The 129,506-nt window shown below is 50.8% G+C and overlaps 5 protein-coding genes and 2 pseudogenes across 12 annotated transcripts; 4 read left to right on the top strand and 3 right to left on the bottom strand.

Annotated features, from left to right (window-relative positions):
* Positions 1–8,778: 8,778 nt before the first annotated feature.
* On the top strand, positions 8,779–22,957 carry ALAS1 (5'-aminolevulinate synthase 1). Its single transcript, XM_061196923.1, has 11 exons — positions 8,779–8,944; positions 9,913–10,131; positions 13,304–13,531; positions 14,307–14,456; positions 14,854–15,076; positions 16,463–16,647; positions 17,487–17,666; positions 17,999–18,163; positions 20,266–20,534; positions 21,254–21,416; positions 22,643–22,957. The coding sequence occupies exons 2-11, from the start codon at positions 9,933–9,935 to the stop codon at positions 22,801–22,803; spliced, it is 1,923 nt and encodes a 640-aa protein (XP_061052906.1). The 5' UTR covers positions 8,779–8,944; positions 9,913–9,932; the 3' UTR covers positions 22,804–22,957.
* Positions 22,958–28,472: 5,515 nt separating this feature from the next.
* LOC133095476 (twinfilin-2) lies at positions 28,473–45,590 on the bottom strand. 2 transcript variants are annotated; one of them, XM_061196924.1, is made up of 9 exons: positions 45,419–45,590; positions 41,625–41,702; positions 39,371–39,549; positions 38,863–38,958; positions 38,524–38,628; positions 38,250–38,375; positions 37,402–37,552; positions 37,164–37,285; positions 28,473–31,657 (listed from the first exon to the last, which is right to left on the bottom strand). In XM_061196924.1, the coding sequence occupies exons 1-9, from the start codon at positions 45,441–45,443 to the stop codon at positions 28,568–28,570; spliced, it is 3,972 nt and encodes a 1,323-aa protein (XP_061052907.1). In that variant the 5' UTR covers positions 45,444–45,590; the 3' UTR covers positions 28,473–28,567. The 2 variants fall into 2 exon arrangements, with proteins under 2 accessions (XP_061052907.1, XP_061052908.1); XM_061196925.1 differs by lacking the exon at positions 28,473–31,657 and adding an exon at positions 36,114–36,723.
* Positions 45,591–53,988: 8,398 nt separating this feature from the next.
* On the top strand, positions 53,989–65,622 carry PPM1M (protein phosphatase, Mg2+/Mn2+ dependent 1M). 3 transcript variants are annotated; one of them, XM_061196927.1, is made up of 10 exons: positions 53,989–54,295; positions 54,983–55,106; positions 55,260–55,514; positions 55,966–56,078; positions 56,446–56,530; positions 56,620–56,738; positions 56,903–56,966; positions 57,194–57,301; positions 57,414–57,562; positions 64,770–65,616. In XM_061196927.1, exons 1-10 carry the CDS (start codon positions 54,072–54,074, stop codon positions 64,960–64,962), a joined length of 1,434 nt encoding a protein of 477 aa, XP_061052910.1. In that variant the 5' UTR covers positions 53,989–54,071; the 3' UTR covers positions 64,963–65,616. The 3 variants fall into 3 exon arrangements, with proteins under 3 accessions (XP_061052910.1, XP_061052912.1, XP_061052911.1); XM_061196928.1 differs by lacking the exon at positions 64,770–65,616 and adding an exon at positions 57,911–58,807 and having other exon boundaries at positions 53,991–54,295; XM_061196929.1 differs by lacking the exon at positions 57,194–57,301 and having other exon boundaries at positions 64,770–65,622.
* Positions 60,808–80,751, bottom strand: WDR82 (WD repeat domain 82). Its single transcript, XM_061196930.1, has 9 exons — positions 80,292–80,751; positions 76,104–76,201; positions 73,273–73,339; positions 67,153–67,252; positions 66,627–66,743; positions 66,227–66,382; positions 65,345–65,414; positions 64,652–64,794; positions 60,808–63,652 (listed from the first exon to the last, which is right to left on the bottom strand). The coding sequence occupies exons 1-9, from the start codon at positions 80,450–80,452 to the stop codon at positions 63,623–63,625; spliced, it is 942 nt and encodes a 313-aa protein (XP_061052913.1). The 5' UTR covers positions 80,453–80,751; the 3' UTR covers positions 60,808–63,622.
* On the top strand, positions 68,435–69,363 carry LOC133094736 (deoxyuridine 5'-triphosphate nucleotidohydrolase, mitochondrial-like; annotated as a pseudogene).
* Positions 80,752–97,645: 16,894 nt separating the features above from the next.
* On the top strand, positions 97,646–104,248 carry GLYCTK (glycerate kinase). Of its 5 annotated transcripts, none has more exons than XM_061195417.1 (5): positions 97,646–97,683; positions 100,358–100,773; positions 101,005–101,156; positions 101,746–101,921; positions 102,184–104,248. In XM_061195417.1, the coding sequence occupies exons 2-5, from the start codon at positions 100,397–100,399 to the stop codon at positions 103,048–103,050; spliced, it is 1,572 nt and encodes a 523-aa protein (XP_061051400.1). In that variant the 5' UTR covers positions 97,646–97,683; positions 100,358–100,396; the 3' UTR covers positions 103,051–104,248. The 5 variants fall into 5 exon arrangements, with proteins under 5 accessions (XP_061051400.1, XP_061051398.1, XP_061051399.1 ...); XM_061195415.1 differs by lacking the exon at positions 97,646–97,683 and adding an exon at positions 98,016–98,051; XM_061195416.1 differs by lacking the exon at positions 97,646–97,683 and adding an exon at positions 98,022–98,051 and having other exon boundaries at positions 100,362–100,773.
* A 14,395-nt stretch (positions 104,249–118,643) lies between these two features.
* Positions 118,644–120,144, bottom strand: LOC133095761 (neuropilin and tolloid-like protein 2; annotated as a pseudogene).
* Positions 120,145–129,506: the final 9,362 nt, after the last annotated feature.

Genomic DNA, 129,506 nt, shown 5'->3' on the forward strand with positions numbered 1-129,506 from the left:
CTCAGGAGTCCTCTCCAAGCCCCCAAATAAAGCAGTCCCTGTTCTGGCCACTCAAACCACCTGTGTGAGCTCTCACTCTCATGTGATCACGTGTTTGGATGGGCTTGTGTTTACATCTGTCTCCCCCACTAGACTGTCTACTCCATGAGAGCAGGACTGCATCTGTCTTGTTCACAGCCGCCACCCTGGGACCTAGTTCAATGCCCGGTAAACAGTAGGTACACAATAAGTGTTTGCTGAATGAGTAAACCTATTTATCTATTTCTTGAAAACTACCTCACTCCAGCAAGAATCTGAGGTTGTTTATAAGAATGCATACAATTCTATACGAGAGAAAAAACAAAGTTGTAATCAAAGATTTTGACCTTCTCTACAAACAATAAATGCAGGAGAGGGTGTGGAGAAAAGGGAACCCTCCTACATTGTTGGGAGAAATGTAAATTGGCACAGCTACTATGGAGAACAGTATGGAGTTTCCTTAAAAAACGAAAAATAGAGCTACCATTTGACCCAGCAATCCCACTCCTGGGCATATATCCAGAGAAAACCATAATTCGAAATGATACATGCACCCCAATGTTCACTGCAGCACTATTTACAATAGCCAAGACATGGAAGCAACCTAAATGTCCATCAACAGAGGAATGGATAAAGAAGATGCGGTACATATATACAATGGAATACTACTCAGCCATAAAAACGAATGAAATAATGCCATTTGCAGCAGCATGGACGGACCTAGAGATGATCATACGAAGTGAAGTAAGTCAGACAGAAAAGGGCAAATATCATATGATATCACTTATATGTGGAAACTAAAAAAATGATACAAATGAACTTACTTACAAAACAGAAAGAGATGTATAGGCTTAGAAAACAAATTTATGGTTACCAAAGGGAAAATGTGGGTTGGGAGGAGGGATAAATTAGGAAGTTGGGATTAACATATACACACTACTATATATTGGGTTGGCCAAAAAGTTTGTTTGGGTTTTTCGTAAGATGTTACAGAAAAATCCGTACGAACTTTTTGGCTAACCCAATATAAACTAGATAATCAACAGGGACCTACTGTAGAGCACAGGGAACTATATTCAATACTCTGTAATAACCTATATGGGAAAAGACTCTGAAAAAGAATAGATATATGACTATGTATAACTCAATCACCTTGCTGTACACCTGAAACTAATACAACATTGTAAATCAACTATACTCCAATATAAAATTAAAAAAATTAAAAAACCAAAAAACGAAGATTCTGACCTTCAATTTCACCTTTGACCTAGTGATTTCATTTCTAAATATCCCATAGAGATCCTCACCCCATATGAGGAGGCATGTTCAAGGATGTTTGTAGGCACAACCTCCTGAAAACCACCAAATAATCAGTAAGGGGCTAAGCATGTGAACCATGAGCAACAGTGCAGTGGAGTATTATGCAGCCGTGGAAAAGGATGGGCACTCCCTGTTCACTTACAGGGCCCTCTCCAAGCTATAGTATTAAGTACAAAGAGCGAAGAGGAATATATTTCATAAGTGCAGCATTGGACACGTAGTAGACAATCAACTGATAAAGGTTGAATAAATGAGAGGGATCTTTCTGGAAGGACCCGTGAGAACTTAGGAGCAGTGGTAGTGTCTGGGGAAAGACCTGGATGAGGGGAATTTCTCTGTTTACCCTGTCATACTATTTGCATTGTCAGCATATACAAATATTATCTATTCAAATAAATAAGTTTTTGCTATTAAAAAACAATAAGAATTTAGAGTGCTCACATAAAAATCTGGATGTGAGGCTTTTCTCGAAAAATGGGAGGAAGGCCTGGCCAAAATGGAAGGCCTGGCCACACCGGGCTGTGTTCCTTGAGATGACAATGGCCGGAGCTGAGATGGGGCCTCCCCTCGGCCCAGGGGGCGCAGGGCATGCACTGCCTCACCCCATCTGGCCTCTGTGGGCCTCTGTGCTGCTGACCCCAGGTCTATGCTGCAAAGAGATTAGCTTGCAAGGTCTGCAGAGTACAGAGTGGGGCTGAGAAGGCTTCCCTAAGGTGAAGGGAAGCCATCTCTCCTGGTTGATTTCACTCACAATGACTCTAAAAGCCACAGCACGGTCACCACAGTTTTAGGGCTGGTGAATGTTGACACGTCACAAGCCGGCTAGTCTTGCACAAGAATCAGTTAACAGTACCCGCCAGGCCCCAACAGTGCCTCTGGTCTCACCCCCGACCAGGGCTTGAGGGCTTTAATTAAACCCAAAGGGAACCCCTGGAGCAAGGGAGCCACCAGCAGCCCCTTGGGCAATGAGGTGGGTGACAGGGCAAGGACACATTGAAAGAGGCAGGAAGGCAGGCCTGGCTCGAATCTTGACTCCAGCTCTGAAACTTTGGACAAGTCACTTCTCCAAGCCTCCGTTCCCTCATCTGTAGCCAACAGCTAATACTAACTGCATACCGTTTCCAGGGGCTGGTCCCTCCCCCAAGCATGGAGGCAGGGTCTCAGGGAGTCCTCGTGTCAACCTTGTCCATAGAAAGTATCCCAGTCAGGAGTCTCCAAAGAGACAGAACCAATAAGATATATATTTAGCATATATGGAGAGAGAGAGATTTATTTCATTTTAAGGAACTGGCTCATATGATTGTGGAGGCTGGCAAATCTGAAATTTGTACGGCAGGCCAAGAGGCTGGAAACTCAGGCAGAATTTCTATATTACAGCTTGGAGCATAAGTCCTTCTCCAGGAAACCTCAGGTTTTGCTCTTAAGGCCTTCAGCTGACTGTATGAGGCCCACCCACATTATCAAGGATAACCTCCTTTATTTAAATTACAGATGTTAATCACATGTACAAAATACCTTCACAGCCACATCCAGACCAGTGTTTAAACAAACAATAGGCAACATCGCCTAGCCAAGTTGATACATAACATTTAACCACCACAGAACGCATTATTTCCTTTTGCGCATGAGGAAATTGAAGCTCAGAGAGGCTGTGCCACATGCTTAAGGCTAAGGAGCACACAGAGGGATGGAGCTGGGAGGTGAACACGAGCCCGAGTCGGCTCCACTCTGAGGACAGGGCTGCGGGTGGCTACTCCACACGGGGCGGGGCGTGTGAGGATCAGATAGGAAAATGCACAGAAGTGCCTGGGACCATTGTCTATGGTAGGGACAGAAGTCAATAGGGCAGTGGGTGGTATTAGGGAATTACTGTTAGTACTGAGAAAGGACAGAACGGCTTGGGAACAGGGAAAGGAGGCAGAGGAGTGTTGCTCCACCCCCATGAGGGAGGGGTTCTAGAGTGCAGGGCAGAGAACCTACAGCCCCCAGGCCCCCCAAGGAGCGGGGGGGCAGAAGGTGGACTCCAGCAGGCTGTGATCTCCCGCGCCAGGCAACGAAGCCCAGAGCCTCTGACCCACGTACAGGGGACAGAGAGGGAGCACAGTGTCGCCAGCATGAGGGGTCAGAAAGAAGTCTCGCCTCCTGAGGCTGTGGCTGGTTGCCCAGAGGTTCCTGGAAGTGGGTGATTTCCCCTAAGGGTCCGGCCGGCTGGCTCCTTGGCTGGTCACTGCCATGTGCCCACCCTAACTGGACCAACACCCAGAGGTAGAGAAAAGCTTCCACTGAGACCTGAAACCCTTCGACACAGTCCCAGCCTCATTCCTCCCAGCTTCCTTAATCTCCCTGGGGTGGAGCGCTAGATCAGAGGCAGAAGGCCAGCAGGTCAGCCATGTTCTCCACCTGCTGGCTGTGTGACCTTGGGCAAGTTACTTAACCATTTTGAACTTCTGTCCAACGTATGTGGCTAATCATTGCACAGACCTAGAGGGCTGCTTCGCCGGAACCAGGCCAAACATCTGCATAGAGCTGTTGCCAAACATCTGAATAGAGCTGTTACTTGTTGCCGTACTTGTTCATCATAGTATCATCCTCCCCGGCCTTCTTTTTGCCCCTGTCCACCGAGCACCACTTCGCTGAGCCTCGCTCACTCTCTCCTCCGTCCTCCCTTCATTTTTCCAGCTCCCACCTCTTCTGGTCAGAATGTGTGCTGGGTAGGCTTTTAAATGCCTCCAGGGCCAGAGAGAAGTGAAGGCCCTTGCCTTGGTTGATAATCACAGTGTTGATAACAGTGGGATTCTGGCAATGGTTGATTGGGACTCTGACCCCCGCCCTCCCCTCTGCCACATACCTCCTCCTTCTCCCTCTTGCCTCCAGCCTCCCTGGCCCCCTTAGTCCCTCCTCCACACCAGGCTCCTCTAGCCTCCCCTGAGGGCCCCTCAGCCTGGCTGCTCCATCAGAGGCGGTATCTCTTTGATACCAGGTCCCAGTTCCAAGGTGGGTCCCCCCTCCCCACCACTGTCCATCCCAGGCCCCTTGCCCACACTGGTCACAGCCTGTAATGGCCCCTTTCCTTGGGTGCCTCCCTAGCAGCCCAGGGCAGGGAGCGAGGCTCCTTCACACTGTGCATCCAGCACCAGCTGGAGGAGGCAGGCTTAGCCTGCTCCCTTCACCCCCCATCGCCACTCCATCACCTCAGGGGGCCTGCTCTGGCCTGACCTGCAGGCAGGGGCTGGGGGTGAGGACAAGCACTCGGGAACCCACTTCTGGGCCAGCCTGATTCTTCCCCTCGCCCCCCAACCCTCCTCCAGAGGCTGAGGGCAAAAGAGCCCAGTGTGTGGGCTAGAAAGCAGGACACCTGGATCCCTTTGCAGCACAAACCTCACTTGCAGTGTGGCCTTGAGCAAGTCCTCTCCCCTCTCTGGATCTTAGTCATCCTGGCTCTAAAATGGGTTAGGGCTACAGACACACACTCAGATGTCTGCAAGGCCAGACAGTTGTCACTGCTTGGACATCACATGTCCACAGGGTTGGGGACCCACTGAAGGGAATGCTGGTGGAGAAGTGGAGAGAGCACGTCCTGCCTGGGCCAGCCCAGGGGCTCCAGGTCCGCTGAGTCCTCAAGAGAAGCTGGAAATCTGAGTTTCATTTTAACAATCTCCTGATTGCAAAATCTTGACAACTAATTCACATATTTAAAAGCACTGTGTGGGGACTTCCCTGGTGGCACAATGGATAAGACTCCATGCTCCCAATGCAGGGGCCCCGGGTTCGATCCCTGGTCAGGGAACTAGATCCCACATGCATGCCGCAACTAAGAGTTCGCATGCCACAACTAAGGAGCCTGCCTGCCGCAACTAAGACCTGGTGCAACCAAATAATTAATTTAAAAAAAAAAGTACCGTGTGGGTCAAACAACATGTCTGGGCCACAGTCTGTGGGTGGTAGACTAGAAGGCTAGGTTCCAGGACCCTCTGGGGCTCTCTGGAAGGATAGTGTTTGCTTTGGGGGCATTTCCTGCTCTCATTTGGCAAGAGGGTGGGGTGCTGTTCCTTGTGTACCACCCCAGACCTGCTTCCTGGAGCATTTGATGGCTTTGCTCCACTCTGGCCTCTTTCCCGACTAGTCAATCGGAGCCCTCCCCTTGACCTGCAGATGGCTTCACAAACACAGGCCCAGGCCTGCCCCAGGTAGGCCAGAGCCTGAGAGGGTTCCAAAGGCAGGGCCAGCATAAGGCAGGTGTTGGGGGCCTCAGAACCCTCTTGCCCCGCCCAATCCCCAAATTCCTATCATAACTCCTGGGCCCTATCACTGTAAACCCTGGAGCTCATGTTTCCAACCCTCCAGGGCAGACCTGAGCTGTTTCTAGAAAATCTAGCCACTCTGCAAAGCTGGCCCCTCACCCACCACTATTCAGACAGGGACTGACACCCCAAGGAGCACTGCTGGGCCAAGGCCAAGGCCACACTGACCATCAGCAGCACAGGCTGGAGGTTTTGTCTGTCTCTAAAACTGTCTCATGTCCATTCGGGTCTCCTCGAGGTGAAGGCTGGCAAGATTTCTCAGCTGGCTGGCAGATGTGGAAAATGAGGCCCAGAGGAAAGCAGTAAGCTTGCTCAAGGTCCCTGGGCTGCATGATCCTTATAGAGGGGCACTGCTAAAAATAGTTCCTGGAACCCAGAGTGGAAAAGGATGAATCCTGGGGCTAGGGTCAACGTTTTTCTTTTGCCTTGGTCCCTGGGCAGATGCTGTGTGCAGCAGCCCCTGACGGTGAAGATGACGCAGACGGGGCAGAGGGTGGGGAGGAAGGAGAAAGTCAGGGAGGCCAGATCCCAGTATCATCCCCAGAACGGAGCCTGACCTTGCCTGAACTCTGGAGGCTTGGGCTCCCCTGCCCAGGGCCAGGGTGATGAGTTTATACTGCAGCTCTGAGGAGGGAGGCAAGACAGGATTGAGGGAAAGAAAAGAGAGGGAAGGAAAAATCACGGGGGAGGGAGAGGGGAGTAAGAATGCTAAACCCAGGAGAGGGACCACAACTTTGCCAGAATGGGGCCCACCCAGACTCATCACTGAGGCAGGAGGGGCACTCCCACTTCACAGATGCAAAATCTGAGGCTTAGGGCATGGGGTAATTTGCCCAAGATCCCAGAATCAGAAAGTAGCACAGTCAAGATTAGAATTCATGGCTTTAGCCTTTGCCCTTCAAGCAATGTCTCAAACTGGAAACCACTCAGGCAGCATTTCCCAAAATGTGGCCCCAGTATACCCTACCCCTGCATTACCAGGAGGGAGGCCTGGTTAAAATGCAGATTCCTAGGTCAGAATCAAAGGGGCATGGCCCAGGAATATGCATTTTGACCAGTGCCCTGCTGGTGGTTCTTTGAGACCTAACACTGGGAAGCTTTGTGGCTCTCTTTTGGCTTTTCTGGTCTGACTTCCTAGCCCTACATCCTAGCTGCACCCCTGCAGCCCAGCTATTCAAACTGAGTCACACTGCCCTCCAGGACAGAACTGGGCCTTTCCCATTCAATGCCTCGCCCACCAGTTTCCCAGTCCCATATAGACCCACCCTTCCAGCCAGTACCTCTCTTCTGGAAGCCTTCCTTGTGGTTGGGATTCCCCTCTCCTTCAGCTTGTGTTGAAGTAATATTGGGTTGGCCCAAAAGTTCATTTGGGTTTCCCATAACATCTTACGGAAAAACCCGAACGAAATGTTGGGCCAACCCAATAGCCTCCTCCTCCCTCTGGAACTATTTACAACATCCTATTTTACTTTCCATGTGGATCTGCTTTGTTTCCCAACCTTTCCCTCTATTAAACAGGAAACTCCCAGAGGACTAGAAACTTACTGGTTTAAACAATAAACCTCTGAAATCCATGACTTCACTTGACCCTCTGCCAACCACAAGTGGCAAGGCTGGGAGAGCTTTACAATGAGGAAATGGAGCCTTAGAGAGATTGTAGCCTACTTAAGACCAAATAAGATTGAGCCGGGGTTAGAACCCATGTCCAGCTCCGATGTCCAGTTCTTTCTGCTTCTGCTTTGCCTCTGATCACTCAAACAGCCCTGCGACGCGGGCAGAACAGGGATTATGATCCCATTGCTCAGATAAGGAAAAGTGAGGCCCAGAGATGGACAAAGCACTCAATACCATCTTTACCCTGTTTTGGCTGCACTTGGGTCTGACCTTTTCTCTTACCCTCTCTCCGGCTGTTGGGCACTGCCCAGGGCCCCTCAGCAGGACGGGTTAGAGCTGAACTTTGGATTCCCAGGCAAAGCCCTCATCCTGGACCCCTGGAATGGTCCCAGTGCCACTCCGGACCCAGGTGCCTCCTCTTCAGGTGGAGACTCGCCTCTCACCTGCCTTGCAGCTGGCTGGAGATTCAAAGAGAGGGAATTGGGAAATACCTGGACACACCTTGGTCACCATCACTCTAGACTTTGTCCCTCTTATTAATGCCCAGCTGAGGAGGAAGCAACCTGGGTGGCCCTTTCCTCAAGAGTGGAGGAGGGCAACTCTGAGCCTGGCACAGGCCCAGCCCAACCAAGCCCAAGTTAAGCTGGGAAGGGTGTGGAGCAAGGAGGCCAGGCTGGCGTTCCTGAGAGGGGTTTGCCAAGCTGTACTCCACAGGTGTGGTCTGGGGGAGACTCAAAGGAAGTGAGGGCAACTCTGAACTTTGGGAGAGAGTACTGAGTCACCCAGCTGGTGCCCGGCCAGGGTGGCCAGCAGGGACTCCGGACAGCACACAATGGAAAATAAAAATAATAATTAATATATGTCAAACCCCAACTATGTGTCAGGCCCCATGCCTCCACCCTCACCCCCCACCCAGTGTGTAGTGTGTGGGTTCCATCCAGCCCTGTTCCTTGTGCTCCTTCTCTGCATCAGGTTAAGTCCCTTTATCTCGGACCAGAAAGTGCCACGGCTGGGTCTCCGTCTGCTTCTCCTCGTCCTCCTCACTACGGATCCCTCCCTCCAGCTCCCTGGGCATCACCCCCAGGACCACTCCATCCTTGGTCAATCCAGCCCCACCTCCTCCGGGAAGCCCTCCGCCATGCAAAAAGTTCCGGGTGGGTCAGATCCTGCTTAAGACCCTGGTCCGGAACCCCTCGTTTCCCCTCCCTCCTCTATATCCAAGGCACCCGTTTTTGCAGCCCTATAACCCCCTGGTTGCCCTAGAGGCGCTTCCCCTCCGACTCTGCCCTTTCATGCTCCACAAAGGATTCTGAAGCATAGGGTAGTTAGGGGAAGCGGCAAGGTGGTGCAGCATGAAGTCATCCGTCCCCAGTCTTGTTCTGCGTCCTCCCAGCAGGCAGTCCCGGTAAGCCCAGGTCCCACCAGCACATACCGAACCTAAGGAGGAGGGCCTTTATGCCCCGCCCCGCCCTTCCAACTTCTGGAGCGCGCCGCGGCACGCCTGCGCGGAGGACGCCCCCGCCCATGGCGCATGCGCAGCTGTCTATCTGTGTATATTAGGACGACGGGGTTCGCGGCCTGAGGATTCTCGCGGATAAGGGCAACGGTTTGTTTCTACCCTTGTTTGGGTACGCGCCGCCGCCGCCGCCGCCGCCGCCGCCTCCTCCGCCTCCGCCGAGTCTCCCGCGCAGGTGAGGGCCCCGCGCTCTAGATGCGGCGGGGCCGGGGACAACCCCCGCGTGTCCTGCTTGCCTGCGCCCCGCTACTCCGGCCGTTGGGACCCCATCCCCCACCGCTCCAATCACCCGCCGCCTCGGGGTCAACTTTCATATGCCCGATCTTCTACCTGATCGGCCCCCTCCCGCCGTTCCCCGTTTAACTGACCGCTTTCGAATTCCCTTCTTAGACACCTCCCGTTATTCTCGAGCTCTCGACGCCCCGGGTAACCACAGACCTCCCCTGCCCAGGACCACCACTTTCCGCCAGACCCACTGCCCTCATTTTTTAGCCCTTGTCTCTTCCCAGTTAGCCCCAGCGGCGCTTCCCCTCGTATCCCTGGCCTTCTTTATGCCCCCTCCTTTCTCAGTTATGCCCAGTTCACGGAGCTGTAGGGGCGTAACCTCGGGGAAATCCTGGCCTCAGGAACCCAGGGCTGGACTGGATGCCTTCTTGGGGTCTGGGAGTGTAGGGACCAGGAGAAGATTAGGATCCCTAAGAGTCTTCTCTGCCTTGATGGATGACAGTGGCTTCTTCCCTGGCCTCACTTCTTCACCTGGGTGGGTGCCAAGGTGTGTTATCTGCACTTCTGCACTGTGTATCTTCCTCAAGGAGCCTCTGACCTCCCAAACCTGTTCCTGACTTGTCCCTCCTGTCCCACCCCCTTGGTTATTGATCATCAGTATTTACCGTATTTGGTAAAGTAGTTTTGCAGGTGCCTTTGTATGGAGCTGGGGAATGAAGGTGATCTGGGTAGAGTGTGGTCACCACTTCTTAGTTGAGTCCCTCATCAGTGCTGTCCTTAGACATTTTTGAGTGAGACTTGTTAGTATCCCACAGTACCCTTGCTATAAACTTCAGGTGACACCTGAACCCAGTGACCTTGGAGTGGTATTTGCATGATTATTAACAAGTGTTGGTGTCACTCCTCATCTTTGTACAGGATCAGTGCACCTCCGGGACATGGAGACTGTTGTTCGCCGCTGCCCATTCTTATCCCGAGTGCCTCAGGCCTTTCTGCAGAAGGCAGGCAAATCTCTATTGTTCTATGCCCAAAACTGCCCTAAGATGATGGAAGTTGGGGCCAAGCCAGCCCCTCGGGCCCTGTCCACTTCAGCAGTACTCTGCCAGCAGGTCAAAGAAACCCCTCCGGCCAACGAGAGTAAGTGTCCTTAGCAATGAAGTAGAGAGTGGTGATGTTTGCATTCATTACAAGACCCTGGAAGCGATTCTCATGCACAGTGCTGATGAGGGTCACGCTATCTGAGGCGGTTACTCGGTGCCAGGGTCAGTTCTCTGCATAGATTATCTCATGGAATTGTCATCCTAACCCCACAAAGTAGGCAGTTTTAGTTTTCACATCTTTAAAGGTGAAACAGTGGCCAGCATTGCACCTTGTGGATTGCATGTCAGTGTCTGTTGGAGTTTGTGAGTTGTCAGTGCCTCATTCATGTATATGTAAAGTTGGAATCTTTATGTAAAGTTGGAACGTAGAAGCTTGTAGCTTTTAAAGTTGTGATTTTTTTCTTCTTTTTTTTTTTCCTTGCCTTTGCTATGTTGCCTGACCTGTGCCTTTTGCCCTCAATTCCTTTCTGTGCTATGCCTTCCCAAATACCTGCTAGTTTCTTATGCAGTCACTTATCTTATACCTTATCTCTTTGTCTGGCTCCAGACCACATAGGCTATTCCAGGCTAAACCATCTTCAAAGTCAACTCTACCTGTGAGTTTTTCAGTTAGGTTAGGCTACACTGAGGTATCAAGCAACCCCCAAATCTCAGGGCTTAACACATAAAGATTTCTATCTTGTTCACGCAAGGTCCACTTTGGGTCATCAGGGCAATTCTGTCCTAAGCAGTGACCTGGGGTTCCACACTCTGGTGTCCTACAGCTTTAACTCTGAAATAGGTGGCTTTTGGGTCACTATTGCGTAAGGGGAAAGTGAGAGGGTCTCAAACCAGCTCATCTTTTTAAAACTTTTCATAACAGTAAATTTCAATTATGAACAACAATATCAATCCAGGGCCAATTTTGCTTCACTTGTGTCCCCATTCACCCCGTCTGCTCCCACTGGATTAACTTGAAACTGATTCCAGAAATTTCCTCTGTAAATATCAGTATGCACCTTTAAAAGATATGAGTTCTTTCTTTTTTTTTGCGGGCGGGGGCACACCACATGGCATGCGGGATCCTAGTTCCCTAACCAGGGATCGAACCAATGGAAGCGCGGATTCTTAACCACTGGACCGCCAGGGAAGTCCCTATGAGTTCTTTCTAAAAGCACCCTCATGATACCATTATCGCACCTAAAGAATGATGCAATTTCCTAATATCATCAAATACTCAGCCCCACCAGCTCTTGGATATTTTAGTCAGGAAGCAACACACAACATCCATTGGCCAGAACTAGTCACGTGGCTCCAACTAAATGCACGGATGCTGGGGTTTTTTCTCTCTTTTAAATTATTTTTTTTACTGTGGCAAAATGCATATAACATAAAACTTACCATCTCAACCATTTTTAAGTGTACAGTGGTATTAAGTACATTCATATTGTTCTGCAGCCATCACCACCATCCAGTGTCCAGAACTCTTTTCATTTTCCCAAACTGAAACTCTGTGCCAACTAAATACTAACTCCCCATCCTCCTCCCCCAGATCCTAGCAAACATTATTCTACTTTCTCTCTATGAATTTGACTACTCTAGAAACCTCACATAAGTGGAATCATACAAAATTTGTTAAAGTAGTGACTTTTTGACACATGTATCTTTTTTTTTTTTTTTTGGCACGGCTTGCGGGTTCTTAGTTCCCTGACCAGGGATTAAACCCAAGCCCCCTGCAGTGGAAGTGCTGAGTCCTAACTACTGGACCACCGGGGAATTCCCTTAACACATGTATCTTTATTTTGTATATGAATTTTTAAATTTTGCTTTTAATAAAGAGATCAGAGATTTAGTTTTGGTCTGTCTTTGCCAGGAAAGAATGAAGCTTTTCAGATACCACTTAATTCTAGGGAATAATTTACCTTACAGGCTCTGTTAGGTGTGTTCTCTGGATGTGGACTTGTAAGAAAAGAATGTTTTTTTCTTTTACTAGAAAGGATTTAATCCTTTCTAGGATTTCTTTTCCTCTTTACCATTGTTTAGGAGTTAGTTATGGTTTTTACCATTCTGTCCCTAGTAGTAGATTCCTCTTCTATTCCTGGTTGAGTAAAATGTGACTTGTCCACTTGATAGACTGCCATGCATCCATCACAAATGATATTCACAAACTATTTACTAGCTTATATAGATCTTTATAATGAAAAGGGCAGAATAAACAAGCATATACAGCAGAAGTACAACTTTTTCTAAACCTACACATAAGGGGTAAAGAAAGATAATATGCCAAGTTGTCTGCAATGGTTATGTTTTGAATAATAGAACTCTATTTTTCTAGACTTCCTACAATGGATATGTATTTACTGACTTTTATAGTGAGTGAAGTGAACTTGAAAGCAGTTTTTTTTTTTAATTTTATTTTTTCACCACACGGCATGCAGGATCTTAGTTCCCACACCAGGTATTGAACCTGTGCCCCCTGCAGTGGAAGGGTGGAGTTCTAACAACTGAACTGCTGGGGAATTCCCCAAAGCAATTTTTTTGCTTTCCTTTATAGATTTTAATACAAACTGTATTGAGACACTGCCCAAGTTGTAGGAGAGCCTAGCCTATGACTCACAGGAGGATTCCAGAATGATGAAGAAAGACTTCTCTGGAAGGAAGATGAATGCATTTGCTCAAGGGGAGAGGGAAGTCTAGAAGCTTAATTACCAGCCAACTGCATTAAGTCATGAACTTCTTTGAGGCATTTAGAGAAAACTGGTAGTTTATCTGTTAAGCAACGGCAAGCTTTTTTTGTCAAGAATCTGTTTAGAAAATATTAGCAGAGAAAAAAACCGTATGACCACTTCCAGTTACCTTCAAGAGTGTGTCCTCACAGGAAATATGCTGAGTGTACTTGGAGTAGATTTACTGGAAATAATTCAACTCAAGAATGCTGGGCTGTCTAGAACTAGAAAATACTACTTTGGGGATTTATCAGTGAGAAATACTGTGGGTTTGAGAGGTAGGTGAACTGTGCCGGTTAACTCTTCACAGGAACGTTGTATCCAGTGAGGCAGATGAGAAAACAGTTGATTTAGCAGAACCTAATAAGAATAAACTTGTCTTTGGATCATGGGATAGAGTAAGTATAAGGTTTGTCTTTGAGGCAACAAGAGAAAGAAACAAGTGGGCTTCTGTGTACCGTGCAACCAGATCTGATGCTTCAGTTTTAACATTTCCCCCCTCAGAGGACAAAACCGCCAAAGCCAAGGTGCAGCAGGCTCCTGATGGATCCCAGCAGACTCCAGATGGCACGCAGCTTCCGTCTGGACACGCCTCCCTTGCCGCGAGCCAGGGCACTGCGAGCAAATGCCCTTTCCTGGCAGCCCAGATGAGCCAGGGCAGCAGCAGCGTCTTCTGCAAAGCCAGCCTAGAGCTTCAGGAGGATGTGCAGGAAATGCATGCCGTGAGGGAAGGTAAACAGATGACATGAGCCATCAGAAGAGCAAAGAGATTCTTTGGCTCTTTCAGACCCTCAGATTTATGTGTGAACTATTATTAGGGTAGTATTTGTGTCAGCACCTTCCTGTTTTAGGGCCGAGGAGAAAGGTCATCAAGATAGAGGACTATATGGCGAAATGTGGGAGTTTTTTTTCTGTGTGTGTGTGTAGGATGTAACCAGCTTTTACAGTAATTCTTTAATTTCTGAAAATACCCCTCAGGCATAAACTGTTACCAGTTGCCCTTTGTTTCTTTCCCACCATTTGGTTGGATAAAAGGTAAAAAACAGTGTTACTGCAGTGAGTGCTAGTTTTAGGACTCCCAAGCTGTGTGTCTTAGTGGTGGTCATTGAGTGGCAACCTTAATTCCACCTGTGGCTGTATCCATGGAACACATAAGGTCCCCAGAAATTCTCTCCAGCAGAAATGATACAAGTGGCTGAAATTGTTTTCTGTGAAGAAAATTGTCTCAATTAGAGTAGGGGGGTTGCAATGGGGAAGGCAAACCAGCCAGAAAAAAAAAGCTTTGGACTTTAATGTTCCTCAAAGCTGGCTGGTAGCTCTGAAAACAAAACCAAACAGTAACTAAAGAAGAAGAGAAGCTTCATACACTCAGTTACATCTCACTTTCGTTATGATGGGCTATTTTTGTGAACTAGGCAGTAAGCCATTTTTGACAGTATGTCTGGAAGGTATTGTAGACTCAGAATAGAACATTGGTCCCCTTTGCCTCTTGTTACTTTTGTTACAGAGGTTGCCCAAACCTCAGTGAATCCCAGTGTGATTAGTGTGAAGACCGATGGAGGGGAGCTGAGTGGTTTGCTAAAGAACTTTCAGGATATCATGCGAAAGCAACGACCAGAAGGAGTGTCCCACCTTCTTCAAGATAACTTGCCAAAATGTGAGTCTCCTCGTTATTTACCTGATGCAGGAGAGTTTATAACTTAAACATACATCAGATTAAACATAATTGCATGGTGAGTTGTGGATTAAAAGCCATGTCTCTTGCTTGATGCAAGTAGATGCTCTTGGCTATAGTGAATGCCAATCCTATTGATAGCCTGCCTCGTCTCTCTTAACACCTACTGTCTGCTCACGGGGTCAGACAGTGTCATTTGAGACATACACAGACTCAAGATAAGGATGTCAAGGAACTTGCCCAGATGAGTACTTCGTTAGTTTGTCCAGAATCTCCTTGCTCCCGAATGGCCAAGCTGGGATTGGAACCTAGGTCTTACACCAAAGCCTAGATGTGCTTTTTAACCGTCAAACTGTACCATCTTTTGTTCGGTTTTTAGCTGTTTCCACTTTTCAGTATGATCATTTCTTTGAGAAGAAAATTGATGAGAAAAAAAATGACCATACCTATCGAGTTTTCAAAACTGTGAACCGGAGGGCGCAGTTCTTCCCCATGGCAGATGACTACTCAGACTGTCTCATCACCAAAAAGCAGGTGTCCGTCTGGTGTAGCAATGACTACCTAGGAATGAGTTGCCACCCACGGGTGTGTGGAGCCGTCATGTAAGTAGCCTTCAGTTTTCAGATATCACTGGCATGACTTAGCAAGACATTGATGATTTATAGGAATTGGATCTTTTATGGGGGGGATATTCAGCAGCTGAAAGTGTGCCATAGCAAAATGCTCTTCTTAGCCTTTGAAAATATGTACAGGTTACTTTTAGAGAAACTCTAATGTGTAAGTAGTTGGTGGAGCCCCTTTGTGAGAGTTTAAGTTTCTGGGCTCATTGACTACACATGTCCACTCACTTACTACTCCTCCACAGGCAAGTCTTGCACAGAGGCTTCCTGGCTTGTGGCTGTGGGTGGAGAAATACAAATCGAGCAGCACTGGATGGTAGAGGGACTGCCCTGGTGGTACAGTGGTTAGGACTCCACGCTCCCAGTGCAGGGGGCCCGGGTTCAGTCCTTGGTCAGGGAACTGGATCCCACATGCATGCCGCAACTAAGAGTTCACACGCGACAACTAAGGAGCCTGCCTGCTGCAACTAAGACCCAGTGCAACCAAATAAATAAATATTTTAAAAAAAGGGCTTCCCTGGTGGCACAGTGGTTAAGAATCCACCTGCTAATGCAGGGGACATGGGTTCGAGGCCTGGTCCGGGAAGATCCCACATACCGCGGAGCAACTAAGCCCATGCACCACAACTACTGAGCCTGCGCTCTAGAGCCCGTGTGCCACAACTACTGAAGCCCGCGCGCCTAGAGCCCATGCTCCACAATAAGAGAAGCCACTGCAATGAGAAGCCCGCACACTGCAACAAAGAGTAGTCCCCGCTCCACGCAACTAAAGAAAGCCCGCGTGCAGCAACAAAGACCCAAAATAAATAAATAAATTTATTAAAAAAATAAAATATTAAAAATAAAAATAAAAGTGCTGGTAGAGCCTGTCATTCATGTCCTTCAGGAGGTTTGCCATGGCTAGGAACACTTGAGAGAGTTGCTGGTCAAACTCTCCAAGGAGGCTTGCTAGAGAGAGCCCAGTCTGAGGTTTAGTAATAGAGATAGCCTAACATTATGGGACTGGTTCACAAAGGGTTTAGGTAACCACCATTCAAGATGTCCCTCTAGAGCCTGAGGTCGTGTTATTGGAGAAAAAGATGTTTGTCAGAGAAAAGAAATCTCAGTAAGTTAACTAAAACTCAACTAAGATTGTTGACAGTTGCTCTTGATGCTCCCTAGAGGCATCATCACCCTGGTGTGGAGACCTTCTCCCGCCCAGTCTAGAGATGAAGTGGGTTGAAACTTCTGTGAACTTCTGGTTCACAGGGAGAGAGGTGCTACAGCAACGTCAGTTTCAGTCTCCTGGATCCTGGAGGGAGGAATGTTCACATCGTATTCGGAACCATGAGATTTATTTTCTGTCTGCTCTTTTTTTTTTTTTTAAAGGGACACTTTGAAACAGCATGGTACTGGAGCAGGGGGTACTAGAAATATTTCTGGAACTAGTAAATTCCACGTGGACCTGGAGCAGGAGCTGGCTGACCTCCACGGGAAAGATGCAGCACTCTTGTTTTCCTCGTGCTTTGTGGCCAACGACTCGACCCTCTTCACTCTGGCTAAGATGATGCCAGGTGGGAAGCCTGTCATGGGTGCCTTAGAGTTTTCTGGCTTTCTTAGTAGTAACAGGAATATTGACAACAAAGAAAGCTTACCAGAACCACTCAAGAGTTATGATAGTAACTGGGAGCATTTGTTCTTGAATTGAGCATAAAGTGTTAACTGTACATTATAAATGCCAGTAGAACATGATAACAATGAAAAATCAGATTTGCAGGGCTTGTCTTTAAGCTAATTGCTTCCAGTGTGCTTTGTACTCTAAGAAAATCCTTTGGAGAATTCTCTTAATCATGTGTAGTTATCTTTCTTTTTTTTTTTTTTTTTAAATTAATTAATTTATTTATTTTTGGCTGCATTGGGTCTTCGTTGCTGCGCGCGGGCTTCTCATTGTGGTGGCTTCTCTTATGGTGGAGCATGGGCTCTAGGCGTGCGGGCTTCAGTAGTCGTGGCACGCAGGCTTCAGTAGTCGTGGCACGCGGGCTCTAGAGCACAGGCTCAGTAGTTGTGGCACACGGGCTTAGTTGCTCTGCAGCGTGTAGGACCTTCCCGAACCAGGGATCGAACCCGTGCCCCTGCATTGGCAAGCCCTGTAGTTATCTTTCGATTGAGTTTGGAGTGAGGCAGCCAGATTTAAAAGCAGATTAGTTGCATGCCACTGGGTTATTTTACACCTATGGGCCTTCTCAGAGGAGAAGCACTAGTTAGTTATTTTTCCAGGAAGAAACTGGCACGCAGGGTCTTTTTCCTACTGGGCAAAGCAGCATTTTCAGGTCAAAGTCTGTTGTCCTTGACTGTCGAGGAAATAATTTGTCTTTGGTGCAGATGGCAATAAATAGCATTTTTGTCTTGTTAGGCTGTGAGATTTACTCTGATTCTGGGAACCATGCCTCCATGATCCAAGGGATTTGGAACAGCCGAGTGCCAAAGTACATCTACCGCCACAATGATGTCAGCCACCTCCGAGAACTGCTGCAGAGGTCTGACCCTGCCGTCCCCAAGATTGTCGCATTTGAAACTGTCCACTCAATGGACGGTAAGTCTAGGTAGAGGCCAATCTGAAATCTTAAATGAAAACAAGGCCTGAACTTCTTAAAAGTGTGATATTGATTTCATTTTTGTAGTTTCTTTTCCCTTTGGCAGGATTTTGTAGTTGCGGGACACTGTATAGATTGGGATGAATGTAGATATTCTACTCTGGCTTTTACTAGGCTCCAAACCCCAAGGTAATCCAGAAACTGGGGGAAGTTAATTGGTTTCCCCAATATTAAAAATATCTTAGAACGTACATTGTTGTGTTCTAACTCTTACCAAAACAGAAATTCGTGAAACAGCAAGCACTTCAACGCGGTCTGTGGTCTCTCCTAGGGGCAGTGTGCCCACTGGAAGAGCTGTGTGACGTGGCCCACGAGTTTGGAGCAATCACCTTTGTGGATGAGGTCCATGCGGTTGGGCTGTACGGGGCTCAAGGAGGAGGGATTGGCGATCGGGATGGAGTTATGCCAAAAATGGACATCATTTCTGGAACACTTGGTATGTACACTCTGCACAGTCTGTAATCTGCACTAAAATTACATTCTCCTAACAAGGCCAAGGACTACTGGTCTAACAGGTCAGGTGAGGAGATGGTCTGATAGCATCTAAAGCCTGGGTCACTTTTTTGAGTGAGTTTTTCTTTCCTCAGTGAGTGGTGGCACAGCTTATCAGAATCCCTTGAGTCATGGCATGGCCCCCAGAATCAAAGTAAATCTCACAGCCTAACATGGTAGAAGTACCATTTGTTGCCATCTGAGCTCATTCCAAACATAGTTGTGGTTTTAGGTATACGCCGTGGCAACAGCCTTTACTCTCTGTGCGTCAGATTGTTCCCTTATATTAAAAAAAAATAAAAAAGAAGAAGAATTTTAGTGCTTTTCTCCTAGAGCTGCAGGTCAGGCATTGTGTTGTGTAGCGCTGAGCTCTGTGCCTACTGGGTGGGAACATTTCAGTTCACCTGGCTACTTTGTATTTCCTCTGCTCCTCCCAATAGAGAGGCCGTGTCTCTCGGAGCAACTCCAGACTCTTCCAGACTCCATAGCCATGCTGCCTGCTGGGTGTAAATCTTGCATGCTTAATAACTCACTAGCTGTGTGACCTTGGGTTTGTGGTTAACTTCTCTGTGCCTCAGTTTCCTCATCAATATGATGGAGGTAACAAAAGAACCCACCTCAGCTTGGAGAAGATAAATGAACTGTATACAAACAATTACTATAGACATTCTCTTTGTCTATGAGGTGAAAATGTAAACTGTACAAATTTTTTTTTTTTTTTTTTTTTGGCTGCATTGGGTCTTTGTTGCTGCACACAGGCTTTCTCTAGTTGTGGCGAGCAGGGGCTACTCTTCATTGCAGTGGGCATGCTTCGCTTTGCGGTGGCTTCTCTTGTTGCAGAGCACGGGCTCTAGGCACACAGGCTTCAGTAGTTGTGGCACGAGGGCTCAGTAGTTGTGGCACACGGGCTCAGTAGTTGTGGCGCACGGGCTTAGTTGCTCCGCAGCATGTGGGATCTTCCCAGACCAGGGCTCGAACCCATGTCCCCTGCATTGGCAGGCGGATTCTTAACCACTGCACCACCAGGCAAGTCCAACTGTACAAATCTGAGGATTTCAAAAGTTAGTAAGGCAGTTGGAGACCATGTAGTGGTTAGCTAAAGTGCCACTTTACAGTCTGCAGTTGGTAAAGGAAGGGCAGGCAAAAAAGAGCGTCCTTCAGCACCGTGAAAGGGGCGTGAGAACGTCGTGCAGACCAGTAGAGCCTGGGGCCTCGCAGGGCAGAGCCTTGCCAAGAGGAAAGCTCTTGTTCATGTGTCCTAATTCCAGCAGCCCTTTTCTTGTAAAGAGCTCTTATGACGTGGGCTCTTTGAAGGTATGGTCACTGTGAGATGAAAAGGGCTGGAGAGAGAAATTTTCCACTGTCAGAGATTATACCAACCCAGCAGTGTGTGGGGCTCAAGCAAGACTGTTAATTACAGAACATAATGTTAAGATCGAGGAGGACTCTTCTGGAGTCATTAATCCTGAAACCCGAGATACCGATTATACAAGGGGACTTAACAAGAATTGAAAAATGAGGCCGGCCCTAAATCAACCCTAACAGGGTCTGAGTTTTCATATTTATCCAGCAAACACTCCTTGTCAGAATTTGGGGTTACTTAAGTAGAAATTAATACCAGCCCTGCCAAAACAGTTAATGTCTTAGCTGGGTGACATTCCGGCCTCAAGGGTGATTCTCACAGTGAGCCCCCCGCTCAGACCCTGTCCTGGAGCAGGCGCAGTGCAGAGCGAGGGGGGATGCAGCCAGCCTGGGTGGGAAGGGAGGTGGCACGTGGGGTTCAGGCACACTGTGATCAGTCGCCGTTGCCAGGGCTGGTCTGGAGACCTGCGCTTTGATCCTGCTCAGACACCAGCTTGGCCTTGTGACTTCGGTCAAGACCCTTTCATAACGTTCTCAGCCTTTTCCCGTTCGGAAATGGGCTTGATTTGAGTCTTAGGGCACATAAAGATGAGGAAGAGAAGAGTGAGTGCTCTGAGGCTCTGCAGCGCCTGGCTGTGCACACTTAGGGCAGTTGCTGTAATAAATGAGCCTGTCTCCTCCCAGGCAAAGCCTTTGGCTGTGTTGGAGGGTACATCGCCAGCACGAGTTCCCTGATCGACACCATCCGGTCCTATGCGGCGGGCTTCATCTTCACCACCTCCCTGCCGCCCATGCTGCTGGCTGGAGCGCTGGAGTCTGTGCGGATCCTGAAGAGCACCGAGGGCCGGGTGCTTCGCCGCCAGCACCAGCGCAACGTCAAGCTCATGAGGCAGATGCTGATGGACGCCAGCCTCCCAGTCATCCACTGCCCCAGTCACATCATCCCCGTCCGGGTAATGAGCGGCCTGTGATTGGACTCGCTGGGGGCCGGGCCTCTGCACTTGACGGGAGATGTTCTGGTTCACACCTTCCTGAAGTTGGGCTGCGGCAGGGTGACTGCCAGGGCGAGGGACTGTAGCCAGTGGCCCTCTGCCGTGTTTCCGCCTTTGGTTGACTTCACAGTGAGAATGAAGCCTTTGAACCCAGCAGGCTGGAGCAGAGGTTCCTTCTCCAGAGCACTAGCTTTGACAGGGTAAACACAGAGCTTGTACCTGGAAAGCTCCGGAAGTCTGAGCTTGGCTAGCTTTGAAGTATGGCTTTCTATTCATTTAATTTTGAAATGGGTCTTGCTCTGCCCGCTACAAAGGGTAGCCCTGTTGGTGTCACAGTTGAATTCATCTAAGTAGTGGAGCTGGTATAAAAGCTGCCTTATCCCCAGGATGCACACGTCCAACTACCGTCATACTGGGGTCACAGAAGCTCCCGTTTCCCCCATTCGGAGTCTGGGTGGGAGATCAGTGTGAAATTTACTTCTAATATGGTTTCAGTTCTCTGGTCTGTAGTGAACAAAACTGGACCCTTTAAATCGCAGGTGTCTGGGCAGCGCTTTACCTCTGTGCCAGGCTTGCATACGCGGCTCCAGCCTGAGCCACATGGGCACGCCTGTCACTAGTCTCTGCTAAGAGGTAGTCCATCCGGTTCTGGCCTTACCTTCTGTTATCATCAAACTTAGGTTGCAGATGCTGCTAAAAACACGGAGGTCTGTAATGAGCTAATGAGCAGACATAACATCTACGTCCAAGCGATCAATTACCCCACAGTGCCCCGGGGGGAGGAGCTGCTGCGCATCGCCCCCACGCCCCACCACACGCCACAGATGATGAACTACTTCGTGGGTGAGTAGCCGGGGAGCCGCCAGCACCTCATGGGAGAGTGGCATGAAGCTGTCTTTTCAGTGTCTATAACTGAAGCCATTCAGAGTCATTCAGATTTGTCTCTTCTTTTTCCAAGTAATTCAGAATGTTCTCAGATGGTATAAAACTGTTAAAAGACACTTAGTCGTTTGCGTTCACTTCAGGAGGGTGCAGTCATTTGGGAAGCGCTGAGGGAGCCTGCTAATCCACTCACTGTTCCCATGCCCCTGTCTGTGCAACTCAAGGATGCCCGGTCACGGCTGTCGCAGGAGAGATGCCTCTGAAGGCCTAAGTCTGCCCGGGCCTCCAGAGCTCGGCTCTGCACTTCTCTCTGTTCTCTGAACCAACTCCACACAAACCCCTTTTGATGAGAGTCATTGTTCAGCATTTTATATTCTCATAGTTCTGTAGAAGCCAGTCCTTCACCCCCCGCGTCCACCTAAAGGCAGAGACCGAACGGGCTGTTCCTGGTTGCCTCTGCCTCAGAGGTGCGTTCTCCTCCTGAGCCGCCACCCCCGTCCGAGGTGTTTCCCCTGCCTGGAGCCTTTAGGGCTGCTCTGCTAGGAGTGCTCAGCCCGACACAGTGGAGCCATGTGGGAGCAACTTCTTTCCTGAAGGCATGTAAAGGAAAGCCAGAGTTGGGTTTTGTTTCTCTTTTTTTTTTTTTATAACAGCCTATTAAGATGGAATTCACATACCACAAATTCCACCCTTTCAAAGTATGAAATTCAGTGGTTTTTAGGTAATGTGGTGCAACTGTCACCACTCTCTGATTCCAGAACATTTTCGTCACCTCAAAGAGAAACCGCACACCCCTTAGCAGCCACTCCCCATCCCCAGCCCCCGTCAGCCATCAGCCCTGATCCACTTTCTGCCTATACATTACATTTTATGTAAGTGGAATCGTACAATATATGGCCCTTTATGCCTGGCTTCTTTCACAGCACAGTGTTTTCAAGGTTCAGCCATGTTGTAGCATGAATCAGCACTTCATTTCTTTTTATTACCAAATAATCTTCCTTGGTACAGATATACCACATTTTGTTTATCCATCAATTGACGGATGTTTGGGTTATTTCCACTTTTTGACTATTATGAAAATAATGCTGCTGTGAACATTTGTGTGCAAGTTTTTGTTGGGGGTGTGTGTTTCCATTTGTCTTGGGTATGTACTGCCTTTAATTTTTAGAAACTGTTCCTCCTCACAGAGAATCTGCTGGCCACGTGGAAGCGAGTTGGGCTGGAACTCAAGCCACATTCCTCAGCCGAGTGCAACTTCTGCAGAAGGCCGCTGCATTTTGAAGTGATGAGCGAAAGAGAGAAATCCTACTTCTTTGGTATGAGCAAGTTGGTGTCTGCTCAGGCCTGAGTGTGTCGCGCCCTCAATTACTCCACCTAACCCCAGGCCACATTGTATCCAGGTAGTCAGTTCTCCGGAGTTGTCTTTGTATGTGAATTAAATTATATTAAATTTTAATCTGTAGTAAACGTGTAGTCCTGCAAATAAATTCTTGTCTAAATCATGGGTCCTCTTTTCATTGGCTCCTGAATCAAAAAATCATTCATCCCTTTAAACTTGGTCTGTATTGTTGAGATGTATGAAGTATATAAAAACATCCTGGTCCTCCGGTAGTGGCTCCAGACCCTGCTGGGATGGCAGGACCTCCCAGTCCGCAGGAAGCCAGCATGTCTTTAATGCGAGCCAGGTGGCGGCCCAGCCGCGCCCCAGCCTGAGCAGTTCTGAGAGCAGTCACCACAGGGCACCACATGGTGGCTGTTTCACTCTGAGCCTCTCCCCACACCTTACGCGCAGTCCGCGCTGCAGCGGCTTCTCCCTTCCCGCTTTCCCTTCCCAGCCACTTCCTCCCACTCACACTTCCCTGTGAAAGTTGGGCAGTCGGGCTTGTCTGTCACCAGCAGGTCCTCCAGCACCAGCTGCACCTGTGATCGCGCCCCTGCCCTGAAAGTGGAGGCGTTTGTGCTCCTTCCCCTGGACTCCTGCCCCTCGTGTTCTGGGTCCCCTCGCTTCTCATGCATTCCTGCAACCATCTCTTGCCTTCTCCCCATTGGCCTGCAGCAGGCTCTCACCCATCCTAAAAATAAAACAGGCTCTCAGTCTTGACCCCCATCTAGCTGCTGCCACTGTTCTGCCCCTTTTCTGTTTAGCCCTCCCCACTTGGTCCTTCAGCCTGTTCCTTGTGGAGGCCGCTCTTTCCTTGCCACGTCTTGCTTTTTGCCAAATCCAGTGGCCTCCTGTTTTCCTTTCATTGGATCTCCCAGTGGTATTTGAGGTGGTTGTCCTTGGCCTTTTTACAGCTTTCTCTAAGCTTCCGTGCCACTGACCTCTCCTGATTTGCCTCCTCCTTCCTGAACTGGTCCTTCTCTGAACATTGAGCGCCCACTGGGTTCATCTCTAACTGCATGTAACCCCTCCCCTCCCTGCACAGGATCTCCCCCAGCCCCGGGTTTCCAGTTCCAGCTGTACGTCACTGAGGGCCAGCAAACAAGCACCTGAACCACGCAGCTCCTGAGGGCGCCCTGGGTCTGCCCACTCCTCCCCTTCCTGCCCTTCTCCTCAGCGTCCCACATCTACCCAGTTACTCCCGCCTCTCATGTGGAAAACAACTCTGTCTTGCCCACGCGTGACACTGTTAGTGAGTCGTGTACGTTTTACCTCGAAGATACACCTCAGGCCAGGCCACTTCCTGTCACCTCCCACTGCTACCATCCTGCTCATGCCACCATCATCCTGGCACCCGCCCCAGCCTCTACCCCACACAGCAGCCTGAGAGAGCTTTTTAAAAAAACGGGGTTCCGTGGTGGTCCAGTGGTTAGGACTCGGCGCTTACACTGACGGAGCCCGGGTTTGATCCCTGTTTGGGGAACTAGGATCCCGTGCAGTGCAGCCTAAAAAACAAATATATATATCACATCCTGTCCCTCCCCTGTAGAAAATTTTTCTGGGTCTTCGAATCGCACTCATTAAATTCTAGATTGTCACACAGACTGATGACATTCTCTGGGATCAGGATCCCATCCAGCTTTGCAACCTCATCTCCCATCCCACCCCAATCTGTTCGCTCTGCCTCACGTGTGGAAACATACTCCTGGGCCTCAAACACCCACGGACGTTCTCACCAGCTTCCAGACCTTGGTGTTGTTAGCCGTTGTTTCTCTCCTGGATTTTGCTTCCCTGGATCGTGGTATGGATGCCTCTCTTCACACAGGACAAGGGTCCGCGAGGAGACCTTCCCTGAGGCCCCGGACTAAGGCAGCCCCTCCTGTGTTCTCACCATCACTTGGCCTCCCCCCCCAAGGCTTCCCTTCAAAGCCTTGGTCACCACCCCTGTTGACCGCTCCCCTGTCGTTCTCCTTGCTTCTCTCTCCCCAATGCCGTGCACAGTACCTGACACACACAGTGGACATTGAGCAAATGTGCAGAGTGAACGAAAGGGGACTGTCTCAGCTGTAACGAAACACCACAGACTGCGGGGCTTAAACAACAAACATTTGTTTCTCACTGTTCTGGAGACTGGAAGTCGCGGGTCAAGGTACCAGCAGATTCAGTTCCTGGTGCCAGCCCTCTCCCTGGCCTGCACGCAGCTGCTTTCTCACTATAAATGCACATGACCTTTCCCCCTTCCTCTTCTTATAAAACCACTAATCCCACCACAAGGGGCCCACCTCCTGCCCTAATCTAAATCTAATTACCTTCCAAAGGCCCCACCTCCAAACGCCATCACCTGGGGGTTATTGCTTCAACCGATGGGAGGACAAACATTCAGCTCATAATAGGGACCAGTGAGAACACCCAAGGCTACTTTACCAGAAAGAATAGGTGAGCCGAAGCTCAACCAAGCAGCCGGAGGACACGGAGCCTCCCGGCCTCACTGGCCTCTCTCAGCTCCAGGGGCGGCTGGGGGTGGCCCCACGCCCCTAATCAGCCCAGGCACTGAGAGAGCTCGCTGAGTCCTGGTCCCATCAGATAAAGCCACACACCTGGGCAGGCCGCTGGGCGTGATGGAAGTCACGTCCCCTTGGAAAAACCACGCGGTTCCTTTCTGCTCAGGAAACATGCCTCACTCAGCCTTCCCAGCTCTGTTACTTCACGAGAGCCATCAGGGCCTTTCCATTGTCCGCCACGTTCCCACGCCTGGAACTCCCTCCACCTCCTTTCCGCCCAGTGTGGTTTCCCCTCTACCTTGGGTCGTGTTTCTCCCTGAACGCTTAACGAGACCCACCTTCCTTCTCATTAAAACTCAGAGCCAGCTGGGTCAACAAGGTCATGAGCTCAACTCCTCCTTGCTGCTGGTGGTTATGAGAACAAAGGATGATGGAATGTTCTGGAGGGAGCGGATGGATTTATCAACTGCTTACACAGGAGAAGCTTGGCTTCTAATAAGAATCCAAGTGTGAAAATGTATGATGTCACGGAAGTTTCCCAAGAATATTTAGAAGCCTAGGGTGTTAAATAAAATGTCTTAGAGCGGAAAGGGAGAGCTGTAGCTTAGAATCTTAGCAGGTAGCATTTCCTTACATTTACATTTCTTCCCGTCAAGTTGTCCTAAGTCTCATGCCCTCTACTTGTCTAGCACACACTGCTCCCCAACAGCAAAGAAGCACAAGGAGGAAACACCAGGGTCCGCAGGCACCCCGGTCCTCCTCCCAGCTTCACGAGCCTCCGATTCAACCACATTTGCCTCCAAACCCCGTTCAGTGCTCTGGGCAGGGGCCCTGATTCAGGAGGATCCATCTCTGGGTGGAGAGAGAAAATCTCGAAGCCACATCAGCTAGTTGTCCTCAGCATGAGTCCCTTACCTAATAATGACCACCAAGGACCCGCTAGGTTTCCCAGACTTTACATACATTACCACAAACCCTTGTAACAGCCTGCAGAGTAACTCTGGCCATCCCCATTTTCAGATGAGCAAACAGGCTCTGCAAGGGAGGTCACCTGCACAGGATAACCCAAATGGCAGAGCTGGTGATCGCCCCAGGTAACCTGACCTGAGGCCCATCTCTTCCACAGCCTTGCAGAGCTGCATTGTGGGCAGTGTCGAGGATGTCCAGCAGTGTGGAGGAGAGGGCTGGGAGCCAGCCAAGAGCAACCTTCCCGACCACCGTATCTCCTGCCCAGCTCCTAGCGCCCCCTGTGGGGCCTGGGTTAGTGGCTCTGTCCCCGACGCCGTAGACAGCAGCAGAGCCTTTCGCTGCAGATTGAACCAAGCACCATGGACCCGTAGACTCACTTAAGCGGAGCCCAACAGTGCTCCTACCATAGCCCCCATGCTTCATCTCCAAAATGCTCTTCTTCTGAATCCTCAGCCCCAAAAGAACCAGGTCTGGGAGCGTGAGTGAGTGACCGTGTATGTGGAGGCTCTAGCTGGGAGCTACCCGAGGGCAGACTCTGTTGGTCTGAGACAGGCAAATCGTGCTTCCCACATGCAAAACGTGGTGCCCTGGACAGGGCCCTGCCTCCTGCTCCTGCTCCAGATGTTGCCAGAGAGGTCTCAGAGCCACTCAGCAGGGGCCTCCCCCAAGACTCCAGCCTGGGGTAAGGATGGTTCCTGTTTTCTTTTCTCCCCAGGCATGGGCCACGGAAGCTCATGGGGCCATGCTATAACTTCAGCCTGCCCTTCCAGAAGCCGGATTGGGTCAGGGCCCTTGTGGGGTTTCTGATAGGTGGGTCAGAGATCCTCCTCTCTCTTTCTTTCAGGCAGGCAGATAATAGGGGATGCCAGCCCCCTGCAGGAGCCCCTATACCCAGGTCAGAAAGGAGAAGGAAACCTATACTTCTCTCCCAGCTGTGGCCTGGAGGGAGGGCAAAAGCAGCCTCCCAGCTCCACCAGGGCTGCAAGATTAACCAAGTCTGCATGAGCTCCAACCTTCCAGCCCAGAGGCCCTGAGCCCCTGAGCTGCCCCAAACTGGCCTGGGCCAGCTCAGCTGGTTCCACTCTCCCACCGCCCCAGGCCCCAGCTCTGACTGAGAGGCTGCAGGTGTCTCCTCTGCTCCTCAAAGGGCAGATTTACTTGTGGGGATGGTGAGGCAGCTGGCCTGAGCAAAGCACCACAAGAACTCTGGGCCTGACAGGACCCACAACTCCCCAAACACTTGTGGAGACCGTGAACAGGCTGCCTCCAAACACTGGGCATGTGGGCATCAAGGCTCCTGGCAGTATCCCAAAATCTACACTGAAATCTAGTATCAAAACTAGAAACACATACTCCATCCTGGCTGCAACTCTCACCTAAGTGCAATCAGCTGTGAGAGGTGGCGGCTCATCTAGGTGTCCATTTGATGTCAGAACAGAGAGACTGAGCATGTGCTCTAGGTGGAAACAGAAAGGGATGGATTGTGAGCTCACCCTAGAACCTTCCCTGACTCTCAGCTCGCTGCTGCCAGGATTCACACGCAGGCCTTCCTCTCCCCAGCCTGGACCAGCCTCCTGGGTGCAGCACAGACATGGCCACCAGAGGGCACAATCACCCCTCTGAACTTGCCTCAAATCTTCCCCATCTCCTTAGGAATGAACATTCCCCAGGGCCACCGCCTCCAAGGAATCTGGCGCCAGTCAGAAATGAAGGGGGCCTGCAGGTTCTCTGCCCTTGAGGCAGCTTCAGTTCCAGCTGGTGAAGGAGGCAGATCCTGAGATCAGTTCCAGAGGAATGCTGAGCTCGGTAGGACTGGGCATCTGGGGAGGGGTTGACAGGGGCAGAAGACCCAGCCTGCTCTCTGGGAAAGACCAAGGCCACACTCGGTGGTCTTCCTCAGACTCCCCTGAAAAGATGCCAGTGAACACTAATTGCCCTTAGCATCTTCGCTCCCCTGCGGACCCACGCCCCGTGGGCCCTCTCTTTTTCTCCATGGCAATTACCCCCAAATCACCTCTTGCTCCCCTTCATTTTAGGAAGGCCTGGAGAATTCTCCCCTTTTCCTCCCACTCACACCTCCAGTGAGCTCAGGGTTAGCTGTTGGCCCTCCGGTAGCATTTATTAAGTACCTGCTATATGCCAGGGGGCTGGGGGGAGGGGGAGGCAGAGCAGTGGTCTCGCAGAGCAAGGCAGGTTGGGGCATCCTGGGCAGAGAGGCAAGTAGAGGGGGGGGATGAGACATGCTGGGCTGCTGCTCTGTGCTATTCGGCTGTCGTGGGGCCCCGGCAGAAGTTCCGGTTGTAGAAATGGCGGTTGTCCCTGGTCAGGGCTGTGCCCAGCTGGGCCCAGAAGCTGCCCTGGCCACTGGGCTGGTGGGGCCAGAGGAGGACGCTCTGGCGGCACAGGCGCTGGCGCAGCCGCACGTAGCGGGAGCGGTAGGCGTCAGGGCGCAGGATCACCAGCACCACGACGTCCTTGCGGTCCTCCAGCAGGCGCTGCTGGGCCAGCAGGAAGCTGGCACGCAAGAGGCCGCTGACCCGGTCCGTGTGGGCCAGCACAAACAGGGTCTTGCGGCTGCTGTAGACCGAGGCCCACAGGTTCTCAAAGAGCGTCTTGCCGGGTAGCCAGTCACGCTCCTCCAGGCACAGGCGGAGTGCCCGGCGCCCACGGCGCTCCTCCAGCTGCACCCGCAGCTCGTTGTACACCCAGTCGGCCACTGCGCTCTGCGCCTTGTCAAAGACCACGAAGGCATCGTAGAACAGGGCATCTGCACCCCGCCGCTGCCCCCGCCGGGGCAGCCAGGCCAGGCACAGGTGGAAGCAGTACCAGAGATCCCAGCCGCAGAGGTGGTGCAGCATGGGCACAGCCAGGCCCAGGGCCACCACCATCAGGGAGAGGCCAAAACAGTCCCAGGAGAGGGCCTCGTCCAGGCAGAGGCGCAGGTCCTGTGCGAAGATGCTGCGGCCCTGGAGCTGGCCCGGACTGCCACACTTGACTCGGCTGGGCAGCCCGGGCACGGCAGCCTGCACCTCCAGCAGGAAATCCACGAAGGCCGCCCCACAGGCACAGTGCAACGGGTTGGTGCTCACATCTAGGATTTTCAGGGTGCCCGCTAGGGAGCCAAACCAGGAGGGGTCCACCGTCTTGAGGGCGTTGGCACTGAGGTTGAGCTCTTCCAGCCGCTTGGCGAGATCAAAGAAGCCGGGGGTCACGAAGCCGATGCTGTTGCCGCTGAGGTCCAGCTTCCGGAGCCGGGTACCAGACGGCAGGCTGCCATTGCTCAGGGCCTTCAGCTGGTTTCCCGCCAGGTCCAGTGTTTCCAGCTGGGGCAGGAGGGCCAGGCTGCTCCAGTTGAAGAAGGCCAGGTTATTGTCACGGAGACGCAGCAGCTTCAGGCTCTTGGGGAGGTTGTCCAGGGTGCGTGGCAGGAGGGTATGCAGGCGGTTCTGGGACAGGTCCAGCAGGACCAGGCTTCTCAGGCCTTGGAAGAAGCGGAGATAGAGGTCTCCCTCAGCCCACATCTGGCTCAGGGCATTGCCACTGAAGTCCAGGGCCTGCAGCGAGGCGCTGCAGAGCTGCTGGGACACACGGCTATGGATGTCGTTGTGCGCCAGGCTGAGGTAGCGCAGGGAGTGCAGCTGGGCCACGAAGCTGAGATTGTGGCCCACGCCCTGCATGCTGAAAGGCTGGCTGTTGTAGCTGAGGTCCAGCGCCTCCAGTCGCGGCAGCTCCGTGAATGAGCTCCCGTGGTACAGGTCCAGCTTGTTGTGGGACAGGTCCAGCATCCGCAGGCTGGTCAGCGGCACGAACTGCGAGCCGTTGACCGCCTGTGAGATGCTGTTGTGGCTCAGGCGCAGGCATTGGAGGCGCGAGAGGCGGGCAAACATCTCTGGCTGGATCGTCACCAGGTTGTTCCGTGACAGGTCCAAGGTGAAGCTGAAGTTCTTGCAGCTTAGCATGAAGTCCTCCAAGCTGAGGGTGGCCAGTGGGCCTGGAGCGAGGTCCCTGGATGGCAGCCAGACCTTCGGCCCACCATCCGCCTCCCCCAAGGTGGCTGCCGGCCTCACAGCTCCACTGATGCGGTTGTCCGACAGGTCCACGTAGAGCAGGCCCGGGAAGGCCCCGAAGATGCTGAGCTGGGCCTGGTTGATGAAGTTCATCTGCAGACGCAGAATCTGGAGCATGGGCAGGTGGGTCAGCGGCTGTAGCGTGGTCTCGCTGAGCGAGCGGAAGAAGATGCCATGCATGTCCAGCTCCTTCAGGGAGAGCAGGCCCCCGAAGGAGGGCGCCAGGTGCAGGTGGGCGAAGGACACCTTCTTGTGGTAATTGAAGGACAGATTGAGCCTGCGCAGCCGGGCCAGGCCCCGGAAGGCTGTGGTCTTGGTGATGCAGTCATAGAGGAAGTTCTCACTCAGGTCTAGCACTTGGAGCCTGCCCAGGCCACGGAACCATCTGTTGTCCAGTCTGTAGAGAGAACTGTCCTTCAACACCAGGCCTTCGAGGCGGCTCAGGTGGCTGAAGGTGTCGGGGTGCAGCTTGGGGAAGTGCTTCGGACACTCCATGCAGGGGTTGCGGGCATGGTCACAGCGGCGGCAGTTCCCACCCACGTCGAGCACGCGCAGGGCGGTCAGATTGGCCAGGTCCTCGGGCGCCAGGGTGACAATGTGGTTATAGGACAACAGCAGGGTCTCCAGGCTGGGGGGCAGGAGGCGGGGCACCTCCGTGAGGTTGTTGTACTTGAGCGACAGGTGCGTGAGGTTGCCCAGGCCAAGGAGGGCGCCCGGGGCCACCTCCGGTGCCCGGTGGCAGGGGTTCTTGTAGTAGCAGTTGCCGTCCATGTACAGAAAGCGCAGGGCGTGTAGGCCGGCGAAGTGGGTGGGGTCTAGCACCAGGATGTTAGTGTGGCTCAGCGACAGGGACACGAGGGACCTGGGCAGGGCGGGCACGGTCGTGATGCCGTTGTAGCTCAGGTGCAGCTCCTCGAGGGTGGGCACGGCCAGGAAGGTGTTGGGCTCGATGGTCATGTGGCAGGGGAAGTGCATGGGGCTGAGGCCGGCCGGCGGGCAGTTCCACTTGAGGTTGAGGACCCGCAGGCTGGACAGGTGGGCGAAGTCGGAGTCATGGAGGTGGTGGATGCGGTTGGAGAGCAAGGAGAGGCTGGTGACGTTGGCCCGGGGCGCTGCAGCCGAGAAGTGTGGCACAGACTTCAGGAACAACCAGTTGCAGTTCACCAGGCCGTGGGGCTGGAGTTCACAGGGCAGGAAGGCAGGCAGGGTGCCCTGGGCCAGGGCTGCAGCCAGTGCCACCGCCTGCACCAGGAGAGAAAGGGGGTGCCGGGCACGGCAGGGGCCCTGCGGGGTGGGCACCGTGTGAGGGCACGGCCCCAGCTCCACCTCTCCTGCGCCCCCCGCCGGGGTCTCCCGCAGGGCTCCCAGCCCTCCAGGGAGGTTCCTGTTTCTCTGCCCAGTGCCCATCCCACCTCCAAAGCCCACAGGGAACTTGGACTTGGGTCTGAGGCCCAGCCTTTGACTCAGAACGGGGAGTCAGAACTGGTTCTGAGACCTGAAATCCAGACTCATGATCTAGAGCTTTCACTCAACCAAACCCCAACTGGACAGGAGAGCCAAGTAGGTGGTCAACAGGCCCCCCAGGCTCTCCCCGACTCTCTCCTTCCGTTCCTCAGAGGTCATTTCTCTTTCCTCCTGAGCAAGGAGGCATCTTCCCTTCCCTCCAGCCCCCTGAAAATCTCCCTCTGCTTTCTACCAGGCTTCCCCCAGCCCTCCCTCTCCATTTGGCCAAGAGGTGGGAATGAGGGTCTCCTGCTGGGGCTCAGGCTGGCTACCACCCAGGGCCCTGGCCAGGGCGGGCACTGCCCAGCTCTTTCCCCCTCTGCCCACCTCACCCAGCCCAAGCACTCAACCTGCTGTGGGTCAGAATGGATTGGAGGGGAGGCTAGGCACCAAAGGGCAGACAGGGCCCAGCCTGGGGGTCCCCTTGCTCGCAGCCCAGCACCACCACTGAGCACAGCCCTAGGCCCCAGCCTCCTCACCCAAGCAGTGGGTTTGTGTCTCATGGCTCAGAGAAGGTCTTCTGCTCTGATGTCTTCAGGGTTCAGTGAGTTTCCCCAGGGCCACCTGGGTGACTGTCCCTTTCACCATTGCAGCCACCAAACCCACCTTTCTCCCTACCACTTCCCACTGTCCCCTTCCCTGGGGACTGAGGGCCGCTGTCCTACCATGACAGGGAAGGGGGGCTTCTCCAGAGGGTCTGGCTGGCAGACTAGGCAGCAGCTGCAGGGAAGGATGCTTCGCACTCACAGCCCCTTCCCGTGGTGATGGCTCGGGGAACAGAGGAAGTGAGAATTTCACAATAACCTAGCCCCCTTCCTTCCCCCACCCCATGCCCAGGGCAGGGGTGTCGGGGGGATGCAATGAGTCAGAGGCCATTTGCATAGTCAGGTGGCAGCCGGCCCCTTCACCTCTTCCTCTTTCCACTCTCCCCCCGCCCTCTTCTCCGCAGCCTGTCCTAAGAATCCGCCACATCCCACGTGGGCCTCACACCGGTCCTCTGGGAAGTCTGGGGAGAAACAACCACCCAGAGCCCAGTCTAAGGTCAGTGAGAGAGTGGAATTAGGGGCAGTGCCAGACCTGGGTGGGCTGCTGACACCCATGCCAGGGCCTGCTCAGCCCCTGCCCCCAGGCAGCACTCTCAGGCCAGCAGCTCCCACACTGCCCTTTCCTGCCCTGCGGCCCCATCCCCAGGGCTCTGTGTGCCATGCCGGGCCTGGCGTACGGGGTCGGGGGGCAGCACTGGCCTTGCCCAGGCTCACCTGCCCCACTGCAGCTGCCGCTTCCTCTAGAAGCAGGGCCTCCTCTGCATTCCCAACACACCGTCAGAGCACAAACCCCATGGCTGGACCAGCTGGGACCTCCTGGCTCATCCTCCCCTGAGGCTCTTTTCACACGATCCTTCTGACCCAGGTAATCATAACAGATCACTCAGGCCCAAAGCCTCAAGGTGACCTGGGACCCTCAGCAAGTCCTGCTGGCTCCATGTTCAGAATCTGCCCGTTGCCCCCCACCTTCACATCCACCAGCCTGGTCTGAGCCACCATCACCTCTTGTCTAGACCAGCGCAGTCATCGCCTCCTCCGGGCTGTCCTGATTCTGCTCTCAAGCCCCACAGCTTATTCTCATTAGACCCCTAGGTCACATTCGGTCCCTCCTCTGCTCAGACGCCTCCATGGCCCTTTCTGGGGTCAAAGCCAGTCTACACCATAGCCAGCAAGGTCCTATGGTATCTGCCCTCCCACTGCCTCCCTGACCAGTCTCCAGCCACTGGCCTTCTAGCTGTGGCTTGAACACACCCATGTACTCTCGTGCCCCAGGGCCTTTGAATGTGCTGTTTGTTCATTCATTCATTCATTCATTTATTTGGCTGCGCTGGGTCTTAGTTGCGGCACACAGGATCTTCGTTGTGGCGTGTGGGATCTTTTAGTTGCGGCATGAGGGATCTAGTTCCCTGACCAGGGATCAATCCTGGGCCCCCTGCATTGGGAGCATGGAGTCTTAACCGCTGGTCCACCAGGGCGTCCCCGTTCCCTCTGTCTTGAAGCTTTTTCCAGATACTCACATGGTCCCCTCCCTCACCACCTTTACATCTCTGCTCACACATCACCCTCTCAATGAGGTCTTCTCTGACATTCTTATAAACCCCCTACCCCAGATTGGGTATTCCTGAGCTCTTTTACGTAATTTGTCCTTAACAGTTTTTACCTGCTAACACACCGTAATACTGATTTTTCATGGTTTCTTGTATATTCTCTTATTCCTCTGCTGGAATGTCAGCTACTTGAGGGCAAGGATCTTTTTGTCTGTGTCCCCAGAGCCCAGCACAGTACCCGGCACATAGTAGGTGCTCAATATTTGCTGAATCCATGGGTCTCCAGCACTCAGCCCTGGGCAGGCACAGAGAGTGTTTCTGAGTGATGGTTAAATGAATAAGTGAATGAATGAACAAACAAATAGGGCTTCTGCTGGGAGGGGGAAGCTTCTCTGTGCCCACCTCTGGATGGGTGTCATGGCAGGCAGGTGCCAAGCTGCCAGGCGTCCAGCTGGTGCACAGGCCCAGGTGGTTTAGCAGTCTGAGGGCAATGGCATTGTCTTCCTGCTCACCTGAGAACCAGTGTTTGGGGTGGGAAAGGACAGCCTCCTTCTCTGGGTTCTGGCTAGGGTTCCAGCTCTCCTCCCTACAATTCTAAGGGCTTTAGGACTTCCCTGGTGGCGCAGTGGTTAAGAATCGGCCTGCCAATGCAGGGGACATGGGTTCGAGCCCTGGTCCAGGAAGATCCCACATGCCTTGGAGCAACTAAGTCCATGCGCCACAACTACTAAGCCTGCGCTCTAGAGCCCATGAGCCACAACTACTGAGCCTGTGTGTTGCAACTACTGAAGCCCGCGAGCCTAAAGCCTGCGAGCCTAGAGCCCGTGCTCCGCAACAAGAGAAGCCGCTGCAGTGAGAAGCCCGTGCACTGCAACGAAGAGTAGCCCCCGCCCGCCGCAACCAGAGAAAGCCCACGCACAGCAACGAAGACCCAACGCAGCCAAAAATAAATAAATAAGTCAATTAATTTTAAAAATAAATAAATAAGGGCTTTAGTAGGGGCTGAGAGAGGCCCCAGGGATAGAATACTGCCCTGAGTCCCAGCCCAAGGTGCACTCTCAAGAAAAAGGACGGTGCCCATCCAGCAGCTGAATCCATCATTGGCCCCACATGTCCCCACCCCTGCACACCTCCCACCCAGGATGGGAGGGGTCTTCCACCCACTTCTCAGAGGCAGAGAATGAAGTTCTGGTTCCTGCTGAATCCCAAGCCTGAGGGAGATTCTCCCAGACTCCCTGGGACCAGAAACCCAGGCCCTTCGGGGCAGAACGCAGGTACCTAAGAGAGGGCCAATGAGCTGACAGTGAAGTCTGCACATGCACACACGGGCTGGAGACACCAAGATCCAGAGGTCCAAGGAAACAGCCACCATGCCTCAGCCCCACGGCAGCCGGGAAACCTAGTGGGCAGAGCTTACTCAGTGTGGCAGGCCCCCAAGGAGGTCCATGTCCTAATCCCCGGCACCTGTGAATATGTTCCCTTATGTGATAGAGACTTTGCGGGTGGGATTAAGTTAAGGATCTTGAGATGGGCAGAGTATTCTGGATTATCTGAATACAATCACAATGTCCTTATAAGACAGAGGCAGAGGGAATTTGACTACTGATGGCCACGTGGCAACGGAAGCAGAGGGAAGCAGAATCAGAGAGAAGATGCTATGCCCCTGGCTTTGAAGATGGAGGGGCCACAAGCCAAGGAATGCAACCGGCCTCTAGAAGGTGGAAAAGGTGAGGAAATGGATTCCCCCGAGGCCTCCAGAAGCAAACAGCCCTGCTAAAACTGTGACGTTAGCCCTGTAAGACTCATTTCAGACTTAAGAACTGTGAGAGAATAAATGTGTAGTTTTAAGCCAGTAAGTTTGTGGTACTTTGTTACAGCAGCCACAGAAAACGGATCCACCCAGATCCCCCATATCACAGCAGAGGTGTGCCTGCCTCTTGGATGGAGCTCCCATCGACAAGCCGGCCTCTCCACGCTGTGCCCTCGTACACAGGAACACAGGTTCTCCCACACATCTGCAGCCAGGAGGGCTGGGGCTCCACCTAGCAGGCCAACAGGCCCCTTCTGCATTGGGAGGGGACAGTTCTATGCTCAGGGCTTCCCCATTCCCGGTGCCAGAGACGGTCCCTCAGGGCCAGACTCAACTGTTGATTTAAAAATATTTTATTCTTTAAAAAATACAGCATTCAACCATCTCGTCCTGCAATGACCCCCTGCCCCAGCCCCAAATGACCGCACCCCTTGTGGCCAAAGGCTTCTGGGCCATGCTGGGACCCTAGTCTCAGTTCCCCTGGGGGCCAGGTTCATGCCAGGTCCCCCACCCAGCCCCTTGAACCAGCTGGGCAGGGTCCCCAGATGCCCTGGGCACATGGATGAGAGGCAGGAACAGCAAAGGGGGAGGGTCGCAAAATGCCAGCCCAGTGGTCCTCGGAAGCTGCAAGAATGTTCACTCACCAGCCCTCCTGCCCACAGGAGGCCACCCCAGAGCCCAGGCTGGGAAGGAGGGAGGTGGCTGCGGGGATGGGGTGGGGGTGGGGTAGGGGCAGCCCCACAGTTCCACATGCCAGCAGGGCTCGGGTCCCGCCACCTAGCTGTCGTCCCCATTCTCGCCGGGGCCACGGATGAGGCGCTTGTGGCCCCGCTTGCCCCCGGGGCCCTTGGGCTTGGCAAAGGCCTGCTTGAAGGCGTGCTGCTTGGGGTGCACCTCGTCATAGAGGAAGCTGGCCGTCAGCTCCGCCCCATCGCCAATCTCAATCTGTGCAGGGCAAAGCAGTGGTCGGTCACTCCAAGGGTGGAGGGCCCTAACACACACCACCCTTGGTCACCCCCACTCCTGGGGCACACCCCTGATCTCTCTCACTCTAGCCCTGGGGTGTCCTCTCAGATCCCCACCTGAAACGCACCTCCAGGAGCACAGAGCCTGGGGCCTGCTGCCGTGCAGGCCTTGTCACCCCCTACCTGCCTTCCAGACCCAGGAAAAGGAGAGATATGGGTGTCACAGCTGGGGCTTGTCCAAGACATCAGTTACCTGGGCAGCCTGGGCTATGCACACTACCCCCTGGGCCTCAGTCTCCCCATCCAACCAACAGGGCAACAATGCCCCTGCTCTGCCATTCTCACGGGACCCTGATGCCCCACGTGGAGGGTGGGGTGACAGAGCCCTGGGAGGCGAGGCCCTAGGGAATGGGCGCCCACCTTCTTGGCGATCTCCAGCTGGAAGTCCTGCTCCACGGAATCGAGGAGGCGGCTCTTGCAGCTGGAGTAGAGCATGCGCTCCTTGATGCTGCACTTGTAGCCGGGCATCGAGTAGATGAACACTGCAGAGAACAGGGAGGTGAGCCGCGGTGGGCCTGGGACTCCTGCTGCCCCATGGCCCCTGCAGGCGGCCCACCCAGCTGTGGGCCAGCGCGGGGGCCCTGCTGTGGCCACTCACCCACAGACTCCAGGGGGTCACCCTCATGGGTGTGCTTGTAGAGGAAGAAGTGGTAGCGGGCGGCATCTCGGGGCACCCGTGATGGCAGCTGGGCCACGTCCGTTGGCTCTGTGTGTACCAGCTCGATGGTCTCCCGCTCCAGGTCCAGCTTCTGCCGAGGGGCAGGGGGAGATGTGAGGGCACCGCGCGGGGGAGGGCCCAGGCCCACCCTCGCCAACAAGAATTCCCTGAGGTGGGAACCTGCTGTCATCTCCCTCTCCCGGGGCTCCCCTCCCCCATCCTGCCATGTGGGTCCCTCTGAAGAGGCCACTCCTGGGCGCAGCCCCAACTCTGCCCCTTTGAACACTCTGCTAGAGGAGCAAGTCCCAGCAAGGACAATGGACAGGACAGTGGGGAGGGCCTTCACCTCAAGGAGGCATCACCCTTGGGCCAGCCTATCCTCAGAGCTGAGGACCCGTTCTGCTTGAAAGGGGGCAGGCTGGACCACTGGGGCAGAGGGACCCTGGCTGGGGAAAGGGGGTGGTCAGGGGGCTGCAGAGGGAGTCTGGGACAGGAAGGGGCTCAGAGCTGAGGGGTGAACCCAGGGGTGATGTGTGTACGCAGCGTGGAGGGCGGATTGAGGGACAGTGTCTCACAGGAGTCCCTGTGGGTGAGCCGGGGCCGGGCAGGGCAGGGGAACAGAGTGCAGCCACCACACGTGGCGACTGTAGGGAACGGGTAGGGATGGAGGGCGGCGTGTTCCCACCAGTACATGAGTGAGCTGACGTGAGCTCATGCGTGTGCACAGGAGCAGGGTGGAGGTGCAGCACGCCCTGAGTGTGTGCCTAGGGCAGGGAACGCGCACCCACCAGCTGGATGTAGTTGACCGTCTTCTGTCTGAGCTGCTGAAGTGCCCGCTGGGCCTGAGGCTGCAGAGGGAAGGCCAGGCCCTGCAGGGTCTGGTGTTTGCTCTCCACACTGATCTCTGTCTTCACCTGGGGACAGGTGAACATTGAGCGAGGCCCTCACCTGCCCAAACCAGGGTGTAGCCCACCTGGGGAGCACAGGCTTGGCCAGCAGGGCCTGACGTGACCTCGAGGGCCTCGGGCCAGGACTTCTGCCCACCCTGTCCAGCGCACCCACCTCGTTAATACGGATCTGCTGAAGTTCTCTCTCGGCCGAGGTCAGCGGGGCAGGCGCCGCACAGGATGACAGGTGCTTCTGGTACCCAGCAAAGGAGAGGTCATCCTGGCCGGTGGATGCAGAGGAGTAAATAAGCACCTTGGGGTGGGCCGGCAGAAGCCCACTAAGCACCCCAGCTTGCAGACCTTGGACCCTCGCAGCCCTCCCTACTCATCCCCAAGCCTGGCACCCACTTACTCTGTGAGCCTGTATAACACCTCACCCTCTGTGGGTCCATGACCGCAACCTAGTGGTCCTGGCCTTGAAGGGGGCGAGGGGCGCCCAGGGGAGGGGGCCTACCTTCACAGTCCCGAAGAGCTCATCCTTGATGTGGCCGCCCCCAAACTCCTTCTTCACTGTGGCCCGTGTGGCTGCATACAGCATCTTCAGCCGCACCTGAAGGGTGGGGGCCAAGCCATGAGACCCCTCCAGGCAGGGCTGCCCGTCCAGGAGCAGGCAAGAGCCTCTGGGTGGGGACCTGGTCATCTCATTGGGCCCACACACCCAGCAGAGGGCGCAGCAGAGCACCCAGCAGAGGGGGCGAGGCTGCAGTAGGGTGGCTCAGGCAGCAGGGGGAGCCGTTGTCCAGCCCAACCTCTGCCTTCCAGAGTCAGGCTGATCTGGCTGGACGCTCTCAGAGACCCCAGGCTCCAAGCGCAGGACCTCATCCCTTGCTCTCGTACTCTCTAGTGCAGGATCTGATGTCTCCCCCGTTCAGACTCTCTGGGGCAGGGCCGTGTTATCTCAATCAGACCCAGCTTCCCCCCTCCTCCAATCTGGGGGCTGGGCAGGGGTCCCTAGGACTCACAGGGGAATTATCAGGTGACCAGGCGAGGAAGAGCCACTCGAAGCCCTGGGCGTTCTGCGTGTCCAAGCGGTAGAGCAGGTAGCAAGGCTGCTGGGCATCCAGCAGCGGCAGCACGGCCCCATCATAGTCCTGGTCCCAGCAGCCCACCAGCTCCCTCGAGGCACCCAGCACGAGCTGCTCTGGGGGCAGAGGCCAGGTGAGCCAAGGAGTAGCCAAGACACACAGCCACATGCCCACAGCCCTCGACAACGCGACCCCTCACAGACACCCACACACTCAGAACCACCGCACAGCTCCTCAGCACACAGCCCCACTGGGCCACCTCCTGCCCCCTCCTCCCTCAGCCTGGGGCTCCAGCAGACCCCCCAGCACACCCTTCTCAGAACAAATGTGCTATGGGAAGTGGGATCACAGCCTCAGGCCACAGGGATCTGCAGGCGCAAAGGCACATGGGCAAGAGGGAGACAGGGGCTCTTACCAGACACTGTATAAACAGCTACCCTGCTGCCCCCCACCAGCTGCAGCTTCCCCGGAAGTAACAAATCAAAAGCAGCCAACCTCTTAATGCCTGGGGCCGACCAGGCCTGCCACCTCCCTGGCTGGTGCAGAGTGGCTGAATGGGGTATCGAGGCTGGACATACACTTGACCTATCAGCCCACAGGGCCTTAGTGTGGCATCGAACACCAGCCCAGATGTGCACAGGCCCAGGCTAGAGGAAGAACTGGGGCAAGGGGACAATCACCGCCTGGCCAGGGGGTACCGGCACCTGACCACCAGGCCCTCCTGATGGGGGCAAGGGGCCTGGCTGTCCAGGAGTCCCAACAAGCCAGGCATACCAGCCCAGCCGCCTCCCTCTGGCCTTGGCCTCCTCACCTATCCTCCCAGAGCTCAGATGGGATCAAGGCTGAAAACCAGCAGTCACGGGCCGACTGGACCCCAACAGCACTGCCCGAGTTGTTTACTTTGTTGCCAACATTTTTCAAACTGGGAAGTTTCACATAAGAAGTGGAATTCATGGCTTCTCTAGAAAAATCAGATCAAGCCACACTCAGTGGGAGCTGGGCAATGGCTGCCTGTCAGGAGGCCTGGACCCTCCTGGGCACTCCCAGGTGCCCCCACAGCTGTAATGCTGAATGCAGGTAAGGGCTCACCTAGAGACTCCTCCTGCTAAACGTCTACAGGGACGACCTGTCTGGGAGGCGACAGGGAAGGCTGAGGACTGGGGTCCATGAGTCTACTTCTTTGGAGGGGTCCAGGGGGCTGACCTACCCCAATGACCCTGACCCAGCCTCTGAGGGCATCTGAATTTGGGGACCCTGGACAAAGCCCAACACAACTCTGGCCCTAAAGCCTGGGGTGAATTCTGGGTCTGGGCAGACCCTGCTTTGACCCAATTCAATGTGTGAAAAGTCAGCTGGGCACCAAGCCCATTCGGGGAGCCCCCAGAAGGGCCCACTACTGCATGGCTACCAAGAAGGGCTGGAAGGATTCGTGGCGGCCCGGCCCACCCCCAGTCCTGGAGTCTGTACCCTTTACTTCCAGGGCCAACCCCTCAGCTGTCCTCTACCCCAGGACTCCTCTACCCCAAGTCCCCCCAAGCCTCAGTCTAATCCTCTACCTCCTCAAAGCCCCTCCCCACTTCAGGCCTCAGCTCAAGCTCACCTGCCCCCCCCAACCCCTATATCCCCAGCACCTCCCCTTGCGGAAGCCCCAGGTATCCCGGGTCCAGGTCAAGGCCTAGCCAAGCCCGGAATCCCCTAGTCCTGCTCTCAAAGAGGCTGACACGAGTCCCTTCTCCCCATTGTGAGGGCACTTCCCAAAGGCAGGGCCCTGGCTTCTCCTTAGGAATCTCCCCCAGCCAGTGGCCAAGCGAGGCCAGGCTTGCCGACCACACAGGGAGGTGAGTGGCACTAGCCACACGGGGCAGTGCCTGGCCTTACTCACCCCCTGCCACCCTACCTAACCCAGCCCAGCCCCCTGACTAGGCCAACGGCCAACTACAGAGCCTCTGGGGAGGCTGGGCGGGACCCCCCGGGGAGGGCTCTCCTTGCTATCCCCCCAGCTTCAGCTTCCTACTCAGTGTAACAGGCAGAATGACCATGCCCACCTCCAACGCTCTCCTACAAGACACCTCCCATTTTCAGATGGGAAACTGAGGTCCTGAGGGGGCTGGAGGCCAATGTCCCCCCACCTCCCAGAGAAGCAACGGGGTCCAGCCACCAGCCTGTACCCTCGCCTGTAGGAAGCACTCACCGTCCTCAATGACGACTTTGATGAGCCGCACAGAACCAGCCCGCGCCTTGGCAAAGAACTCCTTCAGCTCCTCGGTAGCTACCAGAACAAGAAACATGGTGGAGGATGAGCAGACAGAGGGAGCACGGTGGGCAGGAACACACTCAGGGCCCGCTCTGTCCTGGGGGTCTGGTGGCGGAGCTGGGAGCCGGGTTAAATACGGCCCCCCATGTGACTGGGAACCTGAGACAGCCGCTGAACACAAGCTCCCAAATTTAGCCAGCAGAGGTGGCAGGCAGGCGGCCTGCTGGCTGGGATGGCTCTGTTGACAGGGCACACGGGGATGGGACAGCCCACCCGAGAATGGGGCGGGCTCTGGGACAGGCCAAACCAGCCAGAGTGAACGGCCCCCTCCTGTCCCCTGCCCCCCAAGAAGGCCCAGCACAGAGCTGGCCTGGGACACTCCCAGCACCATCATGTCCACAGACAGAAATACAAGAACAAATGCTCCCAATGTGCACTGCCCACTATGTCTACTCACACATGTACAAGCATACACACACGCATGCATTGCATGTTGCACGTGCCAATGGGTACATACTCAGTCCAGCATGTGTGAACGAAACACATAAACACTATGGGACAGAGAGAGGAACAGAAATGCAAACGCCCTCATATATGAACACACCACTCAGCTGGTCTAACATAAATGGACACACACATTTAAACGTGCAAACACACAGACACACACACACAGATACAGTCCCTAGGGTGCTAATAAATTCACACACAGGCAAATGCAGAGCGTGGCTAACATGTGTGTACAGGCAAGTGGCTGTACAAAGTGTACACAGAAATACAGAGGTACACACTGACACACATGCATGCACACCCAGCCCCAGCCCACCAGCCACGCTGCCTAACCCTGAGAGGCCCTGGGGAGCCAGGCCAACCCTGGCACAGCCCTGCCAGGGGGCGATAAGCCTCCACCCCCAGGCAGCTGGAAAGATGAGTGACTCTCAGGGTCTCCTCAAAACAGACCCTGTCTTGGTCCCTGAGCCACAGAGCTGAAAGGTGACAGCCAGTGACCAAGGACCCAAGTGCAGAAGTGAGGATCATGGTCAGAGCTAGGGAACCATGGAAGTCACAGATCCACTGGTAGTTCAGAGAGGGAAACCAAGGTCCAAGTTGGGAAGGACCTACTTGGGTCTCTGGGTGCACAGGGCCAGGCCAGCATGACCTTGGGGCTGCCCAGGGGTCAGGAGAATTCTGCAGGAACACAGCTGGACGGCTGAGGTCAGAGAATATTTATAGGGCCCAGACCCGGCAGCTCGAGGGCGGGGTGGGGGGGGGCCTTTAGGAAAACAAACTCTGGTCATGTCCTCAGGTGCCCATCATGCAGGGTGACCCTGAGCCTGAGACCTCACGCTGTGTACCACCCTCCAAGGCCACTGGGTGGGCAGGGTCCCAGCTAAGCCCGGCAGGCCCTTGGGGCTGAGAGCAGCATGGCATGGAGACACAGCCCCACTGGGCCAGGACAGAGCTGCCCCTCAGAGGACCCCAAGCAGGTCCCTGATGAAGAGCTTGACCTCAGGGGCTCCACCTTTCCCATAGCTATCTGTGACCTCTGACCTCATTGAACCTCAAACTCATCTATAACATGGAGCTAATACCCCTCACATGGTTAGAGCCTCTCCTAGTAACAATTACTAATATTTTTTTAAGATTTTTTTCTGATGTGGACCATTTTTCTAAAGTATTAATTGAATTTGTTACAATATTGTTTCTGTTTTATGTTTTGGTTTTTTGGCCCTGAGGCATGTGGGATCTTAGCTCCCCGACCAGGGAATGAACCTGCACCCTCTGCAGCAGAAGGCGAAGTCTTAACCACTGGACCGTCAGGGAAGTCCCAGCAATTATTAATTTTTATTACTGTAATGACGGCGGGACCGTGCTGAGCTGTCACTTCCACCTGCTCAGACCTCTCCCAAGGGAGAGGCTGACACGCCCCTTCTAGTGTTACCAGGACAAAGTGACACCCCAGTAGTGGAAGAGACATCCCCCTCCCTGCCTCCTCAGTCACCATCAATAATCCAGAGGCCAGGCCTGGGACACCTGAGCCTCTATCATCAAAGATTCATGTCCCCCACCCCCACCCCCCACTGCCTTACCTCCCACCCCCCTCCCAGTAAGCCTCAGGTTACAGGTCCCTCCCCTGCCCAGCTCTGAGGCAGCAGATCCACACCTATGGCCAGGTCAGGGCTGGCACCTGGGCATCCAGGGTGATCTCTCCTGCCGCCTCCTCAGGACAGAAATGGGAAGAAGTGGGCTGCTCCCAGGCAGAAGGAGGGCTGGGAGGGGGCTCAGCCCTCAGACTCCCCTAGGCAGGCCCATCGCAGCATATGGGAAATGAGGGAGTGAGGAAGGGCCCAGGCCACAGGACCGGTCAGCTTAGAGTGGGGAGGAGGAGCCCTAACTTCTGATCCCCTCTCAGTTGGAGGCAGCAGCAATGATCAGACAAAGGGGAAGGAAGGGGCAGGTCCGGTGAGGGGCTGTTCCCTTCTGTGGGGCTGAGTCATGAAGCCGCCCCTCCAGCTCTTCTTGAAGAATGGCTGGCCCAGACCCAGGCCCCTGCCTTTTCTGGTCCTGTGGGGTGTGGCCAGGGAAACCCTCTCAGGGCCAGCCACCAAGCGGCCACAACCACAAGCAGAGATCCAGGCGGTCAGGCTGGTTGATGGTGATGGTCCAGGGCAGGGAATCCTGATGTGGTGGGAGGAGTGGCTGACAGCCAAACCACTGGGCTATCTGGGCCTTCCCCACAGGCCAGGCAGCCCTCCCAGGCCAGTGACACAGGTAGACACTGAGGCCCAGGTAGGGTCAGGACACCTGGCTCCTGGCCACTGCTTCTTCCCCATCCTGTATAAGGAGGAAACCGGCCCCTTGGGGGAGGAGGGTGATGCTCTGGGCTGGAGAAGCTTGGGGTGGGGGGAGCTGGCCTGGAATCTCTAGGGTCAGGACCCTCTTCCCTGCCTCCAGCTTGGAGCAGGAGCCTTCCAGCACTGGCTGGGGCAGACTCAGGAGATCAGAGTGGAAAATGGCAGAGAGATCAGAGGTCAAGGTCAGATTGGCGACTCTCCACATCCCACTTAGAAAAAAACCTGTCCCAGGTTTTTCCCAGCCTAGTTCTTGAGGGTCCCAGGAAGAGCCCAAGGTCAGGGCCCCCTCCTCATACAGACACAAACCAATACGAGCCATACATGCATCCATGGTAACAAATGAACACTGAAATGCACCCAACTTGTGCACACGCACACAGACACCCACAGACATGTGCACACAGTCACGAAACACTGATGTCTAAAGATGATTCCATGCGACAGTGTCCAATCAGCCATTAGTGCATGTGCACTAGATGTACACAAGCAGTCAGATCCAGATGTGCACACACAGGACTGTACACACAAGACAAGTGCACATGCGTGCACACTCCCTCAGATGTGCACATCCGGGTACACCCACCCCCAGAAAGGAACAAAAATACAAAGATGGGCACACACAGGCAAAAATACATAGATGGGAACACCGATACTTCCACCCCAGCTGTGTGCGTACATGTACGCCCACCCTCAACTATACACAGTCTAAGTCCGCATCCCACCAAGATGTGCCCACCCCAGGCGACCCACGGCTGCAAACGAGAACAGGAAGCTTCCCCAGGCTGGTGCCGGGGAAGAAACAGGGGCCGAGAGCCAGCAAGGGGGCGCAGCCGTGAGCACTGACCCTCGGCCCCCTGCCCGTCCGCCATCCGCCCTCACCGTGGATGCCGGTCTGGTGCGCCATGACTCTGTGCCCCGCTCCGCCCGCGCCCTCGGAGCCCTAGGCTTTGCCCCGGCCCGGCTCGGCTCGCTTGGATTCGGAGGAGGAAAAGAAGTAGGAGGATGTGGTGGCGGCCGCCCAGCCTCGCGCAGCTTCCCGGGCGGTGCCGCAGACCCGCCCCCAGAGCGCCCCGCCCCTGACGGGCGAGACCCGGACGGGGCGGGGACTGGGGGCCGCGCGTGCGCGTAGTGGGCGCTTGGTTTCGGGTGGGCCCACGACTGAGTTGACCGCCTGGTCCGCGCGCTTGCGCGTGCCCTGTTTGTGGCCGAGAACAGGGCCTGCGTGTGGCCGAGCGTGTGTGGGCGCACGCGTGTTTGAGCCTGTGCACCGTGATCCGAGTGGTCTGTGGCTGGGGTGTGTCCGTGAGTTCCGGCCAGGTGGGTTTGTAGGTGGGTGGGATCCACGCGTACCCCAACTTGTGGCCTTAAAGCGGGCGGGGGGCGGGTGTGGTCTGTGTGTGGATGGGCGCGCGTGTGTTTGAGTGGCATCCCTTTCCTCGGAGACGTTTCTTGAGCGCCTCCTGTGGGGCCTGGGCTCCTCGAGGCGTCCCGGCCCGCAGGCCCTGCCCTAGCAGTGGGAGCCCAGACCGACATTCTACTAGGCAGTCAGCAAATGAGCTGTGTCTGTGGCAGCGAGCGCCCTGTGCAGAGTAAGAGACCACTAGGAGGAGGTGATATTTGAGCGGAGACCTGGAGGAAAGCCTGGTAGAGCGAGGGAAAAGTTTTCTGAGAAGAGGGAATTGCGTGTGCAAAGGCCCGGAGGTTGAAGGAGGGTCAGAGCTTGGTGAGTCTGAGAAACTTCCCAACTCCTAATCAACTTCTGGCTCCATACACAGCAGACTTGCCTTCTCTGGCATCAGCCCCTGCCTGCTGTTACCAACATAATGTATCTTCTAGGCCACTGTGATTGAGTCAGGATGAGCACTTGACCCCAGTCTGTCCAGTCAGAGCCTGTCCTGGGACTTTGGATGGGAAGATTAGAAAGGAGGCGGGCTTTGGGGGCTGGGGTTGCTGAGAGTTGATGATGGATGATGTGGCCTGCCTGGTATCTAGCCCCAGCTTGAGCTCCCTGCTCCCTGTCCCTCTACCCCACCCTAACTAGGCAGAATTGAGCCCTCCTCTGTGTGCCCCAGACCCTGGGTTTCTTGTCTCCTGAGAGTCCAACTCACACAAAATTGAAAGATTTTCTTGTTCATCTTCCTGTGCACGCCCTGAGGACTGGGCCTGTGTAGTAGGCTCACCATGGCCACCCCAGCACTCACAGTGGAACATAAAAACCATGTGTGGCCCTGCAGCCAGCCCTTGGGAGAACGGTTCGTAGGCAAGTGCCCCCAACTCTGAGATCTGTCACAGCCCAGATGAGGCCAGCAACACAGAGCCACTGGTTACATCAACTCTCAGACCTGGCCACCTCCACAAGAACACTTCGCAATTCCACGGAACCATAAGAACCTTGACCTCTTGGAAACAGGACTTAACCAAGAAAATAGATTGATGAAAAATAATAAGGTTATGTTCCCTATTAAAATGTCCATCACTGGGTGAACTACATGGCATCCTTAACATCAAGGTCTCCCCTGATACCTGGTTGGCCCCACCCTACATCATTCTCTTCGTTTTTATCACTACCTGATTCATATATTTACTTGCTTATTTGTTTATTGTCTTCCCCCCACCAGTCGTTAAATTTTTGCCCCTGCTCTATCCCTAACACCTAGAACAGTGCCCAGGATTAGTAGGTGCTCAATAATATTTGCCAAATAAAAAAAGTGTCTGAATGAACTATGAGTGTTTGTGTTGCACACTAACTATGACTGGGCACATTTACTTAATCCTCATGACAGCCCTACAGGGTAGGTGTTATTGTCTCCTTACAGATGAAGAATCTGAGGTTTGGAGAGATAAAGTGATTTGATCAGAGTCACAAGGTAGTGAGTGTCCCCAAGAACCTTAGTTTCCTTTACTCAAATTGGAACAAAGGATGAGAAATCCTGCTGGGCAGTGGCCCTCATCGCCTCCATCACTGTCTCACACCTGAGCGATGAGGGTTTAACCAGAGAAAGGAACTTCCTGGGAGACTGGGATTGGGGCTCAGTCCTGTGCAGTTTCAGAGCCTAGGATGCAAGCGAGGAGCCTAAGGACCAGTGGAATATCCAAACAGACTCCATCTCTGGCTGAGATCTGGTTTCAGGCAGAAAGATGAGAAAGCTGCACACAGCTCCTCAAATGAGTCTAGGGATGATCAGAGTGTCCAGGAGCAGGTTGGTTGCTCCTTTCTTTCTGATGTTTCTCAACAACGAGTCAGCCATTGAAATTATTAGAACATATTTTTTTTTCAGGTGGATCAAAGATTTAAATTTTTTTTTTTAAAGTGAACTATAAAAATACTGAAGAAACAAAGGGAGAAGATTGTAAAATCTTCGAGTAGAGAAGTCCTTCTGAGTATGTCACCAAACCCAGAAACCATAAGAGAAAAAAACATTTATTTACATTAAAAATAAAAAGTCTATGTGGAAAAACCCACCATCAAAACCAAAACACAGAGCTTCCCTGGTGGCGCAGTGGTTGAGAATCTGCCTGCCAATGCAGGGGACACGGGTTCGAGCCCTGGTCTGGGAAGATCCCACATGCCGTGGAGCAACTGGGCCCGTGAGCCACAACTACTGAGCCTGCGCATCTGGAGCCTGTGCTCTGCAACAAGAGAGGCCGCGACAGTGAGAGGCCCACGCACCGCGATGAAGAGTGGCCCCAGCTTGCCACAACTAGAGAAAGCCCTCGCACAGAAACGAAGACCCAACACAGCCAAAAAATAATAATAATAATAAATAAATTTAAAAAAAAACCAAAACACAAACATAAAACTGTAACTGGCTACAAACAGTGTACTTGCAAGTCATTTCAAAATAAAGAGCTGATTTCCCTTATATATAAAGAGCTCTCGTAAATCAATAAGAAAAAGACCAATGGCCCAGTAGAAAACTGGGCACAAGATACAAAAAGACCATCTACAGAAAAGGAACTACAAATAATGTCTCTCAAACCTGTGAAAAGTTGGTATCCTCTCCTATTAAGATAAATGGAAATCAGGGACTTCCATGGTGGCACAGTGGTTAAGAATCCACCTGACAATGCAGGGGACATGGGTTCGAGCCCTGGTCCGGGAAGATCCCACATGCCGCAGAGCAACTAAGCCCATGCGCCACAACTGCTGAGCCTGCGCTCTAGAGCCCACGAGCCACGGCTGCTGGGCCCACATGCCACAGCTGCTGAGGCCCACCCACCTAGAGCCTGTGCTCCTCAACAGGAGAGGCTACTGCAATGAGAAGCCTGCGTGTGGCAACGAAGAGTAGCCCCCGCTCGCCTCAACTAGAGAAAGCCCACGCACAGCAACAAAGACCCAACGCAGCCAAAAATAAATAAATAAATAAAAATTAATTAATTAAAAAAAGATAAATGGAAATCAAACTAGACTTGCATACTTTTTACTTATAGGTAAAGATTAAAATTTTTAATAAAAAATTGCAGTGGTCAAAGGATGGGGAAATAGACTGATTGGTGCAACCTTCATGTAGGACAATATCTACAAAATTATTACTGTGTATTCCCTCCCCCCCTTTTAAATTGAGGTGAAATTCACATAACATAAAATTAACCATTTTAAAGTGAACAATTCAGTACATTCACTATGTTGTACAACCACCACCTCTGTCTAGTTCCAAAACATTCTTTTTTTTTTAATAAATTTATTTATTTATTTAGTTTTGGCTGAATTGGGTCTTTGTTGCTGCATGTGGGCTTTCTCTAGTTGAGGCGAGCGGGGGCTACTCTTCTTTTTCTATGGATTTACTTATTTTGGATATTTAATATGAATGGAAGCATAAAATATGCAACCTTTTGTGTATGGCTCCTTTTTTTTAATATTTATTTATTTATTTGGCTGCACCAGGTCTTAGTTGCGGCATGCAAACTCTCAGTTGCAGCATCTGGGATCTAGTTCCCTGGCCAGGGATCGAACCTGGGCCCCCTGCATTTGCAGCATGGAGTCTTAGCCACTGGACCACCAGGGGAGTCCTGTATATGTCTTCTTAATATAACGTTTTGGAGGTTCATCTACCTTGTAGCATGTATCAGCATTTCATTCCTTTTTGTGGCTGAATAGTATTCCATTGTGCGTTTATGCTACAATTTGTTTATCCATTCATCCACTTGATGGATATTTGGGTTGTTTCTATCTTTTGACTATTATGAATAGTGTTGCTATGAACAATGAATGCCTTTGACACAACAGTTCCATTACTAGGCTGATCCTACCAATATGCCCACACAAAAAATTATAAAGCAAAAAATTGAAAACAATCTAAATGTTCATCATTGGCGGGCTAGCTACATAAAGTCTGCATATTTGCAGAGACTGCTTTGCAGCCCTCACAAGGAACAAGGCAGCTCTTCAAGGACTGATACAAAAAGATAGAGGTATCTTATGTGAAAACTTCAGGTGCAGGATACAGTGTAGAGTATGCTATCATTTGGGTAAAGAAAAGGAGGGGAAGAAGAAAGATTTAACATATATATCTATATAATTTTTATTTATCCATTTATTTAAAGTGAGATATAATTGACATATAACATTGTATTAGTCCAAGGTGTACAACGTGATTTGATATATGTATAGTGAAATTATTACCACAATAAGTTTAGTTAATAACCATCACCACAGAGTTACAAGTTTTTTTCCTTGTGATGAGAACTTTTAAGATCTATTCTCTTAGCAGCTTTCAAATATACAATGCAGTTTTTTTTTGTTTTTTGTTTTTTTGGCTGCATTGGGTCTTTGTTGCTGCACGCGGGCTTTTCTCTGGTTGTGGCGAGCAGGGGCTACTCTTTGTTGCAGTGCGCAGGCTTCTCATTGCAGTGGCTTCTCTTGTGGAGCATGGGCTCAGTAGTTGTGGCTCGCGGGCTCTAGAGTGCAGGCTCAGTAGTTGTGGTGCACGGGCTTAGTTGCTCCACAGCATGTGGGATCTTCCCGGACCAGGGTTCGAACCCATGTCCCCTGCGTTGGCAGGTGGATTCCTAACCACTGCGCCACCAGGGAAGCCCTACAATACAGTATTGTTAACTATAGTCATCATGCTGTATACAGTACGTCTCCAGGACTTATGTATCTTATAACTGGAAGTTTGTACCTTTTGACCCCCTTCATTCATTTTGCCTCCACCTCCCACCACCTCCTGCCCCGCCACCTCTGGCAACCACCAATCTATTCTCTGTATCTATGAGTTTGGGTTTTGTTTTTTGTTTCGTAGATTCCACGTATAAGAGAGATCAAGCAGTATTTGTCTTTCTCTGTCTGACTTATTTCACTTGGCATAATGCCCTCAAGGTCCATCCACATTGTTGCAAATGGCAGAATTTCTTTTTTTATGGCTGAAAATATAAAATATATAGAATATATATAATAAATTAAATATGTATTCTATATAGTATATAGAATATATAATAAATATATTCTATATAATATATAGATTCTATATAATATAGATTCTATATTTTATATATATATATATATTTATATATATATATATGTAAACTTTCTTTACCTATTTATTCATTGATGGACACACAGTTTGTTTCCATGTCTTGGCTATTGTAAATAATGCTGCAGTGAACATGGTGGAGGCAGATATCTTTCTGAGGTAGTGATTTTGTTTTCTTCAGCTAAATATCAAGAAGTGGAATTGCTGGATCATATAGTAGTTCTATTTTTAATTTTTTGAGGAACCTCCATACTGTTTTCCATAGTGGCTACACCAGTTTACATTCCCAGCAACAATACACAACAGTTCCCTTTTCTCCACATTCTTTTGCCAGCACTTGTTATTTCTGGTCTTACATGTTTTTGTTTTTGTTTTTTTGCTTGAACTTGCACAGAATACCCCTGACATCTCTGGAAGGATCCACAAGAAACTAGTAATATTGGTTGTCTTCGGAGAGGGGAACTGTTTGAGCCATAGTGAAATGTATTAAATTTTTTGAATTAAATCTTAAATAAATCTTGTTAAGAACAGATATGGAACTCAACAAAGCTATTTTCATGGTGAATGAAAAAAACATAGCATAAAAGTCTTTTTCCTTTTTCTAAGCTTGCTCCTTCCCCCGCCTCCATCCCTCACATGCTGACTGAGTTAGCTGAGGCAAGGTCTCCGGCCAGGAGGGGGTAGGCTTGGGTTCGTTCAAGCAGTTGGGAGAAGGGTGTCAGGATAAGGGTATAACTGGAGAGTGAGGAGCTGCATGGCCTCCAGGGAGGACTCTACCCAGAAATGAAGACAGACCCACCCCAAGGAACCTCACCTACAACTTCAGACACTGGAAACAGAAGAGCTTGGAGGCTTCTGGAGAGAAAAGGCAAACAGAAGCCAATCCAAAGGCCTGGGAATGACAGGGGCACTGGATTTCAGCAGCAGCAACAGCCAAAAAACAATGAACAGAGCAGTCAGAAAGAATTCTGAGCCAAAATATCAATCAAAAGCAAAGGCAGAATACAAACCCTTTCAGAATTGCAAGGACCCAGAAAATTACCAGGACCCAGTCATCCTTTCTTGGAAAGTTGTTAGAGATGTGCTTCAGCAAAATGACAGAGTAAACCAAGAGAGTCAGGCTTGGGATCCAGGCAAGAGCAGAGGCTCCCAGGAGCCTAGGGAGCCAGAGGAGCCTTGATAGCACTGGAGGAACACTTAGGTCAGCTTGGAACAGGGAGGATGGGATTGCCATAGGGCTCCACATGGCTCTGAAAACTTAAAATAGTTAAGCTGGGCAACAGACCACCTGTGACACCTGGCTGCCAGGAGCTTCGCTGAATACACCTAGAGGACAGGATCTTCATCCACCCAGGGGAGTCCAAGATGGTGAGTTTGGGGAATAGACTGTGTTTGCATTGTTTCCTCTAGTTTTAGACTTTAACAGCTTCTGAGCCATTGGCTGGTGGGATGAGGAGTTTACCCCACTGATAGAATTGGGTTTGCCCCACTCTGGGTCCCTGGTCCATTTCTGTCCTGATGACAGGTTGTAGCTCAGGTGTCCTTTGGAAAGCTTTCTCTGACTTCTCCCCCTCCCCCTTGCCAGCTGGATCAAGCACCATCCACCAGGACTTCCACCATCACTGCAGGGGAGCTCATTTCCATAAGTACTGTACTCCTGTGCCCAGTGCTTGGGGCCTGACACACATGGTGGGGTCAGTAAATTAGCTCCCAGGCTACCCTGAAACTGAGTCATTTGAGGGAGGGGCTGTTGGGCACAGCTCACTGCCCCAGGAACCTTCTTCCTTGGGTGGAGGGAACTCCCAATGGGGCAAGGCTGGCCTCCTGGAGGAAGTAAGGCCTAGTGAGCATATGCTGGGCTTGGGTGTGGAGGCGAAGGTAGGGACTCCTCCTGCAGCCCTCCCTGGGCCCTGGGCTGTGGGGCCTCAGGGGCTTCGAGTTGTCAAGCCTGCCTTCCTGGAGGACGGAAGGGGAAGAGAAATCCCCTCTGGGGGTTCTGAGTCAGCTGCACTGTCATAATGGAAACAGCACAGCCCTGGGTGTCAGGACACTTCCCCTCTGTGGGCCTCAGAGTCCCCTTCGTTATGAGATGGAAATAACAGTCCTGCATAGGGAGTTGGGCTTCAGTGACAGAGGGTGACAAAGCACTCTGTTAACATGCTGCTGACCCCGCTGACCCAGTGGTGGTAGGTAACCAGGAGTTAAGAGGCTGCAACATCTTGCCTCCAACCCAGATGAAAGTCTTTCACTTCCCTTAGGCGCAAGTCTGAACTCTGACCAGTTGGAGTCTTTTGGGGACCGTGGATTCCTTTTGTCCGTCAGTCACTTGCACTCTAGTGAGGCCCCTGCTATCTGTCTAGAGAGGGCATCTTGATTGGAGGGGCAGCTGTTTAGGAGACCTGGCCTTGAGGGTGGGAGCTGCTTCTCAGGATAAGGAAGGCCAGGGTGACCACCAAGCCCCATCTGGGAGTGGAGGGTGCCAGGCCGAGTGGGTGAGGCATGGAGGTCTCCTGAGGGAACACTGTGCTCTGAGACTGTTACTCAATGTGTCAGTCTGACACCTCCAAGGACATCTTGTTCCCATCTTGCCCTTGCGTAAGGTCCGGGCCCAGCAAGAAGAGGCCTGAGGCTCTGCCATGGACACTGATCCAGCCCGGAGGCCCACGTGTGCCCTCATCGACCCCTACAGCCTCCCTGGGTGGGGAGGAGGGACTTTTCCCTCGCAAAGACTCGTGCCCCTTACGTGTGGGTGAACGTCAGCCTGCTCAGGTTCCTGTGTGAGCCGGGCCTGCGTCTTCGTCTATCTAGGCCTCAGTGTTCGTGCCTGTAAAGTGGGGTTGATAACAGCGTTGGCTGATTAGGAGGCTTGAGGAGCCGGATGGCACCCAGGCCGCCCACAGAGTCCGGGACGGCGGGAGGTTGGGGTTTGGGGGCGTCACCGCCCAGCCGGCCCCGCCCCGCCCCGCCCCGGCCCGCTTCCTCCTCCCGGGTCGGACGGGCGGTGCCGTCGGCCCAGCCTCCTGCCCGGCGCCCCGCGGGCAGCCCCGGGCCGCTGCGCCATGTCCGCCGACTGGTTCCGGCGCCGCTTCCTGCCGGGGGGTCCGCTCCCCGCGCCGCGGCCGCCCCGGCCCCGCGCCAACCCCGTGCCCTACCGGCGGCCCCGCTTCCTGCGCGGCTCGGGCTCCAGCCCCGGCACCGCCGACGCCTCGTGCCGCCCGAACGCCCGGCCAGTGCGCAGCCCGGTGCGGGGCCGCGCGCTGCCCTGGAACGCAGGCTATGCCGAGTGAGTGCCCGGCCCCGAGCGGCCCCCCTGCCCCCGACACTCCCCGCTCCCTGCGACTCTCAATCCTGAGGCCCCGACCCCTACCCTGTGATCCTGCCTGGGGTCCCGTGCTGACCGAGAAAACAGGCCAAGCCGAGTGAGGGATCCCGCCTCCCCAACCTTATGGATAACTCTCTCTTGTCGGCACTTCCGCACTCTTGACAACCTCCCCTATTCCACCTCAGGTCGGGAAGGACCTGCCCCCCTGGGGCTTTCAAAAGAGGTAGGGACACTGGGTAGAATTCCAGCGTTCTGGGCTTTGGAGACTCCCCCCATCCCTCACACACATACACACACACATCTCACCCTGCGTTATGGCCTGTGCAGCATTGGACAGGGATTCTGGCTGAGATGGGACAGGGGATAGGCAAGGAAGCCCCACACCTCCGCAGGCCGACTTGCCCTTACCTCCCGGCCCAGGTCAGCAGGTAAGCTCCAGATGGGCTGGGCCCTGAGTTTTGCTTTAGCTGTGAGGTTACTGAACAGTTAGCAAATTTCCAGCATTTGTTTGTCCAGGTGTGTGTCAGGGACAGCATGGGGGCTGTTACTCCAGAGGGAGGGCTCCTCTCTGTGTTCCAAATCTGTTCTCTGTGCCCATGGGAGCATAGCTGTGTCCCTAAAGGGTCACTGATCACTTCCTGGCCTCAGGATCATCAATGCAGAGAAATCTGAATTCAATGAGGATCAGGCGGCCTGTGGGAAGCTGTGCATTCGGAGATTTGAGTTTGGGGTTGAAGAGGACCAGGAATGGCTGACCTTGTGCCCAGAGGAGGTGAGTGCAACTGGGCCTGAGGCCCTTTTACAGGCTGGGGCCAAGATTGGGGCCAGGACTGTAGACTGAGGTTCTTGCCCTAGTGCCCTACATTCAGCCAGGGGACAACTGGGGAGGCCAGGCAGAGCCTGACGCCAAGCCCTTCCTGTGCAGTTCCTGACAGGTCATTACTGGGCACTGTTTGATGGTCACGGTGGTCCAGCTGCAGCTATCCTGGCTGCCAACACCCTGCACTCCTGCCTACGCCGGCAGCTGGAGGCCGTGGTAGAGGGCATGGTGGCCACTCAGCCCCCCATGCACCTCAGCGGCCACTGCATCCGCCCTAGTGACCCCCAGTTTGTGGAGGAAAAGGGCATTAGGGCAGAAGACTTGGTGGTCGGGGCTCTGGAGAGTGCCTTCCAGGAGTGTGTGAGTGTGACCTTTGGCTGGGAAAGGAGGGAAGGTTTTACCCTCAGGGACCTGAGGGACTCTGGGTTGTGGGGTGTCCCTGCACATGATGGTGATCACCCTGGATCTTTGGATTGGGAGGACAAGATTGGGTTGGTTTGTTACTAAACAGTTATCATAACCCCACCCATTTGTCCAGCGCCTACTATATGCTAGGTGCTTTTACCTGTATCATCTTCTTGCACACCCTGTTGGTCCTTGGTTTCCCTTCCTCAATGTTTTGAATAGGACTTCCCTACCTCCAAAGGGATATGTCTAGATCTCCTGACCACAGGGATCCTGGAGTCATAGCTAGACTTTGCGCTGGGACTGCCATGCTTGCTGATGGGGAAGTAAACTGTAGGGTGAGGGTTGGGGACAGTGGTATGCTGGCAGTACAAGCAGCAGCTAAAGTAGCCTTGGTTTGCTCCAGGATGAGGTGATCGGGCGAGAGCTGGAGGCCTCAGGACAGGTGGGTGGCTGCACAGCCCTGGTGGCTGTGACCCTGCAAGGAAAGCTGTATGTGGCCAATGCTGGGGATAGCAGGTGAGTGAGCCCGGAGGGTGGGCAGGGTGGGGTGGGCAGACAGACAGCAGAGGCAGTGGGGACAGTGAAAGGGGGCTGGAAGTCGAGAGACAGAATTGGGGAAGATTGGCTGAATTGTGTACTTGGCATGTGTCGAGTGTGAAGGCAGACAGCAGATGCCAGGGAGGGCAGGGACCTCAGGGGCCAGGCCAGATGGCTGAGGCTTTACCCTGCAGGCCTTAGGCAGTCATGGGGGCCTTTGAGCAAGGGATTGGCATGGGCAGAACTGGCCCCTGGTGGTTGGAGAAGGGGCCGGCAGGAGGGAGGCTATGGGTAAGGATGGAGGCTGCCCCCCCGACTTCTCCCTCTCCTCTAAAACCTCATCCAGGGCCATCTTGGTGCGGAGGGATGAGGTACGGCCCCTGAGCTCTGAGTTCACCCCGGAGACTGAGCGGCAGCGGATCCAGCAGCTGGTAGGTGCCCTTGGCAGAGGGAGGCTGTGGAGCCCCAACTCCTGGGCCACCAGAGGGAGCCTGATCTGAGCATGGCCTCCCTATTCCAGGCCTTTCTCTACCCTGAGCTTCTGGCTGGTGAGTTCACCAGACTGGAGTTCCCTCGGCGACTGAAGGGGGATGACTTGGGGCAGAAGGTTTTGTTCAGGGATCACCACATGAGCGGCTGGTGAGCGAGGTGGGGTTGGGGGACACAGTGGGGAGAGCCCTGGGGTCCAGGCTCAGCTGTGTGGCCTGGGGCAGTCCCTTTCTACCTGGGCAGGGTGGGCCCTGTGTTGGGGGTGGTGAGGTGGTAAGTAGGGCCTGGGTTGATGCTGGGTTTGCTCCTGGTAGGAGCTACAAGTGCGTGGAGCAGTCGGATCTCAAGTACCCACTGATTCATGGACAGGGTAGGCAGGTCAGTGAATGGCGCCTCCAAGAATCTCTCTTAAATTGCCCCCTGTAGAGGTGGGAGCTCCTTTGTCCCTTGTGGGGAGCTTTGGCTGGGGTCCTAGGGACTGCTCCGAGGTCAGAGGATGTTTCTCCCTCAGCCCAGGCGCCCAGGGCCACAGTCCACCTCTGTGTGCTTTACTTGTACATTTGCTGGGGCTGTTTGCTGTCACCTCACACCTCCCTTGTCTCCAGGCTCGGTTACTGGGAACACTGGCCGTCTCCCGGGGCCTAGGAGACCATCAGCTCAAAGTCCTGGACACAAATATTCAGCTCAAGCCCTTCTTGCTCTCTGTCCCACAGGTGAGGGGGCAATAGCCTACACCAGCTTCTATCTGCCCAGAAAGGCAGACTACGCAAGGTTGGCAGGAGCTGGGAAGGGAGCCAGTGAGGAAACCTTAGGCTTAACTTGCAGGTGACTGTGCTGGATATGGACCAGCTGGAGCCACAGGAAGAGGATATAGTTGTCATGGCGACTGATGGGCTCTGGGATGTCCTGTCCAATGAGCAGGTGGCACGGCTGGTGCGGAGCTTCCTCCCTGGCAACCGAGAGGACCCACACAGGTACTATAGCTGCTGGGGATCTGCCTGGGCCTGAGTTGGTGCCAGCAGAAACACCAAGAAGTAGTTATGGTTGAGAAGACAACACTGCAGATGAGTCCGGCTAAGAACAGTTGGCCAGGACTAGAGCTATCTCAAGCTTCCTGGGGGTGACTGTGGGTCCCAAAAATTTCTGGGTCCAGACACCCATGGTCCAACCTGTGGCCTTCCCAGGCTTGTGGCTTGCTTGGCCCCACAGTCAGACTGCATTGCTTGGGTCCTCAGTGTCCAGCACTGTGCAAGTTCTCCCTGAGGGCTGGCCTTGCCTCTTTGCTCTGGCCCCGAAGTACATCTGCAGGATGGTCCCCACAGGTTCTCGGAGCTGGCCCAAATGCTGATACACAGCACACAGGGAAAGGACGACAGTCCCACACAGGAAGGGCAGGTGTCCTACGACGACGTCTCTGTGTTCGTGATTCCCTTGCACAACCAGGGCCAAGGGCGCAGTAGCCACTGAGGATTCAAACATCGCATCCCAGAACCACTTACGGGCCAGGTGCAGTGTGAGCGTCCACCATGGTCAACAGCAGGTCTGCCTGCCCCACCCCCAGACCCAGCCCTGACCCCAACCCATTTCAAGGGGAGCATTTCTACAAGGCAGTCAGAACTGGAAGAATGCAGGGAGTCCAGCTCCCCAGGTCCCCCTTTGGCAGGCAGGGAAAGAGCGCCAATGTCAATAATGTCTGGCAGAGTCACTTTGCAACTTAGGAATCCATGTAAGCCTCCTCAGATAGGATCCTTAACAGCCCACTATATTATTCCCAGATGGGGACAGCTGGACTAAGGGCATTGGCCAAGGATGCCAGGAAGGGCAGACAGCCTGTGTTTGGATCCAGGTCTCTAATGCATGAATGTCAGATTATCTATTCAACAACCCCCAAAGCCCATGCAGAGTGCCTTATGGGAAGCCTCATATCTGCTAAACAGCCATCTTGAAGCAGCCCTTGGAGAGAGACCAGTTCAGGTCCTACCCTGCTCCCCTCCGTGCTGGAGGAGAGGCACAGGCCCAGGGGCTAAAGTTGGGGGAGAACTAAGGGGCAAGAAGGAGCCCCAGAGTTGGCTTAGTGAATGCCCCATTACTGCTGCTGCCTCTAGCCCAGTCTCCTGATTGCTCTTCTCTGGCTCCAGCCCTGCCCTAGGCTGATGCCTCAACAACACCGTTTTGTTGTTCCCCATCACCTTCCTATTAAATGTTTGTATGCAGAAGAACCCTTGTGAATCGTGACTTGCTGTATAGCTTGACATTACAGTATACCTTTTGCTTTTTCTTGTTCCCTTCTAAAAAAATCACTCTTAGCCTTAGCTCCACCTTACCAGTTTGCCTATAGTCAGCACTGTGTTTTCTCTGTGGCCTCCCCAGTTCGCAGCTTGGGGTGAGCCCCATTGAGAGAACTGCTGCCCAGGGAACAGAAAGGAGGTCTCCACCACCATCTGTGGGCTCTGGGCTTGAGGTATCAGAAGGGATGCCTTGTTTTTTTAAGGCAAATGATAGTGATTTTAGTATAAAGTTTATGGTAAATTTATAATAAGGCTAGATTTACCGACTGGAGACAACAAGTCAGTTGGGGCTCCAGAGCTTGCTGTTTGATGAGTAGCTTAGTTCTTCATGTTCCTCACAAGACTGTTTTTATCATCCAGCACTTGCCAAGGCTCAAATGCTCAGTAAGTGTTTGTTGAATTATTTGTTGAATTTCATGACCTCAGCCTTTCCTAACTCTTCCCTGATCTACTCCAACTTTAGTCTACAACTGAGATTAATTCTTACCAGGCAACTCACAGCCCTAAACTGCAGCCAGAAAGGACAAGGGCCAGTAGGCCACAAAACTGATGGTTAAACTTGTTTAACACAATGGGCTCTCAGACCTCCTTTCCTGCCCATTAACTCATTTTAGACTCTACTTCCTGCATGTTCTCTAGGGAAGAGATAGGAAAAACTACGAAACTACTCATTTTTTACCTAGTCATATTCCATAGCCCAGCACTTCTGGGCCTACATCTGTCTGCAGCTGGGTCCTGAGAAAATGTGGTTGGCCCCAGCAGCTCTGGGCAGCCTCTCCAGGACTCTAATTAGGCAGCTGGCAAGAACAAGAGTGTGCCCTACCAGCCTGCAGTTTTACTTCCTCTTTCCTCAGCAGTCCCCACCCCCACCACTCACCTTCTTTCCCCCCGCCCAGCAAAGCGTAGGCAGTATCCTGTGCCTGCCAACCAATCACCCACATCAACTACTGAGCCTGCTTGCCCCAAGTCTGCTTTGCTTTGCTTCTGACCCGGCCCACTGCCTGGTCTTGCTCCTCACACCACTAGGCTGAAGCCCAGGGAGTGGGCAAGAGTGGGTCTCTCAACTGCGAACAAGCCAAACTGACAGGAGTGACTGCTGCGGGGGCAGCCACTGACTTACATGTTCATGTCTCTCAGCAGAGCCAAACGCTGCAGTAGCCCTCCCACCAGGCCGTGAGGGGGGACTCTTCCTGCTTGAGCAGTCGTGTTGAGAGCCTATGCATGGCCTACCACTCACAAGCCGGGACGCTCCCTCTGCTGCCCTCCAGAGTCCTTGGCCAACCTCTAATGACCATGCGCAAAGTGGCAGGCCCAAGGTGTTACAGCTGAGGATGCTGAGCTACTAGTGAGTTACCAACTCACCAGCCAGGCAATGGGTTTACAAGCAAGTGGCCAGGCCTTCTGCCAGAACTGGTGCAGGAGCCTCAAAAGACACCCCACTATCCTTGCCCCCCACAAACCAGGGCCTAGGAGGATGAACCTTATTCCAGCTAGAGGCTGCCAATCTGATCAAGGGTTGAGGTAACAGTGGGAGATGAAAGGCAGCCTGAGGTACATGCCAGATGCAGTCTTTGAGGATCTCAAGGTTGGCTCAGGCCGGCCTTTTCCTGGTCACTCATTTCCGGCCCTATGGCTGCTTATTAGAACCTGGAGTTGAGGAGACCCAGGCTGCTATGCATTGAGAGCTGGATCTAGAGGTTCCTCCCACCAGCCCACAGGCCTTAGTCACCAGGGGCAGTCCCAGGGAGCCCAACAACCCTTCCACACAGCATTACACTGAGTCCCAGTGTAAGCCAGGAGGACTAACAGGAGACAACCCACCCCCTCCCTCCAACTCTAGGAACCAGGCAAACAATGCTATGAAAACTCAATGGAAGAGGCTGCAGCCATAAAATTCTGTTTAAGACAGATAACATGGAAAAAACGTTTATATGTTAAGTACAAAAAGGACATAAAATTGTATATACAGTAGAATAACAACTATGTAAACACACCAAAAATCTATGCACAGAAATGTCTAGAGGAACACTAAACACCAAAAGATTAGCAGTGGTAACACTTGGGTGGCAAACTGATTCTTTTAAAAATTCCCAGATTTTTCTTAATAAGCATTAATTATGATTGCAACAGTTTTCTTAAAAAAAAAAAAAATACCCCACTGGCTGGTGGTTGAGCAGTGCAATGTCACTGTCACATATAAATCAGAGGCTTTGGCCCTGACTCCTGAGAGCGTGGTGCGCCCCCCACCCCCAGGAGAGCTTAAGCACCTCTGGCTCCTACTGAGGGTGTCCTTGCAGCCCTGGTGCTCCTCAGCCTCTCTGACCCACAGACTCCTTCTCTCCCTTAATTCTGCCTTTTCCCACTACCACATCATCTTCGGTCACTTCCAGCTGCATCTTTCCCTGTCCTTCCCAACTCAGGAGCCAGCTCTGCAGCCACAGGTCCCCATAAATAGAAGCAGTGCAGTGCATATTTTCAAAGGACATGGTGCCTCAGCTTTGGACACACAGGAACTCAATACAAATCATTTTCCTGCTGATAGACAAGTCATGCGTGGTGGCTGCTCTGGGTACAGATATGTTAATTATGCAGGCTTTCTTATTAACCTATAGTTCCAAGTACTTTCTCTGAACAGTTATTCCTACCATGAATTTTCTACCCTGGAAAGCCAGGGGTGGGCAGTAACAGCTCAGATCACTTGGTTTCTAAAAGTCCCTCCACTCTGAGAATGCAGAGTTATACGGTGTGTGGCACCTCAGAAGCTGCAGATTCCAGCCTATGTCTGGGAAAGACGTATGCCCCTTGCTTTTAAGGTTAAGGAACAAGCCAAAAAGTAATTGCTAAAAAAGCAAAACAAAACAGTAATTGCTAGCAATTCACAGCCTATTCCTGCTGCTGAACAGAGGCAGTAATGGCTTGCTTTCCCCACTAGCAGCTAGGTACTCTTGGGCAAGTCAAACATAACCTTGTTGAGCCTGTTTCTGGATCTGCAGGGAATGTGTTACTTGCTTAGATGTTTGGGAACTTAGTGAAATAATATGCCACTTGTCCTGCTCTAAGAAGGCCATGCAGGGGAAAAGGCAATGAGCTACCTGCAGCTCACCTCAACCCCGATCAGGAATCCTCCCTCTCCCAGGAAAAGGCAAGGAAAAGAAGTTAAGAAAGCAGACATACCAGGTAAACAGGAGTGACCTATAATTGGCAAAGAAGCCTCAGACAAGCTGAAAATGCTCTGGTTCCAGCATCCTGTCCCCAAATGCTGGGAGCCAGACACAAAAGGCATGCAAAAGTGACTGTCACACATATACAGGCGCAGACAGAGCATCACTGGGCAAAAAGGGGGCTAATACTGCAGAGAAGGCCCCAAAGTGCGGCTTGAGAAACAAAAGGGAGTCATTCCAAGACCCTCACTTAGCTGCCATGGGGACAGCAAACACTCAAAAGCTTTGCTTTTGTTCAGTCTCCCAAAGGGAAAAAGGTAATAGGGAAGACTAACACTTGTGGCAAACACTATTAGCAAGAATGCAGTCTTTCTCCTGGGGCAGAGGACTCTATCTCCTTCAGATACTTTTAAAATATATATATATATATATATATACACACACACATATATATATATATACACACATACACACATACATATGTATATATGCATACATACATATATGTATATATGTATGCAAACATACGATATATTTAAATGAAGGTGTACACACACTGTGCTAAAATACAAACAACAGAAATCCCAAGTCATATATAAAAAGGCTAAATATAACATATAACACAAGCCTAGAGCCAGCTCCTGGTTGGGAGCTGGGCAAGGGGTGGTATCATCTGGAGACTATGTACACAACTTGTGGTGGGCAGGGAAGGCATCAGTGTAAACAACTCAGACTCACTCCACAATACTGGCCCACAGAAAAGCGTGATGTATCTCATGTACAAAAATAGACGCCCACCTTGCTTCTGTATACAACCAAACTTGGCAGGCACCCAGAAGGACTGTGTGTTTGTTTTGATGACAGGGCACCACACCAAGCTGCTGCTAAACCTCCCAGCCCTAGGAACTCATCTGCTACCCCTCCTCCCTCACCCAGAGCCTGAGGCACACCCAGATCATCCACCCTCACATGACTAACTTGCAAGGCTTCCTGGCAAGCAAGGTCCTTCTGTATCTGTCCCTTTCTGACCCTAAGATATATGGAGACTTATTTCTGTAAATATTTGGCACATAAGTAACATGATGGTTGTGGATAATGCCACAATGACACAGGGAGAACCAGTAACAAACATGCAGGGTGAGGGCAAGGGGCACGGAGCTGCCCTAGCATCTCAAAACCAGAACTGTGGCTTCCCACGCATTTATGGGGGTGGGCGAAGGGATGTGCAGAATTAACAACTTCACTGACTCCTCAGCAGCAAATACATTCAAAACTGAAGGTGTCTTGAGGGCCCCACTATACCCTAGTGACGAGTCTGGTCACTCCTCTGGAGGAGCTCGGTGCAGTGACAGCTGGAAAATCTGAGTCCCGATTGAATCTGCCGCACCAAGAGTCCTTTTGAAGAAGCTTGGCAAAGTAATTTTTTTCTTTTGAGCAAATGTACAGCACATCCTTGGGAAGGCCAAGTGGAAGGATGCTCTCCAGCCCAGTCAAATGATCCAATCTCACTATTATCTTAGTTCCCTCTGAGTTTTTTCCTACTGGCCACCCTCGCTGTACAGAAAACAGCCAAGCACTATGCAGGTCAGTCATCAATGGTGGGCAACCAGAAGGCCTGGATGGAAGGAGAACATAAGTCAACTTTAAAAAGCCAAGCCCGTCTCCTCATTTCTGAGGGTTTTTCTTACCCCTCCCCCACCATCAAGGCACCCAACCCCAAAGTTGGAGGAGTTACGGCTGGTGGCCTTCCCTCCTGACCAATTGACTCTGGCAATCTGTGGACAAACACTCCCCTATCTATGTGAAAGTAAACATTGTCTAACTTCCAACATAGTGGTCCAGTGGTAAAGAAAAGAAGAAGTGCTGTCTGGGAGGTGGGTGTTTGGCCTCACAGCTAATCTACCAGGTGACCTCAGACAGACCCTCTCATTCATGAGCTGTAAAAAATGTGAGGGACTGGATTGGATGGTTTTGCTGCATTTTATTCTGACACTGTTTCCTTTGTTTAAAAAAAAAAAAAAAAAAGAAATGGAGCAATGTGTTCTGGGTAGGCTAGTAATGAAACGCCTCATACCCGAATACCCAGGTAGGTTTAGGAGATGCCAAGAGGAAACTGGAGGCTGAGACTCACTGATGCTTTGTTCTGCTAGTGTTGTCTAGGAAGAGACAGGGGCCTGGAGAAAACTCTAAGTGGTGAGTTGTGATCAACTGTAAGAATTTCTGATGAACTCAGCATAACCTGAGAGGAATGGAAAACTGAAAGGTTACAGCCACAAAAGGCTGGTTCAAAGTATTTTAAGAAGCCAAAAAGCTGTGAGGCATAGCCCCAGGTAGTTTGGGCATAAAACCAGGAGCCAGAGCAAAAACTGGCCTAAGATCTCCTGGGAGCTCAGAGGCTATCCCAGATCATGGAAAGAAGAGCGAAAGTGAAAGAGCAGCCCAACCAAAGATCAGATAATAGTGGTGAAATAGGGAAGCCACCAGCTGAGAAACATGAACTTGGGTGCTTGTAATTGTACCTATTTAGAACACAGCTCACTGTGCTCATTGAAGGACCCACCACCCCAACTGGAAAGGGCCCCTAGATGGAGGACATCTCCCGTTGTTCACATACCATGTTGGAACAAGCACTGGCAAAGGTCATGAACTTGGGGTTGAACTGCAAACAGGTAATGGGGCCTGTGTGTTTGCCATCCAACACAGCTACTTTTATACCACTCTCTCCATTCCAGACATGGATCTTGCCATCCTCTGAACCTGAAGAGAATGATCAAGGGATATAACAACAGCTCAAGGCACAATACAAAGACAAGTGGCAAAGAGACATGGATTGACATCTGGAGAGAGGCCAAGCTTCAGGACCCAGCCACCAGCAGAAATGGAGAGGGAGTAATGGCAGTAAAGAAAAGACACTTTGGGAACTGATCTAGACCCTAGTTATTTGCTCCTAGGCAAGTCACTTCCCCTCTAACTTCAGTTTTCTCATGTAAAAAGGGGGCTGAATAGGATCACCCTACGAACATCTACACTAAGGTGACTGAATGAAGGGTTACACCAGTGCTTGTAGAGTTTAACTCTATGATGGTCCAGGGAAGACCAACATTAACGCCCGTTCCCAGAAAAGAAAGCAAAGTCAGTACAGTTTAAAGACACTATACCTTTGACATAACATGCTACACAGAAATCTGAGAAACTCTATCTCAAAAGGATAATAAATAATATCTTAAATTAGTTAAAACTAACAGAAATAACATAATGCACAGTACCAGATAAGTAACACCCAAGGCGGGGGATAAAGGAAGCTTACCAATCATAATAAACTGCGAGTCTGGAGTAAACGAGGCCTCCAGTGTGACGGCTTTGCTGTTGGCATAACCCTAAAACAAGCAGAACAATTCTCATTACAGTGCCATTAACAAAAAATAATGGCCTACAAACACTGACCCCAGCACATACATCTTCTTCTTTTTTTTTGATTTAAAAAAAATTTTTACTGTAAAATATAGACAGCAATTTACTATTTTAAGTATTTTTAAGTGTACAGTTCAGTGGCACTAAGTATACTTAAAATGCTATGCAACCATTACCATCATCTGTCTCCAAAACCTCTTCATCATTCCAAACAGAAACTTCATAATCTTTAATAGTAACTCCCCATTTCCCTCTTCCCCTGCTCCCTGGCAATCTCTGTTCTACTATCTATCTCTATTCTAGGAAACTAATATAAGTGGACTCATACAACAGTTGTCCTTTTGTGTCTGGCTTATTTCACTTAGCATAATGTTTTCAAGGTTCATCCATGTTGTAGTACATACATCACCTTCCCTTCTGTGAAACCCTTTCTTCCTCATGCACAGTGCTACCAAGGTTTCAAACTCGGCTACCACCCCTTACAATTCACCCCCTTATCCCCAACTCCATATTCAAGGGGGCAAGAAAATGTTTATGGTCAGGAATTTATTATATTATCTAAACACCAAACGTGAGTCACTGGGTGAGAAGTGAATGTCTCAGAATCCAAAAGAAATAATGCCACGTGCAGGAAGAAAATGCAAGTCCATGCCTCGACGAGTGAACCAAGGACAACTGCCGGTCTCCACCAACTAGCTGACACAATTCTCAGAAGGGATGAGCATGGAAAAAAGGTAGAGTATGGAAAAAAAAACATGGTTCAAAGTTGTCAGCTCACCCCAAACGTATGCATCACCACTCCCTTGAATGCATCGATCAGACGGATGAAGCTGCCATTGGTGGAGATGAGGATGAGTTTGCCATCATTGCTGAATTTAAGTCCTGTCCACTCACAAGTCCGATCATACTGCATCTTAAATGTCGCAAATGGCCCCTGCAAAAGACAGACAGCAGCCCTAGGCCCAAGGCACATCAATAATTCCTTCTGCCAGAGCCAAATCTCATTCTATCCCTTTAGATTCCTTTTTGACTAGGGAAAGCAGAAGATGAAGTACTGCTCTGACACTTTCTAATATCTACCACATACCTCCTCTACTGTAGAAAAAGGCTCTTAAATGTCCATCTCACCCTTCAAAACTTCCATAATATCAAGACGGTTCAAAGATTCAAAAATTTACCTTATCAAAAGAGCGAAGATCATAAAGTTTGACCATTTCAGAATTGACACCTGCAGCAAAAATTAATCCTTCTGGATCAAAAGAACAAACTGGCTTGCCCTGTAAATGCATGAGACCCTGAGAAAAAAGAAATTTTAAAAAAGTTAATGAACCCAGGATCCTACCAAAAGCAAACACAAGACTAACTAAAATGAAGTTAAAAAAAACCAGGTCTCCATGCAATTGATTTCAGATCAACCCTAACCGTATAATTTTATAGATACTGAATTCAAATAAAAACAAATCCCTGGAGTCTAAAATCTATAGCTCAAAGGCTCCAGGAAAACTGCTTTTAAAGCACTAAGCCACAGATCATCATAAGTATGCACTGGATTAAGGTATTAGCTTAATTACCAGCTACCTACCAGTAAAAGATCTTCTCCAAAATTTAAAGACTCTGGGATCCCAGAAAAGAATCACTGCTTTCCCCCCTTCCTTGAGAGGGAGAGTTGAAAACGCTTAAAGTGTAACTGTGAGGTAACATTACCTGGCAGTTAGGAGACCGGAGATCCCAGAGCCGAATGGTCTTATCAAGAGACCCAGAAATGAAAGTGTCATCCACAGGTGACATGGACAAGGCCACCACCCTGCAATGCATCAAGATAAATAGGAGTTGAAGCGAAATATTAACAAAAATTGGATATGAACTCTAAACCACTTTACCTGCCTACCTATATATATGTGTTCTCCTAAAAACTCCATTTTAAGAAACACACATACGCAAGCAATCTGGAACAATCAAAGGCAATTAGTATAATCAAAAAAGCAACTTAAAGCTACAGCATAAAAATATATGATTCCAATGCAAATCAAATCATAATGAGATACCACTTCATACCCACTAGCAAAGCTATAATCAAAAAGAGAGATAACAAGTGTTGGTGAGGACGTGGAGAAACTGGAACCCTCATACACCGCTGGTAGGAATGTAAAATGGTACAGTTGCTTTGAAAAAGTTTTACACTTCCTCAAAAAGTTAGAGTTACTATATGATCCAAACATTCCACTCTTAGGTATATACCCAAGAAAAATGAAAACATATGTCCAAAAAATCCCCCGTACATGTATGTTCACAACAGCATTATTCATAATTGCTAAAAAGTGGAAACAACCCAAATGTCCATCACCTAATGAATGGATAAACAAAACGTGTTATTGTCATACAAGAATATTATTTGGCAATAAAAAGAAATGAAGTACTGGGGCTTCCCTAGTGGCGCAGTGGTTAAGAATCCGCCTGCCAATGCAGCGGACACGGGTTCGAGCCCTGCTCTGGGAAGATCCCACATGCCGCAGAGCAACTGAGCCCGTGCGCCACAACTACTGAGCCTGCGCTCTAGAGCCCGCGAGCCACAACTACTGAACCCGCGAGCCTAGAGCCCGTGCTCCGCAACGAGAAGCCACCGCAATGCGAAACCTGTGCACCACAACGAAGAGTAGCCCTCACTCACAACTAGAGAAAGCCCGCGCGCAGCAACGAAGACCCAACGCAGCCAAAAATAAATAAATAAAAAAGAAAGAAATGAAGTACTGATTCATATTACAACATGTATGAAGTGAAAGAAGTCAGACACAAAAGGCCACATATGATCTGGTTCCATTTATAAAAAATATCCAGAATAGACAAAGTTACAGAGACAGAAAGTAGATTAGTGGTTGCCAGGGGCTGGGAAGAGGGGAAATGGGGAGTGTTAAATGGGTACAGGGTTTCTATTTGGGGTGATGAATATGTTCTGGAATTAGATAGTGGTGATGGTTGCCCAACTCTGTGAATATACTAAAAACCACTGAATTGTACACTTTAAAAGGGTGAATTTATGGTACTGAACTATATCTCAATTAAAAGAAAAAAAAAGCATGATTCCTTAACTAGAGGTTTGTGGACTATACTGAAACCTGAGTGACACCAGCATCACCTGGAGGGTGGGTTAAAACAGATTGCTGGGATCCACTGCCAGAATTTCTAATCCAGTAGGTCTGGGGTGAGGTCTGAGAATCTGTGTTTCTAACAAGCTCCTCAGTGATGTTGAGACTGGTGGTCTGGGCCCCACACTTAGAGAGCCACAGCCCTATGCTAATAGCCTACGCTGTATTTCTGATATGGGTCCCCTCTTATGGTTACACCAGTCACTCACTGAAAAATACTTCTTCCAAGGCCTCATCCTGAGCTCTCTTGTCCCCTCTGCTCACGTTCTTGCTCTGCCATGCTCTGCATTGAAGATACCCATCATCTCCCTAGCATTTGGGCCCAGCCTGTGGAGAAGGATGGCATGTGACTCCACTTTACTTGCCTCTTGGAGCATGCCACGGCCCTAACCAGAGGGATCCTTGAGGTCGTGGGCTATGACCTGTACAGTGCCTATGAGTCTGTAGTACCACCTATAGAGGAAGCCCTTGTGAAAATGGACACTCAGATGGCTCTTCCTTCTGGGTGTTATGGAAGAGTAGTTCCACATTCTGCCTTGGCTAAAAAACGCTTCACAGACATAGGAGCTGGTGTCACAGGTGAAGATTACAGAGGAAATGTTGGTGTTGTACTGTTTCATTTTGACAAAAAAAAAACTGGAGTACAAAAAGTAGATCAAATTGCACAGTTCATTTGTGAATGGGTTTTTTAAATGTAGAAATAGAGGAAGTTCAAATTGTGGATGACTCTGAAAGGGGTTCAGAAAGTTTTGCTTCCACTAGAAAGAATTAAAATGTATGCCATGAGTAAAAAATGGAAAAATGTACTTTTTTTTCTGAAAAATAAAGTTTTTGACCAAAAAAAAAAAAAATTCTTCCAATATAACTAAATTAACATTTGCACTAGATCATCAACTTAAAAATTTAAAAGATACTATAAGCCAAAATTTCCTGGGAATGCTGAGGTGGTAATAAAACGGAGTGAGCAGAATGCATATGAACATGTAATTTTACATCACAGTATTCAGGTCAAAAGCTCAGAGGAAGTCTATCTTGGCACAAGGCTCTACGATGAGAGGTAGAGGGAATACAAGGAGGAACAAGACTTCAACTCTAAGGAAGCTTAACTGTCTAGTCCAGACGACTCCAAGAGAGGGTCAGAGAAGGATTTCAGCAAGAAGCAGCACCTGTGGTGAACAGGGTTTCAATGGGAGTGGCCTTTCTGGAAGTTGCCAGATAGGAAGGCATGAGGCAGTTCAGGAAGCACCCAGAGTTCACTTCAACTGGAGTGGTGGGAGATAACACTGAGAAAATGGGTCAGGCAGAGGGAAAAGAATCTGACTCCAAGGTTTCTCGAGGGAGGCTGTGGTCAGAACTGTAAAAACAGGGTGCAGAAGCAGGATGCTGAGGGATGGGGAGATTAGGAGTTGACAATAATTTACCTGAGCTAGGACAGAAGTAAAGGAGTATGGAGCAGAATGACACACGAGGTTAAACCTAAGTAGAATCAACGGGATTTAACAACTCACTGGATGTGAAGGCAGGGAAAAAGTAGTGAACAGGTAACAGAGCCTTTGAGTCGGGAGAATTGGAAGGGACAGAGGTGAAGAAACATGAGGCAGACAGAGGAGCTGGCCCAAGGAATTTAATGATGGATGGAGTATTGGACCTGTAGGTAGAAGTTGAGTCTGGAAATCATGGGCTGAAAATACTGATTTGGGAAGCTATCTGAGGTGAATGAAATCAGTGATGGCCCAAATAACAAGAGGAGGAGAAAAAAGCTAGGGTAGAACCTTGTTTAGAGTCAAAAAGAGAAAGAGAGGCAAAAAATAGCAAAAACAGAACCAAGATGAGAAGCCAAAGGAAAAAAAAAGTTTTACTGAGAGGTTAAGCACCAAAAAAAGCCCCAGGCAGTGGATTTTACCTGGAGGCACCAGGGAAAGGGGAGTAAACAGCTTGGCTTGGATGAGTGAGTTAAACAGTGAATGAGTATGAGGAGGTGGAGAAGGGAATATGCAGATTATTCTTTTATGTTTGACGGTGAAAAGAAGTGGGTGAGGGCTTCCCTGGTGGCGCAGTGGTTGAGAATCTGCCTGCCAATGCAGGGGACACGGGTTCGAGCCCTGGTCTGGGAAGATCCCACATGCCGCAGAGCAACTAGGCCCGTGAGCCACAACTACTGAGCCTGCGCGTCTGGAGCCTGTGCTCCGCAACAAGAGAGGCCGCGACAGTGAGAGGCCCACGCACCGCGATGAAGAGTGGCCCCCGCTCGCCATAACTAGAGAAAGCCCTCACACAGAAACGAAGACCCAACACAGCCATAAATAAATAAATAAATAAATAAAAATTAAAAAAAAAAAGTGGGTGACATGCTCAAGAAATAAATTTAAGATAAGGAAGATAAAGAAGACCGAGTAGGGCTCCCCTGGTGAGTAGGGCTTCCCTGGTGGCACAGTGGTTAAGAATCTGCCTGCTGGGTTCAAGCCCCGGCCCGGGCAAGATCCCACATGCCACGGAGCAACTAAGCCCGTGCGCCGCCAACTACTGAGCCTGCACTCTAGAGCCCGTGAGCCACAACTACTGAGCCTGAGTGCCACAACTACTGAAGCCCGCGTGCCTAGAGCCCGTGCTCCACAAGAGAAGCCATCGCAATAAGAAGCCTGCGCACCACAGTGAAGAGTAGCTCCCGCTCACCACAACTAGAGAAAGCCCACGTGCAGCAACGAAGACGCAATGCAGCCAAAAATAAAATAAATAAAAATAAATAAATTTAGAAGACCGACTAAGTTTGTGGGCAGCAAAGTCCAGTAAGGAGACGGAAGTAAAAACTGAGGGGGTGGTTTTCTCAAAGAAGAAAAGGCTACTTCTTTCTCAGGGAAAGTGTTCTAAGGAAGAGAGGAGTTTAGGTGAAAGAGATAGGAGTTGAAAAGAACTCATTTTGGATGGCCTTGATTTTCTCAAAAAAGGAGGGACAAAGTCATCTATTAAGAATCAGGAGGTCAGGAGGTCAAGAGATTGGGCAACTGGGAAGACTGGAAAGAATTTCAAACAACTGCAATCAACTCTTAATTACAGACAGTATATTTGTGGACATTAATTTGACTATAAACAAGCAAAAACATCTACTTGTCACAAGCCATTCTTTGAACTACACAGTAACCAACAGCTGCCACCTCTTATCTTCAGCAACACAGAAATGCCCTTGCCGAATCAGAAGTGCAGCTGAAAACAGTGCTCTCGGTCTACCTCCTGTCAGGGCTCTGAACCACTCCAAGCTATACAGGGTTACTGTACATTTGCAAAGGGAAGCACCAATGATTAATATATCATCCAAGGGAAAATGTGTTTAACATTCAGCCCAAACTTGAAAAATTGGAGGAAAAATACCAGGGGAATTGAGATAAGAGACAGAGAGAAGCAACCTGCATTACAGAACAGAATAAGGGGGACTTCCCTGGTGGCTCAGTGGTTAAGAATCTGCCTGCCAATGCAGGGGACACAGGTTCGATCCCTGGTCTGAGAAGATCCCACATACCACGGAGCAACTAAGACCATGCGCCACAACTACTGAGCCTGCACTCTAGAGCCCGCAAGCCACAACTACTGAGCTCGCACGCCACAAATACTGAAGCCCTCATGCCCTAGAGCCCACGCACCGCAACTACTGAAGCCCATGTGCCTAGACCCCGTGCTCCGCAACAAGAGAAGCCACCGCAGTGAGAAACCTGCGCACCGCAAGGAAGAGTAGCCCCTGAGCGCCGCAACTAGAGAAAGCTCACGTGCAGCAACAAAGACCCAACGCAGCCAAAAACAAAAATTAAATAAATATATACCTTAAAAAAAAAATAAGGAAACAAGTTTCTTGACTTTCAAAAAGTATGAAAGGACAATTATTATTTTTTGATAAATTTATTTATTTATTTATTTTTGGCTGCGTTGGGTCTTTGTTGCTGCACGCGGGCTTTCTTTAGCTGCGGTGAGCGGGAACTACTCTTTGTTGCGGTGTGCGGACTTCTCACTGCGGTGGCTTCTGTTTTGCGGAGCATGGGCTCTAGGCACGTGGGCTTCAGTAGTTGTGTCACACAGGCTTAGTTGTGACTCGCGGGCTAGAGTGCAGGCTCAGTGGTTGTGGCACACGGGCTTAGCTGCTCCACGGCATGTGGGATCTTCCTGGACCAGGGCTCGAACCCGTATCCCCTGAATCGGCAGGCGGATTCTTAACCACTGCGCCACCAGGGAAACCAACAATTTTATTAATTTTTTTTTACATCCTCATTAAGCTCTTCATGTGGAACACATTTATGTAGAGCAGGGGCATGCTGAAATGGGGGCCACCTATACTGGAAGGCCTCAAACATGTAAATGTACTTTCATTAAGGGATGTCTGATATTTGGGACCCCTAAATGCCAAATGTTATTTTTACTACATAGGTTTCCACTGAATATCTTTAATCCACATTCTTCCTATTAATGTTTTAACTGAGGTTTCGGTTTATCTATGAAGTCCTACCACTGGCCTCTACAACCTCGATTAATCATGAGTTGACTGTTTAGGGAAGGTTAACAAGAGAAGATTAAGAGGTATGCCAAACAGCGGTGAGAAACTAGCTTCAGTTCACTAATAAAATCTCTCCACTCTTTCATTCTCTGGATAACCTCAGGGATAAAAGAACTATCTACTTCTGTAACACTTGCGTCTTACCTTTTGCTATGTCCAGGAAAGTATCTGATGTATTTGTTGTCATGCAAGGACAGGTAACGGATAGTATCTGTAAGAAAATAAATAAGACATGATGATATCCTACTATTTTTAAAGGAATTTACTTTGCATTTTCATCTTGAAAACACAAGGTCAAAGAATTCATTGTTTTCCATAACCCAAGCAAGGTATGAATAAATAATAGTGAATAACTCCTTTTCACGGGACTAGAGATTTCACGTAATTCAAAAGCAGAGTTCTCAAGTTGACAGCGTTATAAAGCAATGTTTAAAATCACTATTGCTGCCAATCTTTGGCTTCTGCATAGTTACAATGAAACTTGTCCTGCAAATATGCGCCCCCCCCAAAAAAAAACACAACAGTTTTAATGCCCACAGAATGGCAAACCTTAAAGAAAAACATATGGCTACTGAGGAAACAGACTCAAAGAATTAAACAGCCATGCTGAGCTGAGGATCAGGCTGGATTCTGGCATAAGATACTTTTGTCCAGCGTTCTCCAATAGCATGTCAACCCAACCCTCACCTCATCTGAATGTAAACTGGATGCACAATTTACATTAAAACTAAATAAAATGGAAAGAGAAGTAATGTTCTACTACTTCTTTTCTAATTAACCAACTATCCAATGGTCCCTTATGCAGAAAAGTGAATTATAAAGTGGCCAAAAGAAGAAATGAGAAAATTTAGGTTAAAAAGATCGCAAGACATTTAAAAATCAAAATCATGAACTATACCACGTCATAGCAGTGAGAATTTGACAATTTCCAAGAAAGAAATAATCACAGAGATTTGTGCTTGGGGAAAATAAGACAAATACTCTTAAAAACCAAATGATTCCTTCTGAAAAAGTAAAACAAAAAATGATGGTGGTGGGAAGGGAATGAAGTGCCATAAAGAACAGAACTGGAAAGTACTATGCCCCTGAAAAGACTAGGAATAAGAAACAATTGTTGAGAAAAAGGTAATAGGAAATGGGGCCAAAATACAGAAAGGAAAGCATAGAAAGAACATTCTGGAGCCAAACACAACACAGGAACAAAGAGGCTGAAAGCACCAAGTCATCCCAGTGGTTCACAGGGGTACTAATAAAAGGGCATTTAACCTGGGAGAGGGAAAAAGGCACTCTTTGTATGTTCCAAAACTAAACATGGTTTTCCTTGAAAACATCTTCAAAGTTCTCGAATGACAACTATGAAGTATTCCTGGTTGTTCTACTGCTAGGAACTACTCACCTGCCCTAAGCAGAAAAAGACTTCCTCCCCATTACCTGGTTTTCCCAGAGATGAGCAGGGCGTCGCCATCCTCTCCGCCCCACTCGGTAGCTGGCGCGCTGTTCCTGGCAAGGCAGTGGCCTGTACAGTTATCTCCTGTACCGGGTGGTATCATAGACCCTCAAACTGTACAAACTACTACCTCAGCCTGGAATCAGGCAAAATGATACGGAGCGTTGGAGGAACTCTTCAGGATGGATGCACTCGAGACAGGAAAAGCAACATCCTCACAGCAGAGGCCTGGCAGCAAAGCTGCAAGTGCCACACATTTGCCTCATCTTGCACCATATTTGGAGAATCCTCATTTAAACACCCAGAAAAACACCCCAACAGAAGAAATATACCCCAATAGAAGAAATATACCATTCATTCAGATGATCACAGAGATATATTTCCTCAAGATCCTGTTTTATATTCTCGTCCAAAAGCATCAATTGCACTGCTTACTTAGAAAACCACTTCTGAAATAGAGGCATGAAAAGTATAAACGATATACTTACTAAAAATCAAGTACAGGCAGAAAAGTCTCATTTAAAAAAAAAAAAAAGAAAAGACTCCTACCCATCTGCTCTGAGATAGGCATAACCAAAATAGCGGTCTAAGCAATCTTTGTTGAATGACATTAGAAAAATCGTACTGCTAAAAATGAAACAATCAATAAATCAGTGAGATAAGTTAAAAAAAAAAAAAAAAAAGAGTCCTAACATGAAAGTTATAGCTCAATTCCAAGACAATCTGTCAACTGAGAATGACTTATCCCAGGGGAAAAGCAGGTAAAGGCAGAGATCCTTTATTAGAGAAAGAAATTCACAAGTTTAATTTCTAAAAATAAGTCTTTATTCTTCAAAGACATTAACTTTATTTAAAAGGAAAAAGGGAGAGACTTCCCTGGTGGTCCAGTGGCTAAGACTCCGTGCTGCCAATGCAGGGGCCGAGGGTTTGATCCCTGGTTGGGGAACTAAGATCTCACATGTGTGCAGTGTGGCCAAAAAAAATAAGATAAATAAATGAAAGGAAAAAGGGATAAAATTCAAATCAAAAGGTGTCCCTGGAATCAAAGATAACTAAGGTCAGTATACTGTCCTTTGTGACACAGACCATAAATGGTTGGGCACACACCAAAAACTCTTCTAAGGTCTGCTAAACCACCATAACTCAAGCATCTGTAAAACTTTTCTCAAATCTATATATTTTTGAATGGGAAGGTAGCATTGTTTACCACTTGCTGTCAAGTATGCTTTCCTTTTATTTCTTCTAAAAGTATTCAAGTTTCAAGAAGTTCAAACCGTAAATACAATTCGTGGCTTCCTATTTCCACTCTCCACTCTAAACTGGAGACCTTTCATACTCAGTTTCAAGTCCTTCAAAAGTACTAATGGCTTGCTTGCTTCCAGCATCCCTTCAGTCATAACAATGTTAGCACAGCTAACATCATAGGAGAATTTAAAGTAACTATAACCAAACAGAAGTACAAAGATTCCGTGAATGATTTAACAAAGGAAACCATGACCATAACTTCCTAAAAAGAAGGCTTGCTTACCGTCTATTTTGTTAGAGCTGTAAACGACTGTGTTTGCTGCGTGAGTGTATCTGATGAGGTCCACGCCATATTTCTTACTGTACAGGGTTCTCTTTGGTCTGACGAGGAAATGGACAGAGAAAGAAAACCATCAAAATCCTCCATCACCAAAATCTAGGATCTTCATATAAAGAGAAGCACTTCAATGATGTGGGAAGGGTGAAGATTCTTGGTAAGCTCTAACACTGAAAAGAAACAGAATTTCTTCCAAAAGGATGGAAACAAACAGAATCAATCAAGTGCAACAGCCTTTCACCTCTGAATACCAAATGCCAAAGTTAGGAAGTGGAAGTAAATCTGAGGGCTCAAATCAGCCTTTACTACAATGTTCAAAAGTAAGCTTTGAGAAGAAGTACATCTATTTGGGAAGAAAGACACACAAAACAAGTCATAACTTATAAGAAAGAGGAAAATGGGAATACGCCAGACCAATGAGGCCAGAACTTAAGCCATTCACTTGGAAAGAAGCTCTTTCTTTAAGAAGAAATGATTTATCAAAACTGAAACCAGATGCAAAACTGCCTTTCCTAATATAACCTAATATTTCCATCCTCTCTATCTTACAGGTCCAAAGCACTTACTGAGCCTTTTACAAGACAAACCTCACTCTCCCTAACAAAACTAGTCATTGATTCTTTTCTCTTTACTTAAATGTAAAATCACATATTTCTAAGCTAGAAGTTATCAGTCCATTTGTTGAAGTTCCTTAAATGTTATCTTCTTCTATAGCACCTTGAAGATCAAGCTGAAACTGATCTCAGCAAAATATTTAACCAAAAACTTCATAATATTCTACATTTAGGTATAGAATCTCATAAATCCTATATTAATGTTTTTCAAGAATTTAATTTATGAAAATGAAGTTCACCCTCTCAATGTAAAAGCCTCTTGAAACCTAGATGCTAAATAATCAGATGACTCAGGGAACTTTAATCATTTGCACTTTCAATTTCTGTGACGTCAAGGGTTTCCCTACATTAAACTTATTTACAAACAAGACTTCTCACTCCAAATGCACTGAATTTTCCACATTTTTACCTTTACTGAAAGATCAGATAAACAAAAAGAGCAGCTCAAATGCTACCTTGTCAAGTCCACCACCCTGGGTTCTGCCATGTAGTTACTGTGTGGTAACCAGTGAGTGAGTGAACATGCGTGTGAATGTGTGCTTGCTCTCAAAAGATAGTTGACTTTGCTCCTACCAATGGAAACAGAAGCTTACTTATCTCAGTATTTACCCTACAATAATGAAGACAGAGCCTGAAGAACCAATGTTAAAGGAAAATTTTCAGTTTCACTTATATATGGCCTATTTGTCTCAAATATATCCATATCCAAATATATCCATAATATTAACCTGAGATTTTGTTCTTAATAACACAAATCTTTTACCTCATATCATTTCCTAGTTTGAAAGCAAGATCCTAATGCATCCATTTCACAGGATCTTACAGAGCTTATGCATAACATTCTTTCACGAATATTGTGGTAAGCGTCTCTGCACAAACTATGATTCTGGTGATCAGGTACGAATAAATAATATTAAATCCTTCTCTCTGAATAATTCGCATCACTTACCACAGATAATATCCTTTGTATACTTTCAAATTAAAAAAAACAAAAACAAAAACACTCGGGACTTCCCTGGAGGCCCAGTGGTTAAGACTCTGTGCTTCCAATGCAGGGATCGCAGGTTCGATCCCTGGTTGGGGAACTAAGATCCAACATGCTATGTAGTGCAGCCAAAAAATTAAAATTAAAAAAATTTTTAAAAATCACTCAATGGATGAACTCTACTATAAAGAAAGTTTAAGTGAACAGTACACATGGAAAATATTAAACATAAAGAATCTTGTTTTAGCCATTTTCAAACTCCCAACATTAGTACCATGTAATAAAGATACTGTGCCTTCCAAGAAAATGTTATTTTTCTTCCAATGTTGGTTTGACCTACACTAGTGGCAAATTTTTTCTTCACATTACCACTTAGGATCACGGACTCCTAGAGGCCAGAGAAGTGATCTGACCAATGTCACATACCTGGTCACAAGGCCAAACTAGAACCCAGGTCTCCTACCAGGTCGCTCTCTGACTACAGATCACAATGAAACAAGGTCACAATTAATCCATATGAATCTTTTAAAGAGCGTGCTGTATACTATTGTATCAATGTTAAATTCCTTTATTTGGATAACTGTTCTCTGGTTACCTAAGAAAACGTCCTTGTGCTTAGGAAATTCATGCTGAAGTGTTTAAGATAAAGGGGCTTGATACCTCCAAATTACTCTCTAATGGTTCAGGGAAAGAAAAAAAAATATATATATATATATGTGTGTGTGTACATATATATATATGTGTGTAGCTACAGAAAATGACAAAGCAAACAGAGCAAAATGTAACCAATTATTGGATCCTGGGAGTTCTTTGAAACAATGCTGTAACTTTTCTGCAAGTTTGTAATTATGTAAAAATGCTACATGAATGAAAAAACTGCATTATGTTATAAAATTAACATTTTACTTTTAACAAGACAGCCTTCAAGTCAATGTCATTCCTACCAACTGTGGAAATTATGCAGTATTTGGAGACATACTGTGAAGAAATGCTGCTACAACCTTCATTTTCTTTGAATGAGGATATACATCTCCATCCTCAAATTCATCCAGGGAGAGGTTCTAATCTGTGCACAAGCACTAAACATTTCAAGCAAGTCAGCTTCAATTTACTTCTAGCTCCAGGACCCCAAAACCCCAATCTCCACCCTAGCTTCATACGTTACTCTCTATTACAGGCTAATGCAAGTGGCCGGACCTGGACGAAAACCCATCTATGAAATGAATAACAGTGACTCACATCTCTCAGCATCAGTCCAGCTAACAATTCTCTCTTCCCTCAGGACCACCACTATAGGCCACTCTTCCACATACCGCAAGCAGATCCAGAGCCAGTTACATAATACTTTTTCCACAGCCCAAATGGGAAAAAATTGGGCAGAACAATATAGCTCAGACCAATACAGCATTACTTTAGATAACCAAATTCACAAATGAAGAGACAAGTTCCAAAAGAAAGCTTATAGAAGACAGTGGTTTAAACAAAACAGACAAAAGGAACAGCTAGAGAAGGTAAAGAAAAACCCAAGGATTCAAAAAGGAGATCACAATTTAGCAAGGATTTGGAGAAAGCAAGTCTGGGGCGGGGGTGAGGGGAAGCTGACAGGTCCCCAGGGAAAAAGGCAAAAAGCTGTGCTTTTAAGATTTTGCAGAGATACAGGTGTGGTGGGTCTCCAGAGGACTTGGGACAACCTAGAAATGTCATGATCAGACTCGGAATTATGATAAGTCCAAGCGGACCATAAAGTGTAATTAAAAAAAAAAGTATAAGAAGAAACACGAAATTGTTAGACGATGCTTTCTTTGTTCTACTAGGAGGTTCACATTCAGGTTGGGATGCGACAGCCAGGTGTGTCTGGCAAAAAGGAAAAGTTTCGGATGCAGGTAAAAAGTTAACTATAAACGTGGGCATCGGGACTGAGGGAGCAAGAGAATGATTTGGACCAGAAAGGAAAAGTCAGGGGGCCCAAAGAGGCAAGAAATAAATCCTGACAGCTAACAAGTGCAACCCACGCGGCCTTCCGGCAGAAAGGCGGCGGGAAGCTGAGGGGCAGGGGACGGGTGAAGTGCCAGGGCTGAATCGAGGTCACCGAGCAGAGGGCAGAGAGAGCCAGCTGCCGCTGTTGAACGAAGCGGCAGAGCAGCCTCTGCGGTTCTGCGCGGGGGCCACAGCCGACTGGCACCTTCGACGGAGTCAGAGTAGCGGAAAAGCTACCAGCTGGGGCAGCGGTGGGCGGACCCTGCGTTTAAAGGTCAAGGTCAAGGTGTGGTTTGGCCAGAGATGCTAAGGCTCTCTGTAAGGAGACCGAAGACAGACAAAACAAAAATATGATTACTATTACTGCTATCGTTATTTTAAAAGAAAAAAAAAGGTCTCCCGGACGGCTTCGGAGGGGACGCGGCCCTGGCAGGAGCGTGTGCAATACAGGCCGCGGACCAGACCGGGTTAGAGGGCGGGCCGCGGGGGGAGCGCAGGGCCACGACGGGGAGGGCGGGAGGGACTCAGACCCGGGCCCAAGGCCACCGGTGCACTCACTTGCCCTCCTGGCAGTCATAGAGCACGATGGAGTCGTCGTCGCTGCTCGAGATGACCGTCTCGCCGTTCGGGCTGAAGTCGAAGCAGTTAATCTTGTCCGAGTTCTCGCGGAACACCTTAGCGACGCGGAAGCTCCGCAGCACGCTGTCGGTCAGCTTCATGGCGGCGGCTGCTGGAGGCGGCGGCGGCGCAGAGCCGGGGCGGAGCCCGGCGAACGGGCGGGCTGCCGAGGGGCCGAACCGGGCGGGGCGGGCGCGGCGCCGCGCCGGCGGCGGGCTGGAGAGCGGCCGACAGTCGGGCCGCCTCCTCCTCTTCCTCCTCCTGCTTGTGCAACACTCTTCTGCCGGGACTATGGGGTCTCGCAGACCGGTCCTCCTCACGGTCGCCTCAGGGCCAACCGGCGCGGCACCGGTTCATTGTGTCCGCCATCTTGGGGCGACAGGCAGAAGCCGAGGGCGAGGAGCCTCACCGCGGCGCCAGCCGGGAAAGGGGGCGGGGCGGGAACGGCGGAGCGAGGCGGGGAGGCGGGGCGGTGACGTCAGCGTGGCCGGCGGGGAGTAGTGTGGCTGGGTGGCCAGAGGCGGCGATTCCCCGACTCGCTGGGGGGGCGGGGACTCCCACGTCCTTCCCCACCTTGGGCCCCAAGGCCCCGGGTTCTCAGGAGCCTCGGGTCTTTGTGCGGGGTCGCAACTCCCCCGAGAGACTCGGGCGCCCCCTGCAGGCGTCCCGGCCGCAGGCAGAGCGAGAGCAGGTACTGCGGGGGTGGGCTGCGCTCCAGGAGGCCTGTTCTGGGTATGAGTCATCGCCGTCGGGCTTTGACCGCGTGTCCACCACATCGCCAGAAGACTTAAATTTATGTATTTTTTAAATTAAGGTGTACTATACGGTAGACTGTATAAATTTTAAGTGGATGAATTTTTTTTCATTTGGGTGAATTTTTTTTTCATTTGGATGTACACTCTTGTGACCATCACCCGCAACTTTTCTTTAAGCCTTCTTTAAAAACTTTGTAATTGATATATAAAGTGCATAAAACGAACTAATTTTAAGTGTTCAGTTCCACACATTTTATAAACACTCATCTTTAAGTTTTAAAACGTATTTACAGCTCAAAAAACTCATAGCATCAATTACAAGTAAATTTTTGAAAGGGAAAATTATCTCCTTATTCAACAAAGCACAGTTTTAAATTCTCCTGATATCCTCCTCCTTATTCATATATCAACATAAGCTGTAGATGCTGTCATTTTCCCCCCACTTTAGCATTGTATCTTACACATTTTTGCATGTTACTTAAACCAGATTGTTGTTGGTGTTCTCCATTGAGGTATAATTTATGTACAGTAAAAATCGGCCTTTTTCAGAGATAGTTTTATGAGTTTTAAAATCCCCATACAGTTGTGGAACCACCACATTCAAGATATAGAACAGTTGCATTATCCTCTTTGTAGTCATCGGGATTGTTGTGATGGTTCGCATAAGGGATTAAAGGAAGGAAAGTTGATCTCTAACAAAGGAAAACAATATCTGATCACAAAATAGGTACCATGCGCCTTGGCTTTAACTTCTTATGAGGGTTCATAGATCTCTAACTTGTGTGCAGCCCCTCAAAAGTTTAATTGTCTCCAACAATGGAGACAGAGGCCTATTTATTTTGCTTCACTAAACTACAGTGGCTAAAGAGAAGGAAAAGGGAAGAGGAAAGACTGAAACATTTCAATCACTGATACTGGGAAGAAGTGATATCCAGAGATCAGATATAACCTGTACAATGGTGAAAGCAAAACAGAAACCTCAGGCTTCCCTGGTGGCGCACTGGTTAAGAATCCTCCTGCCAATGCAGGGGACATGGGTTCGAGCCCTGGTCCAGGAAGATCCCACATGCCTCGGAGCAACTAAGCCCATGTGCCACAACTACTGAGCCCGTGCACCACAACTACTGAGCCCATGCACCACAACTACTGCGCCCGCGCACCACAACTACTGAAGCCCATGTGCCTAGAGCCTGTGCTCCGCAACAAGAGAAGCTACTGCAATGAGAAGTCCGTGCACCACAACGAAGAGTAGCTCCCCCGCTCGCCGCAACTAGAGAAAGCCCACACGCAGCAACGAAGACCAAATGCAGCCAAAAATAAATAAATAAAATAAATTTATTAAAAAACAAAACAAAACAGAAACCTCAGGACAGTTGGGGGCTTTCTGGAAAGAACCAGGGGCTATGTCCCATCCCCAGGTAAAAGAAGAACCAGGATTCCTACACATAAAGTGAATTTGTTCTCTGAGAGTAGAGGGCAAGATCCTGGCTAAGTCTGGGCTGCAATTGCCTCCTGACAAAGAGCAGAGCTTCTGGCTACAATTTGTTCTGGGGTCTGGAAAAAGCTTGTTTGAGTGGAACCCGAATGGATGGCAACTTTCCAAACCGCAAAGCAGTGGAAGAAAAGTCCTCTGTGCCCCCAAGAGCACAAACTTCCCTGCAATTCCTGCTTTTTTTATTTCACAGGCTAGAAAGGCTAATGTAGAGTCTGCTTTGAATGGTTCGATGGCAACAAAGACAGATCTGGTGCCATGTCTTAGAATGGTTGGGAAGATGAATGTACCCAGTGAGATACTATTTTTTGGGCCCTCAATCTATAAAAATAATCACAGAAACAGCCATAGTCTGCTGAATGTTATAAGGCAAAATAAATCTTTGCAATATATCTTTCAAGTTGTGTACTTCCTGTACCTTTCCCAGATTTCACTGTTAGACTGAAGCTTCCTCCCCAGACTTGACTTCCTGAATTATTTTTGGAATGGAAAAAGTCGTTTTTTCATATTTAAGAGCACCCTGAAATGGCTCAGCCTGTTTCACATTCTCACTGTTTCACATTCCTAGCCTGGCTCCCTGCCTGTTGCAGTGGGGCTCTCCTGGCTTCCAATCCAACAGTGCCTTAACAGGCTGGACTTTAAAAAGTGACCCAGAGGGACTTGCCTGGTGGTCCAGTGGTTAAGAATCTGCCTTCCAATGCAGGGGACGCGGGTTTGATCCCTGGTCAGTGAACTAAGATCCCACATGCCGCGGGGCTACTGAGCCTGCACGCTGTGGATTCCGCACGCCACAACTAGAGAGAAGCACACGTGCCACAACGAAAGATCCTACATGCCGCAACGAAGATCCTGCGTGCCACAACTAAGACCCGACGCAGCCAAATACATAAATAGTGACCCAGAGAGGCTGGTTCCAGTGGGGGGTGGACAGAGGGGACAGCTGCAGTCAGAAGTGAATCAGATTGCCTTAAAGAGCATCAGCCTTAATTTTTTGTATTTCCTTTCTTTTTTTTAAATTTATTTATTTAATTTATTTATTTTTGGCTGTATCGTGTCTTTGTTGCTGTGCGTGGGCGCCAGCGGGGGCTACTCTTCAGTGCGGTGCGCAGGCTTCTCATTGCGGTGGCGTCTGTTGTTGCGGAGCACGGCATCTAGGCGCGCGGGCTTCAGTAGTTGTGGCTCGCGGGCCCTAGAGTGCAGGCTCAGTAGTTGTGGCACGCGGACTCTAGAGCACAGGCTCAGTAGTTGTGGTGCACGGGCTTAGTTGCTCCGCAGCATGTGGGATCTTCCTGGACCAGGGCTCGAACCCGTGTCCCCTGCATTGGCAGGCGGATTCTTAACCACTGTGCCACGAGGGAAGCCCTATTGCCTTTCCTTTTAATCATTATTTCATTTACTTACATACATAGTTTCCCACATAAGCAAATACACATCCATTGCAGAAAACTAAAATATACAAATAATTAAAAAAACATAGTGTCCAGGAGTAGCTACTGTTACATTTGTTTTGATGTAGAACTTTTCAGACTTTTTCCCTTGAAATATATTTTTATTGGGTTCATAATATAATATTATTTATAACCTACTCTTGTCATAGAATACAATGAACATCTTCCAGATCAATAAATACAGAACTACACAATCATTTTGAATGGCTATCTACTATTCCATTATGTGTTCAGAAAGTAATTTTACTTCCCATTTTATCCAGAGCCCAGCCAAGGTCTGACTCAATATATATTGTTAATTGAACAAATGAATTTAGCCAAAGGATTCAAGGTATTTAATTGGCCCATTTATTTTTTTCCATTTTCTCTCTCTTTTTTAAAAAGACAGTGTTTTTAGAGCAGTTGTAGGTTCACAGTGAAATGAAAAGGAAGGTACAGAGATTTCTGTATACCCACTGCCCCCACACATGCACAGCCTCATCTATTAACAACATTCCTCACCAGAGTGGTACATTTGTTACAATGGCTGAACCTACATTGACGCATCATAATCACCTTAAATCCATAGTTTGCATTATGGTTCACTATTGGTTTTATACATTCTATGGGTTTGGATAAATGTATAATGACATGTATCCATTATCATGGTAAACAGAGTAGTTTCACATCCCTAAAGAACCTCTGTGCTTTGCCTATTCATCCCTCCCCCACTCCCAAACCCTGGCAAACACTGATCTTTTTACTGTCTCCATAGTTTTGCCTTTTCCAGAATGTCATCTAGTTGGAATCATGCAGTATAAATATATCTTAAAAATTGTACTCATCCGAATACCTGGGAATCAATCGCTACCTGGCAACATTATGTGTGGAGAAAGTAAAGGATGTCTAGCTGTAATAACAATTATCTTACATACATATACATTTTTATTTATACACATGATCTCGCTTGAGCCTCATAACGACTCTATGAGAGGCAAAAATGGAGACCAAGAGAGGTATTCCAGCAGCAAGTGGCAGAACCTGGACTTGTCTATAGATAATTATGTATATATGTGAAGCTGTTACCAAACTCAGGTTTGGCTGCTCACTGCTCAAAAGCCAGTACTCGAGAGACTAGAGTTGGTTGGAAAGGGAAATGTTGCTTTATTCAGGAGGCTGGCAACCTGGGGAGAAGGTGGACCTGTGTCCCAGAACCAACTCCAAAGATTCTGCTAGGCCATGAAGGTTTTAATTTTTTTTGTAAAGGTTTTCTTTTTTTTTAAATTTATTATTTATTAATTTATTTGGCTGCGTTGGGTCCTCATTGCTGCACGCGGGCTTTCTCTAGTTGTGGCGAGTGGGGTCTACTCTTGGTTGCAGTGTGTGGGCTTCTCATTGTGGTGGCTTCTCTTGTTGTGGAGCACGGGCTCTAGGCACGTGGGCTTCAGTAGTTGTGGCACACGGACTCAGTAGCTGCGGCTCGCGGGCTCTAGAGCGTAGGCTCAGTAGTTGTGGCGCACGGGCTTAGTTGCTCCAAGGCATGTGGGATCTTCCTGGACCAGGGCTCGAACCCATGTCCCCTGCATTGGCAGGCAGAGTCTTAACCACTGCGCCACCAGGGAAGTCCCTAGGCCATCAAAGTTTTTAAAGAGAAAAGGGGAAATAATCTCAGTTCATCATTAAGGTAGGGGGTCAGATTCTTTGTCACTTTCTGCTGTGTGTAGACTCCCCATGATCTTCCTTTAGATGCTATTTTTTTTTTTTTTTTTTTGGCCATGCCATGTGGATGCGGGATCTTAGTTTCCTGACCAGAGATCTTAAATCCCGGACCGGGGATCAAACCCATGCCCCCTGCAGTGGAAGCGTGGAGTCTTAACCACTGGACTGCCAGGGAAGTCCCCTTTTAGATGCTATCTTGTTCATGTAGTTTGCTTGCAGGATTACTGAAGGGAAGGCTGGGGAAAAGATCTAGTCATCTGTTCATTATTCTTCATTTCTACTTCTTTAATCTAAGAAAAGAGTCAATAGATTAGGCAAGGCATTGTGTGATCAAAAGACTTAAAAGGTGTGTTTGGGCTGGAGGCTAGTTAAGCATGGGGGGCATCTGGTGTAAAGATTAGTTAAAATATAGCTTTGCTAAAGTGACAAGACAAAAAGCCTCCTGCAAAGAGCTGCTTCCTGCACAGAGTTGCTTCCTGCAGAGAGTTGCTTACAAAGCTAGACAGTAAATGTGCCGAGATAGAGAGGAGGAGGTGGGAATTGATTGGGTAAGTAGACATATCTGAACATATGTGGAGACATGTGTGGACCAGCAAATAGATGAGGATATGCAAACATTTGTCCCATAATCATGACCTCTTGTCTGTCTGTAACTTAGGTCTCAGGATGTGGCTGTGTTTGAACTTGAGCTCAGAACACTGGGTTCTGTCTCAGTAAACTTATTTTACTGTTCAGCAATAAATCAAAACCCCATTGCTTCCTCTTATCAGTCACCTAGTTACCTGGATTCCAGGAAAACCAATCCCAATGCTAGGAATTAGCTCTAGCACTTGGCATCAGTGGCAGATAATAATTTATAAATAACTTCATATTTTGTATAATTGTTCTCATGTGCTGTCTACAAAATAAAATTGCTCTTGCTAAGATCAATAAAGATCTTCTGGTTGTCCAATCCAGTGGTCACTTTTCAGTGCTTTCCTTCCTGACCCTATCTATGTCATTAACAGTCTTGATCATTCTCTCCCTGAATCTTTTCTCCATGCTTCCCTTGACATCATTCCATTCTGACTTTCTTCCCGCCTGTCTGGACACACTCCTACTCTCTTTCTGCCTGTTCTTTGGCCACTGTATGGCAGACACTACTGGTTGCCTAACCAACAGTTTTCTCCTCTTATTCCTTTCTCATGAATCCTGATTTTGTCCAAGATATCCTCCCTTCTCTGAGTGGCAATGCTTTTCCCAAGAGTTAAGCCCAGACCTCTGAGATAAAACCTGATTAGTCTAAACCACTGGTTCTCAAAGTGTGGTCCCAGGACCAGCAGCATCAGTCTCACCTGAAGAGTTCCAATCATCAAAAATTCAAATTCTCAATATTCAATATCCTGTGATAAACCATAATGGAAAAGAATATTAAAAAGTTTATACACACACACACAATCTGAATCACTTTGCTGTACAACAGAAATTAACACATTGTAAATCAACTATAACTCAGTAAAATTTTTTAAAAATTCAGATTCTCAGACCTCACGCTAGACCTACTGACCCAGAAGCTCTGGGGATAGGGCCCAGCAATGTGTTATAACAAGCTCTCCAGGTGATGCTGATACAGGTTCAAATCTGAGAACTGCTGGTCCAAGTCAATCACGATGAGTGGTCTTGTTCCTCTTCCCAGTGATGGTATCAGGCATGCACATATGATGACATTTTTGCTAATGAGACATGAGAGCAAGTCTGCTGGGGGAGGGGTCTTGGAAAGATTTCTTTGCTTCTAAAAGAGGTAAAAGGAAAAGATGCTCCCTCTTCATCTGAAAGACACTGTTGCGCTGGATGTGATGCCTGGGAATGCTATAGCCAGGCTGGACCATGAAGAGAGCAGCCTAAAGGTAGCAGCAGGTTGAGAATGGCAGAGCAGAAAGATGGACAGGGAATGTTATGAGTTGAATTGTGTCCCCCCTAAAAGATATATTGAAGTCCTTACCCCCAGTACCCCAGAATGTGACCATATTTGAAAATAGAGTTGTTGCAGATACAATCAGTTAAGGTCATACTGGAGTAGTGTGGTTCCTAAATCCAGTATGACTGGTGTCCTTGTAGGATGAGAGACACAAAGAAGATGGCCATGTAGCAATGGAAGCAGAGATTGGAGTCTGTCCTACAGGTTTCAGAGGGAGCACGGCCCTGCTGACAACTTGATTTTGGACTACTAGCCTCCAGAACTGTGAGACAATAAAATTCCATTGTTTTAAGCCACCCAGTTTGGGTGACTTTGTTATGACAGCCCTAGGAAACTAACACAGGGTCCTTGTGATCTATACAGCTAACCCTACAGCCATTCTACCTTGAGATCACTTGTTATGTGAAATAACAATTTTTCCTTATTGTTTAAGCTAGTTGGATAGGGGTTTTGTTTTCTTTTTTTCCCCAGCTTTATTGAGATAATTGACGTAACATTGTGTCAGGTTTAAGGTGTACAACAGGATGATTTTTTTTTAAAATAAATAATTAATTTATTTATTTTTGGCTCTGTTGGGTCTTCGTTTCTGTGCAAGGGCTTTCTCCAGTTGCGGCGAGCGGGGGCCTCTCACTGTCACGGCCTCTCGTTGCGGAGCATGGCTCCAGACGCGCAGGCTCAGTAGTTGTGGCTCATGGGCCCAGTTGCTCCGCGGCATGTGGGATCTTCCCGGACCAGGGCTCAAACCCGTGTCCCCTGCATTGGCAGGCAGGCTCTCAACCACTGCACCACCAGGGAAGCCCCAACAGGATGATTTGATACACTTATACAAAAATGTGAAATGATTACCATAATAGGATCGAGATTGGCCCATTTGTTAAATTTCTACATTTCATGCTGCAGTTTAAAGTGACCTAAACAATATATCTTCTTTCCAAAACTGAGGACTCCTTCCGAATTCCAATTCTTTGAGATAAATTTCTGAGTTAGAATGGGGTTAGTGGGGCTTCCCTGGAGCTTGAATAAGTTTGTTTGGGAGGAAAAATTTTCCCTTCCTCCCTTCTAGGTTCATTGGCTGGTCTAATAATTACACTGACATAAGACAGAGTAAGTAAGTATCAAATTTAATTATGTAAGTATGTACAGCAGCCCCACAAAGACAGACTCAAAGGCAGTCAGGTAATTGAGGCTTATATACCATCCTGAGCTAAGGAGAAGGGGGAAGTGGTCTGGGGCTTCAAAGGGGAGGAAGACAATTCACAGGAAGATGAGAAGAGCAAATGTCTGGTAAACAAAAGCTTGTCATGCCACACAGGTAAGTCTTTCTGATATAAAAAATTACCTCTCTCTTTCTGGTACAGGTTCCCTATTTAAATTCTCTTAGGCAGTTAAGGGAGAGGTAAACAGCTTTTCTTGAGTCCGCTGGGTCTTAATTGCCTTCAACGCAAAACAATCCACATGTGAAAGTAGCACATTTTGGGGTGGTTTTCTGCTACCCCCTCAACTTTTTACACAAGCCCTCACAGTAACCAGAGTCAGGTGACTCTCTTCTTTGGGAAAGCTGTGTGTGTGTGAGCTTAATTGCTGAAGTGGGAAAACAGAATGTTGGAACACAATCCCAACCCTTGGTAATTTTGTATAGCATGTTTCAATTGCTGGTTCACATGTAACCACTTCTTACCTGACAAATTGTTTGACTTGCTAAATGAATGCTTCATTTCACTTACCACCAAGAGGAAATAAACCGTGGCCATGAGCAGAGGTAACATTTTACATCAAACAGAAATTACAAAAACCTCTTCTGTGGAGTTATAGGCATCCTCAGCAACGGTTTTATTTATTGAAACATATTTTCTATTTTTTGTTGGTTTCTTGGCTTTTTTGGTTTCTGTTTTTTTCCTTCTGATGATGGAATTAATATATGCTTAAAAGGATTAAAATTTTTTAAAAGTTTTTTTAAAAATAAAAAAAATTAATTTATTAATTAATTAATTTTTGGCTGTGTTAGGTCTTCATTGCTGCGCACGGGCTTTCTCTAGTTGTAGCGAGCTGGGGGCTACTCTTCGTTGTGGTGCGCGGGCTTCTCATTGTGGTGGCTTCTCTTGTTGCGGAGCACGGGCTCTGGGTGCGCGGGCTTCAGTAGTTGTGGCTCAGGGGCTCTAGAACGCAGGCTCAGTAGTTGTGGCACACGGGCTTAGTTGCTCTGAGGCCTGTGGGATTTTCCCAGACAAGGGCTCGAACCCGTGTCCCCTGCATTTGGCAGGTGGATTCTTAACCCCCGCGCCACCAGGGAAGTCCCAGAAGGATTTTAAAAGATTAGAACATCTGATTTATTTTAATTAAAAAAAATTATTTTTTTTTGCAAGGAACCCGTGGCTGATTTCATCTAATTCATGCAGCCTGTACCACTCCTGAATTACATACTGTGCTCACTTTCCCCAAGGAGTCAGCCTGTGTAGGACTCAAAGTGTGGCCTTCAGATACTGAGTTAGCCAGCCAAGCCTAGGGTTTCGACGCCCCTTGATAAAGAGCTCTTCTGGGCCAAGCGACCAGAACATGCCTGTCATAGAAGGGGCCTCAAACTTTCTCATTACAGCCTCAGTCCTGCCCGGGAACTACAGTGCCACCTCTGCCTCTCCCAGGGTGTAGCACGGCTCTCCTAGTGTCTGGAATTTCTCAGAGAGGTCTTGAAACTCCAGGACCAGGAGGCCTGGTTGAAAGGACAGCATCTTTCCCTGGTAGCAGGACCGACTACATAATTTGCAGACCCAGTACAAAATAAAACAAATTGTTAAGAATTTACAAATTCCTCCTCAACAAATTGTTAAGAATTGCAAGACAGCAACAGCAGAATATTCAGCCAAGTGCAGGACCTTTCTGACCTTGGTTCTCTGTGTGACTGAGCAGTTCACACACCTGTGAAGCTGGCTCAGCCACAACTGTGAGCCTTTCTACGTGTACTTTATTATTATTATTTTTTAATTTTTGGCCACACCGCACAGCCTGTGGGAATCTTAGTTCCCCGACCAGGAATCGAACCCGGGTCCCCTTCAGTGGAAGAGTGGAGTCTTATCCACTGGACCGCCAGGGAAGTCCCTTTATGTGTGCTTTAAACACATCATTTATTTAATGTTCTTAACCCCATTTTAATGATGAAGACTGAGAGGTTAAGTAACTTTCCCAAGGTCATGCAGTTAGTAAGGGATTTGAGTCTGGATTCACACTCTGCTTCTGAACTGGAAAGCTCCAGCTCTGTTTCCAGGGCAAAGGGTAGATAATCTTCACATTTAACAAAGTCCATTGTTGGTAAACAATGCCTTCTTGTTCTGGAAGGACGGGATGGAATCTTCCCTGATAAGCCTAGACTGCCCACAGCCAGGAAGAACTGCCTAAAGCCACTGCCTCTAATACTATAAAACTGTTTCAAAAGGCTTAAAAACCCTTTCTGCCACTCCGACCTCCCTTGCTTTCGCAGCCCTCATCAGTCACAGCTGAGCGGCTTCCTGGTGCTTGTTTGTATTCTCCCCCACCCCTCCTCCCAAGAAAAATAGCTCTAGGGTGTTTTAAAGCCTTTACTTAGTACAGCTCCACTCCACCCCGCCTCCAGACTGCCTGACCTTCTCCCTCCCGCTGAGCAACCCTCCACCGACATCTTCCTTCACTAGAGCTCTGGGTCCCCCGGAGCACCCCACCTTGGGCCTGCCCTGGAAAAGCATCCAGGCTTACAGAGACAAAGGTGGGGTGGGGGAGTGGGGAGGTGGGAGAGGGGGCTTCTAAAAGCTCACTTCAGAGATGACTCTGGCAGCCCCCCAAGGGAGTTCTTCCACTCCTCTGTGAGGCATCAGGGGCTGAATGGTAGGGAAGAGGGGACTGAGTCCCCAGGTACAGGATGTCAAGGACAAGGGGAGGGAGGCCACGGAGACCAGGAGCACCCCCCCTGGGAAGGCCGCTGTCTCCAGTTTGGAGTTGATGACAGACACCCTCTGACTTATCTCAGGTTTTGCATTTAAAAAAAAATCAGAGACTTGCCTGGTGGTCCAGTGGTTAAGACTCTGCACATCCACTGCAGGGTGCATGGGTTCAATCCCTGGATGGGGAATTAAGATTACTGCATGCCATAAATAAATTTTAAAAACATTTTAAAAAATCACTTTTTAATTTTCACAGTGGATTTTAAGGTGGCAGAACTTTTTACAGGTTCTGTTATGAAGGCACTATAATAACTCACAATACTTTTCAGATTAAAGTAACCAAACTGAGTTCACCTTATTGAAGAAAAGTCTGAACACATTCATATTCACTATTTTTATTTTTGGTTTTATATCAATATTACGTCCCCTGCTGGTCCTGAATTCTTACTATCATTTGTCTCTGTCCAGTCATAATTAAAATGCAGTAAAGGAGGGGGACCCCAGCCAGAAGCCACGTGAACTGATGGAATAAAAATCTGCCCCGCCACAGAAACCCAAGACTGATGCTGTTGCAGCAAAAATAGAAATGAAATTTTCCCTCTCCTAAGAACAAAGAAAATAAAGGGAACAGTGAACAGGCTAGAGAAGAAACATAACCTGGCCTGAAGGAGTTAATCACGCCTAGTTTTATTTTAACTGTTACTAATCTGTAGTGTCTGTAACTAGATTTGTACTTCACAAAGCTAACCTATCACTCTTCAACATTGTGTGAATTACATCCTGCACTCCCTTGTAGCAAATCACCCCTTGTAGCTGTTTGCATTTTCTGAAAGGTCACAGGTTGATAACCCAGAGACCAATGGACCAAATTACCGGGTTGCCTGACACAGCTGTGACTGTTTTGAAATAATGCAAGAAGAAGAATGCAAGACCTTCACCATTCTGATCCTTATCACTCACTTCGGACTAAGAACTCCCCCTATAAGAATCCCTGTAACTCCCCAGGGAAGGGAGGCACAGTTCTTGAGGCACTAGCCTACTGTGTCTTTCTTTTGCCTGGCAAAGAAAATAAAAAAGCCTATTTCGTTGTCTTTTTAAATGAATTTATTTATTTATTAATTAAGAAATTTATTTATTTATTTTTGGCTGCATTGTGTGTTCATTGCTGCGCGGGCTTTCTCTAGTTGCATAGAGCGGGGGCTACTCTTCATTGCGGAGCACGGGCTTCTCATTATGGTGGCTTGTCTTGTTGCAGAGCACGGGCTCTAGGTGTGCCGGCTTCAGTAGTTGTGGCACGTGGGCTCAGTAGTTGTGGCTCACGGGCTCTAGAGCACAGCCTCAGTAGTTGTGGCACACGGGCTTAGTTGCTCTGTGGCATGTGGGATCTTCCCAGAAAAGGGCTCGAACCCATTTCCCCTGCATTGGCGGGTGGATTCTTAACCACTGAGCCACCAGGAAAGTCCCCTCTCTATTCCTTATCTTACAAATCTCTGTCTCTGTATTTTTATTCGGCATCGGTGCACAGGGGGCCAAGATTTTTGCAACAATGCAAAGAATTTCTTGTGGAAGCTACTTTCTGCTTCGTGCTCCTGCTTCACGGTATTGATTAGTGCACAACACTCTCCTGAGTTTGTGAATACACACAGCAAAATGTTCTTCACCTCTTCAATGTTGTTATATACCTGTCAACTGAAAAAAAATGCACAACCTAAAAGTCGAGAGTTGTTTTATTCGGTGGACATACTGAGAACTTAAACGTGGGAGACAGGCTCTCAGACAGCTCTCAGGGACTGTTCCCAAGAGGTAAGGGAGGAGCCAGGATTTATAGGAGTTTTTGCAACAAAGACCAGTTAGTGGGAACATCAAAAGATTGCTGTTAATTAAAGAAAACCAGACATCTCAAGTTAAGGAATTTAGTGCTTTTCTATGTATGGGAAGATGCAAAGTCTGGCTCATTGAAATCATTCCTTTGATATGCACCTCAGCTATTTGGGGCCAGTATCCTATGTCTTCTCATCCTGAGTCTCCTCAGGTTGCACTAACGGGGGTGGCTGTAATGTGGTGGTTTGATGGCTGCAACATCCTTTGTTTACTGATATGGTAGTGGCATTCTTAGTTCACACTATTAGCCACCACTGGAGGACAACAGGACAAATGTCGATAGAGAAGTGGGTGCTTTTGGGGTATGACTGCTGGCTCTGCTGTGCTGATGACATGGACTAACACCTCAAACCTCCTCAGGCATCTGAAACCTCAAACGGCAGCACATCATCTGTGATCATCTTCCTTAATGAGCAGGATTTATTTATGGCAAAGTTCCAGGTCAGAAAGCCCAAGGTTTAGCACCATTCTCCCAAATTTGCACCGTTCACTACCCCTGGTGACCCCCTTGAGCTTGTGTGTGGGGTAGGGGGATATTTCAGACTTACAGGGACCTAGTACTTTATCCACGATGAATTCCTGAGATTCATCACTGTTAGTGGGGATGGGTGCCATTATTGCCACCGTAGACTAACAAAAAATGCACAACCTAAAAGTTGAAGTTGAGTGTTATGTTTTATTCGGTGGACTAAACTGAGGACTTAAGCCCAGGACACAGAATCTCAGATAACTCTGAGAGACTGCTCCGAAAAGGCAAGGCGGGAGCCAGGATATAAGAGTTTTTGCAACAAAGACCAGGTAGTTGGATCATGAAAAGAGTGCTGTTAATTAAAGAAACCCAGATATCTCAAATTAAGGAATTTAGCATTTTTCTATGTATGGGAAGATGCAAGAGTCTGGGGTCACTGAAATCATTCCTTTGATATGCACCTCAGCTATCTGGGGCCAGTGTCCTGTGTCTTCTCATCCTGAATTTCCTCAGGGTGCACCATGGGGTGGGGTGGGGGGGCTGCAGTGTCTGATGATTTGATGGTGGGCATTATTTTTCTATCCTGAGTTCCCTCAGGGCTCACGGCTGGGGCGCCTGTAATGTGATGGCTTGATGGCTGCAACATCCTTTGTTTACTACTATGACAGGCAATATTTTTCATTCACACCACCTTTTCCTGGTCACTGACTACCCAACATCACCCAGAAATGACCTCCTCCTTTTTTCTAGAAGGGAACCTTTAAATTAAAGCTTACCCTGAATGAATCAATTCAGTAAACCTTCCCCTAATAGGGTATGAGTAATGTACCCCAATCCATAGCCTTCTTTCCTTTGGCTTGCCTGAATAATGAGGAAGGCTTAAATTCTACTTAAATGGCCTTTTCAACAGTCTTTTTAGTCATAAAATAGTCATGCTACAAAAAGTAGCATGTACTTAGCCTTCATAATATTAGAATTTATATTATTTTTAATGTCTGTTTAGAAGTACTATAACTTATTTGTATAAATTCTCTTATCAATGGATGTTCAGATTGTTTATACTCATAAAATCTCTGGGCTGAATATCTCTTCATGTCCATTGAAGGGGATCAGAGTATGCCACCCCCAAATATGCCACTTTGGCATAAGAATTATTTTGAGTTGAAAAAATATGAGAAACAGCAGATGCAGGAAGGGCTCTGTGCCCTCCTCCTTTTAACCTAAAAGCAGGACAAATTTCCTGTGAGTGTTACGGAGCAAGGGCTCCTGTGTCCACGGCGCAGAAAGCCAAACTCTGACAGAGGGTGTTTGCAGCAAAGTAAGGGGTTATTGCAGGGCGCCAAGCAAAGGAGTGGGAGACAAGTCTCAGATCCAGTCCATCTTGGTCTTTGAGTTGGGGGTGTTTTTAAAGGGAAAGAACAAAGAAACTGGGATTAATTATCATCTGGGATTAATTATCGTCTTGGGACATTTCTATGACATTTTGTAATCATATTTTGGGGAGACATGATATCTCTGGGTTACAATTCTCTGGCCAGGTGGTTCATGGCTTGGGGGCCTATTAGCTCATCTTGCCCTGGAGAAACAACCTGAGTTTGTATGTTAATGATGATATTTACAACAGCAATTTTTGTACATCAACTATGTTATCTACAACAGCAGTTTTAGTCATCTGACTCTGGTTGATTAGTGTTCAGTTAGCAAAAGATTGTGGTCAAAGGGGACAAAAAAGGGATAGAGGTCAGAAGGGACAAGAAAGGGAATAAAGTTTTGGATAAAGAGATTAATCATAAACTTGGTAAGGGAACCCACTTTTGGGGGGCTCAGTTTCATGAGAAAGGCACCCTCCCCATACTAGGAGGTGGGGAGCCAACGCTGAGGTGAATATTCACAGACAAATATTACTTCAGCAATCCTTATCTTCCATTAGTTTCCCTCATATATTTACCTTCACACAATTTACTGCCCTGAGAAGCTCAAACCCCTTTTGTCTCATCACATCTCCAAAAAATATCACTCTTTGTTAAAAATAGTACATAAGCTCTCAGGCCTAATGGCTTCTTTGGAGTTTTCATTTCATTTCTGTGAGGCCCCTCCTATCCATATGAAATAAACCTTATTCTGTTGTTAATCTGTCATGTGTCAGTTTAATTTGTAGGGCCTCAGTCAATAAACCTAAGAGATTAGAGGAAAAAGTTTTTTTCTCCCTTATACCATCTTTGTCCACATAACCAATTATTTCCTTGGACTGAAAATGCCTGTCATGTTTGACACTGATACTTATTGCCAAGTGTACAAAGACTGTAGACATATTCATGCCTACTATCAAGGTATGTTTAAGCATTCTAATGTGCCTAATTGTTTTCTTAGACCCAAATCCCACTGCCTCATGAAGTCTTCTACTCCCACGCACCAGCATCTCTTTCCCTTTTGTGCAATCCTTTCCACCTAGGGTCTGCAGCACTTTAGCTGAGCATTTCACTGTTTTCTTGAAAAAAAATTCTTTTTTGTTTTTGGCCGAGCCACTCGGCTTGCAGGATCCCAGTTCCCCAACCAGGGATCAAACCTGGGCCCCAGCAGTGAAAGCGCCCAGTCCTAACCACTAGGCTGCCAGGGAATTCCCACCGTTAATTCATTAAAAAAAAAAAAAAAATTCCGGCTTGTATTTGTGCCTGGTCCTATGCAAGGCAGTGGAAATACAAATATTAATTAGACCAAATTACCACCTTCCAGGAGCTCACAGTCCAGTGGGCATCTAAACCTTGTTGTTAAATGCATATTGTGAGTAGCTGTGGGGTGGGATGGGGATTAAAAAAATGGATATAGTCTCCTGTTAACAATCTGAAAGAACAGCACTGGCACAGTAAATGGTGTCTGTTTATGAGTCCCTGGGACTAAATAATGAGAGGTGCTCAAATTTACACTCCCCACCCCCCCAAGCATGAGAATGTAATTACAAAAGCAGAGTAAGTTTCCCAACTAAAAGTACCACTGCTTACTCATCCCAGCAGCTAGAGCATTTGGCCCACCTAGAAGGTACTCAGGAAATGTCTGTTGAATGTTGGAGAAATGAATAAATGCATGGATGGATGAAGACAGCTTACTATAAGCAAGGAAAAACTGCAATTTTAAGTATTTACAATCTCCCCAGCCTAAAAAGGGCAGATCCTCCTGAAGTTGCCTTTGTTTTGATGATGGGGTGGGGAAGCATTTGGGAGAAGTTGATAGGGAATGAAAGGTCCTCTATTACAACGGGAAAGAAAAATCTAGGGAGACAGCTAGGAAGGGGGGAGGAGGAGTTCTTGACAAGAGCAGAGCATGGTTTGGAGAGGAAAGGGGAGATGTGGCAGCTACTAAAAAGAGCAGGTGGGGGGAAATATGTTTTAAGACCTGTTGTGTTATTTGTGATCTTCCCAAGAAGACATCAGGAAAAACAATGTACCCTTCTGTGTCTTTGTGTCTGGTCAGGACTTGTCTTTTGAATGTGGGAAGGTATCAAGCCGGGCCCAGCATGAGAGCAGGGACAGTGTGGGAGGCCCAGGGTCCTTCGTGTTTACACGCACCTTGTGTGTTCGAGAATCACGGACTAGAACTTTCTTGCTGAGTCAGAGCTGTGATTTGGTCGCTCACGAGAGAAGGCGGGGAACACGAATGAATTGTGGAATTATAGCGATGAGGAGGGACGGGGATGACTTCATCTGGCCCCAGGAGGGGTGTGTTGTGGGTAAGTAGTGATTCTCAGCCTGTTTGCTTAGTCCAGTGCCTGGCACCTAACAGGAGGTTGGAATGTATCTGCGACTGGTTGAATCCTACAGAATAAAGAAGGGGACGGATTATAGAAATCGGCGATTATTATCCCATTGTAGAGATGAAGACACCAAGTCCTGAAGGTGACTCCAACCAGGCCTCTGGGCGGTCAGGGCAGAGTCAATGCCCTAATCGCCGTCCTAACTCCCGCTGCCCCCGGTCCCCGCTCCCCACGGCCTGCAGCCACAGGCGCCCCACCCACCCCATACTTCCGGATTCCGCTCCGCCCCCCCAAAGCACTTCCGGTCCCCGGGGCTGGAACACGCGGCACTGAACGGTGTTGCGGTAAGTCCGCGCAGCGAGGGCCCGCAGAACCAGTGGGCCCGGCAACATCGGGCCTAGGCGTCAGTGGGCCCTTATTTCTCGGACATTACACCGGACGTTACGCGGCCGCCATTTACCTCACGAAAGCCAGAGGCTCCACCTTGAGGGTGACGCCATTTCCGGGGCTGGGCGGGCAGGCGAAGGCCGGAAAGGGCTCCAGCGTTGCTTTGTGGCTGGGAGGAGTCAAGGAGGGTCCGCTCGGTATTTCCGGGTTTCTTGCTGGAGGGCCGGGGAGTTTAGGAGGGGCGGTGTCACAAGTAGACTTGCTGGATTTGGCAAAAAAAGAAATGCAGGGCGTCCAGTTAAACTTGAATTTTTAGATAGACAACAAATAATTTTTTAGTGTAGGTATGTCCCAAATATTGTACGGAACGTATTTACATTTAAAAAATTCCTAATTTATCTGAAATTCAAATTTAACTGGACGTCCGGTATTTTATCTGGCTACCTTACTCTTGGGCGCCCCCTGCCCTGGGCTCTAATATCCAGTGGCAAAGCTGGTATCCTCTAGGCCTGTATCCATCAGAGAAACAGGTAACAAATTTCGCCCAGACTGTCAAAATCAGCTATCGCTACCTAAGCCGCTTTCAGCGCCAATCCTAATGGACCAGCCTCACGAGCCCCCGGCAACAGCTGGGCCCATTTTGAGTCCCCGTGGCAGCGCCCCCTGTGTTCCCTTTCACAGCTGGAGTCAGGCGCGGTTTCTCTTCTCTTATGGGAAAGCTGAGCTCCATGTAGGCTCAGTGGCCAGAGGCTAGAAGTTGCCAGGTTTTTTGAGTGTGGGATAAAGTGATGTTTGGAGTCCAGATTTTCATTGTTAACAGTGGATAGCTTCAGAGAGCCCAGGGATGTCAAGGGGAGAGCATTAGTCTCATCTCACCTCTCATTTTGCTCATGAGACCCGGTGAGAGAAATGGAGCTGTCCCTGTGGTAGAGCTGGAGCCTGATTCCCAGCCTCCTTCCCCTGCTCTGTCCACACTTGCTGCTGCAGTCAGCTGGCAGCATTTATGGTGGGCATTTACTAAAGTAACGCCTTTTTACAGATGAGCTCTTTGGGGCTTTATTGTCCCTAAACTCCACTACAGCCTCTTGACCTTCACCTTAAAGCTTTTTTAGCCTTTACTGTGCCCAGTGGGGAAAATGACTATTTGGCCTCAGCTGGGGAAGCCTGCCCTTTGCCTACTCCAGCCATGCTGCTCTCACCCCTGTGGGTGGTGTGACCCAAGACTTGTTATGTCAGAGCCAAAGGCATGTTCTTGGCATGGGTGGGTCTGACCATGTAGGTGGAAGGGCATCCTTTTCTGTCTTGCAGATTGGGCCCAATGGTACATGGGGTCATGTGGCATCTAAGGACTTCTTCAAGGTTCTACTAGAGCCAGGCTTTGCTGCCACTTCTGATTTGAACCTGAACCTGTTGCTGGACTGACCCTGAGTGCTGGGATTCTTCGGGCTGTGTGCCCCGAGGATGTGCCTGGACCTGCCTGTCGGTGTCCCAGCAAACCTAGAGCCTCCCTACACAGACCTAGCCTTTCCAGGCTCCTCAGCCCAGACCCATGAGCTAATGAAATAGAGCAGGCTGTGCGCTCTAGAGCCCGAGAGCCACAACTACTGAAGCCCGCGTGCCTAGAGCTCGTGCTCCGCAACAAGAGAAGCCACTGCAATGAGAAGCCCGCGCACCCCAACAAAGAGTAGCCCCCGCTCGCAGCAACAAAGACCCAACACAGCCAAAAGTAAAATAAAAAAAAAAAAAAAAAAAAGAGCAGGCTGGAGGTCACTGGGCTCAAGGTCAGTTGGTGGGACAGCCAGCAGCTTTGTAGCAACAGAAGTGGTAAAGAGGCAAGGAAGGAGTGCCAGAAAGGGGCGTTGCCCCGGGCAAGGCTCAGAAGTGCAGGGGGTGGAAAAGGGGTGGGGTGGGAGCCCACTGATAGTAATTTCTTCTTCTGTGAATGATTAACTCTCAGCTGAAGGGGGTGATCTAGGAGGAGGGCTCAGCTAACAGGACCTCTGGACTCTGGGCAGAGTGTCCAGAGGGCTGGCGTGTGGCCTGTGGAAGAGGAGGACATGGTTGGGTGGCAGGCCTGAGCTCAGAAGACTGGAGTGAGATCAGGCAGCTGTGGGCCTTAGGAAATCTCCTTGGACTGGCAGATGGCCCATTCTTGCAGCAGCAGCTGTGGGGTCCACTGGCCCTGAGCCCTCAGAGCTGTGGCTGTGGGGAGCCTCCTGTCTCTGGCCTTGCAACGGTCTAACTAGTGCTTTCTTCCTCCTAGGCAGCCATGGATGCCAGGTGGTGCTGAGAGCAGTGGGGCATGGCTGCAGCCCTGCAGGTCCTGCGTCACTTGGCCCGAGCCCCCTTGAGCCCACTCCTCTGGGGGGGCCCATTGGCCCGGCTGGCCAGTAGCATGGCCCTGGCAGAGCAGGCACGGCAGCTGTTTGAGAGCACTGTGGGTGCCGTGCTGCCGGGCCCCATGCTGCAGCGGGCACTGTCTTTGGACCCTGATAGCGGGCAGCTGAAGGTGCGGGACCGGAGCTTTCAGCTGCAGCAAAACCTCTACCTGGTGGGCTTTGGCAAGGCTGTGCTGGGCATGGCAACTGCAGCTGAGGAGCTACTGGGCCAGCATCTTGTGCAGGGCGTGATCAGCGTTCCCAAGGGGATCCGTGCTGCCATGGAGAGTGCTGGCAAGCAGTAAGGAGCCTTGGGGGGCTGCTCCTATCTGGAGGGGAACCTGGGCCCAGACTCAGGCTGGATCGGGGCTTCCTACCTTCACCAGCTTCCATTTTCTTCTGGGACTGGCCTGGCTCCAGGGTGGGTGTCAGTGGGTGTCCTTTTTAATGTCCCCTTCACCTGTACATCTGGGAAATCAGGTGGGAAGAGGAGCCCACCCCATATCTTGCTCTCCGTTCTCTCTTCCCTGAGGGAGATGCTGTTGAAGCCACATAGCCGTGTCCAGGTATTCGAGGGCGCGGAGAACAACCTGCCGGACCGAGATGCCCTGCGGGCTGCTCTGGCCATCCGGCAGCTGGCTGAAGGCCTCACAGCTGATGACCTGCTGCTCGTGCTCATCTCAGGTGTGGGTGCCAGATTGGCTCAGGACAGTGTGTTGATGGGGGGTGGGGGTTTCCAAATATCAGGCCTGCAAGAAGCTGTTGGTCTGAGTTCTCAAGGTCACAGGACAAGGGAGCAGTAAAGAGCCTGGATGGCTGACTCCTTGGTGGCCTCCTGTGAGCTGTGGGGTCCTCCCCTTGACTGACCTTGTTGGATAACCATGAGAGGGCACCTCACTTAGGCCTTGCAAGGGAAATGTCTCTGTTGCTGCTGTCTGTACCGTTGTCACCTGGGGCTAGAACCCTGGTTTCTAGCTCCCTCAGAGTCTCCACCCTCGTTCTCTGCTATCTCCTCTAGGTCTGCTGCCTTCTCCAAGCTGTTAAGGAATAGTTCTTCCAGTGTCTGCTGGGACCTGGGCTACCCCAAAGCAGGGTTCAACCTGTGTGTGGTGACTGTGCAACCATTCACTATATGTCCACACGGGGGCACCCTAACGCCTCTTTCTAGCCTCCCCTTTTCTAGCCTAACATGAGCACTGACTGCCTGCTCCCCCGGTGGGGAAGTCCCTTTGTCATCCATCCCTTCTGCCCCGCGTCTTCGTTGTCTCTGCAGGTGGGGGCTCGGCCCTGCTGCCCGCCCCCATCCCACCTGTTACACTGGAGGAGAAGCAGACACTCACCAAGCTGCTGGCAGCCCGTGGAGCCACCATCCAGGAGCTGAACACCATCCGGAAGGCCCTGTCCCAGCTCAAGGGTGGGGGGCTGGCTCAGGCCGCCTACCCTGCCCAGGTGCGTGGGTCTCTTCTTCCCCAGGCAGCCCTGGGCTGGTGGAGCCAGGCTGACATGTGCCAGGGAGATGAAGGGCAGAGGCCTGGTACAGGAGTCCACGGGGCTAGGTGTTTTGCACACCCACTTGAGAGGGGTTAGAAGGGGGTGAGGAAGTGCACTGGGTGGTGTGAGGACGTGTGGATAGGTGGAGGCAGTTTATCCTCACGGGCCCTGGGGCAAGGACCAGGTGGGACTGAGCCTTGCCTCTGCGACCCCTCCCCAGGTGGTGAGCCTGATTCTGTCAGACGTGGTGGGGGACCCTGTGGAGGTGATTGCCAGCGGCCCCACTGTGGCCAGCATCCACAGTGTGCAAGATTGCCTGCACATCCTCAATCGCTATGGCCTTCGTGCTGCCCTGCCACGTTCTGTGAAGACTGTGCTGGCTCGGGCTGACTCTGACCCCCATGGGCCACACACCTGTGGTCACGTCCTCAATGTGATCATTGGCTCCAATGCACTGGCACTGGCTGAGGCTCAGAAGCAGGCCGAGGCGCTGGGATACAGGGCTGTGGTGCTGAGCACAGCCATACAGGGAGATGTGAAAAGTGTAGCCCAGTTCTATGCGCTGCTGGCCCGAGTGGCTGGAGCCCGCCTCACCATGCCTGGGGCTGGAGCCTCTGTGGAGGAGGATGAACAACTCTATGAACTGGCGGCTGAGCTCCAGCTCCCAGACCTGCAGCTGAAGGAGGCTCTGGGGGCCGTGGTGGGCACTCGGGGCCCGGTCTGCTTGCTGGCTGGTGGTGAGCCCACAGTGCAGTTGCAGGGCTCAGGCAAGGGTGGCCGGAACCAGGAACTGGCCCTGCGTGTTGGAGCAGAGCTGGGACGGTGGCCATTGGGGCCTATTGACGTGCTGTTTTTGAGCGGTGGCACTGATGGGCAGGATGGGCACACAGAGGCAGCCGGGGCCTGGGTCAGGCCTGAGCTTATCAGCCAGGCCGCTGCCCAGGGTCTGGACGTGGCTGCCTTCCTAGCCCACAATGACTCACATACCTTCTTCTGCCGCTTCCAGGGTGGGGCACACCTGCTGCACACGGGGCTGACTGGCACCAATGTCATGGACGCCCACCTCCTGTTCCTGCAGCCGCGGTGATATTGTAGGTCACGTTTTGGGAACCTAGAGGAGGCCTGCAGGGCAGCGTCCTGGAGAAGACCAGGTTTGGTCCCCAGGGCCTTACTAGGCATTAGGGCCTCTCCTCTCCTTGGCCCTAGCTACATGGTTGGCCCTCACACCTCCAAACCAGGGCCTCTGCTTTGTGTCCAACTCCCCAACCAGACAGGCAGATGGGGGTTCTCTTCCACCCCTACTTTCAGCCATGGCAGCGGGTACCCCTGAGGACCAGGACGAGCCCCTAGGCCAATTTGCTGCTCCCAGTGTTTTCCCCCAGGCAGCCCCTCTGCTCAGCTCCTGAGCCTGTTTCTTCTGTGGGGTGAAACAGGAAGGACTGAAAATAAAAAGGACCGCACTATGGGTTCTCAGTGCTTCTTCCCTTACAGCAAAGGTTAGCGGGGAGCTGCCGGGAAGGGGAATGGTGTTGGGCAGCAGCCCCTGTGCCAGGGCCCTGCAGGAGTTCTCCGTACCCATCTCTGCAGGGCACTTGCTTCACTTAAACAGGAGCTTGGGAGGGTTGAGCGTGGCTCCCAACACGCTCGATGTGGGTGAGCAGAGACCCCAGGGAGGACAGGCCTAAGAACTTTAGTCTCTGAGGTCTGGGAGGGACTGGCCACTCATTCAACTGTCACTCTCCCCTGTGGCATCCCTGCTGAGGTCTCTCCACCCTGTGATGTGTGCCTCGCTGGGCACATGCTTACTGCCTGCCACCAAGGACTTCCCTCCCTTCTGTCTTTGGACAGCCCTTAGACAGACTGTACTTTCTTTGGTTGATAAACCCCTGTTTATCCAGGGGTTACCCCCAGCCACACAGGACACTGGGTGTTGTTTCCTTGTGCCAGACCCATTTTCCCAGGCTGACCCACTCCCTGCCCCCAGATCCTTTAGCTGTTCCTCTGGGAACACAGTCCAGTTCCTGGTGCCAGCCTGCAGTGGGGGTCTCCAGTGCTGGGATGGTGGGTCAGAGCAGTGGTGGGGTCCAGCAGCCCCTCTCCCCTTCTCCTGTCACGGCTGGCTGGGAAGAGGCCAGTGGGGAGGGGAGCAATAGAGGAAGGGCTTCCTTAGCCAGGCTAGCAGACTGCACTGGGAGAAGGTGGGGCCGCTGTCCTGGCTCTCCTTGGGCCCCCTTGTTCAGTGTTCGAGCCCTCCGCTGGCTGCCCCCGCCGTGCGCCACGGCTCCAATCCCTATATGAGTGAGCAGTAGAATCACATAGGAATAAAAAGCCATAGAGAACAGCGAGGCCTGGGGCTGTTCCTGCTGGCCCCCTTCTCCACCCGAGCCGTGCCCTCCTCTCTGAGGGTGTGAGGGGCTCTGGGCCAGGGCTGGCGTGCCCTGCTCCTGGGAAGAGCCTCCCTTCTCTACTTGGGCTCTAGACGGTGCAGCTTGCAGATGGTTCCTGGTGGGCTGGGGATGGGGAGGGGGGTGAGCAGGTGAGCTGGGTTCTGGGGTCCAGGGAGATTTAAGGGAGAGGGGAATTCACACCCCTTTGTGATGCAGGGGCTCCATTTCCTTCTGTCCTGGTGGGAGGTTTCTTCCGGCAGGGGTGGGGGTGTAATAGTCTTAGGGGCTACTGTCCCCACATGGCTGTGCCTGTGCCCCGGTGCTCCTCTGGTACCCTCTAGATATGCCCTGTCCCCGCTTCAGTCCTTGCCCTCGGGGGCATGAGGATTAGCACTGGGTGTCAAGTTCCCAGCAACAGCAGGATAAGAGGGTTGGGGCTGTGGCAGAGGGCCTGTCTGCCATGTCCCCAGCATGTGCATGCATGTGTGTGGTGGCATGTGAGCACGCAGGTGTTGGTGTTGGCATCGCAGGAGGGGGAACGCATCAGTGTGTGTACACGGAGATCCTCAGTGCGGGCTGTGCTGTGCTGCTTCCTGTGCGCATAGCTGCTTACACACCTGCTGAGGGGTGAGTGAGAGTGGGGTCTTGCTAGAGTCTCCCCCTGGCCACCTTGGCCCCTGCCATGGGCCTGTGTTTGTGGGGGCTGGAGGCCAGAGGCTGGATTGGGCCTAACCCATTAGATTTGCCCATTTGGTAACCCCAAGATGAGAAAGGATATATTTGGCTGCAATCTAGATGAAAATATGAGATAAAGCCTACATGGTGAGTGTTCTGTAGGACTTATTATTTGCTCCATAAATGTCAATTATGGGTCATAATAACTGTTCCCGTCCTGTGGCTCTTGGCTTCCGTCTGTCCCCACTTGGGTTCCTGCTGCCCTCGTTCCCACCTCATCTCCATCCCCAGCAGCTTCCATTCTCTACACTTGGCATGAACTGAGAGCAGCTGGGCAATGGGCCTGGCCAGCCTTTAGGTGTCTGCCAATCCAAATCCATTTGTTTTATAGCTGGTGAAACAGAGAGGGAAGGTGGCTTGTCTGGGGCTGCACAGCAAGTCTGCCACAGAACCAGAATGAGAGCCTGGTTGGGACATGCTTGACTATCCTTTGCCTACCCTCTGGGGCTTAGAGACCCTGGGGCCTGTCGAGGGCTCAGCCAGAGCCAGAGATCCACTCCTGCTTCCCTGCTGCCCTGCCAAGGGCTTGGGGATGGTGACATGACCATGGCTGGTCTCTTGAGGGATCCTTAGAACAGATTTGTCAGTCCCTCTTGGCTTAGATTTCACAGCTCCATTGTGTGTGTGATTTGGCAAAAAGCCACATGCGGTGGGTTTCCACACAAAGGTGTGTGCCTGCATCTGTATGCACATCTGTGTGTGTGCTCGGAGACGTGTAGGCGTGTGTGTCCAGTTCAACCCACAGTCACTGAGTGGGCCTCAGAGCCATGCTCTGAGTTGGGTGGGGGACACACACAGTTTGGTGTGGTTAGAATGTTGGGGAGACGGTGATGCAAGTTCAGCAAGGGGGCCATAAAGGCTGGCAGAGGCCAATTGGCAAAAGGCCTCGTGTGCCTGGCTGAAGGGGTTGCACTTCACACTGACAGTGGTGGCAGGCCCCACAAGGAGTTTTGGCAAGGAGTGATGCCAGGAGGCTGTCTTAGGACTTTGATGCTGAGGCCATCCTTACCATGGGGGTGGGGGGGTGGGTGGAAGAGGTGCGGCATGTAGGAGAGAGGTGCATCACCAGGCCCGGGAACCCCCTCCCACCTCCTCCCTGCCCGCTCCTCTGTAGCCTCATTCCGGCAGCCTTCAGCCAGCCCAGGCAACCCTTTGGATGCCCACTTTGGAACCAAGGTTGGAAGCCCTGGCTCAAACACCCCTGGGAGTAACCTAGCTCCTCTGTTGCTGGGAATGCCATCAGGGCATGAGGTTTTGTGGGGCAGAGAGCCTGGGCAGCGAGTGGACTTTGGTGAGCATAGGCACCCCACTGCATATGGGGTCTCACCAAGGTGGCAGTTAAAAGACCTGGAAGGAGCACTGGAGTGGGAGTCGGGTCCTAGGTCCTTATCTTGGCCATGCCAGCCTCTTTTCTCCAGGCCTTGGTTTTCCCCTCTGTTTAATGGGGACAACATCCTTATCCTGCTTACCTCTCTGGGGAGGTGTCGGCAGCAGATGGATGTAGGTAGGAAAGCTCTGTGGAAGGGGGTCAGGTACAGGGGGAGAGAAGGGAGAGGTATTGGCCTCTTCCAAGGAGAAGCTCAGGGAGTTCTTGGCTTAGGGAGGCCCCTTCTTCCAGGCAGGGTCGGGGTTGAGCCGGCGTGGTCTTGGTGCTCACTGACTGAGGCCGAGCGAGTGACTACTGCCCTCTGGCACTGGACTGGCACTGGCAGGGTGTGGTATTTGAGTCTTTAATGGCTGCTGGGGTGCACAGTGCCATGGGAGATCACAGAGCCAGTGGGGGGGATCAGCTGGAGCTAGAGTAAGCTGACTCAGCCTGCGAGAGAGCCCCTCAGGGCTTAGAAAAACAGGTGGGGCAGCCTGATCCCTCTGGGCCTGGATCACGTGTGAGGGAGACCTGATGAGGCCCAGGCTGCATGGGGGAGAACTGGCTTGACCCCAGGCCAGGAGTCCCTAGCTGGGTGAGAGGAATCCGGTGTGCTAGGGGAGGACAGGGGTTGAGTAGGGGCGGGGGGAGCACTGACACACCCTGAGTGGTGGGGAAGCCAGTGGCCTAGGTGGGCTGTCGCTTGAGAGATAGGGCCACAGAGCTGGGGTGAGCTCTGCCCAGGCTGGGAGGGTTGGCCTTTCTCCCTGAGACGGGGATGTCTGACGGTCAACCCCTCCCTAGGCAACCAGAAGGCCAGTCGTGAAGCTTTGCTGTCCCGCTTCCCTGGCTCAGGCTGCCCTGTTTTGGAGAGGCTGTGTGGGGTGGGCTTGGGGCCCTGGGGCCCCCAGCTCTGATGCCCCCTCTCTCTACAGGTTGCTCTGTCTGGGAGGGGCTGTTGCCAGCTCAGATAAGGAGGCTCTGTCCAGGGAGAGTTGGCTCCCAGAAACAAGTGCCCCATCTACCCAGTCCTAGCGGGAAAAATGCCCCTCACAGCTCTGCCTCATGGGATCACTACCCACCATGATCTTGTCCACTGCTGGCTCCTGGGGGTTCAAGGAGCTGTAGGATCTGGCCCTGCCCTAGCCAGATAGCCAGGGTCTGGCCCCCAAGATGCACCCCAGTGGGAATCCCCTCACCCTTTCCCTCACATTCCTGGCCTTTCCTGCCCCTCTGGCAGCCTGCAGAACCTCCCTGCTCGCCTCTCTGGGGAAGTGTGAGAGGCACCCTCTGTCCCCATCCAGCCCTGTCTCTCTATCCCCAGCTCCAGCTGAGAAGGGGGTGGGGCCCATGGCACTGGCTCCTGCCCCTTCCATCCACTCCTACCCAGCGTCAGGGTCTCCGGATCACTGTGTAGCCCTGGGTCATATCCAGTACTCACACTTACAGCCTTACTCAAGAGCCAGGGCTCCGTTTCCACCTGTTCTCTCCCAGCTGCCCACCACCCCCATCAAGGCATTCCTCCCTGTCCTGCTCAGTTCACCCCAGGAAGCTGACCGCAGGAACATGTGAGCTTGGACCTGAATCCCTATTGATTGCAACTCTGGGTAGAGCTGTCCTGGGGACCCCATCTTGGGGGAGCTGGTCAGAGACCCATAGGGCAGGGAGAAGTGCCCCTCCTCCATGTGGCTCTCTGGGTCTGGTGGTCAGTAGCTTGGGGTGAAAGCAGCCAGCCTGTAGCATGGGGCAGAGCTCTCCTTCGCCCACACCCCCCACCTGGGCAATGGGAGTGGTCTAGCACATACCTGACCAGCAACCACAGCCCCCCAGGAATGGACACTTGTAGGGGTCACAGCCCCACGGACAGCTTCGCTGCTGCCACCCGGCAACCTTGCAGCCGCAGCCCAGCCAGAGGCAGGGTCCTGAGCTCTGGACTCTAAGACTGAGCATACGTTCAGACCGTCAGGGATGGCTGTTCTGGGCAGCCCAGCCCCCCGCCCACCCAGTCGGGTACCCCCTGAGGGTCTCCCTCCGCCCAGGACCACCCACAGAAGCCAGGCACCAGGGCTGGGACAGAGCCTGCCAGCTCCTGACTAGCTTTGCCTGCCGTGGCCAACTGGCTGCCCCTCTGTCCTTGGCTCCGGCTAACCACCGGGGAATCTGAAGCTGGCACTCCGACTGCTGCTCCCACTGGTCTGGGCAGAGAAGCGGCGGGCTGGACTGCCCCGTCTCCCCACCCACCTGCCCCCAGAGCTCCGGCTGCCCGCGCCTGCCGGTGCCCGATCGCTCAGCTCACCTCGGCGGCGCTGTCTCCTCACCAGAGGCACTGCGGTGTGGGAACTGTCCCGAGGAGCCGGTTCTCAGCTGAAACAAAGAGGTGGGGGAGAGAGAGGGGGGCAGCAGGAGAGGGAGAGGGTGAGTGAGCAGGCGAAGGAGTGGAGACTGGAGGGGGAAGAGAGAAGGGAGAGGATGAGAGAAAAGAGGGGAGGGGAGGAGGCCTGACTTCCAGGGACTGAAGGGCCAAGGAAAGAGGGAAGAGGAAATGGGGAGGGGGCGGAGGAGGTGAGGGGGCCAGACCTAGAGAGGGGAGGTTGTTAGAGGGGCGGGACATGGGGCAAGTGAGGGGGGTGTGGGCAGGAGAGGGAGCGGTGGAGAGGAGGGCTGCAGGGGGTGGGCGGGCTGGGGGCTGGGCAGGGTGGGCAGGGAGGCCCCACCCCATCCCATGCCAGGCTCTGCTACTTGAGTGGGCAAAAGGCCACGAAGGGGAATGGGAGGGAGAGGCGAGCTGCCAGGCGAGGGGTAAGGCTCTGGGCTGTGGGCTGGCTAGGAGGACGGGCCAGGGACAAAGGCGGGAGAAGAACAAAGGTGTCCGAATGGAGGAACGGGCCCCTGCTGACCTCTGGGTGCCGCAGTCTGGAGCGTCCTGGACAGAGTCTCCTGAATGGAGGGCAGGTCCACTCTGGGGCGGTCCAGGCTCTGAAGTGTCAGCCTGAGGTCAAGGGGAGAGGGGATGGGCTGTGAAAGCGGGCAGGGGTCCCCTTCATTCTGCTGAGACTGACCACACATCGGGATGCCACTGTCACTGTGTCTTTGGGGGAGGGGATGGTTGATGGGGTCCAAAGCCTGGACTGAGAACTGGGTAGGGGAAGTCCCCTTTTAGGGAGGAGCATTTGGGGCCCCAAGGGAGGTGGGGAGGATGGTAGGCACAATGGGGAAGAATGAAGGGAGTGGGGAAGCAGGGGATAGGGAAGTTGGGAAGGAGGCTGCAGGGGGCGGGTCCAGAGCTGCAGCCCCTTAACAGGCCCATCTAAAGCAGAGGCCTCCTGCACATCCCACGATTCTTGGGCTGCCTAATGCAGACCTAATGAAGGATGGAATAATGAACCACTTCCTGCTGCTCCCTCCTGCTGCCAAGTGCTGCTGTGACAGGCAAGGGCACCAGGGAATTCTGCTTGGGCTTGGGCCGCTGGGGCACAAGTCTGTGTTAGTGCTGTGAGGGGCAGGGGAGGTAGGGTGGCCTTGATCAGAGCCATCCTATCCCTCTCTAGTCCCAGGCACAGCACCCCGGGCTGGTCCAGTCTCCTCCCATGCTCAGAGGCACAGGAGGCCCTCCTAAGCTTATGACCAAGGGAAGTTCCCCTTCTCATCCCACTGGAGACTCCTTATAGAAAGTCCAGCACACCAACATGCTTTGGAGAGCAGGAAGAGGGGAGGGAGCTGTGGGCTTGCCTAAAGCTGTGACAGGGAGAGGAGGAGTCAGCCTCCATCCCACCCTTCGTGGAAGGGTAAGAGCTAGATGCCCTTAGACTCTGCCTAGCCCAACTCCCTCCACCTCCTCAGGGAAGCCGTCCCAGCCCCACCAAGGAGGGCCACATCAACCTGGCTGCCACTGTTCCAGCTACCTCCTCTCGTAGCCTGGAATCCCATAAAAGGAAAGGACCTCCCTCCCTCCCTCCCTTCCTCCCTTCCTTCCTCACTTCCTCCCTTCCTTCCTTCCTCCCTCCCTTCCTCCCTTCCTTCCTTCCATTTACTACTAAATAAATGCAAATTTACAGAAGAATTGTCAATAAGAATAGTGTAAGACACCCATATACCCTCTAGCCATGTCGACTATTGTTAATATTTTTCCTCACTTGCTTTTCCTCACTTGCTTTCCCTCTCTATATATGTATTTGCTCTGTATGTGTGCATAGTTATATGTAATTTTTTTCCTGAGCCATTTGAGAGTAAGTTGCAGATGTCATGGATAAAAGGATGGTTTCTTATCTGTTTCTGTCCCCTGGAGCCAGTGTAGGGGAGCCCAGACCATGTTGTGCCGAATGAATGGGACCCGGGACAGGCAATGAATGAGTGCATATCATCTCTTGGGAGCATGAGGCCTGGGAGCTGGAGGGGCTTGGCCGAGGCTGCCTTGGGAGTTGGGCCTTTCCAGGGCTAGGCCCCACGTCCCTCTTGTTTTTTCTTTCCTCCATCCTGGGAGGCAGGGAGCCATTGCCCACCAAAGTGAGCATGTGGTGTTTGTAGGGTGTAGAGCTGCAGCATATGTCTACGGAGGTGGCAGCAGGCGGGTGGGGTGGAGCTGGGAGAACAGGGATGCCCACACTGAGGCACCTGGGCACACTCGCCAGACTGGGCACTGCCTGGCTCTGTTGGGTTTGAGAAGACCCAGCTCTTGGAGGCCCCAGCTGCAGTGCTGAGGCCTCAAACTCTTGCCTTTGGGACGCACCCCACAGCCTCATGAGAGACAGGACAGGGATGGGGGCCCTCGCTTGACAGCTGGTCCATGGTGATAGGCTTAGGGAGGGCAGGATGAGGGCTCTGGTCATTCTGGACACAACTGTCCCTGACACAGGGCTGGCATTCCTTCTGTGTCCCTCAGTACCCCCAAATGGGTTGGAGTCCCATCTGGGGGCCGTCCTCCAGATGGCTGCTCTCTTCTCTCTCCTAACCCCAACCTGAAGGTTATGGTTAAAAAGTTTGGCATTAAAAAAAAAAATCACACCTTGAAAGATGATCTGATCTCTGAGGCCCTGATTTCCTGTCTCACAGTTGAGGTCCTCCTCCTCCAGGAAGCCTTCCTGACTTCCTCAGGCTGTCTTCCACCTCACATGCCAGCTCTGTTTATTCCTTTGCTGGCTCACACTGGTGCTGTCCCCAGGGCCTAGGGCTTTGCTCGGTCATCAGCCTTTCTCCCTCCTGCTGTCCCAGGCCGGGCATGTAACTAGTGTCCTATATAGGTGGATGACAGTGGCTTGATTAGTCCTTCCTGGACATTGAGTCCCTCTGATGCCACTGTGCCCCGTACATCTGAGATTCCACAGGCTCTGGGCTGGCTGAGGTGGGGGGTGGGAAAGAGGACCCACTGGAGAGAGGTAGAAGGTTGTTTAAGACTACTGGCCTGTCAGGGCAAAGGCAGGCCTCCAGCCTGGATCTCTGACCACCTGTCCAGCACCTTCTGCTTTCTCCCCTGGAGCATGGGCAAGCCTGTCCAGGGCAGCGGCCGAGGGTCCTCCCTGAATCCCACCTGGGTGACGACAGGACCTGCCAAACTGAGGGAGGAATGCCCCCCCTCCACCCCGAATTTATTAGCCCCAGCCCATCCATGTGAAAGCCTAGGGGACACGGGCTTCCTCTCCCCCTGCCCATCCCCCCCAAAGAGATTTCAGCCAATTAGCACATACAGTATTTACTTAATTAGGGTAATGACATAATTAGTGTAAGTTGGGCTCCATCACATGGCTTCAACATGCAATTATGAGCCGTCAGCGGGAGGCAACATTGTGAAAATGCTCATTCAGTTTTGGTTCCAGCATGGAGGCCGCAGCAGCTGCCTCTGCTTTGGAGGCAGTGGCCGGTGTGTGCGTGGGGCGGGGTGACTGTCAGCAGCTGACAGGCGAGGACAGAAGAGTCGGCAGGAGTAGAAAGGCAGTTTCCAGGGCTGATGTCATCCCTGAGCAAGCCTCTCCCATCACAGATGGGCACTGCCGTCCCCACAGCCAGGGCCCTGGCTAGGCTGGGCTGGCTGAGATCGGGGGCCCGGGCAGTCTAGGTCCCTCTGCCCCCAGGTTCTCTGCCTGAAATGCTACCATTAGCAGGCTGTCTCTTCTCTCTTCAGGGTTTTGCTGCTCACACCAGCCACTAGCCTATTGGCCCCTCAGGGTGGCTTTTCGAGGCCACAGACTGGAAGGACTGGATTGATTACTGCTATCCTCATTGGACTTGTGGTAAACTGAGGCTTGGGAGGTGTTAGATCTGATGGTAGCAGTGCTGACCCAAGAGGCAGCCCAACGTGGCCAGACACTCCTCGAGCCCAGGCAGCTCCCCCTCAGCTTCAGGGAGGTCTCCTGCCCCATGGCTCCTTCCCCTAGGAGGGGGCAGGGAATCACCGGGGGGGCCCCCAGAGTCCTGCTCCCTCAGCCTCCTCTGCACTCCCCACCCCCTGCCTCCTTCCACAAGGCCAGGAGGCGGGGCCCTGACCTGCCTGAGACCATCCACAGCCTTCCCCTCAGTGAGCCTCACAGCTTTCCTGGGCGGGGGTCGGGGGGAAGGAAGTGAGGGAAGATGGGAATCAGTGCCACCATTGTAAAGATGGGCAAGCTGAGGCTCCAGGGCCTCCAAGAGGTGCTGTTAGAGCCAAAATCAGGTGCCAGCAACTCTACACTCTGCCTGGCTGGGTCACCTGGGCGGATTCTCTCTCTCAGTCCTCAGTATCCCTGTGTGAAGGGAGAGTCTATGATTTCAGACATCCTGACACTGTCCAGAGTCCCCAGGGAGGTGGGACCCAAGGAATGTGACATCTTTCTTCCCTCCCTCCAAATTATGTCGTCATAGTTGTCCCTCTTCTTTCTGTCCCACCTGTGCCCTGCATGCGGGTCAGGCCCCCTGGGGAGACAGCTCTGACTGGCAATTCCAACTGCCCCAGGCTGGGCCCCCTGCCCTTCTGACCTGGGGAATCCTGTCTGGGAGGCATGGGCTCTGGGGGCCATCCCAGACCTTCCCACTAAGTGGTGCCCCCTCTTATAGGCAATACCCGCAACTGGCTGGACTTGGCTTTCATCCAAGCCCCTCTCTGGGTCTAGAGGCATATGATCAAGGTGAGGCCAACTTGTTTGCTAATCGCTGACTATGGGCCAGCCACCTTGGGCCTGGTTACTGGGGTTAAATGGGGAGCGATGGGCAGGCAAAGATGAGGGTCACTACATCCAGGGGCTCATGGTCTCAGGGTTCAGACAGACCCAGCCCCAAGGAGTGTCCTCCAAAGGGTAGGCAGAGATAAGTGCCAGGAAGAGCCAAGTTCAAACAAGTAGAGGTCCCAACCCTCTTCCTCACTGGTCAGGAGACACGGCACCTGCAGGGCCTGGGACAGGCAAGGATTTCAGTTCACAGAGGATGTACTTCAGATGGTAGGACCAGTGTGAGCAGAGGCTGGGAGGCCAGAGTAGGATGTGGGGATGTCATCTTCAGGTGTGAGGTGTTTGGGTGGGCTCTGGGGAGCTCGAGGAAGGGGCTGGGGACTCTGGCTGTTTGTGAGAGGGTCAAGGCCTTCCCTCAACATCCATTCAACAAAAAGTCCTTACTATGTGCCAGGCACATGTTGTTCTAGGCTGGAGATTCAGTAGGGACCAAGATGAAATCCTTACCCTCGTGGAACCTATACTCTAGTGGGAGTCAGGAAAAAGAATAGTGTGGTGCAGGTGCGATGCAGAAGATCCTAACAGGGCGATGTGCTTGGGCTAGGGGGGCCCGGGTGTGGCTTCAGCCCCAGCTGAGGCAGGGTGGCTGGAATGATGGGGCTGGGAGAGGGGCGCTGTTCCCACGGGGTGGCCTGTGGCCCCTGGCTCACCCCCACTCTCCGACTTTCAGCTTTGAGATTCACTCCTGGCCTGCAGGCATGACTCCTGGGTGTCCCTTCTGCACGGAGAAGAGGTGGCTGCCACCACCAAAGCCATCCTCCTGGTCCCGGGCTCCTCCATGCCAAGCACATTAGGGGATAATTAAGTAAAAATAGGCCTTCTGACCAGTGTAGCTCATTAAGGCCTAATTAAGTTAATTAGTTCCAGGTGTGGGTGGTGAGGCTCAAGTGAGGCTGTTTGCTGTAATTGCATTTTCACAGCAGCAGTGGTGGCAGCGGTAGTGGTGGTGGCAAAGGCGGTGGTTTCCTCTGCGGCCTGGAAGCCCGCCAGGAAGTCCAGGAGGCTGCCACTGAGCTGAGAGGAGTATGAAGCAGCAGAGGGCTAGCCCGGGACCACCCGCAGAGAGCAGTAGCTGGAGTTTCAAGGTCAGCCAAGCCCAGGGAAACCTTCTGCCCTCTCAAACTTGCTCGTTCTCTGCGCAGGGGTCGGGGTTGGGGTTGGGGTTGGGGGCTGTACAAAGCCACCAACAGGCATCCCCCCTCCAGCTGAGCAGGGTGGGTGCAGCACGGCTGGACCTTTGGATTCCCTCACACCCGTGGTGGTCTCCAGGACGACTGTAAAATGGCTTTGCTGAAAGGGAAGATGTGACTCAGAGGCAGTGGGTGAGACCTCTAGGAATCCACCTAAATCACCCTCTCCCTTCGGCATAAGGCCCCAATTCCTGTCCCTTTCTGGCAGATGTGTAGCTGTTAGAGATGCCCCCTCTTCGCAGTTCAGGGTAGGAGGGGGGGGCCACACGAATCTGGGGCCTCTGCAGAGGACCTGCTGGCTCAGTCAGTCTCCTGCCCTGACATCTCCCCGAGCCCACTTCCTGCTCTGGCTTCTACACCCAGCTGACCCCGGGGACCTGCCTGTATAGGACAGCCCTCCCAGCCTTGGCCACACTCTCATTCATTCATCCATTTGGCTCTCGGTCACTGAGCATCTCCTCTGTGCCAGGCAGCAGGGCTGGGGATGCAAGGCTGGGCGAGACAGGTTGGACCCTGCCCCATGGCGCCTTTGGTCTCTCTGAGGAGGCAGACACACACATATATATGTATATATATTTTTTCTTTTTTCTTTTGGTTGCACTGCATGGCTTGTGGGATTGATCCCGGGCCCTTGACAGTGAAAGCGCAGAGTCCTAACCACTGGACTGCCAGGGAATTCCTGAGGCAGACATATTAATGGCCATGGCTACACAGTTTTGTCATGGCTATAGGAGCACAGGGGTGCTTAACCCGGACCTGGGAGGAAAGATGCCTGAGCTGCAGTGAATATGATCCAGGTGAGAAGTGGGCAGGCACCTGATGTGTACCAGGAACTAAAAGGGCCTCTCTCTGGCCAGAGGGCAGCACAAGGTGCCAAGTAGGGAGAGGGAGGGGCCATGGAGGGGTCTAAGAAGGGCTGCTGGGTAGGAGGAACTGGTAACTGCTGGCTGGGAGGCCAGGGAGGTGGTGCCCAGGGCCATGGCTGTGGATCTGGAGAAGAGGGGATTTGAGGGATGTTTAGGAGTAGAACTGATGGGGCTTGGTGTGAGGGATGGGGAAGGAAGAGCTGTCAGTTCCCTAGGGAGGGGACGTGGGAGTGGGACTGAGCTCTGAAGTGTCCCCACAGGGCTGGCACTAGGATGAGGCAAGTCAAGTGCCTGGGACGCAAAATTTGGGGTACTCACTCCCAGTCTTGTGTTTCCACCTGTGCCTTGTCCCTGGTCCTCTGAAACTTCTCACTAAAACATACTTTGGAAAGTGGAAGCCACTCCTGGAGATGAGGCAACAGGGGGATGGTCTGGGCAGTGTGTCCCCCTCCATCCTTCAACCCCTACCTGGGAGGTGCTGCCTTCTCTGCACCCTCCAGGACTGGGGTGAGGCTGAGATGGACACCTTAGGGTCTCACATGCTTTGGACAGGGACTCTGTTTCCATCCTGATGCCTGAATAACAGGTACCCCATCCAGCTTCTCCTTGCATGCCTCTCATGACAGGTGCTCCCTGCCACCTGGATAGCCCAGTCCCTTGACTCAGGCCATTGCACAGAATGTTTTACCCGGAGCCCAGATCTGCCTTGCACTGTGTTCTACCTAACGGTGACCTCAGCTATGCCCTCCTACCCTCCCCCACCCCTCAGGTGGGTCTGCTGATCCCCTTTCCCAAGCTTAACATTTCTGAGCTTCGGTGTCCTCACCTGTAAGAGGGGAAACAATAATAGCCACCGTCTTCCAGGGATGGTGGGAGGATTAAATGACATGATGTATAAACCTCATGACACATTCTAGTTCCTCAGTAACAGCTTCCTAACCCATAGCAATAATGAATAACTACAGAGGCGGGCATTGTCCTCCTGCTGGCGTGGGCCGCCAGTGGTGCAGCCTCAGCCCAGGCCCCAACACCCACCTGATGGCCTCAGGTAGCAGACTCTGCTGCCGCCCTAGCACATCCAGCACAGATGCAGAGCTAATCCCAGAGGAAGATGTTCACGGGAAGAGGAAGTGACATTTTCTTGAGATGGCCGGGCCGTGTTGAGACGTGGGGCCGGGGCCCTGCTGTTTGGAATCGGTTCTCTGCTCAGTGTTCACTGCACTGCAGGAGAGCCCAAGAGCCTCCCCTGTGGCCCTCTGCTCCTCTAGTCTCATTCAGGGGGACCAGTGGTGACTGAGAAGGGGGGATGCAGACCCACCCTGACTGAGGTGTCTGCCTGGAGGTGTCTCTGGGGTACATCCCCAGACCCTGTCATGTCTGTGGGGCTGCCCTGGTGGTGGGTGTCTGCCTGAGCCTAAGGGGCCTGCAGAGAGAGCCCTGAATCCCATGGAAGGTGGCAGACCCTACAGAAGCTCACACCAAACCCTCAAGGTTGTGCTGATCATTGTTGGGGTGCCCAGACTCCTCCCACGAGACTGGGGTGGTAAGCCTGGGGCAGGGGGCTTGCAGGAACTCCTGGCTCCCCTCAAAGATCAGAGGAGCCAGCCCAGGAAGAAAGGACAGCCTAGTCTCTAAAGCCATCCTGCTCCCCTTCTTCTGTGCCATCCTATCCCCGGAGCACGCTCTGCTTCTGCTCAGGGGTTCCCTGTTGAATATCAGAACTTGTCTCTAGGGGATTCCTGTAGATTTAAGCAGCGGTCATGCTCTCCAACTCTTGGTGACCTGGGACTTCCAGATTCCTTTGTGAGGGGGGGAGAGCGCCACAGGGGAGGGACCACAGGTGCAAAGGCCCGGAGCAGGGGGGCAGGGTGGACACGTGGGGATGCCAAGTCCTCTGGGCAGGCCGAGGTGGTGCTGGGAGTGGAGGATGTGTGATGTTTGTGGGGTCGGCATGGAGCCTGCTTTGTGCAGAGTGCGCCTTGCTTCATTCTCACCCCAGCTGTGGGTGGGAGGGCTCCCCATTACTCTCAACACACCTTGATTTTACAGACTGGGGCTCCAGGAGGAGAAGGGGCTTGCTCACGGTCACACAGCTGGTGGGGCCAGGGCGGCCACAGCCTGCTCCCAGCCCTGTCTAGTCCTGGTGGCTAGGCTCCTCCCCATGGGGGTGTCAGGAGAAGGGACAACTGTGGGGCTTGATTTGTCGTTTGGCGTGGGGGCCTAATGGCTTGAGGTCCTGGATCCCCAGTAGGCCTGGCTCTTCCTCTTGCTCTCTGTGGCGTGATCCAGGCCAAGGCCCAGCTTGGCTCCGTGCCTTGGTTTCCTCAGTTATACAGGGAAGTCATCAAATTGTTCAGCCATGGTGCATCAGTGGAGAGGGGTGGTCCATTTATAGATGGGAAAATGAGACACAGCGAGGGGACAGGAGAGCCTGGGGCCCTGGTCACTCCCAGGCCCGCAGACTCAGCTCTGAGAGTGTGGTCAGCAGCCAAGGGAGGAGGCTGCAGGGGTTGATGGCCAGCAAAGCCCAACTTTTCCAGTTTCCTTTAACCTGCCCTCCAGTCCCCTCTGCCTCGGGTTCACAACTCTACCCCAGCTGAGTGTGTCTGGAGGCAAGGCCCCTTTCTCTCCATCCCCGAATTATGGCTTGGTCACAAAAGCTGGACCGTGACCAGACAAAGGGACAAGGATGAAAGTGCTGGTTGTCATGGCAACCTGGTGGGTTGCTGGGACCCAGGGGAGGGGCTTGGCTGTGTGCCTGAGCCCAGGCATCTGGACGACCTCAGAGCATGAGCCAAGGTGGCCCAGGGGCTCACAGAGATGCCCCTCCTGCTCGGGGCCCACAAGAGCCAGATGAACAATGACAACCTCACCCCCCATGGTGGCACCTGCTCCCTGGGCCTCCCCTGGTGGCCCCATTATCCTGCACCTGCTGCCCTCCCACTACACCTGCTCCCCAGCCCAGGCGTCCTCCCCAAGGCACTCCCTGCCCATCCCCAGGCCCAGCTGCCTGCTCTGAGGGCCACTCAAGAGGGCCTGTGCAACCAGGAGGGGTAGCAGGGATGGCCCTGGTCAAGGGCAGAGGGTCCAGCTGACAAGCCAGCTCTGCCTTACCAGTAGCATGTGTGTCCATGACAAGACCTCCACTCCAGGACCTCAGTCTGTTCACCTATAAAATGGGAGCAACCATTTCTGCCCTCAGGGTCTCCAAGAGTAAGTTTCCTTCTGCTTGGAAGGAGATCTGAGGCCAGGATGTCCCCAGAGCTGGGTCAGGGTGGACAGTTGGAGAGAGAAGAGGGAAGGGGGCTGTCTTAGGTCACACTCTCAGGGCCACCTCTGTTAGACCATGTGGAGACCTGAAACCCTCCTACACACTTAAGAGTCACTGTGTAGAGGTGGAGATGACATTTCCCAGAGGCCCATCATGGGTACAGGGGAACTGGGCAGGGGACCTATCAGTGCCAGGTTCTTTTTTTAAAAAAATATATTTATTTATTTACTTATTTTTGGCTGCATTGGGTCTTTGTTGCTGCTCATGGGCTTTCTCTAGTTGTGGCAAGTGGCGGCTACTCTTCCTTGTGGTGCGCGGGCTTCTCATTGTGGTGGCTTCTCTTGTTGTGGAGCACGGGCTCTAGGTGCGTGGGCTTCAGTAGTTGTGGCGCACGGGTTTAGTTGCTCTACGGCATGTGGGATCTTCCCAGACCAGGGCTCGAACCCGTGTCCCCTGCATTGGCAGGTGGATTCTTAACCACTGTGCCACCAGGGAAGTCCCTTGATCAACTTTCCATGTCAACTTAGCTTTTGGAGTAGCTTTAATCGTCCATATGCAGTCAACTGCTTGGCTGGGTTTTGGTTTTTCTTCTTGTTCTACCTGACTAGAACGCACTATTCTGTCAGCTCCTGACAGCTCAAACTGGCAATCTGGGATGGGATTTAAAATACCTCCTAGGTAAGTAAAGTCTGGATCTGGAATAAATGAATATTTTGCTCAAAATCCCAGTCCTTGAAGTTCTTCATCAGAACTAAACTTAATCCACATGAATCTCCCTGTTGATCTAATTAATGGAGGGCTTTTCACACCACAGTAACAATCTATAAGTGGAGAGAAACCAAACGGCCCATCTTGAACTCCCAAGTGATCAAACCGACATTCAAATGATGGTTCTATATAATAATGTTCATCAAACGTCAACTCTATTCTTTGACGTGGAGCAGCTTCCAAAATGTAGATGCATTCCTTGTTTGGTGGATATGAGTCAGGATAATTTGGTGAAGCAAAATGACCTCCATTCCTGGTTCGAACCCAAATGCCACACTGGGTTGCAGGAATGTGCTTGATTCCAATATTTTGTCCATCATGGGTCTTTTGGGCCCAGTGCCAGGTTCTTGAGTGGCTTGTTAGTAGTATCAGGGAAAGAGGACACTGGGGCAGGGACCCCCCCATGAGGAAAGGATGGCCTGGGGGTCCCTGGTGATCCAACAGCCAGTTCAGGTGGGGACACTGAGATCCTAGGAACTATCTGTATCTGGCTCTCTGATACCACCTCCCTCGCAACCGGATGGTGGAATGGAGGAGGAACAAGGGGACAGGAGGAGTGGAAAGCTCCGGAGGATGCCCCTCCCCTTCCTGGAGAGGGAAGGAGATGCCTGTGGTCACTGGTCTTTGTGTTGTCTCCCCCTTCTAGTGTCTCCCTACACCCTGCAGGCCAGCCCCAGGTTCCCATCCTACTCTGCTGTGACCTTGGGTGAGGCCCTCTCCCCTCTTGCCACCTCAGTTTGCCGACCTAGAGTGTGGGAGCAGGTTGCCGAGGAGACTGCCAGCTCCAGCTGCCGCCCTGGCTGTTTGAACACCCCCAGGCCATCACCGCTAACCGTACTCCCTCTCTTGAACAAACTTATTTTTGCTGACCGATCAGAGTTTCTTTTTTTTTTTTTAATTTTTTTAAACTGAAGTATAGTTGATTTACAGTATTGTGCCAATCTCTGCTGTACAGCAAAGTGACTCTGTTATATACATATAGACATTCTTTCTTTAAATATTCTTTTCCATTGTTTTATCACAGAATATTGAATATAGTTCCCTGTGCTATACAGTAGGACCTTGTTGTTTATCCATCCTATGTATAATAGTTTACATCTGCTAATCCCACGCTCTTAGTCCTTCCCTCCCCATCTCTCCCTTGGCAACCACAAGTCTGTTCTCTATGTCTGTGAGTCTGTTCCTGTTTTGTAGATAGGTTCATTTGTGCCCTATTTTATTTTATTATTTTATAACACTATTTATTTATTTACTTATTTATTTATATATAGGCTATGTCAGGTCTTAGTTGCAGCGTGTGGGCTCTTTGTTGCGGTGCATGGGCTCTCCAGTTGTGGCACGTGGGCTTAGTTGCCCCGCAGCATGTGGGATCTTAGTTTCCCGACTAGGGATCGAACTGGCGTCCCCTGCATTGCAAAACGAATTCTCAACCACTGGACCACCAGGGAAGTCCCTGTGCCCTATTTTAGAGTTCACATATAAGTGATATCATATGGTATTTGTCTTTCTCTTTCTGACTTACTTCACTTAGTATGATAATCTCTAGTTGCATCCATGTTGCTGCAAATGGCATTATTTCATTTTTTTTATGGCTGAGTAGTATTCCATTGTGTATATGTACCACATCTTCTTTATCCATTCATCTGTTGATGGACATTTAGGTTGTTTCCATGTTTTGGCTATTGTGAATAGTGCTGCTATGACTGTTGGAATTTCTTACACACTTCCTCCCAGAGGTCTGGCAAAGGCAAAGCTTTTGCAAAGAATGGAGGTATTTGGGGTAGGGTAACAGTCCTGGTGTACCTCAGACCATTCTGTACAGGAGGCCCAGGTTCAGGGCTGGGCAAGATTTGTGTTCTCCAATATGCAGGTGGAAAAACTAAGGCCTGGCAAGAAAAGAGACTTGCCCAGTGAGTCGGCTGCAGAACCCAGGCCTCCTGCTGGGTTCATAGACCTTTTTAGAGGTGAGGAAAAAGTCAGAATGGCAGTCTGGTCCCCAGACTCAGCAAACTCAGGCTCCCAGGACGGGTGGGATGGGGGTACCTAGTGGGTCACAGGGCTGAGATGATGAGGCCACCCACCCTGCAAAGAGATCATTCCACCGATGCTCAATGAGCTGCTTGGGGACAAGGGGAAATCAGAGGCGCTCAGAGCCTAATTACGATAAACAGCTTTCTGCAGCTCCTCAGGCCCCACAGAAATGTCTTGCGCAAGATATCACTGTCTCAGGGCTTGTCATCTGGAGCTTTGGCCCAGGCATTTAGGGACTGGTAGGAACCCCTCCTGGCTGCTGCTCCCGGTGAGCAGAACCTCACCATCCTGGACCTTGTTCACTGGCGTGGTCTGGAATTGCAGGTCAGAGGGAGGAGGTAGGCTGGGGAAGAGGGTGTAAAGTGTGGTCATGTGCAGCTGGGCAGATGTTGGTGGCCACCATCTTCAGGGTGATGGCCTGGTGTGATTGCTCTGTCTCCTCAGCATTTCCTATGGGTTCTTGCAGGAGTGATGGAGCTGGCAGGACTGCTGGGAAAAGCAGCACCCCTGATCCCCACCACGCAAGCTCACCTTTCAGTTGGGGGATGCAGCAGAGACCATTGCATGATTGCCTGCTGAGTGGTACTGACTCTGGTCCCCTGAGGAGAATGTGAGCATATTCTGTGGATTGAGGCAATCATGGAGGGCTTCCTGAGGAGGTGTAGCTTGAGATGAGATGGAAAGTGGTAGATAAACCAAAAGAGGGAGGAGATTCTGTCTGCGAAGCTCCACATGGATATAGGTGGGAGTGGGATTGGACTGGGGGCTAAGCATTCATGGGTGACTGGTCCTCAATCCTCCAACCCCCCAGGAACTCCTTTCCACTCCTCCTCCCTGAGCTCTGGGCTTTCAAGGTATTGTCTGTCAAGCTGACCATGTGGATGAAAGGAGAATTAATTTGTCTCCATTTTTATTCATCAGAGAAAATGCTGTCAGAGCTGCTGAGGCCAGCTGGCCAATGGCAGAGAAGGGGAGGATCAGGGGAGGTCTGGGGAGAAGGCGTGCCTCAGCCCTTGCCCGGCTCTCTCTCTGATACCCTCCATGCCTGTGACTTGGTTTCTCTTGGCAGCAGCTCAGAGCTCCTGGCCTAGCAAACCAGAGAGAGATCCTGGGGTGCAAGAGGCCAACTGGGGGCAGGTGGAGAGCGGGTAGCTCCAGCCACCCTGTCTGAATGCCTGTCGCCCTCCGTTCTGGCTTGTCGGCCACGTGAAGGGCCCATTCTGCTGCCTGTTCACACAAGGCTTTCATCTCTGCAGCTAGTAAAGTATTCCTCCCGGCCTCAGTGCTGCCAGCAGGAAGGCACAGGGGAGGGGGGAACCCAGGCCTGCCATGCCCCTCAGACCCCTGGTCCAAAGGCATGGGCCTGGGCCAGGGTGCCCTAAGCAGCCTGTCTGCCCAAGTCATCCCCCCCCGGCCGCCAACTCTTTCAGGAAGCCAGTCTCTCCCCATTTCAACAAGAGCAAGGCTGGCCTCCCTTCCAGCTCATATAGGGCAGAAGACTGCCCTCCTACCACAGGAGGGGTAGGAGCCCAGGGTGGGGTCATGGCTCAGCCCCTTGTTCCTCTCCCAGGAAACAGGTAGACATGGTGACTTCTAGGGCAGGGCAGGAAGATCAAAGCCTGAACCCATGCCCTGCCATTGGAGAAGATGGCATTTGAAAGTAGGCACTTGAGACTCAGGAGAGCGGGGACTGACCCACAGTCCCCTGCTGAGGAAGGAGGCAGTTACATCCACTGTCTACACCTGTAGAGGGGCAAGGTGGAGCTGGCAGGGCTGCTGGGGAAAGCAGCACCCCCTTGTCCCTGCCACTCAAGCCCATCTCCAGTTGAGGGATACAGCAGTAACCATTGCGTAGTAGAGGGTGAGGGACTCTGTAAGCTAGATCTCCTGAGAGTGGACCCTTTCCACAGTGGCCTGTCCATCTGTCCAGAAGCCATGGCCCCTGTGATGTCACCAACCCGCTGTGTTGCTTGGCAACTTTCCAGGATTAGTGCTCTGCCCCTGTCATCCCTGACGTCCCACCATGGGCTGATGTTGCCTTGGTAACTGGATGGGTACTGCAGCTTTTTGGACAGCTGTACCCGGTGTGGGAAGTGGCAGGCAAAAGAGGGGAAGCAGGTGCCTCTCCACAGGCTGATTGGGGTACACAGCCTATCCCCAGACCTACAGAGGAGCCAAGCTGCCCAAAACAGGGCTTTGGGGGTCTCTGTCCCCTCGAAGAGCTGTGGCCATTCTTGCCTTCAATCCCCCTCACACTCTTTCCTTCCTTCTGCTATGGTCACCAAGTACCTATTGTGTGAATGCCAACAAGAAAAGCAAAGTAAACTATGGTTCAGGCTCAGGAAAGGTTTTATCAGCATTGGGTCTTGAAGGATGAATAGGAGTTGGCCAGGAGTAGGAGTTGGTGGAGAGAGATGTTCTGGACAGAGGAAGCAGAAGTCAGTGCAAAGGCTGAATCATTCTCTCTAGTCACAGCTTATACCCTGCCTCTCGGTTCTTTGTGGCCTGGTCTCTCTGGCTCTCTCCCACTTAGTAGACATTTTATGGTAGGGACAGCGTCCAGTTCAAATCTGGACACTTAGTCCCCAGCACAGGCCTGGCACCAAGTCAGCATTACTAAAATGTCAAATAAAATCGGGCATTTGCATGATGAGCATCAGGTCCTACCACCTCCCCCAACACTAACCTGTCTTACCAAGCCTCAGTTTCCCCATCTGTGAAATGAGGCCAGTTCTGAGAAGGCTCTGGGCAGGGATTCTCAGATTAAGGTGGAGTGATTTTTACATTTTCTTTGGTTTGTAACCCATCTCTTTTCCTTATAGAAAAATGAAAAGACTGGTGGGTAGAGTGGGCATCTGTATACCTTCAGATCCCCTAATTATCAGTATTGGACCACTTTTGCTTTATCTCCTCTCTCTATATAGTTATCTATGTATAAATTTTGCTGAACCATGTGAAAGGAAGTCCCAGCAGCAGACATCCTGACATTTGTCCTTAAATTCTTTAGTGCACATCAGCTAAAACAAGGACAGTCTTCTGTATAATACAATAACATTATCACATCTGAGAAAATTAACAATAATATCCAGGGCAGGAAGGAGGATCTAAGCCTGAACCCATGCCAGGTCTTGGAGCAGATGGGCACCTGGCGGGGGCGGGGCGGGGGAGGTTCATCCACTGCCCACCCGGCGGAGGGCTGAGGTGGAGTTGCAGCCCGGCTGTGTATGTATGTGTCTGTGTTTAACCTGAGCCTCCGGGGGAACAGAAACGACCCTTTCCGGTAAATTTCCTCAATTTTTCTTCCCACGTTGTTTACATAGCTTTTTTTTTTTTTTTTTTTAAACAGGATTCAATCAGAGTTGTCGCACTTTGAAAACAGCATTTGGCTGTTTTGTCTCTTTCTCTAGAAAAGTCTGGGAGGGGAGATGGATAATGGAGCCTGGATTTGAGAGCCTAGACGGCTGACAGTTTCCCGCTGGCCCCGAACCCGCAGCTCGAAGGTGGCGCAGCCCTGGGTGGGGGAAGCCGCGTGAGTCGGGGCGGGAGGAACCAAGTCAGGAGTGTGTAGGGAGGCTAGTGCAGACCTGCGGAGGTTCACTGGCGGAAGCTCCCGCCAGCCTTGCCGGATGGTCCCGCCCCTTAGCAACGGGCCCGGCGTCCCTCCCTAGAAACGGGCAGCCGGACCCCACAACTTGTGCGGTGGAGCCGGTAGGTCGGTGGGCCCACGGGATGGCGGGGCAAGCGCCTGCAGGGGGACCTCGATAAGTCTCAGAGGGCAAATGCACAGAAAGGAGGACGCCCTCCCGGCCCAGGGTCCACATCCCTGTCCACGAGCCCCCATGCCGTTTCTCTGCCTTGGCCAGTGGGAAGGGAGTGGGGTGCACTTTTAAACAACCTTGCAGATAAGTCCCATACTGACCACACCCCATGCTGAGAATGTAGCCCTCTCCCTGTCCTTTCCCATGCAGGGAAAAAGCCAGGATTCTGGTCCTCATCAGCCACCAGTGCCTCTCCTGAGCCCGACCACGTCCAATCTTCTTAGTCCTTTTGGTCCCCATCTGTAAATTGGCAGAGTACTGCTGCATCTGTCTCACAGGGCTTACAGAGATCAACTTCCTTCCTTTACTTACCCCATTCATTCATTCGTTCATTCTCACAATCATTCACCACTTTCTAGGCACCTACCATGTGCCAAGCCCATGCCAGTCCCGTGCTAGGTGTCGAGATTCCAGAGATCAGTGTTACTTGAAAATTGCTGCATTTGAGCACGAACAGAATATGTGAAACCGATAAGGGTGCAGGATCCTTGTTGAATCAGGGGTGGGTGGCTCAGAAGCCCTCCTGCTTAGGCACTCACCTTGCAGAACCTCAAGGCTCCTTGGCACACAGTTTGAGAACCACTGTTGTGGTGCTAAGGACAGCGATCTTTGGGTCAGCCAGAGGTGGAGACCTCAGTTTCTATTCTGGTTCTGCCACTTCTTGGCTGTGTGTCTTTTCCAAGTTTCTTGACGTCTCTGGACCTTAGTTTCCTTGTTTGTGGATTGGTGATTCTAGTAGTACCTGTAGTGAGGATCAAATACCCTTGTTCATCTGTGTCCATCCAGCCCAGTGCTTGGTGGGTGGTCAGGTCACATGGGGTTGAATGTCAGTGAATCCAACCTGAAGCTTCCTCTGACGCAAGCCAAAATGGCTACCAGGTGATCTAACTGGGTCATGGTGTACGATCTTCTTTATGTGTCCTTGGATTCAGTTTGCTAATATTTTGTTGAGAATTTTTGCATCTATATTCATCAGAAATTGCCTGTAATTTTCTTTTTTTGGTGGTGTCTTTGTCTGGTTTTGGTATCAGGGTGATGGTGGCTTCATAGAATGTCTTTTGGGAGTGTTCCCTCCTCTTTTGGAAGAGTTTGAGAAGAATCGGTGTAAGTTCTTCTTTGTATGTTTGGTGGAATTCGCCTGTGAAGCCATCTGGTCCTGGACTTTTGTTTGTAGGAAGTTTTTTTGTTTTTTGTTTTTAACTACAGATTCTATTTCACTTCTAGTGATCAGTCTGTTCAAATTATCTATTTCTTTTCGATTCAATTTTGGTGGGCTGTATGTTTCTAGAAAATTGTCCATTTCTTCTAGGTTGTCAAATTTGTTGGCATATAATTGTTCATAGTATCCTCTTATGGTTTTCTGTATTTCTGCGGTATCAGTTGATATTTCTCCTCTTTCATTTCTCATTTTGTTTATTTGTGTTCTCTCTTTTTTCTTCTTGGTAAGCCTGGCCAGAGGTTTATCCCTTTTGTTTACCCTTTCAAAGAACCAGCTCTTGGTTTTATTGATTTCTTCCTATATTTTTAAAATCTGTTTTATTTATTTTCTCCCTATCTTTAATATTTCTTTCCTTCTGCTGACTTGAGGTTTTGTTTGTTCATCTTTTACTAGTTCTTTTAGGTGGTAGATTAGGCTGTTTATTTGAGATTTTTCATGTTTTTTGAGGAAGGCCTGTATCGCTATGAACTTCCCTCTAAGAACTGCTTTTGCTGCATCCCACAGGTTTTGTATGGTTGTGTTTTCATTGTCGTTTGTCTCAAGGTATTTTTTAATTTCCTTTTTGATTTCCTCGTTGACCCATTGTCTTTTTTAGTAGCTTGTTGTTTAGTCTTCATGTAGTCATTTTTTCTCATTTCTTTTCCTGTGGTTGATTTCTATTTTCATGCCCTTGTGGTCAAAGAAGATGCTTGAAATAATTTCTATACCCTTAAATTTGTTGAGATTAGTTTTGTGCCCTAGTATGTGGTCAGTCCTAGAGAATGTTCCATGTGCACTTGAAAAGAATGTGTATTCTGTTTTTTTTTTTTTTATGTAATGTCCTGAAAATATCAAGTCTAACTGTTCTATTGTATCATTTAGGATCTCTGTTGCCTTTTTAAAAAAAAAATTATTTATTTATTTTTTATATTTTTTGCTGTGTTGGGTCTTCGTTGCTGTGCACGGGCTTTCTCTAGTTGCAGTGAGCAGGGGCTACTCTTTGTTGTGGTGCACGGGCTTCTCATTGCGGTGGCTTCTCTTGTTGCAGAGCATGGGCTCTAGCTGCATGGGCTTCAGTAGTTGCAGCGTGCAGGCTCAGTAGTTGTGGCACACAGGCCTTAGAGTGCGTGGACTTCAGTAGTTGTGGCACATGGACTCAGTAGTTGCGGTGCGTGGGCTTCAGTAGTTATGTCACATGGGCTCAGTAGTTGTGTCTTGCGGGCTCTAGAGCGCAGGCTCAGTAGTTGTGGCTCATGGGCTTAGTTGCTCTGTGGCATGTGGGATCTTCCCAGACCAGGGATTGAACCCATGTCCCCTGCATTGGAAGTTGGATTCTTAACCATTGCAACACCAGGGAAGTCCCTTCAAATACATTTTCAATCCCCTTTCTCTTTCTTCTCCTTCTGGAATCCCTATTATGCATAGATTGGCACACTTTATATTATCTTATATATGTTTTTCATTTGGCTTTGTGCCTACAGTTTTTTTTGAGACTTATTTTTTTTATAAGTTATCTATTTTATACATATTGGTATATATATGTCAATCCCAATCTCCCAATTCATCCCATTCATTTCCATTATTCTATCTTCCAGATCACTTATTCTTTCTTCTGCATTATTTATTCTGCTATTCATTGCCTTTAGCTCAGCTTTCGTCTTGGCAAATGAATTCTCTAATTTTTCTTGGCTCCTCCTTATAGTTTCTAGTTTTCTAGTCCCTTTTTTACAGTAATCTGCATTTCTGTTGATAGCCTTTCTTAATTCCTTCAGTATTTTCATTACCTCCTTTTTAAACTCGGTGTCTATAAGACTGAAGAGGTCTGTTTCATTGTTTATTCCTTCAGGGGAATTCTCTTGGTCTTTTAACTGGTGGTGGTCGTTCCTCTGCTTCTTCATTTTGCTTGTATTTCTCTTACTCTGTGTGTTTAGGAGAAACAATTATCTACTATAGTCTTGAAGGGCTATTTATATGTGGGAGCATCCCTGATAGCTTGTGTGGGTTTAATATATTTTGGCATGAGGGCTGTTTTTGGCTTGGATGCTTGCCGCCTCTTTCTTCAGGGTGTGCTGGTTGTTATCCCCTTGATAGGGGGTATGCAGATGCACAGCCCCCGTGCACACTCCCAGGAGGGTGGGGACAGAGGTTGGCTCCCAGTGGCGGGACCCTCATTGGTGGTGGCCGCGGCAGGCCGTGTGCTCCCTGGAAGGAGGACCCTCCACCCACCCCTGGAGCTCTTGTAGGCGGTGCCCTGCCGCCAGATAGTGAGCCTGGGAGAAAGAAGCTCCTATGGTGGGCCCGCCCCTCTCCTCATGGGGGCGGCCCCCAGCCTTGCCACTCTGGTGGGCCCAGGCTTCATCCCTCTGACTCCCTCGGCTGTGGCGACCACACCCTGGCCCCCTCAGGCTTTCTTGACACAGCCAATCCCAGTCCTCTCCCTGGTCTGACCTCCAAAACTCAAGCCTCAGCACCCAGCCTCCGCCCACCTCAGTGGATGAGCATCTCAGGCTGGGGAGTGCCAGGTGATGGCCCTGACCGTCTATGCAGATCTCTCTCTGCTTTGTCCTCCAAAAACCCGTTGCTTGCTGCGTTCTCCCCCAAAGCTCCCCCTCTGTCCAGGCTGATCTCCTCACCAGTAAGGGGACTTCCCAGTGTGTGGAACCCTTTCCTTTTTCACAGCTCCCTCCCAGGGGTGCAGGTCCTGTCCTGTTTCCTTTCTC

The sequence above is a fragment of the Eubalaena glacialis genome, chromosome 7, assembly GCF_028564815.1.
Source record: "Eubalaena glacialis isolate mEubGla1 chromosome 7, mEubGla1.1.hap2.+ XY, whole genome shotgun sequence".
Lineage (NCBI taxonomy): Eukaryota > Metazoa > Chordata > Mammalia > Artiodactyla > Balaenidae > Eubalaena > Eubalaena glacialis.

Coding starts and splice junctions, on each gene's coding strand:
- ALAS1 (XM_061196923.1), top strand. CDS start 9,933: ATGGAGACTGTTGTTCGCCGCTGCCCATTCTTATCCCGAGTGCCTCAG. Junction 20,535..21,253: donor GTCACATCATCCCCGTCCGG/GTAATGAGCGGC, acceptor CATCAAACTTAG/GTTGCAGATGCTGCTAAAAA. Junction 21,417..22,642: donor GATGATGAACTACTTCGTGG/GTGAGTAGCCGG, acceptor TCCTCCTCACAG/AGAATCTGCTGGCCACGTGG.
- LOC133095476 (XM_061196924.1), bottom strand. CDS start 45,443: ATGGCGCACCAGACCGGCATCCACG. Junction 38,629..38,862: donor AGCTCTTCGGGACTGTGAAG/GTAGGCCCCCTC, acceptor TCCACCGGCCAG/GATGACCTCTCCTTTGCTGG. Junction 37,286..37,401: donor TGACCCCCTGGAGTCTGTGG/GTGAGTGGCCAC, acceptor TGTTCTCTGCAG/TGTTCATCTACTCGATGCCC.
- PPM1M (XM_061196927.1), top strand. CDS start 54,072: ATGTCCGCCGACTGGTTCCGGCGCCGCTTCCTGCCGGGGGGTCCGCTC. Junction 55,107..55,259: donor TGACCTTGTGCCCAGAGGAG/GTGAGTGCAACT, acceptor CTTCCTGTGCAG/TTCCTGACAGGTCATTACTG. Junction 55,515..55,965: donor AGAGTGCCTTCCAGGAGTGT/GTGAGTGTGACC, acceptor GGTTTGCTCCAG/GATGAGGTGATCGGGCGAGA.
- WDR82 (XM_061196930.1), bottom strand. CDS start 80,452: ATGAAGCTGACCGACAGCGTGCTGCGGAGCTTCCGCGTCGCTAAGGTG. Junction 66,383..66,626: donor ATCTTCGCTCTTTTGATAAG/GTAAATTTTTGA, acceptor TGTCTTTTGCAG/GGGCCATTTGCGACATTTAA. Junction 65,415..66,226: donor TGGTGATGCATACGTTTGGG/GTGAGCTGACAA, acceptor TGCTTGTTTTAG/GGTTATGCCAACAGCAAAGC.
- GLYCTK (XM_061195417.1), top strand. CDS start 100,397: ATGGCTGCAGCCCTGCAGGTCCTGCGTCACTTGGCCCGAGCCCCCTTG. Junction 100,774..101,004: donor ATGGAGAGTGCTGGCAAGCA/GTAAGGAGCCTT, acceptor CTCTTCCCTGAG/GGAGATGCTGTTGAAGCCAC. Junction 101,922..102,183: donor AGGCCGCCTACCCTGCCCAG/GTGCGTGGGTCT, acceptor ACCCCTCCCCAG/GTGGTGAGCCTGATTCTGTC.